The 144,179-nt window shown below is 41.3% G+C and overlaps 1 long non-coding RNA gene across 3 annotated transcripts; it reads left to right on the top strand.

Annotated features, from left to right (window-relative positions):
* Positions 1 to 31,263: 31,263 nt before the first annotated feature.
* Positions 31,264 to 122,060, top strand: LOC126481158 (uncharacterized). 3 transcript variants are annotated; one of them, XR_007587521.1, is made up of 5 exons: positions 31,264 to 31,397; positions 31,704 to 31,906; positions 96,726 to 96,804; positions 120,969 to 121,078; positions 121,239 to 122,060. It is a non-coding gene; the product is annotated as an uncharacterized LOC126481158 (long non-coding RNA). The 3 variants fall into 3 exon arrangements; XR_007587520.1 differs by having other exon boundaries at positions 31,707 to 31,906; positions 121,239 to 122,059; XR_007587522.1 differs by lacking the exon at positions 96,726 to 96,804 and having other exon boundaries at positions 31,707 to 31,906.
* The last annotated feature ends 22,119 nt before the right edge of the window (positions 122,061 to 144,179 follow it).

Raw genomic sequence — 144,179 nt, 5'->3', positions numbered from 1 at the left:
GTACACCATCGCAGGCGCTCCTGTCTGTGATGCAGCGTCAAGGGTAACCGCAGCCATGGTCTCCGAGCTGATAGTCCATGCTGCTGCAAACGTCGTCGAACTGTTCGTGCAGATGGTTGTTGTCTTGCAAACGTCCCCATCTGTTGACGTGGCTGCACGATCCGTTACAGCCATGCGGATAAGATGCCTGTCATCTCGACTGCTAGTGATACGAGGCCGTTTGGATCCAGCACGGCGTTCCGTATTACCCTCCTGAACCCACCGATTCCATATTCTGCTAACAGTCATTGGATCTCGACCAACGCGAGCAGCAATGTCGCGATACGATAAACCGCAATCGCGATAGGCTACAATCCGACCTTTATCAAAGTCGGAGACGTGATGGTACGCATTTCTCCTCCTGCACGGGGCATCACTACAACGTTTCACCAGGCAACGCCGGTCAACTGCTGTTTGTGTATGAGAAATCAGTTGGAAACTTTCCTCATGTCAGCACGTTGTAGGTGTCGCCACCGGCGCCAGCCTTGTGTGAATGCGCTGAAAAGCTAATCTTTTGCATATCGCAGCATCTTCTTCCTGTTGGTTAAATTTCGCTTCTGTAGCACGTCATCTTCGTGGTGTAGCAATTTTAATGGCCACTAGTGTAGTTTGGAACGTAACAGCCCATTAAGACCCACTTAAAACGAACATTTTCCAGTCCAGTTCAGGATCGCACATGTAAACAATATATGTAACTCGTCTAGAAAAAATTATAACTGAGAAAATAACTGTTTAATCTCTTTCACTTCAAAGTGTAGAAGCTCTGTAAATGAAGGGAACAATTCCCATGAAGGGAGCCTCTAGTAATTAATAAAAAATGTAAATGTATTATTGTAATTTCTTGTTTGAGAATTTATTCTCGAATAAAATAACAGACAGGTACTAATATCGTATGTGCTAGCTGATTTGGAGTGAATATACAATCAGATATGTATTTTTAATTTTTTTGTATCCATTTTAATTGTTGATTAATTAAATATTCATTTTAAACACTGCCGAGGATTGTTCGGGATTGTTAAGAAAGTATAAATAGTTCCAGCCATGTTAGTAGGGACGTCAGTATTTTGTGTGATTTTGGACAGAAAGCATGTAGCTTGTTGTGATAGTTTATTGTAAGTATGTAACAACTTATTTCAGATTTGTCAAGGTGCCTTTATTTTGAAACTGTAATAAATATCAAATGAAATACTATACTTGAGTAAATTTTATTTTTGCTTTATAGTAAAAACCTACAGTTACTGTTCCAGGACTTTTGCTGCGGCCGATTACCGGCTACGATGAGTAAAAACAACCCCTAAGAATATTATCAGTTGTAATAGCAATAATGTTGATGCTTATGATAATGGTATTAGCCGCAATAATAGTGATAGTAATTTTCCATGTATTTTCAACCGTAAACATGTAACGGTCCAGTTACATACGTTTTTTTACTCCTCCCTGAAGTACTGTATCGACAGGCTCCAGGGAAATAATGAACATTATGTAGTTGCAGAGTGATGAGAGAAGGGCGGTAACAATTTACTATTTAATGGCTTTGTAACAATCTGTTGTGTGTCTGCTGCAAGGAAATCAGAAACGCCACGTAATATCGCGTTCCTAAAAATTCAGTGCCCGAGAGGTTAATGTGGTTGCGTTGGAGGCGCGGGACAGTGACTATGGAAAAAAATAGAAAAAAGCGGTTACATATTTTGTGCTTATTTGTTTAAAGGTAAGAAATAAAATAGATCATAGAAATACTTGACGCGCCTTTGAATGACGTTCGAAATCATGTACGGACATTCAAGATTGGAGCAAAAATGTAGCTGACATTGCTTTGCAAAATAAAGTACGTGCTTAAATATTTAAATTCATAAATAAAGAACCGCAGCAGCCCTGACTCTCAAACGCTAGTTACATAGAAAGACCGCCAACAAGGGAACAGTACGAGCTTGCCCTCACCGATTTGATTCACACTGACAGGGTATGTAGGACACGACTAGGACTTCAACACATGCAAACAGGAAGACGCAACTCGCAACCGTTTTCGAAGAAATCGGACCTGAAAATTTTAGGCGCGCTTATAAAATTTTTATCATTGGCATTAATCAAGAAATCCGTAGCCGAACGCTCAGTTTATGATTGCGAGGTCTCTGGACCGAATCCCACTGCCAGCAATTTTTTTTTTTCGTTCGCATCTAATTCTAACAGAAGATTTATTAAGACTGTGCATATTGTCAGTATTTAATGAGTTATTATTACTTTCGTAATCTTTGTCTTAGAATAAGGAGGAAAATTTTTTTTCGTAAGGTGATTGGATATAAAAATAGTATACACAAGAACTTCCAACCAAATCAGCATAGACATTTCATTTATATTATTGTATATACTTTTGTGAAAGGTATGCGTACACTGTGGAGCACCGGACGAACCAGGTTGATACTGATGATAAAAAGGTGAAAAACAATTACCGTGGCATACAGCGTACATAATGAAAGCCTAATTTTTGATTGGAAATGGTCTTTTCAATGAGTGTATTGCAAAACAAACTTGGTTTACGTTCGTAAACGGTTCACCGTCATCACAGTTTCGGCGCGTGCCACACACACCTGTTGTTAGAATTACGGAAAATGAAAAAAGAAATACCGGAAGCGAGATTCGATCCACAGACCTCCTGATTGTGAAAGTAGGCGCTTACTCGAGTGGCTGTGGACTCCAAAACCAGCGACCTTACGAGGCATATAAGCGTACCTAAAATTTTCAAACTCGTTTTTCTCGAAAATGTCTTCCTACTTGCACATGTTGAGATCTTAGGCGTGCGCTGCACACCGTCTCAGTATGAATCGAATCACTGAGGGTAAGTTCGTGCGGTCTCGACGTAAGCAGACTTCACGGTTCGATTGGAACTGCTCTCTGATTTACGATTCCAATTTATTCTATTTTTATACACTTTTTTATCGGAAAAAGTGAGTAAGCAAGAATGATGATGTCGGCAACGCTTGTAAGATGTATATTGCTTCCTGCACTCTCTTTCCTTATATTTGAAGACTCCTCTAACGAAAAATTTTAGAGACTGAAATATTTTTGGAACTTTTTTACATTTGGCTGTAGATGACGAATATGCCAAGCCCAAACACCCATAGACTGTACGGTCTACATAACCCAATAGATAAATACCCTATTTTTTTGGGTGGGGTGGGGGGTTGACATCAATCTTGAGTGATTTGATGCGGCCCGCCACGAATTCACGAATTACTCTCCTGTGCAAACCTCTTCTTCTCAAAGTAGCACTTGCAACCTACGTCCTCAATTATTTACTGGATGTATTCCAACCTCTGTCTTCCTCTACAGTTTTTTCCCTCTACAGCTCCATCTAGTACCACAGAAGTCATTCCCTGATGTTTTAACAGATGTCCTATCTAGGACAGATGTCCTATCTAGGACAGATGTTAAAGCATTAGGGAATGACTTCCGTGGTACTAGATGGAGCTGTAGAGGGAAAAAACAGTAGAGGAAGACAGAGGTTGGAACACATCCAGTAAATAATTGAGGACGTAGGTTGCAAGTGCTACTTTGAGAAGAAGAGGTTGGCACAGGAGAGTAATTCGTGAATTCGTGGCGGGCCGCATCAAATCAGTCAAGAACGATGACACCCCCCGCCCCCAAAGTAAAAAAAGATAGAGTATTTGTCTGGTGGGTTATGTAGACCCTACAGTCTATGGTGTTTGGGCTTGGCATATTTGTCATCTACGGCCAAAATGTCAAAAAGTTCCAAAAATATTTCAGTCTCTAAAATTTTTCTTCTCCTTGTCAGTGTTTCCTACAATTCCTCTCCAATTCTGCGCAGAACGTGCTCATTCATTACTTTATCAGTCCACCTAATTTTCAACATTCCTCTTCAGCTCATTTCAGGTGCTTCTGTTCTGGTCGGGTTTTCCCAAAGTCCATATTTCACTACCCAACAATTGTGCTCCAAACGCATATCCTCAGAAATTTCTTCCTGAAATTAAGTCCTATATTTGATACTAGTAGACTTCTCTTGGCCAGGAATGCTCTTTTTGCCAGTGCTAGTCTGCTTTTGACGTCCTCCTTGCTCTCAGTCATTGGTTGTTTTGCTGCCTAGATAGCAGATCTCCCTAACTTTCGTGACCATCAATCCTGATAAGTTTTGCGCTGGTCTCATTTCTGCTACTTCTCATTACCTTCATCTTTCTTCGATTTACTCTCAATCTATACACTGTACTCATTAGACTATCATTCCATTCAGCAGCTAAAGTAATTCTTCACTTTCACTCAGAATATCAATCTCACCAGCGAATCGTATCATTGATATCCAAATGGTTCAAAGGGCTCTGAGCACTATGGGACTTAACTTCTGTGGTCATCAGTCCCCTAGAACTTAGAACTACTTAAACCTAACTAACCTAAGGACATCACACACATCCATGCCCGAGGCAGGATTTGAACCTGCGACCGTAGCAGTCGCGCGGTTCCCGACTGAGCGCCTTAACCGCGAGACCACCGCGGCCGGCCATTGATATCCTTTCACTTTGAATTTTAATTCCACTCCTGAATCTGTCTGTTATTTCCGTAATTGATTCTTCGATGTACACCCTTTTTAAACCGAGCACTTCGTTCTTGGTCATCCACTCTTATTATTCCCTCTTGGCTCTAGTACATATTGTGTATTACCCCTCTCTCCCTATAGCTTACCCCTACTCTTCTCAAAATTTCATCTTGCACCACCTTACATTGTCAAACGCTTTTTCCAGGTCGACAAATCCTACCCATGTGTCTTGATTTTTCTTTAGTCTTGTTCCCATTATCAACCTCAATGTCAGAATTGCCTCTCTGGTGTCTTTATCTTTCCCTAAAGCCAAACTTATCGTCATCTAACACGTCCTCTATTTTCTTTTCCATTCTTCTGCATATTATTCTTGTCAGCAACTTGGATGCATGAGCTGTTAAGCTGGTTGTGCGATAATTCTCGCACTTGTCAGCTCTTGCAGTCTTCAGGATTGTGTGGATGATATTGTTCCGAATGCCACTCATAAATTTTACACTCCAACTTGAATAGCCGTTTTTTTGCCACTTCCCCCAATGATTTTAAAAATTCGGATAGAATGTTATCTATCCCTTCCGCCTTATTTGGTTTTAGGTCTTCCAAAGCTCTCTTAAATTCTGATTCTAATATCGGATCCCCCATCTCTTCTAAGTTGACTCCTTTTCTTTCTCTATCATATCAGACAAATCTTCCCTCTCATAGAGGCCTTCAATGTACTCTTTCCACCTATCCGCTTTCTCCTCTGCCCCGTCTTCAAACACGCCGACGGACACACAGGAGCAGTCAATGTCGATCATGCTGGGCTCCGATTACGCTCTCTGCGCGATCTCAGGCTTCCCTTTGAAGTGCAGCGTGACTTGGTTGCTGATTTACAACCGTACGGGAAAGTGCTCAACCACATAGCCGAAAAATGGAATATATTCACAACATACCTGGTCTTTAACAGAGCCAGGCAACTAAAGATGGAGCTAGCTAAACACATGCCATCATATTGGTGGCTGCCAAGCAATGACGTATGACGGACAGCCATGCACGTGTACCAGATTTTGCCAGGGAGGTCACGTCAGGTCAGCGTGTCTCCAGCGACGTCTTTCGCAACTCCCACTGGGTGATCAGTCGCAGGATCATGCGACCACGACCCTTCCCCTCACTATGTACATTTATCTCCATTTCCCGTGTGAGATATAGCATCTGATTCATTGTTTGTGTATGTGTCGTTTACTATGCACTGCTGATCTGTCAGATGTGGAGCCTGTCTTATTTAGCGTATGGTCTCTCCTGTTTGTATGACGCATGTAGTGCTCGCGATACTTCGTCTGCGATGTTGTTTACAGCGTTCCAGTCATTTTGTCTGCGTATTAACTGTCCTATGTCCTGGTTCCCTAAACTCGGTCTTGTATGTCCTAGGGAATCGCAGATGAGCACTGTGTGTTTACGTGTGCCATTCTCACCATAGCCACAAGTGTCAGTCTGTTTTAGGTGAAACCTATGGAGATGCATAGGATACGGGCCGTAGCCCATGGGAAAGTGCACCATACCACGTTTTGGATTTGTGTACTTCAGATTCATCCGCTCTCGGATAATGGGGAAGAAAGGTCAGACTTCTCCTTCCTTATCAGCTGGGTCCCATTCTGTCGGCCATGTATAAGTTCTTCATTTGTTTGTCGATTATGTCTTGGCCAGTTATTTCTCTTATTTTGTGACGTCTTTCTCCCTTCAGCCAGTAGGCAGCTGCTCTGTGGCGAATTGTAATATCTTTAGGGAAAACTCCCTTTATCACCCACAGCGCCTCAACCGAAAAAAAAGGTTCAAATGGCTCTGAGCACTATGGGACTTAACAGCTGTGGTCATCAGTTCCCTGTAACTTAGAACTACTTAAACCTAACTAACCTAAGGACATCACATACATCCATGTCCGAGGCAGGATTCGAACCTGCGACCGTAGCGGTCACGCGGTTCCAGACTGAAGCTCCTAGAACCGCACGGCCACACTGGCCGGCAATCTGCCTCAACCGAGGTCGAGCTGAAAGGCCCCGAGATTCTGAGTAGAACACTCCTCTTTTCGCGCCTCACATTGTTTTTATGCGTACTTAAGCATAATCGATGTGCCAAAGTGCTACCCGGAAAACAAGTCATTGACTCAGAGTGCTGTGTGATATGTTCTCATTGTCTGAACGGGTAACCTGTATCTTATAGTTTTCAATGTTGCAAGTTTATGCATGAGTTTTGTCGCTTTGTTAATTGTTAGTCTGGCATGTTCGTTAAAGAGTAAACGTTCGTCAGTATAAATACCGAGGTGTCTTATCATACTTTCCTTTTTGTAGATATGTTGTTTATCTTTATAATTTGATTTTTTTTCCATTGTGCCTCGTAGAAGTAGGTAAACAGTTTTGTTTGTTGCTGTTGTGAGTTTACTGTTCGTGCACCATTCACCGATGAAGGCGAGGAGCCGCGTGGTCTCACTCTCTAATTGGGACCTGGAGTTCGCATATACCATGCCCATAAGGTCATCAGCGTACGCAACCACCCCGTTTGCCATGTCGTTGTATTCTAGCGTATTCAGTAGTGGCCCTATAGCTATGTCACAGAAAATCGGTCCGGCTATGGATCTTTGTGGACAACTCCTCGTTACCTTCTTTATGACCTTTTGGTGACCGGTCTTCCATTCCACTATTCAATTTTTACGATAGTCTCTAAGGCTGATGTATAGAGCCAGCGGAACATTCGTCTCCCTAACTCTTCCAAACAGCGCCGGCCATCAGAGGTTGTCGAAAGCACCAGCTATGTCAAATAGGACCGCTATCTGTCGCGTATTGTCTGTGTGGTTTCAGTATCCCTGTTTATTGTGTCGTCGATGGACTTAGACGGTCGCAAAACAAACTCATGTGGGCTAAGGCCAAAGAGCTGCCGATGCGACTGAAGTCTGTCGCACAGCAGTCTCTCCCGTACCTTTGCCAGAATGTTAATGAGGCATATTGGTCTGTGTGTCTTAGGGTCAGTCGGATTTGTGTCCTCTGATTTCTTAATTATAACAGCTTTTTCCGTCTTCCATGTAGCCGACGCCAGCTTGGCCCACGACGTATGCTCCAGTGTCCTCTTGTTTGAGCGGACTTGGAGCTTAACAGAGTGGAGAGCCCGATATCCACGTCCTTAAAATCCTTCACAAAGTTAGGTAGAGGGAGGTACGTGAGAACCGACAGCCAGCTCCAAATATCTGAGTCTAATGTACGCGAAAAACAGTCTTAGTCCTGGTAAACATTGTTAACTCGGCTTTCATATTCAGGCAGGGTGCCAAAGTCAAAGAAGCGCGACGAAATAAGAGCCCCACGTCGGTTGAAAACAAATATAGTCAGCTTTCCGTGGAGGGCGTCCTCTGAGTCGGGCCGCTGCTGTCTGGGACGCCGGACGTAACGAACAGCTGTGGCTCGCGCTGTCAGCACCGTTAGCGTCCGACGTGACTGCAGGCCGCTCCACGCCGCGCCGTCAGCAGACGGCGGCATGCGTCGCCGCTGCCATATGACAATGGCGTCCCGCCCCGTCGACGAAATTTGCCATGCGGTTCTCAAGAATACATTCACTATCATAGAGAATCATCTCACGGGCAAACTACAGCCCGAGCTAGTGTTTATTGCGTAACGTGACAGATTACGCCTTTAACTGTCCGCGCAGTAACTTGCACTGCACTTCGACCCCTTCTTCCCACAACAGACGAGAAAATAAGCTGAGCGCTCGCCGAACCCGCCCGCACTCCATGCCAAACTGAGCACAGCGAAACATAGCAAAAATAAGCTAAGATTCTCCAACTCTAAATCGAATCAATCTGAAAAAATAACACTCTATATAATTGGTTGTTATACCATTTCATAACACGTTCACTATCTGAAGGTGTGATATTTCTTCTTCTTTCGCAGCATCATCTGTGCTGGCTCGAAGTTTTACCAAGCCCTCGCACGTGATACAGCTGACTATGACATTTTAAATCAACTCCCAATCTCCACTGTTAGCCTAAATTGGGAAACACATTGTAACACAATTAATCAACAAATTATTAATGAAGTATTACCGCAGTCTATACAGCAAATTCAACAGATGTGACCATACACATGGGAGGTATGAAGGGAAGAACTGTCGCATCATATCTACGTGAAACTGCCATCGCTTATTTCTTCCATCAAATACACTTCTAATTTTAATTTAAAATATATCCACAACCTATTATGTATCTTGTATATCATCATATCTAAGTTAGCAATAAGTTTAAACAAAATTATATGTATAAATTTCTACTTTTTATATTGTTTATTTGTTATATTTATTTTACCCTTTTGTAAAAGTATAAAAAAAATGTTCTAGTAATAAAGCTGAATTTGTGTGCTATGACGTTGTTACGCTGGAGCCAAGGTAGCCTCTGAGGGCCGGCAACCCATATTACACCACAGAGGACGGGGTTGTACCAAAAGCACCATGGTGAACACCGGCCATTTACATACAAGAGAAAGGAAACAGACATTCCGAGCAGTGCTTCCTGCAGGGGGATCTCGAGCCACGGCCTGCAGGAGGTATCACTATGCCAAACCCTGATTGGCTAGAGACAGCTATTTAGGGGCTAGAACCAGCGCTGAAGTTAAGTCCACTCCGGTTGCCGACCTCGTGCACTTCGACCGCTGTAGATTAGGTCTTCGTCTCTGAATTGAACTTTTACTAGCGTGTTTTGTGTGTGTGTGTGTGTTTCCACGAACCTTTGAGGAAAATTAGAAGCGAACTTTTGTTTGCTTCAATTAGCAGACTTTTACGGGCATCGTTATTTTTACCATTCTTTTGTTGTTCAGTCATCAACCTTGTAAACGTACATAAAGAAAAGTTGTGTTTGTGAAAAATTGCGGATCATCAGTCACTACAGACATGTAAAATCACACAATGTGCGATCTACTATATAACAGGCATCAGGTCTTAACTTGAGGAATACTTAAATTAATTCATAAATATGTTTTCTGTGGCAGTGAGGCATCTTCACCTAAAGAAGGATGGACACTCTCTCTCTCTCTCTCTCTCTCTCTCTCTCTCTCTCTCTCTCTCTCCAACCGAGGCATCACGTTCAGACTCAGACGCCGTATCAGATTTGAATAATGAAGTGCCAGATGCGGAGCCACAGTCGGACCCCGTTCGACAGCAGTCATAGCAAGCTTTTGATGCCATAGACGCACACTACTGGCCATTAAAATTGCTACACCACGAAGATGACGTGCTACAGACGTGAAATTTAACCGACAGGAAGAAGATGCTGTGGTATGCAAATGATTAGCTTTTGCAGACCATTCACACTAGATTGGTACCGGTGGCGACACCTACAACGTGCTGACATGAGGAAAGTTTCCAACCGATTTCTCATACACAAACAGCAGTTGACCGGCGTTGCCTGGTGAAACGTTGTTGTGATGTCTCGTGTAAGGAGGATAAATGTGTACCATCACGTTTCTGACTTTGATAAAGATCGGATTGTATCCTATCGCGATTGCGGTTTATCGTATCGCGACACTGCTGCTCGCGTTGGTTGAGATCCAATGACTGTTAGCAGAATATGGAATCGGTGGTTTCAGGAGGGTAATACGGAACGCCGTGCTGGATCCCAATGGCCTAGTATCACTAGCAGTCGAGATGACAAGCATCTTATCTGCATGGCTGTAACGGATCGTGCAGCCCCGTCTCGATCCCTGAGTCAACAGATGTGGACGTTTGCAAGTCAACAATAATCTGCACGAACAGTTCGACGACGTTTGCAGCAGCATGGACTATCAGCTCGGAGACCATGGCTGTGGTTACCCTTGACGCTGCAACACAGACAGGAGCACCTGCAATGGTGTACTCAACGACGAACCTGGTTGCACGAATGGCAAAACGTCATTTTTTCGGATGAATCCAGGTTCTGTTTACAGCATCATGATGGTCGCATCCGTGTTCGGCGACATTGCTATTGGAAGCGTGTATTCGTCATCGCCATACTGGCGTATCACCCGGCGTGATGGTATGGGGTGTCATTGGTTACACGTCTCGGTCACCTCTTGTTCGCATTGACGGCACTTTGAACAGTGGACGTTACATTCCAGATGTGTTACGACCCGTGGCTCTACCCTTCATTCGATCCTCGCGAAACCCTACATTTCAGCCGGATAATGAACGACCGCACGTTGCGGGTCCTGTATGGGCCTTTCTGAATACAGAAAATGTTCGACTGCTGCCCTGGCCAGCACATTCTCCAGATCTCTCACCAACTGAAAACGTCTGGTGAATGGTGGCCGAGCAACTGGCTCGTCACAATACGCCAGTCACTACTCTTGATGAACTGTGGTATCGTGTTGAAGCTGCATGGGCAGCTGTACCTCTACACACCATCCCAGCTCTGTTTGACTCAATGCCCAGGCGTATCAAGGCCGTTATTACGGCCAGAGGTGGTTGTTCTGGGTACTGATTTCTCAGCATGTACGCACCCAAATTGCGTGAAAATGTAATCACATGTCAGTTCTAGTATAATATATTTGTCCAATGAATACCCGTTTATCATCTGCATTTCTTCTTGGTGGAGCAATGTTAATGGCCAGTAGTGTACGTGATGTACACTCTCCTTCAAAGAGCGACATTAAGAGTCCTGGTCAATGGGCACCTCACACGCCCTATTCACACCGCACGTTCATTGCCGAAGGGATGCCTGTCTTCGACAATCCTGCACGCAACTGCAGTTGAACCCCTATTATGCGGCCTTCGTCAGAAGATTACGGGCACTATGGAGTCACATTTTGATGCACAGCCTACGCCGATGTCCAGTGGTTGTACTCAGAAATGGCGATGATGTCGCTAACGCACTGGACTAGATACGTATGTAAGCTATGGCCTCCAGTAGCGTCCTTAATGTCGAAGAATCGGTCGCTATGAATATAGGGGGCAGTGTATGTCGCCCTCTTCCGACTTTGTGATACAGTGAAGTGCCTAGGCATCGAACTCAATAGCGACATATGTCGCGCAGCGACCCTTAATTATCGGCGCCTTCTGCAACACCCCATGTCTTTCAGCATCAACCAACATCATTCAACGAACACCGTTAGTAAACGCCTACCTGGCTTCTCGTCTCCCTCATGACGTATAGAGTCAATGATCTTCTGGTAAGATCTGAATGATATGTGGAATGTGCACTCATAGTCTCATTGTCTACCCGCAATCTCACGAAAGCCCTTTAAAACTGGAACACATACATACTGCCACTTCCCAAGATTTGTGACCAAGGGAACCGTAAGATATTCGTGGCTTGCTAGGTCTACATCTACATCTACATCTACATTGATACTCCGCAAGCCACCCAACGGTGTGTGGCGGAGGGCACGTCCTGTAGGGAATCATTATAGTAAAAACTCAGCTGATCATTCCTGCAAGAGTACATGTCTAGCGCATATCAGTGTGAATTTCGTGAATCATCTGTTTTTAAAAATTGATGTACGACTCACTCCTGTTGCAACTCTTGTCCTAACACTTGGCTTGACTGCTTGTTAGCTCTTTGTTGTCGGCCTCCAGGTGAGAAGGTCACGCACCATTTATTGCTGTATGATAATGAATTAATTATAATATATTGAAAATTTTGTTCTGTTTTATTTAGTAGAAGAATAACTAATATCCTGCTCTATTAATTAGAATATTTTATGTGATTTCAGCATTTAGCCAGCTGGAAGTGGTCGGTTTGGTGCCGTTACGATCGCAGGCCCTATTGTTTCCAGATAACTACATACATCGTTCGAGCCTGCAATCTACAAAATTAAGTCCGACTGCAGTCATTAGCTTCATGAAAAACTGATGTTTTGCATTAAACATAAGTTATACGGTCAAGAGTCACCAAGCTCGCTGATTTCCAGATATGACCCACAGCTTTGAGAATTATAGGGCAACGAGGAGAAAATACGTATGTGATATTAAAGACAGTCTTACTTCTTATGGTTGAGGTTAGCAGCAAAATGCTTTTTTTCTCCTCGTCGTCTACGTGAATGAAGGTCATCAGTAACTTCCCACGGGGCAGAATCTGCGAGGGCTGTAGAGCAGAAAGAGAGGTCTATGGCTGGAATGACCCAGTAGCAGCAGTGCAATGAGTGGGATTGCCTGTGTTGAGGATACACAGCTCCTGAGACATCATGAAGCTCTCTAAACTGACCCCTGGGGCAAGCAGAGTTCGAGTTTCATAATATGATACGAACGTTGAAGTCTCCAAGTACGAAAAGTGGTCGGGGGAGTTATCCCATCAGATCTGTGAAAACCTCAGAAGTATTAACGTCTTGTGGCGGTACATAGAAATAGCAGATGCTTTGACCCACAAGAATTTCATCTGCAGCTGCTTGCAGATCAGCAACCAGGGAAGTATCAGAGGATTGGTTTGTGTTAATTACAAACACAACTATCCCGGCATGGCCCTTTCTCCAGTCACGTCATCCTTGTGGTAGAGGCTGTAGCCCTGTAGCACAGGGGCATCAACAAGTTTAAAATGCGTTTCTTGTAAATACAAACACAGGGGGCGCTCCTGGTCTAGGAGTTTGTTCCTCCACATGTGCCCTGAACCCAATGATGTTCTACTGTAGTATGGAACCCATTTTATCGGCGCATTGTTTCTTTGACCATGTCCCGCCATCAGATTTACCCCGTCAGTCGAAGCAGTTTCGAGACTGAATTGACGACAAATACAGAAGCACTGAGATGTTGGTTTTAATGCTTCAGGTGTTCCGCATAGTCTCCCCTATGCTTGACCACAACGGACAGAACGTTCATATAACCATATGAAACTCTCTGAAAAGTTTGTCTTTAGGATGGTGTTCAGTTCGCATGCTACATTTGCACTTCTGACAACTTTCAGAGACCTATTCTGAACAATGTTAATTGTGGTAGGATCGTACTAATTTCTCAAACGTTTTACAGATTGTAAGGTGCCTGCAATGTCCTCTAAACCCTTTTTTATGTAGACGAAGAAAACGCTCTCACTGCTGCTCTCTCTTCTTTTAATTATTAAGAACAGATTCCTTGCGGTTCTAGGCGCTACAGTCTGGAACCGCGTGACCGCTACGCTCGCAGGTTCGAATCCGCCTCGGGCATGGATGTGTGTGATGTCCTTAGGTTAGTTAGGTTTAAGTAGTTCTACGTTCTAGGGGACTTATGACCACAGCAGTTGAGTCCCATAGCGCTCAGAGCCATTTAAAAACAGATTCTGTCCAGTAGCATACATTCAGTTACTATAGACGCAAGTATGTGGAATAACCCCTGTGACAGGACGTTTGGCTACACGAGCCCTTTTGGGCTGCGTGTTGATATCCACGAGCGGTACAGCCAGTCCATGGGGAATTGAGAAAAGTTTGACGGCTCCGTGTCTGTCCCATGAGCAGCTAAGGAAATAAGGGTCCACCCAAACAGTGCCCCTTGCTTGGGTACGCCTTTTACAACTGAGGTACATGTTACCCAGAGGTTGCCTACTAAAGACTGTTCTGCCTCAACAGCAATGCATCACATCGGCATGCAGCACACCATGAGACTGATGTTTTTTTTAAATAGAAGTTTATACCATCCTTCTCATCTGGGCAGTCAAGCCCAGATCCTGTTCCCTGTGACACACATTGTTCCATCACCGCAACGCATGCTGGTGACTGAAGCATGGAAAGAGCTTATGGCTGCAGAGCACTGGCGCCTCCTACCAATCTCCATGGTCAGGAAACCCAGATTCGCCAAGCCCGCACCCAACAAATGATAGCTGAGCTCCCGGAGGTGCTCACTATTTAAAACGACCCGAGGGGTATGTACAGCTTTATTGAAAATACCGCACACGCATCGAGCATTATGCCCTGAGAGAGTAGCGTTGCTGTGTGGTGGAATATGCAGGGTGTTAGAAAAAATTGTCACATATTCCTAAAGTAGATAGTATTGGAAAAAACTTGAGAAAAAAGGTCATATAAATATATGTCTGGAAACCAATACCTGTTAAGAAAAGGGGCATTTTGTCAGGTGTTTGCAGTCTGTCTGCTACATAGAAGTAGATGCTAAAGGCAGTGCTACATGTGATTATTACACATCGTGGTACATTTTTCAGACCTTCTTTGCAGTGAATCAAGCACTCTTTCAAATACACCTTACTCCATTCGAATTGGGCCACTTGAATTGATAACACATTCCTGTAATGACTCCAGTTTGTCAATGGGATGGGCATACATCAATACCCTCAACTGGCACCACAGGCAAATTTCAACGGATTCGAGTTTGGTGAACAGGGAGACCAATCTATTGCCCATGAAATGTTGCGGTGAGGTATTGTCACGTTGTGCATAAAACCAATCGTTGTCTTTCTGCAGGGATAACGTTCTCCAATAGCTCTGGTACGTTATTGCACAGAAACCTCGACAATTCCTGCTCTCATACTGATCTCAAGCGATACTGATATCTCACCTCCATGACTGAGGATTTGCATGTACCATCTTCTAGTATTGTGCTAATTTACTACGCTGCAACAGTAAGACGGCATTCACCACGGAATAGTACTTTAGTAAAATGTCATGATGGCTTGTGTGTTAATGACATCGTTGCAGGTTGTAATGACGATGCACTATGTTCTACAGGACAACAGGTGTGATGCGCCAGGTGCACGGTCGTTGCAAAGTCATAGAAACAGTGAGAAGACAATAGCTCATTAAAGGCCTGGCTACAAGGAACACGGTCTGCCGGCACGGTCTGCAACCTTGAGCCACGGCGGACAGCTCGCTTCGTTGAAACGTGTGTTATTCCATCGTGTCGGTCACACAGAGGACGGTCTTGCTGCCATGGCGACTGACAACCCGCAGCGGCGTGCGCCATTTTGTCTCAAAATAACAGATTCACCGCCGCGGTAGGCGGCTGCGAGCGCCTGCTGCCGCATTTTCTGCCTCGTTCGCATACTGACGGCTGAGCCAGCAACGGCGTGAGGCAGATCTGTCGTTTCGGTGAGCGTGCAGTGCACTCGGTGGAAGATATCGAACATACGAGGTTCAAAATATCCAAGAACAGCGCTGTGTCCTTACGCGCTAAGTCTGTACGCCGACAAAGCAGGTTGGCAAAAATGGTTCAAATGGCTCTGAGCACTATGGGAGTTAACATCTTGGGTCATCAGCCGCTAGAACTTAGAACTACTTAAACCTAAGTAACCTAAGGACATCACACACATCCATGCCCGAAGTAGGATTCGAACCAGCGACCGTAGCAGTCCTGCGGTTCCGGACTGTAGCGCCTAGAACCGCACGGCCACCGCGGCCGGCGAACATACGAGGAAGCACAACTTTTTGTACGGTACAGGCTACGCAGAACATTTTGAAGAAGGCCGAAGCATGAAGGGATATAGCTGCTAAGCTAATTCAAAATGGTAAATATTTTTGCAAAAAATTTAAGTTTCACATATGCAGTATATTACATAAAATGAAGTACAGTACAGTATTAAGCACTGGAAATCAGTTAGTGCACTTTACCTCTTAAAGTATATGAAAGATATTACAGCAAGTATGTTCACAAAAACGGAAAGCAACACGTCTAAAACTGAACTTCATGTAAGTCAATTATATTTCTCATTCAAACTAAAATTAATCTAGCCTAACGTGGTATTTCTGATGTCAAAACGAATGATTTCCATCATTGTTTCTAACACGTACAACCGAAGATGATATTCCATACTATTGTTTTATAATACAGTTTAAATCAATACCTCCTATCTTACGAGAAATTGTATGCTTAACAATCGCAGTCAGCACATACTCTTTGAAACTGAACAAAGCCCTTGGGCCCCATGGAATTCCTATCAAATTCTGTATTACGAGTGAGTTAGCCCCTTTGTCAAACTATAGTCTGTCGTACACTGTGATCAAAAGTATCCGGACACCCCTAGAAACATATGTTTTTTGTCTTAGGTGCATTGTGCTGCCAGGTACTCCATATCAGAGACCTCAGTAGTCATTACACATCGTGAGAGAGCAGAACGGGGCGCTCCGCGGAACTCATGGACTTCGAACGTGGTCAGGTGATCGTGTGTCATTTGTGATACGACTGTATGCGATATCTCCACACTACCAAACATCCCTAGGTTCACTGTTGCCGCAGTGGTAGTGAAGTGGAAACGTGAAGGGACACATACGGCACAAAAGCGTACAGGCCGATCTCGTCTGCTGACTGACGGAGGCCGCCGACAGTTGAGGAAGGTCGTAATGTGTAATAGGCAGTCATCTATCCAGACCACCACACAGGAATTCCAAACTGCATCAGGATCCACTGCAAGTACCATAAAAGTTAGGCGGGAGGTGAGAAAACTTGGATTTCATGGTCGAGCGGTTGCTCATAAGCCACACATCACGCCGGTAAATGCCAAACGACGCCTCGCTTGGTGTAAGGAACGTAAACATTGGACGATTGAACAGTGCGAAAACGTTGTGAGGAGTGACGAATCACGGTACACAATGTGGCGATCCGATGGCAGGGTGTGGGTATGGCGAATGCCCGTTGAACGTCATCTGCCAGCGAGTGTAGTGCCAACAGTAAATTTCGGAGGCAGTGGTATTACGGTGTAGTCGTGTTTTCCATGCATGGCGCTTGCACCCCTTGTTGTTTTGCCTAGCACTAGCACAGCACAGGCCTACATTGATGTTTTAAGCACCTTCCTGCTTCCCACCGTTGAAAAGCAATTCGGGGATGGCGATTGCATCTTTCAACATGATCGAGCACCTGTTCATAATGCACGGCCTGTGGCGGAGTGGCTACAGGACAATAACATCCCTGTAATGGACTAGCCTGCTCAGAGTCGTGAAGTGAATCCTATAGAACAGCTTCGTGCCACGCCTCACCGACCAACATCGATACCTCAGTGCAGGACTCTGTGAAGAATAGGCTTCCATTCAGCAAGAAAACTTACACCACCTGATTGAACGTGTGCCTGCGACAGTGGAAGCTGTCATCAAGGCTAAAGGTGGGCCAACACCACAATGAATTCCAGCATTACCGATGGAGGGCGCCACGAACTTGTAAGTCATTTTCAGTCAGGTGTCACATAGTGTAGATCCCTCCAACAAAAAACCGTACCCACTAGCCACAAGAAAGCATAAGTCACATCCGTCTACAAGAAGGGTAGCAGAAGTGATCCACGAAACTACCGTCTAATATCCTTCACATAAATCAGGAGACATTCTGAGCTCACACATTGACTCATCTCGAAGAGAATGACTTGCTCCATGCCAACCAGTATAGATTTCGAAAACATCGATCGTTTGAAACCCAATTCGGACTTTTCTTACATGACATACTGAAAGCCTTAAATAATGGCAGTCAGGAAGATACCGTATTTTTTGATTCCGAAAAGCATTTGACTCAGTTCAACACCTAAGCTTATTATCCGAAATACGATCGTATGGGGTATCTAGTGAAATTTGAGTGGATTGAGGCGTTCTTTTTAGTAAGGATGCACCAAACTATTTTGGATGGAGAGTCGTCAACAAATATTGACGTAACTTCGGGCGCACCCCAGGAATTGTGTTGAGACCCTTTATGACCTTATGAACAACACTAATAGTAACCTTAGATTTTTGCAGATCATGCGATTATCTGTCGTGAAGTACTATCTCAAAGTAGCTGATAAATATTCATTGAAGTATTGCTACGATTTCAATGCCGTGCATACATTGGTAACTTGCTTTGAATGTTCAGATATGTAAAATCGTGGCCTTCAGAAAACGAAAAAACTTAGTGACCCACGACTACAATATCAACGTCACAGTTGGAACTGTCCAACTGGTACAAATTCCGAATTATAACACTTTTTAGGGATATGAAATGGAACGATCACATAGGCCCAATTATAGGTAGGCAGGACAAATATCTAACTTCTGTTTATTCGTAGAATACTGGGGGAATGCAGTCAGTCTGCCAATGCGATTGCGTAGAAATCACTCATCTGATCAATACTAGAATATTGCTCAGGTGTGTGGGTCCTTACCAAACACGACTGACGGGGATACTGAAAAAATACGGAGAAGGGCAGCGCACGATTGGTCACAGGTGTGTCTGAACTGCGGGAGAGTGTCACTGAGATGTTGAAAGAATTAACTGGCAGGTACTTGAAGGCAGACGTAAACTAGCCTGAGAAAGCCCAATTACAAAGGTTTAACAGCCGGCTTTAAAAAATGACTTAGGAAAATACAACCCCCTACGTATCGCTCACGTAGGGATGGTGAGGGAGGATAGATTGTTTACAGCATACACAGTGGCATTTAAACAATAATTTTTCCGCGTTCCGTAGGTTAATGGAACGGGGAAACGCCCTGATAATTGGTACAGTGGGGTATATTCACTGCTACGCACTTAGGAGTTTGTAAAGTATAGATGTAGATGTATAAATACGTCTGCATACACAAAAAAAATTTGGCCGATACAGTTTCGCAGAGATGTCGCTTGGTTCTCTTTTCTTTAAAGGTATTCATTTATTCAAATGTAATACTGTACTATTCTACGAACCCGCCCTTTACTGAAAATGCAGCATCGATAGCTCTGCAGTTAACTGCGTTGTGATATGCTAGAGAGGATGTCTGTGTGGCTACGACAGGCTCAGCTTGATACGTTCTTATACAATTCAGAAAAATTCTTACGGAGCTGTGCAAAAGGGGCCAAATTTTAATGCAAACATGCTTTACTGTCTTGAAAACGGTAGCATGTTCTACCTGAAGTGGAAATGCGACTGTTCTGCTTTTGTTCGCATTTGCCAGGTATGCGAAAAAACTATTTACAATAGAATAAATGATAAATAAAGTACTGTAGTCTTCAAAGTGCTTTGACTATTCTTATTTTAATGTTACGGCTAATTTCGTTTCTACATCTACATCTACATCCATAGTCCGCAAGCCACCTGACAATGTGTGGCGGAGGGTACTTTGAGTACCTCTATCGGTTCTCCCTTCTATTCCAGACTCTTATTGTTCGTGGAAATAAAGATTGTCGGTATGCCTCTGTGTGGGCTCTAATCTCTCTGACTTTATCCTCATGGTCTCTTCGCGAGATATACGTAGGGGGGAGCAATATACTGCTTGACTCCTCGGTGAAGGTATGTTCTCGAAACTTCAAAAAAAGTCCGTACCGAGCTAATGAGTGTCTCTCCTGCAAAGTCTTCCGCTGGAGTTTATCTATCATTTCCGTAACGCTTTCGCGATTGCTAAATGATCCTGTAACGAAGCGCGCTGCTCTCCGTTGGATCTTCTCTCTCTCTTCTATCAACCATATCTGGTACGGATCGCCGGCCGTCGTGGCCGAGAGGTTCTAGGCGCTTCAGTCCGGAACCGCGCTGCTGCTACGGTCGCAGGTTCGAATCCTGCCTCGGGCATGGATGTGTGTGATGTCCTTAGGTTAGTTAGGATTAACTAGTTCTAAGCCTAGGGGACTGATGACCTCAGATGTTAAGTCCCATAGTACTCAGAGTCATTTGAACCATTTTTTGGTACGGATCTCACACTGGTGAGCAATATTCAAGCAGTGGGCGAACAAGTGTACTGTAACCTACTTCCTTTGTTTTCGGGTTGCATTTCCTTAGAATTCTTCCAATGAATCTCAGTCTGGCATCTGCTTTACCGACGATTAATTTTATATGGTCATTCCATTTTAAATCACTCCTAATGCCTACTGCCAGATAATTTATGGAATTAACTGCTTCCAGTTGCTGACCTGCTATATTGTAGCTAAATGATAAAGGATCTTTCTTTCTATGTATTCGCAGCACATTACACTTGTCTACATTGAGATTCAATTGCCATTCCCTGCACCATGCGCGCCAATTCGCTGCAGATCCTCCTGCATTTCAGTACAATTTTCCATTGTTACAAGCTCTCGATATACCACAGCATCATCCACAAAAAGCCTCAGTGAACTTCCGATGTCATCCACAAGGTCATTTATGTATATTGTGAATAGCAACAGTCCTACGACACTCCCCTGCGGCACACCTGAAATCACTCTTACTTCGGAAAACTTCTCTCCATTGAGAATGACATGCTGCGTTCTGCTACCTAGGAACTCTTCAATCCAATCACACAATTGGTCTGATAGTCCATATGCTCTTACTTTGTTCATTGAACGACTGTGGGGAACTGTATCGAACGCCTTGCGGAAGTCAAGAAACACGGCATCTACCTGAGAACCCGTGTCTATGGCCCTCTGAGTCTCGTGGACGAATAGCGCGAGCTGGGTTTCACACGAGCGTCTTTTTCGAAACCGATGCTGATTCCTACAGAGTAGGTTTCTAGTCTCCAGAAAAGTCATTATATTCGAACATAATATGTGTTCCAAAATTCAACAACTGATCGACGTTACAGATATAGGTCTATAGTTCTGCACATTTGTTCGACGTCCCTTCTTGAAAACGGGGATAACCTGTGCCCTTCTCCAATCTTTTGGAACGCTACGCTCTTATAGAGACCTACGATACACCGCTGCAAGAAGGGGGCAAGTTCCTTCACGTACTCTGTGTAAAATAAGGTGTTATTAGATACAAGTACCTATTTGATGAGTTATTCGAGAAAGCTTCTTTGACCAGATCCAGGAAAGAGTTGAACTGGGAACTATTTAACATGAAAAACTCATAGAACATTGTCTTTGTTTAATAAATAACGACTGCTAAGTGCCGTAAAGGAAATTTTTGTGAAGCATTGTGTTAGGGATGGGATGTGTTTCAACTTTTCCGTGGTGCAATTGTTGGAGTAGAATGTCTTCTTCTTCATTATTCTCTTCCATCTGTAAGTAAAATAACAATTCGAAATCACTTATTTGAAGAAGGTGGATTTCCACGAAATGTTACAGCCTGATCTGCAGGCTGTCTTATTTGCCCGTGGCGCCCTCACGCTGCACGTGCTCAGCGCCAGCGTATACAAGTAAAGTAATTCAGCGTCGATTTTCTCGATACTACAGTGAGCTATGGCTTTCAATACAACTTTAAAAACAATTTCGATATATTAACAACATTTAGTTCGCAGCAACTGTTCCGTCTCCTGGAGTATTTTTTCCCTATGAACATACATGTAAAAAAAAAAAAAAAAAAGGCAATAAGCATGGGTGTAGACAACGACTGAAGAACATAAAATGTACTCTGTCAATTTTCATTTGCCTGGTAATAGAGAAGACATTGTACCTGTTCGAGTAGTACCGCTGCCGCAACAATATGCACTCCTCCTACGTTCCATATTAAGAGGTCCACAATAAGTGTAATGATTCTTAATTTATCTAAATCGTTTTCACAATACAAATGTTATTTGTTACTATTAAATCCATCTTTTATTTATAGAAGAATTGTGTCCTTTCCTGCAGTTATTAAAAGTTTTATTAGTTACGATCTTATCCTACTGTTGTCCGCCATTACGATCGGTACAACTGTTTTTGGTGATCACAGCTCTTCCAGCCCAGATACTATTGAGACAATAATTCAATTTATGCATTTATGAAAGTATTAAAGCGTCTCCGGCATTATTTTAATTTTCTAACGCAAATTTTGTCGTACGAGGGCACTAATGTCGAGTACGTTATTTTTTCACATAGGCGCCATTATAGAGAAAGCTATAACTAAATATTCCTCGATAACATAACCTCAGTAATGGGAAATAATTAGAAGTGGTGGGTGTAATAAGTCCGTGTAAACATTTCACAGTTTAAAAATTTGTAAGAAGTTTGTGATAAAAATAATAAATCATTATCTGTTTAAAAGACAATGTCATACAACACGTTGCAATTACACTACCTCACAGATTATATATATACCAGGTGATCAAAATGTCAGTATAAATTTGAAAATTTAATAAACCTCGGAATAACGTAGATAGAGAGGTAAAAATTGACACACATGCTTGGAATGACATGGGGTTTTATTAGAACCAAAAAAACAAAGTTCACAAAATGTCCGACATATGGCGCTGGACAGCAAAACGTCAGTGACTGCTCATGACAATCGTGTATAAAAGGAGCTGTAATGAGAGAGAGAATCAGATGCGCCAGGAGTCGCAGCATGTTGACGTTACCTGAAAAGGCGCTTTTAGTGAAATTGTATTATCAGAATGGGGAATGTGCTAGTTTAGCGTTACGATCCTATCGCCATAGGAAGGGGATTCGAACGGGTTAAGGTCCGTTGACAAATGCAGCTGTGGCGAGAATGATTTCGAAGTTCGAAGCCACGGGTTGTCCAGACGATAGACCCCATAGTGGCCGACCGAGCGCAAGGCGTAATGCTGCTGAGACAGTTCAGGAAGAAATGGAGACTGCAGCGGGTTCGTCTATGCACTGGGAAGTCAGCGCTCGTGCAGTCGGAAGTTGCACCGGCATTCCATACACTACTGTTTGGTTGGCACTTAGGCGTACGCTCTGATGCTATCCGTACAAAATCCATCGGCATCATGTACTGTTACCTGGCGATTTAGTGAAGCGGAGGGCATTAGCGGTGTAGGCGTTTCAAAAGATGGCGGAAGATGACGATTGGTTGAGTAACGCGTTGTGGACCGCTCCGAGGGTCTGTCAACACCCACAACTACAGAATTTGGGCTACCGAAAATCCTAGAACTGTCGTGGAAACTCCATTACACGACGAGAAAGTCACGGTATGGGTTGGATTTACCACATCTACCGTTATCGGGCCTTTTTTCTTCGAGGAAATGCGTGGTTCTGGTTTTGTAACTGCTACCGTGACGGGTCAGAGGTACGCCGATATGTTACAGAATCGCATCATCCCCAGCCTGGCTGATAAACGCCTGCTGGAACGTACCATGTTTATGCAGGATGGGCTCCAGCCCATATTGTTAGATGCGCGAAAGATCTCTTGCGCGCGTCGTTTGGTGATGATCGTGTGCTCAGCCGCCACTTTCGTCATGCGTGGTCTCCCAGGTCCCCAGACCTCAGTCCGTGCTATTATTGACTTTGGGGTTACCTGAAGTCGCAAGTGTATCGTGATCGACCGACATCTCTAGGGATGCTGAAAGACAACATCCGACGCCAATGCCTCACCATAACTCCGGACATGCTTTACAGCGCTGTTCACAACATTATTCCTCGACTACAGCTATTGTTGAGGAATGATGGTGGACACATTGAGCATTTCCTGTAAAGAACATCATCTTTGCTTTGTCTTACTTTGTTATGCTAATTATTGCTATTCTGATGAGATGAAGGGCCATCTGTCGGATATTTTTTTAACTTTTGTATTTTTTTGGTTCTAATAAAACCCCATGTCATTCCAAGCATGTGTGTCATTTTGTACCTCTCTGTCTACATTATTTCGTGATTTATTCAGTTTCCAAATTTATACTGACTTTTTGATCACCCGGTATATATATATATATATATATATATATATATATATATATATACATCACGTTCAAATTCACTTAAATCTTGATAACTGCCATTGTAGCAGCAGTAACCGATGTAACAACTGCGCCAGACACTTGTCTTACATAGGCGTTGCCGACCGCAACGCCGTATTCTGCCTGTTTGCATACACTTTGTGCGTATATATATATATATATATATATATATATATATATACGGCGTTGCGGTCGGCAACGCCTATGTAAGACAAGTGTCTGGCGCAGTTGTTACATCGGTTACTGCTACTACAATGGCAGTTATCAAGATTTAAGTGAATTTGAACGTGATGTTACAGTCGGCGCACGAGCGATGGATCACAGAATCTCAACGGTTGCGATGAAGTGGGGATTTTCCCGTACGACCATTACCACGAGTGTACCGTGAATCTCAGAAATCCGATAAAACATCCGATATCGGACATCGCTGCGGCCGGAAAAGGATCCTGCAAGAATGGGACGAACGACAGAAGAGAATCGTTCAATGTGACAGAATTGCAACCCTTCTTCGGATTCCTGCAGGTTTGAGTGCTGGGCCATGTACAAATGTTAGCATGCGAGATGTTCTACGAAACATCGTCGATATGGGATTTCGGAGCCGAAGGCCACTCGTGTACCTTTGACGATAGCACGGCACAAAGCTTTACGCCTTGCCTGGGCCCATCAACACCGACATTGGACTGTTGATGACTGGTAACATGTTGCCTGGTCGAACGAGTCTCGTTTCAAATTGTAGCGAGTGGATGGACGTTTAATGTTATAGTGACAACCTGATGAATCCATTGATCCTGCACGTCAGCAGAGGATTGTTCAAGCTCGTGGAGACTTTGTAATAGTGTTGGGTGTGTGCAATTGGAGTGATATGGGACCCCTGATACTTCTAGATACGACTCTGACGGGTGACACGTTCGTAAGCATCCTGTCTGATCAAACTGCATCCATTCCATGTCCATTGTGCGTTCCGACGCACTTGGTCAATTACAACAGGACAACGCAAGACCCCACAAGTCCAGAATTGTTACAGGCTCTCTTCAAGAACTCTTTTGAGTTCAAACACTTCCGCTGGCCACAGACTTCCCAGCCATGAACGTTACTGATCATATCTGGGATGCCTTGCAACGTGCTGTCAGAAGACATCTCCCCCCTCTCGTACTCTTCCGGATTTACGGACACTTCTGCAGGATTCATGGTGTCAGTTCCCTCCAGCACTACCTCAGACATTAGTGAAGTTCACGTCAGGTCGTGTTGCGGCACTTCTGCGTACTCGAGGGGCCCTACACTGTATAAGGCGGGTGTACCAGTTTCTTTGCCTCTTTAGTGTATATATTACACAACGTAGCACCTAAAACTAACGAAATGTAAAGTAGCCAGTGCCCACATTTTTCACTGCAAACCCTTCAAAATTTATGCTACATTGTACTTGGAAAATAGGACTCACAATAACTATGACCAATATCAACAAAATACACTTAATCAGCAAGCTAAAGTGTGAAACTATAAGGCAGGCAAAGATCAACTTTTTCTGCCAATTAGTTAACTCAGAATCGAATGAAGTATAGAGTGAAGAAAACGCACAAAACCGAAAGAAGTGGTTTTTAATTTTTTTAAAGAAAAGAATAATCTCTACCGAAAACTAATTCCAGCAGTTCACGTAGCTTCGCTTTATTTACACACAGTATTTTTACAGCAAGAAATTCGGAAAACTCATTTTTTCGAGTACGCGGAAACGGCTTCCTGTGTGGCGTCCCTCGCCGCTGAAAGCATCTGCCAACCACCACTGCGTGAACCGCGCCGCCGCGCCGCCAGCCCGCTTTCTTTCTGACCAGACCTTTAGTCATTACAAGCGGTACAGTACTTGTAACTACATGTTGCTGTGATCAATACCCAGTGGCGAATGCTGGCCATGGGGGTGGCGGGTACTTAACTCAGCACATGGTCTCTGGAGGCGGCCGGATCACATAGTCGCCACGCCATCAGGCGCACTGCATCGAATTCGTGATATAAGCACCTCAGCGAGTGTAGATCTGCGATAGAAATGCAGCGACAGGAAGTTCCGCAGTGCATTGGTCACGTTGTTTGGCGCAGAAGCATGACCAGATTGCAGCTTGTGGTGGGCCCAGTGCAGGAACCACTCGTGTGAAAAGGCGAACCAAGGACACCAGCATACGAAAAAACATCAGCGGCCTGAAGTCTGCAGTTGCAGGGCATGAAGGCCAGGCAGCGTCTCAAGTGCAAACCCTGGACCCATGTGTAGGTGCGCTGAAATCGGTCGAAGGAAGGCGCCAATTCAGCTCTCTGCAGCATCATGTATAGTCACGACTGTAGTTCCCTAGCTGGTAGAGGTGACATATGGTAGTGGTAGGCTGGATGATCCATATCTCAAGTGCTGATCGCTGATGGTGACAGATTCCGCATAAGCGGAGCCAGCAGTATTTATGGTCGCGCGAGGTCGCATTGTTTTGACAGGACATCATATCCGATCATGTAGGTACCAAACACGGATCAGTGCCAGGCTCAGACGTGGTGTAATCTGTATTGCTACTGCAACAGTCTGGCTCCCGTACAACGCTGTGCCACAGTGTTCCAATCCCGTCAGCAGCAATGGAGCCCGGACGTACAGTAACTAGCCTTGCTGTACGGTCAGAGCGGAGGTTTGCGTCATGGTTCAAATGGCTCTGAGCACTAAGGGGCTTAACTTCTAAGGTCATCAGTCCCCTAGAACTTAGAACTACTTAAACCTAACTAACCTAAGGACATCACACACATCCATGCCCGAGGCAGGATTAGAACCTGCGACCGTAGCGGTCGCGAGGTTCCCGGCCGGCTTGCGTCACGTCAGCATGGTCTCTGTATTGCTTCTTACATCATAATGTGGAGTTAACTTTGTTTGTTGGCCACAGATTACAACTGCCAAGCTGAAAGACAGTGATACAACACTACACATTACCACGAGTGAAACAGCCCATATCTCGACAGGAATTGGTTTCCACACGTAAAATTATCGGAACTTTTCTTCTAGTTTCGACAAGTACTATCTCCTTGAGGAATATGTCACATGTTTTGAACATCCTGTATAATATACAGAGAGCGCTGCACATGAGATGAAAGCAAAGGGGAAAGCTGTGTGTGGGATTTCTCCCACACATAACACATATACAGGTAGTTCCGTTCCTAAATTCAACCAAAATAATTTCACTGTATCTTGCACCACTTTATCACGTGAATTGAGCCCTAGTGACTTGGCTATCACGAGAGACGAATCTTGCCGCAGTGGGTCACCGACAATTCCTCAAGATGGAACAACGTCCCTCCCGAGTTCTACCATGCACTGCCCAAGGTCAACTTTTAGCGTGATGCTTATACAGAAAATCTAACCATAGGATCGTGCAATACCCTTCACCTATATGGGTCAAAACTTCCATTCCTTCATGTAATCGATTTGCTTCAACCTGAAAAATTAACACTACTGAATCTAGCTATCGTAAATAATTATCCCCCACTCTAAGTAACCTATAACGTGGAGGGTTTAGCTGCCTCTTCACCAAGATATCAGACTTGCCACAGACATGTGAGTACCTATGTATAATAATCTATGTTCCTTACCATTAACGATGCCAATCAAGCAACAATCCGCCTCTGTATTCGTTTCTGTAGGATTAAAACTTACTGGGAGCTTTCAGCGAACTTCGGGCTCCGGTTACAGTTTAACTTTACATTATATAAATCCCACCCATTCCACTACGCTCCTTACTTCTGCAATCTCACTCCCAGTGTCCCACGTTTTTTACGCTGCAGTTGGTGAAATTCCCTTCGCAAGTGACCGGAACGTCCACAACGATAGCACTACACGCCAGTAAGGAGGAAATGTGTTATTATGGACTTACGTCACCGCATCCATTTCCTCCAGTGCCATGGCCATGGCGTCACGCAGGTTCTCTGGAAGTTCTGCGTGCTCCACTCTTGACACAACAGGTGGCCGTCCCCTTAAGAATGACTCTGATGCCCTTTTTTTCCGCTTCCTGCAGAGCGATTCTATTAGTTTTGTCATTACCCTTCAGCTGATAAGTAAACTCACTGATCCTGCGTATCCCATCAACAAAATGTTCGGCAGACTCATTTTGCTTTTGCGACACCACTTTTAATTGTTCTTGATGGAATCTGCAGCTCTTCTGCCCCCTTTAACGTTGCACCAGGCCCTTCGTGAGTTCGTCGAATGTTTCAGCATTCCTTAGTTTCTAATCGTACATAACAAACGTTCTTGCTTCTCCTTTCAAGTGCAACTTGGTTATCTGTAACAAATATTCACCCATTCCAAATCCCAGCTTTGCAGTTGTCAACAGGTTATCTATAAATGCTAGTATATCGTCTCCTGTCTTGCCTGAAATAGGATTAACTAATACAGTGATAGCTGAATCTAACGTGGGAGGAGACACACTGGACGAGGCAGTGTACTCTCTAAAATGGCTTACGCAGTTCCGCATTCTCTGCAATCAACTGAGTCACCTGCTCTAATACGGACTGTACAGCCTCCTGTGTGGTAACCCCTCGCTTCTTGACTTAGAGTAAAATATCTATCCTACACAAGAAAATAAAAGGAAAAATAATATAAAAAAAGGAAACAGTAAAAGAATAGCTAACCGTACCACTCATTCATAGTTGACAATTGGCAACCGATGCAGGCGGAAGCACTGAAACGCCGGAAGTAAACAGCAGTGGAGTAGCGTTGCTAGTTGTTTTGAATACAGTGCAATATTCACAATTTCCGGATTGTATCTTGTTGTGTTGTTGTGGTCTTGAGTCCAAAGACTGGTTTGATGCGGCTCTCCATGCTATTCTATCCTGTGCAAGCCTCTTATTCTCAGAGTAACTACTGCAACCCATATCCTTCTGAATCTGCTTTTTGTATTCATCTCTTGATCTCCCTCTAACATTTTTACCGCCCCACGCATCCCACCAAACTAAATTGATGATCCCTTGATGCCTCAAATTGTTTCCTACCAACCGATCCCTTTTTCTAGTCAGGTTGTATTATAAATTTCTCTTCTCTTCAATTCTGATCAGTACCTCCTTATTATTTACGTCATCTACCCATCTAATCTTCAGCATTCCTCTGTAGCACCAAATCTCAAAAAGCTTCTATTCGCTTCTTGTCTACACTGTTTATGGCCCATGTTTCACTTTCATACATGGCTACACTCCATACAAAAACTCTCAGAAAGGCTTCCTGACATTTAAATCTATACTCGACGTTAACAAATGTCTCTTATTCGGAAACGATTTTCTTGCCATTGCCAGTCTACATTTTATATCCTCCGTACTTCGACCATCATCAGTTATTTTGCTTCCCAAATAGCAGAAATCATCTACTACTTTAAGTGTCTCATTTCCTAGTATAATTCCCTCAGCGTCACCTGACTTAATTCGACTACATTCCATTATTCTCGTTTTGCTTTTGTTGATTGCAGACCGAGCGCCGCCACACGGCAGGTCTAGAGAGACTTCCTAGCACTCGCCCCAGTTGTACAGCCGACTTTGCTAGCGGTGGTTCACTGGCAAATTACGCTCTCATTTGCCGAGACGATAGTTAGCATAGCCTTCAGCTACGTCATTTGCTACGACCTAGCAAGGCGCCATTATCATTTGCTATTTATCTTGTGATGCATGTACCGTCAGACAGATGTTCACCAATTATGGATTAAAGTTAAGTATTCCAGAAGCTACGTACTATTTTTGCTACTATAAAGACCTTGTCATTTTCCAGACCTCACGCCAGCCTGCGTGAGCTTTAACGCGTGCCTTTCGGCTTCACCTCATAGTGGCTTGGCTGTCTTGCCAAGTCACAACATCCTCCTTTGAAGACACTGTCCATTCCGTTCAATTGCTCTTCCAAGTCCTTTGCTGTCTCTGACAGAATTACAATGTCATCGGCAAACCGCAAAGTTTTTATTTCTTCTCCATGGATTTTAATTCCAACTCCAAATTTTTCTTTTGTTTCCTTTACTGCTTGCCCAGCACACCGATTGAATAACATCGGGGTAGGCTACAACCCTGTGTCAATCCCTTTGCAACCACTGCTTCCCTGTCGTACCCCTCGACCCTTTATAACTACCATCCGGTTTCTGTACAAATGTAAATAGCATTTCGCTCCCTGTATTTTACCCCTGCCACCTTTAGAATTTGAAAGAGTATTTCAGTCAACATTGCCAAAAGCTTTTTCTAAGTCTTGAAATGCTATAAATGTGGGTTTGTCTTTCTTTAACCTATCTTCTATGAGACGTCGCAAGGTCAGTATTGCCTCGAGTGTTCCTACATTTCTCCAGAATCCACACTGATCTTCCCAGAGGTCTGCTTCTATCAGAGACAGCAAACAGAGACTGCTTCTGTCAGAGACAGCAAAGGACTTAGAAGAGAAGATGAATGGAATGGACAGTGTTTTTCCATTCTTTTGTAATGGATTCGTGTTAATAGTTTGCAACCGTGACTTATTAAACTGATAGATTGGTAATTTTAACACCTGTCAGCAACTGTTTTCTTGAAACTGAATTACTACATTCTTATTGAAGTCTGTGGGTATTTCGCCTGTCTCATACATCTTGCTCACCAGATGGAAGTGTTTTTTCAGGGCTGTCTCTCCCAAGGTTATCAGTAACTCTAACGGAATGTTGTCATCCCCCGGAGCCTTTTTTCGACTCAAGTCTTTCAGTGCTTTGTCAAATTCTTCATCATATCTCCCTTCTCATCTTCATCTACGTCCTCTTCTCTTTCAATGATATTGCCCTCAAGTACATCATCCTTGTATAGACCCTCTACATCAAGGATTCCCAAAGTGGTCGATATCGACCCCTTGGGGTCGATATCGCTGTCCTAGGGGTCGACATAAACGAAAACTGATTTTGGGGGTCGACGAGGTCTAAAAATCGACCCTTATTAAATTAACACAAGTTCTTATTTAAAACTTTCAAGATAGGTAGGTACTGTATTGTTTATGTTGTGTTACGTGTACTAAGAATAATTAATATTTTTGTAGGAAATACCATTGTTGTAGTAATGTAATGTCTCAAGTTCGTACAAGATGAAAAACTCGGCAAGTCTGTGTGGACAAGTTTGTGCAAGATAATGAGTTCGAGCGTACGTCTTTCAGGCGCGTTTTGACTTGCTCTCTATTTGATGCTTACGCGATTTAACACGAACGAATTTATGATCAAGTCCAAACATGTTCCTGATATTTTGCTATTTAAGGAGCTTGCACTTAGGTTGAAAGTTCATTTGCGTTTTGAAATTCGTTGGAGCTTGAACGATGATAACTCATATAAGTACTCATTTATTTCAAGAGATTACAAAGTTATTACATAGCTAAATTAAGTGAAGTAAAGTGACTGAAAAAGTGGCAAACACAACATACAATATATTTTAAATAGGTAGGTATAAAAGTATTTGTAAAAATTACTTACACTTAAGTTGTTAAGTAGGTAGGTACCTAAACTTCGAAGTGTTCAATTTGCTTTGGTTTTCGTTCTTATGCTGATAGGTACCTACTTACCTAATACGAATTTTCTTTACCTAATTACCTACTATAGTTACTTACCTAATATAGGTATCCAAGCTTATCAATGAGTAAGTCAATAATACCTAACAAAAATCCATTACCTGGGTGTGATAAAAATAAGATAGTGTGCAAATTTAACAGTTTATTATTGTTTTTTATTTAGGTAGTTTTTTATTAGCAGGATTACTGAGAGTTTTAATGGCGGACACGAAAAAAAATGCAGGCAATACAGTTTGGACTACTTGAAGTTCGGATTTATTGCATCTGCATCAAATCAACACTTGCCGATGTGTCTCATATGTGAAAAAGTATTCAGTAACGATGCCATGAAGCCTTCAAAAATGGATGACCACTTATCAAGAGTACATGCTGACAAAAAATGTAAGCCCTTGTCATTTTTTTCAAGCACTTAAAGAAAAACTAGACAAAAGACCATCCATAAGATCGATGTTTGCGTCATCATCTATTAAAGACGATGATGGTTTACGAGCGTCCTATAATATATCTTTACTAATAGCGAAGTCGGGGAAACCCCACACAATTGGAGAGCAGCTTATCTTAGCAGCCATTGCTGAGGTCCTTAACAATGTATTGCACAAAGCCGCACATGATATTTTAAAGAGAATACGGGAGCAATAACACCGTTCCGAGACGCATAGACGAGATGGGACGCGATGTGGAAAACATTTTATGAAAGTTCTTACAGACCAACAGATTCTCTCTCCAGTTGGACGAGTCTGCATTACCCGGCAATGAAGCTCTGTTGTTAGGATATGTTCGATTTATCAAAGATGAAAATATGTGCCAAGAACTGCTTTTTGCTACATATTTAGAGACTGATACCAGAGGAGAATCGATTTTTCAGGCCGTGGAACATTTTTTTACTGACAAAGCTATTCCATGGAAGAACATTGTTTATGTTGCGACTGATGGTGCACCGTGTATGGTTGGTCGTCATCGTGGTTTTATACCCCACTTAAAGCGACAACTGCCTGATGTACTGGTCATTCACTGCGTGATTCACAGGCAGCATTTAGTAGCAAAAAAGCTGAGTCCTAGATTGCATAAGTCTTTACAATATGTAGTAAATGCTATCAACAAGATTCGAAGCAATTCTGTGAACTCTCGGTTATTTGCTCAGCTATGTGAGGAAAACGACGTAGTCTTTACTTGATTACTTCTGCACACTGAAGTTCGCTGGCTATCAAGAGGCTCTTGCTTAGAAAGATTTTCAGCCAGTTTTGAATCTGTGTTGGAGTTTTTACAAGAAAAAGATCCGAATTTGAAAGAAAATTTGAACAATTGTAAAACAGATATTTATTACTTGACTGATATCTTTGGAACGTTAAACAAAGTTAATTTGCAACTGCAGGGTGACGATCTTAACTTGATTAAAACAAAATCAATAATATCGGCCTTCGTCGGTAAACTAATCCTTTATAAACAAAATTTAGGCAGAAAAGAATATTCGCAGTTTCCGCATTTGTCAAAATTACCAGAAATGCTTCAAGATGATGACATTTTATTATATGTCACTCACTTGGAGGCATTACACAAGGATTTTACGGAGAGGTTTGAGGATCTTTTAAATTTACAAATTCCTCAATGGATAATAAATCCGTACAATACCACAGCCATAGAAGAAGCCAATGTGATAATGCAAGAAGAGTTGATTACCATCAGCACAGACGACGAGCTTAAGCAGAAGTTCAACCAAGGCTATCAGAAGTTCTGATTGCAACGCAACATTGAAACACAGTATCCTACATTGTGGAACATTGCTGAAAAATACCTTATCGCTTTTCCATCATCATACCTAGTTGAAAAAAGCTTCAGTGTGGTAACAAACATTTTGACGAAACAAAGAAACCGTTTGAAAATCAACGAACGTAGAGATTTAAGGCTGCAACTCACCAATATTGAACCGGATGTAGCTAGATTGGTAGATAGTCACCCGGTTCATCCATCACACTGAATGTTTTATTTTCTCTTTGCGAATTAATACTTTTTTAAATATAATTTCCTACCTACTTAAGATTCTTCAAGTACTTAATTTGTAATAATCATTATAAATTAAACTTGATATTTACTGAATTGCATGTCTTTCTATTTTGTTAAATTTTGATGAGAAAATGAAGTCAACTTTAGTCACTTAACCAAGTGCAAAGTTTTCCAATTGGTACCTTAGTACCTAGGTATTTTGTATCAACAGGAAAAAACTAAATATAGGCCCCCTTATTCATAATAGTCTGCTAACTTAAAGCATTGCTAATTCTCACTCTGTCTTCTTCTATTGACCTAAGTCAGAATGAAAAATAACACTCTGTAGCAGCCGTTTTAAGTTAGCGGACCATTATGAATAAGGGGGGTTGATCTTAATCTACTTTTTTTTTTTTTTTTTTTTTTTACTGACATGATAAATAATGAAAACATCAGTGCAAAAGATAGATAGGGAAAGAACAGCTCAGTGACAAAGCAGACAACAATGCAACCAACACCGACGATTAGCTCGCTGCCCTGTTGTACGAACATCTGTTGTCAGTATGGCACGAAATATCCCGACTGCTGCCGGCTGCTACCGATCAAACCGGGGAGTTCATACACTGCTGTAGTTCCCAGTACCTGTACTGTACAGTGTTGTGTGTCGTTAAATGATGATGGCATCCTCTTGGGTAAAAAAAAAAATATTCAGGAGGTAAAATAATCCCCCATTCGGATCTCCGGTCGGGGACTACTCTGGAGGACGTCGTTATGAGCAGAAAGTAAACTAGCGTTCTACGGATGGGAGCGTAGAAAGTCAGATCCCTTAATCGGACAGGTAGGTTAGAAAATTTAAAAAGGGAAATGGATAGGCTAAAGTTAGATATAGTGGGAATTAGTGAAGTTCGGTGGCAGGAGGAACAAGACTTGTTGTCAGGTGAATATAGGGTTATAAATACAAAATCAAATAGGGGTAATGCAGGAGTTGGTTTAATAACGAATAAAAAAATTGGAAAGTGGATCAGCTACTATGGACAGCATAGTGAGCTTATTATTGTAGCCAAAATAGACACGAATCCCACACCTACCACAGCAGTACAAGTTTACATGCCAATTAGCTCCACAGATGAAGAAGAGATTGAAGAAATGAATGACGTGAGAAAATAAATTATTCAGATAGTTAAGGAAGACGAAAATTTAATAGTCATGGGGGACTGGAATTCGATAGTAGGATTTGGAAGAGAATGAAAAGTTGTAGGCGAATATGGACTGGGGGAAAGGAATGAAAGGGGAAGTCGTCTAGTATAATTTTGCAGAAAGCATAATTTAATTATAGCTAACACTCTGATCACAATTTATTGGTTATGAATTTCAGATTGAAATTGAAAAAATTGCAAATAAGCATAAATGTAGGGAGATGGTTCCTGGATAAACGGAAAGAACCAGAGTTTGCAGAGAGTTTCAGAGGGAGCATTAGGGAACAATTGAAAAGAAAAGGGAAAAGGATTATAGCAGAAGAAGAATGGGTAGCTTCGACAGATGAAATAGTGAAGGCAGCTGAGGATCAAGTAGGTAAAAACACGAGGGCTAGTAGTAATCCTTGGGTAACAGAAGAGGTATTGAATTTAAGCGGTGAAAGGACAAAATATAAAAATCAAAAAAAAAAAAAAAAAAAATAGAGCGAAAGGCAATACAGACGTCTAAAAAATGAGATTGACAGGAAGTGCAAAATGGCTAAGCAGGAAGGGTCAGAGGAGAAATGTAAGGATGTAGAAGCATATATCAACAGCGGTAAGATAGATACTTCCTAACGGAAAATTAAAGAGACTTTCAGAGAAGAGAGGCCCACCTTGTGAATATCAAGAGCTCAGATGGAAAACCAGTCAGGGAAAGCAGAAAGGTGGTACAGTAGTCTCGATAGTTCGAGGTGAACGGGACCGGAACCACCTCGAATCATCGAAAACTCGGTCTATCGAAATTTAAATGGGAAAAAGAAATATTATGATATTGTAAGTAATAACGGTCAAAATACGAACTTTATTAAAATAAAAGTATTTACACATGCATTTGCATTGGCAGTATAACAATAATTATTTATTTAGACAAGTAATAGTGAAGTGTCTTTTGTTTGGCGAAGCTGCAACGTTTCTCCCGGGCAATGTCACGCCACCGTCTCAGGAGCAGTAGGTCAGCTGGTGTCGCCTCAGGCTGTTGTTCCACGTAGCATATGGCGGCCTCGAGAGCAGCGTAGCCATCGCTGCGACTCATCATCGGTGCAGCATCTGCCTCGCCATCCTCGTCACTCTCACACTGCGATGGAATGTTAACCATGTCCGTTGTAGAAGAGTCTGTCACTTACAACTGTTCGTCCGAATTTAACCACTCGCCTACTTCCACCTCTTCTGCCTCTTCACACCCTGGCAAACTTCTGATTAAATTACACAATGGTTGATCGTCCTCATCTGCTAAATCTTCAGTTTCTGTGTCTGGCACAACGCCCTGATCCATGGGCTGAATGAGACAGGTAACGTTTGGTGGGAAAAACAAGGCGAGGATACCGTCGCACTGCAGTTCTCCTGCATTTGGATGTGAGGACGCATTATCCATGAACAAAATTGCTTTCCATGGCAGTCCCCTTCCTTTTAAAAAATTGTTACAGTCAGGTGCAAATGAAACTTCCTGGCAGATTAAAACTGTGTGCCAGACCGATACTCGAACTCGGGACCTTTGCCTTTCGCGGGCAAGTGCTCTACCATCTGAGCTACCGAAGCACGACTCACGGCCGGTCCTCACACCTTTACTTCTGCCAGTATCTTGCCTCATATCTTCCAAACTGTACAGAAGCTCTCCTGCGAGCCATGCAGAACTACCACTCCTGAAAGAAAGGATATTGCGGAGACATGGCTTAGCCACAGCCTGGGGGATGTTTCCAGCTGTGAGGACCGGGCGTGAGTCGTGCTTCAGTAGCTCAGATGGTAGAGCACTTGCACGCGAAAGGCAAAGGTCCCGAGTTCGAGTCTCGGCACACAGTTTTAATCTGCCAGGAAGTTTCATATCAGCGCACCCTCAGCTGCAGAGTGAAAATCTAATTCTGCAGGTGCAAATGAGTTGAAAAACCAGTTCTTGAAGATTTCCTGATTCATCCAGGCATTATTCTGATGTGTATAGACAACCGGAAGAGCTGAGATGGATACATTCTTGAATACTCTTGGGTTGGCAGACTTCCCAATCACAACTAGTTTTAGTTTGTGGTTTCCAGTTGCACTTGAAGCTGCCATACTGTGAGCCGCTCTTGGTTTTTTTTGTGCCCAGGAGCACTTTTTTCTTCGCAAGAAGCAAGTGTTCCCGCTGGTAACATTTTAAAATGTAGCCCAGTTTCGTCACAGTTATATATTTGTTCATTAGACAAATTTTCGTCAGTTATGATTTTTTTTAAACTCGACGATAAATTTTGAAATGGCCTGAGCGTCACCAGAGAGTTTTTCTCCACATACGTCTAGTTGACGCACTCCATACCTCTTCTTCCACTTGTCGAGCCAGCTCACACTAGCGGAGAAATTGTCATCTCCTTCCTGCAGCAGGTTTCTGAAAAACAAAGCTTTTTCTTGCAAGATTGGCCCAGAAATCGGGGCACCCTTCTGTCTCTGTTGGGTAAACCACATGAACAATGCCTCACTTGTTTTTTCGAAGTCTGACTTCTTTATACTTCTTCAACTGAGAGATTCGTGTGAACATTTCTGCGAAGAAAACAGTTCCAATTTAAGTCGGTTTCTTCGCCAGTCACCAACAGTAACTTCACCGACACCATATTCGAGAACAAGTTTTTTTATTGTTTCTCCTTTGCCAAGCCGTCTTAGTGCTTCTGCAAAGGCACAAATTTCCTCTTCTTTGTTACAGCACTCATCTTTGTAAGGTGTACAACGGAACACACAGTCAACAAACTGTACAATAGAGCTGCATGCTCTTGGGGAAAATTACGGCTGTAGTTTCCCCTTGCTTTTAATCTTTCGCAGCACAAGTACAGGAAAGCTGTTTTGGTTGATGTTAAAAGGCCAGATTAGTCAATCATTCAGGCTGTTGCCACCAACTATTGAATAGCCTGGTCCCTCTCTTCAGGAACCACTCGTCTGTCTGGCCTCTCAACAGGTACCCCGACGTTGTGGCTGCACCTACGATACGGCTATCCGTATCGCTGAGGCACGCAAGCCTCCCCACCAACGGCAAGGTGTCTTGTTACGGATATAGTGCTACGGCGTAACAGTAATATGTGGAAACAGACACAGTAAAGAGTGCAAATGAAAGGTATAAAACTTTAGGGATGTATGAAATGTATCAGAGAGACCAAAGTTGTAACCGTTAATGTAATGTCTAGATAGACGAAGGACAAAGACCATCCACATAAGTTGTTATATAAACCATAGTACAAGGGTCCTCGATTTCACTTTTTGAGCTCATTGTTTGCTTATTTTGCTTATTTTATTTAGCTCGCTCGACTCTGAACTGTGCCAGCTGTGTGTTCAGCTTTAATTCGTATCTGAAGAATAAATGATTAATCAGATTCCGCGAATAATAAAATGTGTAAGAACCATATAAAAGTAATGTATTTACAGACAGTTTTTTGTTTCTCCGTCATAACTATCGATCAGTCGATGTAAGTGTATGTCAATTACTTTGTAAAATACTGTTAAATTCATTTTTTATTTCATTTAAAACACTTGTCATTTCTTTACAAGATTATTAATTGTGGAATAATTAGATACGGAAGCTTTTCTTTTGGTCCGTGTAATTTTTATGCGCCATTTCATGTCCAGCTATCTTTTGTCTTAAAATTCTGATAGGACCTGCAATCATTTTCACATTACGAAGTACGATAAAAAATGACAGATTCTTTTACGAAAGGAAACGGCATTAAATTCAAGGTCAGTTTATAGATTACCAAAAGAACTGCCTTCCAAGTTAACTATGGCCGTAGCTATTTTAAAGTTGCAACTGAAATTGTTTAATGTTGTTGTTGTTGTGGTCTTCAGTCCTGAGACTGGTTTGATGCAGCTCTCCATGCTAATCTATCCTGTGCAAGCTCCTTCATCTCCCATTACCTACTGCAACCTACATCCTTCTGAATCTGCTTAGTGTATTCATCTCTTGGTCTCCCTCTACGATTTTTACCCTCCACACTGCCCTCCAATGCTAAATTTGTGATCCCTTGATGCCTCAGGACATGTCCTACCTACCGATCGCTTCTTCTAGTCAAGTTGTGCCACAAACTTCTCTTCTCCCCAATCTTATTCAATACCTCCTCATTAGTTACGTGATCTACCCACCTAATCTTCAACATTCTTCTGTAGCACCACATATCAAAAGATTCTATTCTCTTCTTGTCCAAACTATTTATCGTCCATATTTCACTTCCATACATGGCTACACTCCATACAAATACTTTCAGAAACGACTTCCTGACACTTAAATCTATACTCGTTGTTAACAAATTTCTCTTCTTCAGAAACCCTTTCCTTGACATTGCCAGTCTACATTTTATATCCTTTCTACTTCGACCATCATCAGTTATTTTGCTCCCCAAATAGCTAAACTCCTTTACTACTTTAAGTGTCTCATTTCCTAATCTAATTCCCTCAGCATCACCCGATTTAATTCGACTACCTTTCATTATCCTGGTTTTGCTTTTGTTGATGTTCATCTTATATCCTCCTTTCAAGACACTAACCATTCCGTTCAACTGCTCTTCCAAGTCCTTTGCTGTCTCTGACGGAATTACAATGTCATTGGCGAACCTCAAAGTTTTTATTTCTTCTCCATGGATTTTAATACCTACTCCGAATTTTTCTTATGTTACCTTCACTGCTTGCTCAATATACAGATTGAATAACATCGGGGAGAGGCTACAACCCTGTCTCACTCCTTTCCCAACCACTGTTTCCCTTTCATGCCTCTCGACTCTTATAACTGCCATCTGGTTTCTGTACAAATTGTAAATAGCCTTTCGCTCCCTATGTTTTACCCCTGCCACCTTTAGAATTTGAAAGAGAGTATTCCAGTCAACATTGTCAAAAGCTTTCTCTAAGTCTACAAATGCTAGAAACGTAGGTTTGCCTTTCCTTAATCTTTCTTCTAAGATAAGTCGTAGGGTCAGTATTGCCTCACGTGTTCCATCATTTCTACGGAATCCAAACTGATCTTCTCCGAGGTCGGCTTCTACCAGTTTTTCCATTCGTCTGTAAATAATTCGCGTTAGTATTTTGCAGCTGTGACTTATTAAACTGATAGTTCGGTAATTTTCACATCTGTCAACACCTGCTTTCTTTGGGATTGGAATTATTATATTCTTCTTAAAGTCTGAGGGTATTTCGCCTGTCTCGTACATCTTGCTCACCAGATGGTAGAGTTTTGTCAGGACTGGCTCTCCCAAGGCCGTCAGTAGTTCTAATGGAATGTTGTCTACTCCCGGGGAAATTGTTTAATAATATACGTAAAAACATTAATAATAGCCGGCCGAAGTGGCCGTGCGGTTCTAGGAGTTTCAGTCTGGAACCACGAGACCGCTACGGTCGCAGGTTCGAATCCTGTCTCGGGCATGAATGTGTGTGATGTCCTTAGGTTAGTTAGGTTTAACTAGTTCAAAGTTCTAGGCGACTAATGACCTCAGAAGTTGAGTCCCATAGTGCTCAGAGCCATTTAAATGATTTTGAACATTAACAATAGAGTCAAAGAAATTATATTTCATGAAAAGAGGCCCCAGTTTTCTTTAGGTTGTCGTCATTGCTAATTACTTCAAGTCACAGAGTAAATTAATATTTGCCTTTTTCAGTTATTTTATGTAACTTCAGTTCATTTAAAGACAGGTGGTAATATTAAACTGGTGACCATGACCGGACAGTCCATAAAAAGGAGTATAATTTTGTGTTGCATATTTAGTTTGTAAAATATCATGTTTTGTAATTGTGTTATGTATTCTCTGTTTCATGTATCCTAACCTATTTGAGACAATAATATCCAGTAAAGCAGAAAAAGCAAAGGAAAAGCGAAAAATCAGCATAAATAACTAGGAAATAATGCGAAAATAGATCGCAATCTCCAGATGAGGAAACCAATGTTAAGTGTGAAACATCTTCATGCTTTGAAAATCTGATTGTCAAAGCAAATGTGCCTGGTCTCCTTTCCTTTTTAGTAATTTAAATAGAAAAGCGTGTGAAGTTTTATTTAGTAGAAATCTTAATCGAAAGTTACACGCCACAAGCTGGCGAAGTTTCGCTAATTCGAAGACATATTGTCGAGGGGTTTTAGGTTGTTTCTTTTTTTTTTAGAGAAAATGTGAATCAGAAAATTGTTTTTGTGTAATAGACTTTGTTGAAAGAAAAGTGAATATTTTAATTTTAATAATTTATTCGAAAAACCAATGGAGAAGGGTAAAGTCGGTAAAGCTCCGATAATCGGGCAAGAGGACGATACGCAACATCTGGAATTAAATCGGAAATCGGCTGATACCTGACAAAGAGGTCGAAGGAACAAGATCCGCTGCGAGTAACGTAGATCTACTGGTAGAACGCGAAGAAGACATTGAATTGCCATGTTCCGTATCATGTCCTTTTGCTGAGCTGTACAAAGGACTAGGCACAAATATACAGAAAAACTTTATTCATCTTTCTAAGTAGCCTACGGTACAAATTACTACGTATATTCAAAATCAGATAGACGAAAATTTTAAACAGTTTGCAAATGAGCAAACTATGATAATTAGTACACGTATCGAGCAGAAAATGAGCGAAAATTTTAAGCACTTAGCAGAAGACCAATGGCGTAACGGTTAGCAACGCCTGTATAAGACAAGTGTCTGGCGCAGTTGTTAGCTCGGTTATTGCTGCTACAATGGCAGTTATCAAGACTTAACTGAGACTGAACGTGGTGTTATAGTCAGCTCTCGAGAGGTGGGACGCAGCATCTCCGAGGTAGCGATAACGTGGGGATTTTCCCGTGCGGCCATTTCACGAGTGTACCGTGAATATCAGGAATTCGATAAAACATCGAATCCCCGATATCGCTGCGGCCGGAAAAAGATCCTTCAAGAACAGGACCAACGACGACTGAAGAGAATCGTTCAACGTAACAGAAGTGCAACCCTTCCGCAAATTGCTGCAGATTTTATTTCTGGGCCATCAACAAAACACTGATGTGAGCTTTCGGAGCCGAAGGCCCACTCGTGGACCCTTGATGACTGCACGACGCAAAGCATTACGCTTCGCCTGGGCCCGCTAGCACCGGCATTGGACTGTTGATGACTGGAAACATGTTGCCTGGTCGGACGAGTCTCGTCTCAAATTGTATCGACCGTATGGACGTGTACAGGCATCGAGATAACCTCATGAATCCATGGACCCTGCATGTCAGCAGAGAACTGTTCAAGTTGGTGGAGGTTTTGTAATAGTGTGGGGCGTGTGCAATTGGAGTGATATGGGACCCCTGATACCTCTAGATACGACTCTGACAGGTGACACGTACGTAAGCATCCTTTCTGATCACCTGCATCCATTCATGTCCATTGTGCATTACGACGGCAATTCCAGCAGGACAATGCGACGCTCCACACGTCCATAATTGGTACAGAGTGGCTCCAGAAACACTCTTCTGAGTTTAAACACTTCCGCTGACCACCAAACGCCCCTGACATGAACATTATTGAGCGTATTTGGGATGCCTTGCAACATGCTGTTCAGAAGGGATCTTCACCCTCTGGTAATCTTACGGACTCATGGCCATCCCTGCAGGATTCATTGTGTCAATTCTCTCCAGCACTACTTGAGACATTAGTCGAGTCCATGCCACGTCGTGTTGCGGCACTTCTGCGTGCTCGCGGGGTCCCTACACGATGTTATGCAGATGTACAAGTTTCTTTGGCTCTTCAGTGTATTACAAAACTCAAGTGCAGATGTTCTGACCAGTGGCAAAGAAGATAACGATGAAGTCAAAACAGAATCATTTCCAATTAAAACTATGGACAGACGTAAGGAAGATAAAATTTGTGGTTTCACATATTCAGAATGAGGGGGCCCTCTGGGCATCGGAAATAATAGATAGAGGCAAAACTTACAAGCAAATTTAACGAGCTTTTCTTGTCAAATATTGGTTTCCATGCATTCAAGAGAGATTACCTTAAGAAGTTTACTCCCCAGAAGCTTACAATAGTAAGCAGGGAATTTCACACAAATATTTCGAAAAGTACATAAACAAAAAGTATTGGCATGACCCAATATCAACGAATGACGTAATCCGAATTCTCAAGGCAAAACTGCCTGAAAGAGAAGTTATTGAATGCATCTGCAACAGACATAGGACAGTTCTTGTCAGTAGTTGATTAAACGAAAACGTGGATTCACGGCAATGGTCACAATAACGGCAAAGAGTCAACAGCAATTGAATAATAATAATTATAATAGTAATAAACATAGTCGTAATCACAATGGTGATGGTAGAGCCTCACCCCAACAAAATTATAGAAATAACTACGCTAATGATGGTACTAACAGGCCACCGTTTAGTACAAATAGAAGGTCCGATTATACACTCCTGGAAATTGAAATAAGAACACCGTGAATTCATTGTCCCAGGAAGAAGAAACTTTATTGACACATTCCTGGGGTCAGATACATCACATGATCACACTGACAGAACCACAGGCACATAGACACAGGCAACAGAGCATGCACAATGTCGGCACTAGTACAGTGTATATCCACCTTTCGCAGCAATGCAGGCTGCTATTCTCCCATGGAGACGATCGTAGAGATGCTGGATGTAGTCCTGTGGAATGGCTTGCCATGCCATTTCCACCTGGCGCCTCAGTTGGACCAGCGTTCGTGCTGGACGTGCAGACTGCGTGAGACGACGCTTCATCCAGCCCCAAACATGCTCAATGGGGGACAGATCCGGAGATCTTGCTGGCCAGGGTAGTTGACTTACACCTTCTAGAGCACGTTGGGTGGCACGGGATACATGCGGACGTGCATTGTCCTGTTGGAACAGCAAGTTCCCTTGCCGGTCTAGGAATGGTAGAACGATAGGTTCGATGACGGTTTGGATGTACCGTGCACTATTCAGTGTCCCCTCGACGATCACCAGTGGTGAACGGCCAGTGTGGGAGATCGCTCCCCACACCATGATGCCGGGTGTTGGCCCTGTGTGCCTCGGTCGTATGCAGTCCTGGTTGTGGCGCTCACCTGCACGGCGCCAAACACGCATACGACCATCATTGGCACCAAGGCAGAAGCGACTCTCATCGCTGAAGACGACACGTCTCCATTCGTCCCTCCATTCACGCCTGTCGCGACACCACTGGAGGCGGGCTGCACGATGTTGGGGCGTGAGCGGAAGACGGCCTAACGGTGTGCGGGACCGTAGCCCAGCTTCATGGAGACGGTTGCGAATGGTCCTCGCCGATACCCCAGGAGCAACAGTGTCCCTAATTTGCTGGGAAGTGGCGGTGCGGTCCCCTACGGCACTGCGTAGGATCCTACGGTCTTGGCGTGCATCCGTGCGTCGCTGCGGTCCGGTCCCAGGTCGACGGGCACGTGCACCTTCCGCCGACCACTGGCGACAACATCGATGTACTGTGGAGACCTCACGCCCCACGTGTTGAGCAATTCGGCGGTAGGTCCACCCGGCCTCCCGCATGCCCACTATACGCCCTCGCTCAAAGTCCGTCAACTGCTCATACGGTTCACGCCCACGCTGTCGCGGCATGCTACCAGTGTTAAAGACTGCGATGGAGCTCCGTATGCCACGGCAAACCGGCTGACACTGACGGCGGCGGTGCACAAATGCTGCGCAGCTAGCGCCATTCGACGGCCAACACCGCGGTTCCTGGTGTGTCCGCTGTGCCGTGCGTGTGATCATTGCTTGTACAGCCCTCTCGCAGTGTCCGGAGCAAGTATGGTGGGTCTGACACACCGGTGTCAATGTGTTCTTTTTTCCATTTCCAGGAGTGTACGTACAATCCGGGGTACCGAAATAATAACAACCATAATAATAAGTGTGAGGTGAGATGCTTGGAAAGATAATGCCCAAAGTAATACGCAACAACACCTTGTGCCACAGACCAGTGGTCCGCAGAATTCAAATACAAATCAGAACCAAAATAATAAGTCATAATAACAGTAGTAACAATCCGAACTGGAGAACACGAAACCAACTGGCGAGTCTTATTGAAGTTATCGAAAGTAATGAACCATCTAACACCAATTTAACAAACTAATTTCAGCCACATCATTCCCTCGATAGTGGTCAGGAATGGTGTAGGGGGCAAACCTACAGAAGAGGTCTATTTGATTAGACATAATGAAGTTAAAGATACACGAGACGAGTTATTTTCTGCTGAGAACTACCGTAGGGAAGAAGGAAGACACAGGTGCGTCATCAAATGTACGTTTTCTCAACTTATTTAAGCAAAGATGTGAAAAGGGTCCAGCTCTCACAGTACCATTTCAGAACTGCAGAGTAATAGGTGCCGTCGAGGCTAGATCGAAGAATGTTATTACCTGGCAGACGCAGATGGAAAATGTACAGGGAACGGGGCATTTAATAGCACGCTCCTGGTAGTGGAGACTGTCGGCCAGCTGTGTATTAGGAATACAGTTTCTACAAGAGAGGGACGCAGAAATCAACCTCACTATAGATAAATGCCATGTTCAAGTGGACGGTACAGAAATGGGTCTGGATTCGATTACGACGAAAAATAAACATGGCAGTCGTACAATGAGGCCTTTCACGACCGGGTGTTTCAGCTGCTGAGAATTCTTCCGGGTTGTAAGGCTGTGGTCCATGGAACTCTTCTATCCCTGATGTTTTGTCCAAAGCTACGTTGGACATCTTTGGAGGTGCTCCTGCTTCTGCTGGTTCCTGCAGATTGACGAATCGGACGTCGAAGAGCCGCCTAAATACCGTGAAAAGTGGACGTGGTCCGGATTTCGTGATAGCAGAGATAAACCTTGTCAAAGATAAAATATAACTATCGATCATAGTATCTCAAAGATAAACTTCTCATCGATTCTGTAGCGCCACTTTCCATATATTACTGAGTTTCATGGTTTCTTCTTTTCTGTTAAAATTATCCCCATGTACGTTGAAGGTCTACATTGGAACTACAAAGAGAAGTGTGAATACACAGTTGAAGGGACATAAAAGTCTTTGCCGACTAGGGAAAACATAAAATTCACCTGTGGCGGAACATGCTCTTCAGTCAGGTGATCACATAGTGAAATTTTTCGTTAACTGAAATTTTATGTACTATGACGAACTATTATCCACAGCTATATAAAGAAGTCATCAAAATATATAAATAGGGTGGAAATTTTAACAGAAAAGAAGCCAATAAACTCAGCGATATATGGACAGTGGCGCTACAGAATCGATGAGGAGTTTTTATCTTTGACATACCATGATCGATAGTTATATTTTATCTTTGACAAGGTTTATCTCTATCACGTGACATCCAGACCACGCCCACTTTCCACGGTATTTAGGCTGCTCTTCGACGTCAGACTTGTCAGTCGCCAAGACTCAGCACATCCAGGAGCACCCCCAAAACGTCAGGGATAGAAGAGTTCCATAGAACACAGCCATACAATCCGGAAGAATTCTCAGCAGATAACATGGCAGATTTTACACAGAGGGTAAAGGTTAATTTGTGGGTATTGAAACACTGTTAATAGTTAATCTTCCAATTACTCAAGCTGATGGCAGTAAGTGTACCAATAACGATAATGGTATGCAATATCTCAATGTAGAATTACAGGGCAAGATCCTAGAATCTGGATATTTAACAGAACAACAAAGGAATGAACTCAGTATCTTATATTGAATGTATGTTTATTGTTTAGCGGTCATCACACCTCCAGATATCCGTGGTTAATGTCCATCCAGACTGGAAAAGTCTAAGGCATTGTATCTGAAGACCCTCCGCATTACACGGGTATCAGCCAGCAGAACCAAGGCTCAATTCAAGGAAAAGCTTTCTTCATTCAGCTGAAAGCCTCACTGAACCACCTTCGAACTTCAGAGTCAATTCATGGCGTTCCAGATCCACTCACCTTGCAGAGTGGATGATCCCGACCGAAAGCCTACCACCAGGTCACGAATAAAAGCTGGTCAAATATGGAAGACCCTCAACAGGGTTCTGGAGTTAGAAGAACGAAGATCAACTTGAAAAAGTGGGGATCTGCATGCGACTCCACAGCATGCGAATGCGGTTAAGAACAGATAATGAGTCATCTTCTTGTCAGAAGCCTATGCCCAACGTCATGCTCGCCACAGAATGTCGTAGATGCCACCAAGGAAGCATGCGAAGTTGCTGCACACTGGTCACGCCGTATTTAATTGTAATTGTTATGTTTATAGTACCATGTTTTGGAACATTTTGTATGACTTGTGAGCTATAGTGTGTGTTTCTGACAAGATTAAATAAATAAAGTAGTCTCTTCTACAAATACTTACAAGTATTTACTGAGAAACTCGGTGTAATTGAAGGTTACGTATGTCATATGCAAGCAAAACCACATAAAAGGTATTGCTGTGCCACATGCTCAATTCCCACGGCCAAAAGAGAGGCAGTAAATAACGAAATTAGAAAATTATAGATTGGGGAATTATGGAAACATCACTTACTCTCTACAGAGATTGGGGAATTATGGAACCGTCACTTACTCCCTACAGCAGTCCCTTACTACCAGCAGCAAAATCAGGAGGTAGTATACGTCTGGTGCTGGATGCAAGAGCTATGAACAAAATCATAATACCTATGAGAACCCAGTCTCAAAATAGTGATGAACAAATATAAAAGTTTTATGGTGTTCAGTATTTATCATCGATCTGAAAAGTTCGTACTAGCAGGTCCAGAAAATACACAGCTCTCATTTTCAACAATAGAAGCTATCAATTTTGTGTCTTACCACTTGGGGCGGTAGTGAGTGCGGGTGTATTTATTAGCGCCTTAGACACAGTACTAGGTCCCTATCTACTTGATAAAGTTATAGTGTATGTAGACGATTTAGTGATAGCTACATAAACGTAGAAAGAGCTCCAATTGCTAGAAAGGGTAGTTTACAAGTTCCAGGATCCAGATGTCACTGCAAACTTGCAGAAGTCGCAATTTGGCAAAGACAGAATAAAGTTTTGAGGTCATATTTTCATGCATGACAGTAGCAAACCGAACCCAACTAAAGTAGATGCATTAAAGAATATGCCAGTTCCTTGCACTTCTTTCTTTCGTCGTTTTTATTTAGTCAGTTGCTTAATAGTGAACCACTGTTAAACCTGCTAAGAAAAAAAAATCTTGGCGTTGGACAGACGATTGTGAAACTGCATATGAAAATATTAAGCACGCGCTAGTAAATGCACAAATCTTGCATCATCCTGGGGTATGAAGACTTCTGTTTGTGTATTGACACATCATTCTCTGACTTAGGATCTTGCCTTTTTCCAATAGAAACAAATCGCAGTAACGTTGGTGCTAGATCTATAGGATTTGCTAGCAGAACACACTCTGAATACGAGAGATCCTGTCATGCATATAACTCGAAGCCTTGGCAGTCATTTGGTCATCAAAGAAATTTAATTTTTATATTCATGGCAAACATGTTACGGTTTTTGTGATCATTAAGCTTTAACTTTCCTAATGAGTTGGAAACTGTTAAATCAACGTTTAGCACGCTGGTCATTAGTTTTACAAATTTTGGAAATTTGTGGTAAGGTCCAATGGGATAAAACTTAGTTTTACAAGAATGTGCTTGCAGGTAGTGCATATCAGCGGCAAGGAAAAGTGGTAGCTGATACGCTATGTCGCCCTCCGCAAATTTTACATGAATACTCAAAATTATTAGAGCAGGCTGCTGAATTTAAAGTATCGTTAACAAAAGAGTCCACCTGTAGGAAATCATACTTAAACATGTCTCTTTACATACAAGAGCTACAAAAAGCAGATCCTAGGCGGGCACCAATCAGGGAATCACTAGCACATGAAACTGCAAACACAACTGACGAACACTGCACTCTGTATAACGACATTCTATTTTACTGTCGTAACATACAAATAGGTGAGTGGCGTGTGTGTGCGTTCCTTTAGATTACCCAGAACCATTAGTCTGGTATACTCACTACGTTTGGAGGTACTACGGAGTAAACAAATACACTCAAATATTAAATGCTATTGCCATTTTTCCTAACATGAAGCAGTACATACATAAGGCGTTGAGAACATGTTCAACTAGTCACAGAGCAAAACTCATAACTGAATGTAGTCGGACTCAATTACACGCGATACTACAGCCTGAACCACATGAAATCGTGAAAGTAGACATCACTGGGCCACTTCTCGGGTCACGTGGGGGCATAAAATATGTGGTATTCGTATTGGAAAAATTTATAAAACTATATGCAACCAAGACCACCACTTCAGCTCCATTTATAAAACGAATTGTGAATGATTACATAACGAGAGTAGCGAACTTTGGAGCTACACTTGCCGACAATGCTGCTAATTCTACGACTAATAAGTGGAAGTCCTTCTGCAAGAACAAAACATTAAACAGACATTGATATACCTCTTCTAGCCGGAGGGAAATTTAACAGGTTTATAGGAACATACATACCAAACAACCATAAAAAAATAGGTAGAATACAAAAAACCTTTCCAGGAAATAGTACACTTGCCTCACATCTCCACTACTTTTACACCTGCTGAGTTAATGTTCGGAACACAAGAAAACGAGTGGGTTAAACCTTTTCCACGTATGGCGAGAGCAGAGGTATCATGGAAAGAAAAACAAAACTAACTATTGCCTCGTTAGCACACAAGGTTCAATTAAGACAGAACAAGTTTGACAAAAATCTAGGTAAAGTACAAAAGTGCCAGATTGGTGGTAAAGTTTTATTGAAGTCTCATCCAAAACCCGCCTTGTCACAGAAGAAGGACAAGAAGTAGCAACTAAAATACACTGGTTCTTTTAGAAAGGTGAGTATACCTCATGATGGAAGTTATTTGCCGATATATCCAGAATCAAAAAGAGTGAGAGGAATGTCTTGTAGGAAATACTGCAACCAGCCAAGAGTTTTCTTGAAATGATTTTATTGTACCATTACTAGTTTCAGGCCTGAGCCAATCGTCAGATGGTACGCTTGTTTCTTTGCAAGTTTTGCATTTGTGTCCTAAAATATAACAAAACTTTTGTAATGCATAGATTACAAAAGATATACTGGCGTTGTCAATAAGGCCTGGCCTGTTTGTAGCTACAAGGTCGAAGATTGCGTGTGGGCTACCGGACTAGCTGCTCAAGACAGCTTTCAGAAAATGTGTGCAAAAGTAATTCGCACGACTGTCTGTCTGTACCCCCCGCAATGATTCTACAGACATCCCAGGTAATGTCGCCTCCAACTAGCAACGCGCCATTGACCACATTCTCTGAATGAATCTATAACTGTCACAGCAGAATCGGATGTCCAGTAAAAACAATTAACTTGGTTTTACCTAGACCTGTTATATGCGACCACATAACTTCACTGTCACCCCAACTTCGACCTCAAAGGGGACAATATTTTTGTCAACTGCAATGAACACTCCCTCCTATGGCCTGTAATCTGCCCTGACGATACATTTTCCATGGCTCGCTAAGTACCTCAGAGCTTTAAACTTCGGGCTTCATCCAGCTGTCGTCGCGAGAACTTTCCTGGGGGGCAGTAAATTCGAGAACTTTGTTACGAATACCACGACAATCCACTGATAAAGTTTTGAAAGTCGAAGTGTCTTTACTCTGAACGCAGTCTTGACTTCCCTTGCCGCAAAAGGACTGGCGAGTGTTCATCAGAGTAAAATTGCGCCAACGAAAACATAAAACTTTAGGGGTATATGAACTGTACCAGAGCTATAAGCATTAATGTAATGTCTAAACAGACAAAGATCATCGATGTAAGTTCAAATGGCTCTGAGCACTATGGGACTTAACATCTGAGGTCATCAGTCCCCTAGAACCTAGAACTACTTAAACCTAACCAACCTAAGGACATCACACACATCCATGCCCGAGGCAGGATTCGAACCTGCGACCGTAGCGGTAACGCGGTTCCAAACTGTAGCGCCTAGAACCGCTCGGACACTCCGGCCGGCTCATCGATGTAAGTAATTACATAAACCATTGTATAAGGGTCCACGATCTCACTTTTTGATCTCATTGTTTGCTTATTTTGTTGGCCCGCTCGATTCGGAATTGTCAGCTGGGTGTTCAGCTGTAGTTCTTACCTGGAGAACAAAAGTTCAGATTCCGGGAATGACTGAATGTGTCGTAATCATATCACATATCACAGACAATATTTTTAGTTTTTCCGTCATAACTATCGATCAGTCACTGTGATGGCTAAATATAAGTAAGTGTGATAATTACTTTGAAAATATATTGTTAAAATCATTTTTATTTCATTTAAAATACCACTCTTTTCCTTGCCAGCTCAGTAAGTGTGGAGTTTTTAGATACGGAAGCTTTTCTGTCGGGCCACGTAATTTTTATGCGCCATTTCATGTGCAGCTATCTTTTGTCTTTAAATTCCGATGGAACTTGCAATCACTTTCACATTACGAAGTCCGATTATTACTCGCGCGACAAAGTTTTGACACTCTGCGCACTGGCTGATGGGAGCGGCTGTAAATAGGAAACGCCTTTACAGTCGTTCCCATCAGCCACCGCGCCGAGTGTCAACTTTGTTTGCGCGAGTAATACACAGGCCACCGAAAAATTTATATCTGATAAACTTTTTTTACTTTGATAGCTGATCTTTATGGATTTTTATGAGCTGAATCCAAATCTAGCCTTAGTTTTTTTTTTGTATCACCCATAGTTTTCGATCAATACGCTTTTTATTATATAGTATAAAAATTCTATGCTATACGGTAAATGGGGAAATTAATGAAACGCTTTGTTACAACATAAGTATGGTTTGTATTTACAGCAAGTTACTTAAAACAATGATATGTGTTAATAGAGGTTTACTTAGCAGCTGCAATTGGTTTATTTCTTTCACTTTTTTCTTTGAAGCTTCTTGTGTAGATTTTTCTACGATGATTCGCTTGCTGAACTATTCGGTGCTGTTCCAGCAGCCTTGGTAGAGTTTTTCCATCACTAGTTTTGGATGAATCAATAAACAGCCTCCAGCCTTTTTGTAATCAATACCAAACTCATTCAAGAGACTGGGAATGTCTGAGCGGTACACTATATCACCTTCTTGTTGAAAAAACTTGGAAAATTGCTGCTCTCTCTTTCTATACATGTATATGCTGGTTCCAATAACCAATAAGTTCTTTTCTTTTTAATCTAGAGCCAAGAAATTCCACTTTTTCTTTCGTTAAGCCCAGATCCCTAACCAAATCGTTAAGCTCGGCCTGAGTAAACAATTTGAACTCTAGAGTTTCTGTATTACAATGGAATTCATCATCATCTGGTTCATCTAAATCAGATTGTACATCAGAAAATACTTCTGTTGGAATAGAATTTAAATCATCTGGTGGTTCAGGAACCGGCAAAAATGGCGGACCGAAGGTTAGGATAGCTTATTACCTTCTTGTTTTTCGAATTATGACCAGTAATATCAACACTGCAAAAGTAGCAATCATCGGACTGATTTCTTGGCTCCCTCCATATCATAGGATCAGCAAATCTAAAGGCTTCTTTTACCTTTTTGGACCATTTTCTCACATCTTCAACACACACATAACATACATTATGCGGAGCCCAAGATTTATCTTGATCACCAAGTTTAGATCCATAGTATCGTAGATTAACCTTTTCCACAAAGTCTGAAATGTTTCTTTGGTGTTTTTCAATCAAAAATTCACCACAAATACGTATAACAAAAACTGTCAGAAGAGTTTTTACAACCACAATTAGACATTGTACTGAGCACATGTACAGGAAACAGGAAAATGAGGTTAGGTTGACAGTAAACAAAACACCATCTGAAACTTCCTGGCAGATTAAAACTGTATGCCGGACCGAGACTCGAACTCTGGACCTTCGCCTTTCGCAGGCAAGTGATCTACCGACTGAGCTACCCAAGCACGACTCACACCCCGTCCTCACAGCTTTAATTCCGCCAGTACCTCGTCTCCTACCTTCCAAACTTTACAGAAGCTCTCCTGCGAACCTTGCAGAACTAGCACTCCTGAAAGGACGCCATCTGTTAACACAAAAATAGAATCGACCTTCTTTGCCAGAAAATGTTTTTCAGCAGTGCTGCGAACGTCATCTACATTCATTACACATCCTTTTTAAATTATTTTAACTATATACAAGCTGTTAAATTCTTTATAAAATCGTTTAATATAATAAATTCAACTGTAAAATGTGAATAAATGGTGGGTGATGTTTTTTAAGTATCAGATTTGGATTTCCCACAATAAGAAACGTAAGAATTACGTATTTTCAGCAAAAAAGTTTTTCCATCGTTGGCCTGTGTTTATAAATTACATATTCTTTTCCGAAAGGAAACATCATAAAATTTCAACGTCAATTCATACATTAACATAAGAACTGCCTTCCAGGCTAACTGTGGGCCGTAGCTATATTACAGTTGCTACTGAAATTGTTTAATAATTTACGTAAAAGCATTAACAATAGAATCAAAGAAATTATATTTCATTAAAAGAGATCTCAGTTGTCTTTAACGTTGTCGTCATTGCTTCGACCATAGATACTAATAGACTGGGCAAGCAGTGCAGCGGCTATACATCTGGCGTGGCTGCAACATAGAATCACGTGACTGTTGGCAGAACTTCGGCGGGAGTTCAAGGCAGCATTCTGATTCCTGATTTCACTTCCAGTATTTCTCAGTGGATTTCCTGCTAACTTCACCACATTAAATGTAGCTTATGCAAACACAGCTAGAAGTGATAAATTATTGCGTAACCACTGTACAAATTTAGTTTTACAGCCATTACTTCACAATGAACTTTGTGAACTGCTGAAACACTTTCGATGTTCGGCAATATATTCGCCGCGAATATTTCAGTGTTACCAATTATGAGATGCATTCTCTACTAACAATACGCGTTATGCACTGCATAAAATGTAAATATTGCGTGTGTGTGTTTTAGTGCCTTGGTTGTAGAAAGTGTTATAGACTTCATAAATCGGCATAAACAACGAAACCTGTAACGTAAACTCACGTGTTCACATCGAATGTAACGAACTCAATTGTGTTGTTCACCCACAAAACGTAAAGCAGTTTCATTTGAAAGCTCTTTTTTGGTTTAAACAGTTTGTTTCGTAGATGTATCAAATAAGATATCTACAAAATCAGTACCTACTTACATGAATACTTGTTCCACAGATCGTGAATACGATACTTCACAATGATGTGTCAGTTTAATGAAAGGTAGACCTATCATTACATGGCAATTCTTCCAATCACTTATATATACCTAAAAAATCGTCTACTGAGTAGGAGCTGTCATTTATACACTCCTGGAAATTAAAATAAGAACACCGTGAATTCATTGTCCCAGGAAGGGGAAACTTTATTGACACATTCCTGGGGTCAGATACATCACATGATCACACTGACAGAACCACAGGCACATAAACACAGGCAACAGAGCATGCACAATGTCGGCACTAGTACAGTGTATATCCACCTTTCGCAGCAATGCAGGCTGCTATTCTCCCATGGAGACGATCGTAGAGATGCTGGATGTAGTCCTGTGGAACGGCTTGCCATGCCATTTCCACCTGGCGCCTCAGTTGGACCAGCGTTCGTGCTGGACGTGCGGACCGCGTGAGACGACGCTTCATCCAGTCCCAAACATGCTCAATGGGGGACAGATCCGGAGATCCTGCTGGCCAGGGTAGTTGACTTACACCCTCTAGAGCACGTTGGGTGGCACGGGATACATGCGGACGTGCATTGTCCTGTTGGAACAGCAAGTTCCCTTGCCGGTCTAGGAATGGTAGAACGATGGGTTCGATGACGGTTTGGATGTACCGTGCACTATTCAGTGTCCCCTCGACGATCACCAGTGGTGTACGGCCAGTGTAGGAGATCGCTCCCCACACCATGATGCCGGGTGTTGGCCCTGTGTGCCTCGGTCGTATGCAGTCCTGATTGTGGCGCTCACCTGCACGGCGCCAACCACGCATACGACCATCATTGGCACCAAGGCAGAAGCGACTCTCATCGCTGAAGACGACACGTCTCCATTCGTCCCTCCATTCACGCCTGTCGCGACACCACTGGAGGCGGGCTGCACGACGTTGGGGCGTGAGCGGAAGACGGCCTAACGGTGTGCGGGACCGTAGCCCAGCTTCATGGAGACGGTTGCGAATGGTCCTCGCCGATACCCCAGGAGCAACAGTGTCCCTAATTTGCTGGGAAGTGGCGGTGCGGTCCCCTACGGCACTGCGTAGGATCCTACGGTCTTGGCGTGCATCCGTGCGTCGCTGCGGTCCGGTCCCAGGTCGACGGGCACGTGCACCTTCCGCCGACCACTGGCGACAACATCGATGTACTGTGGAGACCTCATGCCCCACGTGTTGAGCAATTCGGCGGTACGTCCACCCGGCCTCCCGCATGCCCACTATACGCCCTCGCTCAAAGTCCGTCAACTGCACATACGGTTCACGTCCACGCTGTCGCGGCATGCTACCAGTGTTAAAGACTGCGATGGAGCTCCGTATGCCACGGCAAACTGGCTGACACTGACGGCGGCGGTGCACAAATGCTGCGCAGCTAGCGCCATTCGACGGCCAACACCGCGGTTCCTGGTGTGTCCGCTGTGCCGTGCGTGTGATCATTGCTTGTACAGCCCTCTCGCAGTGTCCGGAGCAAGTATGGTGGGTCTGACACACCGGTGTCAATGTGTTCTTTTTTCCATTTCCAGGAGTGTAGATTCTTTTAGTTTGATTTTAAATGCTGGTTGGGTATCTGTCAGGCTTTTAATGCTTTTTGGTAAATGACCAAAGATTTTTGTAGCAGCATATTATTCATCCCATACATTACAGCTTATTATCTGGAAACTAACATAGGCCATACAACTACCTTTTTGCAAATGGTATTCAGTATTTGTTTCTGATATTCGTATGTTTTGTAACTGGGAAGTACAAAATAAAACTAAACCCTGATGAGAAATCAAACCCCTAACTTGTTTTTGCAAATTGTTCTTTAAAATAATACCAGCATAATTCGCCCCTTTTTGTACCAAAGTCCGATTTAATCCAGGATAGTAAAAATCATCCTTTCTTCTTATGTAGTAGCAAAGCACATTGCCATTGCTTTTGGAGTGGGAAGGGTTATTGGTAATAAATATCTCTCATTCTCTCTCTCCCTCACACACACACACAATATATATATATATATATATATATATATACAGGGTGTCCCAGCTATCTTGTTCACCCAAAATATCTCTGGAACAATAACAGCTATTGGAAAACGACTTATGTTCTTTTAAATGTACCTCCTATATTTTTTCTTCAGCAATCCATAGCATGACAAAGCACATACACAATGGCGTTGATTGCATCGCAATTTTCCCATTACATCCCGAGATATTGAGACGCGAAGTTGACGCTTGAAACACCCGACATGCGCTGCTAGCGCACGTCCTGAGGCTCCGGCGTGAACCCCATGCTGCCCGTAATCGCGATGTGATTGACATGTGTAATCACAGCTCCATACTTATCAAGAGGTCCGAAACGAATAATACGGTCTGCTGCCATCAACTCTCATAAGCACATAATGGTTTCCCTCTTGCACGTTTTACGTATATACGTACACAATATGAACCAGTACCGACCGGTGTACACCCGTCAGGTTGTCTTATTTATCCTGCACACCCAAAATAAGGTTTATCTAATGCGTTATATGACCCATTGTGCCTGTCGCGCAGGGCCTGGCTCTACCTAGTCAAGTGTCCAAAGTAGTTCCCACTACTGCCACAGTTACCACTTCGCCTTGTTTATGATTTGCGACCCATGCAAACTCCTGTACTCCACCACCCTCCGAGCATCCCATTTGTTGTTGCTTTGGCGTGCAGTACACCGCTTGCCAGTGTAATCGTGCATCAGAGTAATCTAGTGACGGCACGGAGGTAGTACACATTGTGAATAAACGTTGTGTTGTGGAACTTATACTGTACAGTATAATGTACACACATGAAGATACGGTAGAAATGCTGCTGATCTATGGAGAATGTACGTTGACGGGAAATACGTTATGAGATTGCTTGTTTGTTGATAGTACTGTTAGCGAACATTATGATTATTAAGTTAATATGTGTGTTTTCTACCCTACTCTACATACCTGTACTGTACCCTGTTGTAGGTGGACGAAATGCTGTTCAGGCAGAACGACTGTACAGACGACGATTCCCTGACAAGCCATCGCCTTCGCGCCGGATGTTTGGTCGTCTCACATCTCGTCTACGTGAAACGGGAAGCTTAAATCCAAGACCTCGACATCGTCCCAGCACACGCACAGATGAACATGCTGAAGTTGCTGTGCTCGCTACCATAGCTGTGAATCCTCAAATCAGCTCACGTCAAATTGAACGTGAAATTGGTGTGTCGAAATCAAGTGCACAGCGTATTCTTAAACGTCATAAATTTCATCCTTACCATGTTTATTTACACCAGGATCTTCATGGAAATGACTTCCGCAATAGGGTAACATTTTGTCGGTGGGCTCAGCAAAAACTTCTGACTAATCCAAAATTTTTTGCAGATGTTCTCTTTACCGACGAGGCATCATTCTCCAACAAAGGAATTGTGAATATGAGGAATATGCATTATTGGTCCGCAGACAATCCAAAATGGCTCCGTCAGGTAGAGCATCAACGTCCGTGGAAAGTTAATGTTTGGTGTGGGATTATTGGAGATACCATTATCGGAACTTTCTTTATAAATGGCATCCAAAATGGCAGACAATACTCCAGATTTATACGACACAATCTTCCTGTTCTCTTGGACACCGTACCTCTGAACCGGAGAATGGTCATGTGGTATCAGCATGACGGATGCCCTGCACATAACGCCTTACGAGCACGACGACTTCTGAACCGTGAGTTCCGTGGTAGGTGGACTGGACGAGGTGGCCCAGTTAGGTGACCTGCCCGATCTCCGGACCTTACACCGCTGGATTATTTTCTTTGGGGGACAGTGAAGGATGCTGTTTACCAACATGAACCAACAACACCAGAGGACGTGAAGCAACGCATTATTGATGCTTGTACAGCCCTCAAAGAGGAAACAGTAGCACGAAGTAGGGCATCCTTCAATCGCAGAGTGACCCTATGTATGCAAGCCAATGGGCATCACTTTGAGCATGAGATGTGAACGCTATGTTTAGTATGTAGTGCTGGTATCATAGTGGAAGTTTCTACAAAGGGCCATTTTACCCAGTGATGTTAAGAAACATTTGTTTGCAACAATTTGTCATTTAACGCATTAGATAAACATAACATTGATAATTATGTGATAATAAAACTAATTGGTTAAACAATGTTTACATTCATCTTCTATGTCCTACCTGAACTTCCCAAATCAAAACATTTTTACCTAAAAAACGGTAAAACTTTTAGTCCACTTGCGCGTTTCACTAAAACCATCAACATGAATTTTACTATTACGAGTGAATGATTAACTGTCACTTTCGCTAGATGTACAGTAAAGTAAAGTTTTAACATTGAACGGCATTACCTTTTTAGTAACGGATTAACGATAAGCGGAGTTAACTTTGTGACTAACGTTGCGGTACACAGATATGTTACAGAACCGCATCACCCCTAGCCTATGGGATAAATACCTGCTGGAATGTACGACGTTAATGCAGGATGGCAGCATACTGTATTATTCGTTTCGGACCTCTTGATAAGTATGGAAGTGTGATTACGCATGTCAATCACATCGCGATTACGGGCAGCATGGCGTTCACGCCTGAGCCTCAGGACGTGCGCTAGCAGCGCATGTCGGGTGTTTCAAGCGTCAACTTTGCTTCTTAATATCTCGGGATGTAATGGGAATATTGCGATGCAATCAACGCCATTGTGTATGTGCTTTGTCATGCTATGGATTGCTCAAGAAAAAATATAGGAGGTACATTTAAAAAAACATAAGTTCGTGTTAAAAAACACATATGCTTTCGTTTTAGAATGTTTCCAAATATGTAAATTCACGGGCCCCAGCCCTACATTGATACCGGTGAAAGTCGTTTTCCAATAGCTGTTATTGTTCCAGAGATATTTTGGGTGGACAAGATAGCTGGAACAGTGTATGTGCGGATGGATATGTGTGTGCGAGTGTATACCTGTCCTTTTTTCCCCCTAAGGTAAGTCTTTCCGCTCCCGAGATTGGAATGACTCCTTACCCTCTCCCTTAAAACCCACATCCTTTCGTCTTTTCCTCTCTTTTCCTCTTTCGTGACGAAGCAACCGTTGGTTGCGAAAGCTTGAATTTTGTGTGTATGTTTGTGTTTGTTTGTGTGTCTATCGACATGCCAGCGCTTTCGTTTGGTAAGTCACATCATCTTTGTTTTTATATATATATATATATATATATATATATATATATATATATATATATATCTTCTTCAAAGTGCTTCGAACAGATGCGTGCGTGCGCAGTAGGCTTGAAATCTTTTCTTTTCACTGCCTGTATCCACATCTGCCTGCGCCCTTCATCCTTTGGAAACCTATACGAAAGAGAAAAAGCAGCTTTGTAGCTTACCATTTCAAGAAATATATACGATTGCAATGTGCGCCTGGAAACACACACAGCACTTCAAACCACCAATTTACGTAACTGTGGCGTTCTGGGTAAGGATATGATACACACAATTGTTTATCAGTATTGAAGAAATGCCGCTAAATTATACTAATAATACTTACACGTGAAATTTAATGTTACTTCCCTTCACAAAACGCTCGGTACAACCATAAGCACAACAGGATACCACCATTGTTTTGCCAATAGACACGTGGTATAGCAGTAGAGATGTTGGTGCCACGAAATATACGTCATGACCAGTCTACCAATATCTATGGTCGAAGCGTCATTGCTAATTGTTTCACGTCACCCAGTGAAAGTTAATATTTTCATTTGTCAGTTATTTTATGTAACTTCAGCTCATTCAAAGGGAGACGGTGACGTTAAAGGACTTTTTTAGACTTCCCATATGTTTCATGTCTTCCGTGATTTAAAATCTACGTTAAGTGAAAACAGGTGGTACATTTATAAGTTAGTGTTAACTTGTGCCCGACATATAATTGTTATGTATTGTCTTGGATCCATTTCAGCGCTTTAAATAGTTTCCTGATAATACAGTTTTAAGGGTTTTGTTAGAAAATATAGTGCTTTTAAGTTTTCATTCACTTTGTGTCTTGTATTATCTGCGTTCAACGAACTTCAATCGCCTGACGCCTGGAAATTAGCTGCACAACTCAACGGAAGATAGGTTTTACTGATTGTTACTTAATTACAGTTTAAGTGTGTTACAGTGCCTTTCTGGTGCACTGTACGAGGAGCGTCATATTTGACAAATGTGGATGTTGCCGTAGGTTGACTGGTATGGGTCAAACATGTCATGATTATTGGTTGGTGCTTCATTGGGGAGAATGCAGCGGGAAAGCTAAAAAAGTGTCAGATGAGGATCTTCCATGGAGTTGTAGATTATGTAGTCAAGACAAGAAAATCGTGGAACAGGAAAAAAATATTTGTGCCCTCCAGGCAGAATTAGAAATGACATTTTTTGAATTGGGTAGTTTGAAGAGGCTAAAAGACAATGGGAACTCAAGAAGGTGGCAAATAACAGGCAAAAGGAGAAAGCCTCAGAAATCACGTTTTAAATTCCGGCTAGCAACCAGTTTTACTTTTTACCTGAGATCGGGGAAGAACCTCAATCTGCGTTTGAGCTTAATAGGGTGCAGCAGACTCGTACTTCAACGCTAGGTCGGTATAAAAGTCAAGTAGAAAGGAAAGAGTCTTGCTACTAGGGAGCAGTCAGGGGAAAGCAATTGCTACAGGAAAAGCTAGGCGCTGAATTCCAAGTCACAAGTATCGTGAAACTAGCGCCAAACTTAGCAAGGTGACAGAGAAGATAGGAGCTATGTATGGATTTTGATGGGGAAGATAAGGTACTTAATGTAGGAGGAGCAGGAAACAGCCTGGCTAACAAGTTAGAATATAGTGTTAAAGGTGACCTGAAGAAAATAGGACCTGTAACGACACATACTCGTATGGAGTTTTTTGAAGCTTCGCAGCGACATTACCAGCCGTGGGTTAACATGGCTGTTAGTCGTGTTAGCGAAGAGCTGAGCTAGTTGCTTTTGAATGAAACAATGTCTCATATCTGTGCTGTGTCTCTTGCTGCGACTGGGAGATGGTGATACACTGAACCTAAATAGGAGGAGGAAGGAAAGATTAGCTGAGTACCTTGCAGAAAGTTTAAGGGGGTCCACAAGCACAGAAGACAAAATTCCTGTGATTACTGGAATCAAAGGGGCACTTTTTTTTAGGTTAGAGTCAAGTTACAGAAAGAGAGTATTGAAAGAAATAGAGCAGTACAAGGTCATAATATGCGTAACACTCCTGAAAAATAAAATTAATTTGTTTCGTCAAAATATTAAAGGGTTGAAAAACGAGATAGATGAGCTTATGGTATCGCTATAAGATGTGGAAAATTCTGAAGGGATATATATTCTGTGCCTCTCTGAACAACATGCAACCACAGGGATGGAGAAGTTAAATATTGGGAACTATAGACTTGCATTATTTTCACGTAGAGTTAACATGGGAAAAGGAGGAGCTGCAACATATGTAAAAGTTGGACAGAAAGTCATATTGAAACAAATAATTTTTTGTTGATCAGACGGTAGAAGCATGTGTTTGTGATTTATTACTGCAAAATACTTCTCTGATAATTGTAACAGTCTACAGATCTCCTCTAGGACGCATTCAGCAATTTACAAGAAATCTAGATGGATTATTGAGCTACCTGTCAGAGTGAAGAAACAGTTAGCAGTTGTGGAGATTTCAATGTAGAATTCTTTTAACAAACAGGCGGAAAAATGAACTACAATTATTATTTGAGTGTTTGGATCAGTAGTCAGTTTGCCAACTCGTGTGCAGCAAAATAGTAGGACACAAATTGTTGGCATTTTCATAGACAGTGCTCAGGCTGAAACAATTAATGTGTACAAAATTCATCATGAGGCACAATTAATGGAAATGAACAGTACGGCACCTTTCAACCTGGAGTCAGTTTCAACTAATGCAGTGAGGTATGTTAATGAGAACAAGGTATAATAATTTAAGAGTAAGCTAAAAAGGCGTTGTTGTATGATGTATATGTAGAAAGAGATGCTAATGTATATTTAATTTATCCCATAGTAAATTTGTGTCAATATTTGAAAGTTGGTTTCCTGAAAAATTATCCAAAAGATATAAAAACCAAATGAGTCATAGATAACCAAAAGAATTGGAATCTCATATAAAAGGAAGAAGGAAATTTATGTAAATGCCAGAGAAAGTTAAGATCTGACATTACTTGGATACTACAAAAATACTGTAGTATTTTAATTAAAGTCATTAAAATGTACAGAAGTGTGCATGTCCTGACAGAAATAAACAGTGCAGATTATAAGATTAAAATTATATGGGACATTATGAAATGTGAAACAGGACAGCCATTCAGCGTACAAGATTCCATAACAATTAAACTAAATGACAATGTTGTGACTGGTAATTCACAAGCTGCAAGTACTTTTAACAACGACTGCCTAAATGTAGTAACATATACAGGATTTAATGGTTCAGCTGAGGAAGCAAGAGAATGTATTAAAAATGTCATTTCACAAAACTTTAAGCATCTAGAAGTAGCACAAACATCCTTCACTAAAATTACTACTACTACAAAAATTGTAAAAAAGAAAGCTCTTTTGGGGTTGATGGGATTTCAAACAGACTTCTGAAACGTTGTTCCAACTCAATAAGTAGGGTCCTTGGTCATAAACGTAATTCATCACTGGTACAGGCAATTTTTCCAGTCTTGTTAAAATATACAATTGTTAAACCACTTCATAAGAAATGTGACAAGACAGACTTAAGCAGTTATCGTCCAATTTCCTTAATGACACCTTTTCCAAAATATTCCAAAAATATACTCAAGAGTAATCTCACATTTAGGTGGAAACAATTTACTTAGCGTATCACATTTTGATTTCCAGAAAGGTTGCTCGACTGAGGTTTCTATTTATACATTCACTCATCGAATAGTACAAGCCTTAAATAATAAAATATCACATGTTTGTATTCTTTGTGATCTCTTCAAGGCCTTCGACTGTGTAGATCATGATACTGTCTTAGAAAAACTCTTGTTTTATGGTACTGTTGGCTTTACACTTAGCTGGTCTGAATCGTACTTAATAAACAGAGTACAAAAGGGTGTGCTTGATATTCGGGCAATGTCAGAAAGGTAGAAAATTTTTGTGGCGGGTAAAAACACAAAGGGAGTCCCACAGAGTTCAATTTTTTGTCCAGTCCTATTCCTGATATATGTGAATGACTTTCCACTTAACATTCAACAACCAAAATAGCTAGTTTTTGCAGATGATACGTCCCATTAGAGAGAAAGCAACAGAAGAGTTAATAAATAATATTTTCTAAAGAAGTATAAGTGGTTCTCTGAAAACAGTCTTCCTAAATTTAAAAAAAGAAACACACTGCATTCAGTTCTGCACAGTTTTAGCAATAATTGATGTAGCACAGGAGTAAGAGTGAGTATGTAGGGTAGGATACTCCAAATTTTTGGGTGTACATATTGACAGAAACCTGAACTGGAAGAAGCATGTTACTGAACTTCTCAAACAATTAAGTTCAGTTACTTTTGCTTTTCGAATAATTGCTAATCTTGGAAACAAAAATGTCAACCTTCTGACATATTTTGCATATTTCCACTGAACAATGTCATACAGAATATTTTTCTGGGATAACTAGTTATTTGAAAAAAACGTATTCATTGCACAAGTACGAACAGAGAAATTAATTTTTGATGTTCACCAACGGACGTCATGTAGGTACCTGTTCAAGGAGCTAGGTATTTTAACTGCATCGTCACAATACATATTTTCGCTACTGAAATTCGTCATAAATACTCCATCATAATTTGAGAAGATCATTGATGTACATACCTAAAACACTAGACGGAAAAATGACCTTCATTATCCATTGTTAAAGCTGTCAGCGGCTCAGAGAAAAGTTCCATATGCAGCAATAAAAATTTTGATCATTTCCCCAGTGACATAAAATGTCTGACAGGTAGCATGTTTTACTTCCAGTTTAAAATCATTTCTGCTGGTGAGCTACTTCTGTTCTATTGACAAATTTCTCCTTAAAAATTGGTAGTCAGTTAAAAATAAACAAAGGCTTGTGTGATGTCAGTCATACGACCACACCGCCGCCTGAGAGATCGATCCGCCGGATGCGATTCTCTCGATAAACGGGACAGAAAAACGGCTGTGTTACAAAGAGTGCACAGCCAGTCGCAGTACTTAAGCTCGCCGCGAGGCCACTTCATGTGCAGCAGGATAGTGGTGCAGCTGTGCCAGTCTACAGTTCGTAGCCGCGCTCAGTGGTCAGACAGCGCCAATGTTAGTCATCGTCTGCAGCTCAGTCATTGCTGCCATCAAGTCTTTGTAGCTCCGTTCCAAGTTAGTCTTCAAATTCACCGGATTCGGCATTAAAGATTAAGATAGATTAATACGTCACTGCAAGATTTGGGACTTGTAAATTATGTCATTCTACAGATGCTTAGTCTAGTCGCGTCTTCTAAATCGTCAACGAACTTATCATGGACTACAGCAAAATTTAGTAATAAATACTTTCTTATTTTGTAGGCCCACTAATTGTGTTTTCCTGTTGTAGCTACCAAGCAGTCTTGGCATAGTAGAACCCACGGTTCCACCTCCTTGGCTACCTCATGTTGATGGACTCGATTATGGTGGAAGATAGCCAGTTTGTTTTTAAGTGTAGTTGCATGAGTAGAAATATTTACACCGAAAGGCCAAAGAAACTGGTATACCTGTCTCATATCGCGCAGGGCCCCCACGAGCACGCAGAAGTGCCGCAACACGACGTGGCATGGTCTCCACTAATGTCTGAAGTAGTGCTGGAGGGAACTGACACCGTGAATCCTGCAGGGCTGTCCATAAATCCGGAGTAGTATAAGGGGTGGAGATCTCTTCTGAACAGCATGTTGCAATGCATCCCAGACGTGGTCCGTAACGTTGATTTCTGGGGAGTCTGGTGACCAGCGGAAGTGTTTGAACTCAGAAGTGTGTTCCTGGAGCAACTCTGTAGCAATTCTGGACGTTTATGGTGTCGCATTGTCCTGCTGGAATTGCCCAAGTCCGTCGGAATGCACAATGGACATGAACGGATGCAGGTGATCAGACAGGGTGTTTACGTGCATGTCACCTGTCAATCATTTCTAGACATGTCAGAGGTCCCGTACCACTCCAAATGTACACGCCCCACACCATTACAGAGCCTCCACCAGGTTGAACAGCCCCCTGCTGATATTCAGGATCCATGGATTCATGAGGTTGTACCCGGATACCCGTACATGTCCATCCGCACGATACAATTTGAAACGAGACTCGTCCGACCAGGTAACATATTTCCAGTCATCAAGAGTCCAATGTCGGTGTTGATGGATCCAACGAGGCGTAAAGCTTTGTGTCGTGCAGTCATCAAGGGTACACGAGTGGGCCTCCAGCTCCGATAGCCCATGTCGCTGATGTTTCGTTGAATGGTCGCACGCTAACACTTGTTGATGGCACAGCATTAAAATCTGCAGCAATTTGCGGATGGTTTGTACTTCTGATCACGTTGAACGATTCTCTTCAGTCGTCTTTGGTCCCATTCTTGCAGGATCTTTTTCTGGCTGCAACGATGTCGGTGGTCTGACGTTTAACCGGGTTCCTCATATTCACGGTACACTCGTGAAATGGCAAAATGGGAAAATCTCCACTTCATCGCTACCTCAGAGATGCTGTGTTCCGTCGCTCGTGCACCGACTATAACACTACGTTCAAACTCAAATCTCAATAACTGCCGTTGTAGCAGCAGTAACCGATCTAGCAACTGCGCCAGATACTGGTTGCCTTATATAGGCGTTGTCGACCGCAGCGCCGTATTCTGCCTCTTTATATATCTCTGTATTTGAATACGGATGCCTATACCAGTTTCTTTGGCACTTCAGTGTAAATGATAATATGTTCGCTGATCTTGTATACATATTCTGTAAACTGACTCTTTCCACATCATTTAGATAAAAGAATCATCCAAATGAACTACGGAACATGTAACTAAGTAACTGACTTAGTCGTATGCCAAGTGGGCTCACGACACTGCCTAGCACAATGCCCGTAATACGGCAAGTAGAACATGCTGATGGCATACAGGGTGCACTGTGCCGAAACAGACTGCATTGTGCGCATCTCGGTGGACAAATACCAGCATAGTCCTTTCTTTTGTACCCTGTAAACTGATTCAAGTCTATGGTATAAATTATCACTTTCGGTAGAGCGATGTGTTACCAAACATCCGCCAAGTCGAGGAGTGATGTTCGCAACAGTGAAAGTATTTGTTATTAGCGAACTGGTGTCGACTGTTTGGAAGTTCGTTACTATTTGTGCATGTACAGTTGGACGGATGGTCGCCACGCGCCTGCACTGTGAAACGACGATGACTGTTTTGTTACGTGTTTCCGTACTTTGGTGACCTGGCGGTTATCCTGTTCTATGATGTCCAGATCGGAAAAGTGGGGCGCGCTGACGAATAAAATCACCTCCAAGGCAACGGCGGTGACGTCAGGGAGGAGGAACAACGCATTGTATTCCATCTGAAAGACTGCACAGAAATAACAGTCATGAACGTCATACAGAATTACATTTGGAAATTTGTGATAAGGTCTTATGGGACGAAACTGCGGAGGTCATCGGTCCCTAAGCTTACGCACTACTTGACCTAACTTAAACTAACTTACACTATGGACAACACACACACTAATGCCCGAGGGAGGACTCGAACCTCCGACGGGGGGAGCCGCGCGGGCCGTTACAAGGCGCCTCACAACGCGCGGCTACCACGCGCGGCCCATACAGAATTGTATCTGAAGTATTACCTTACATATTATAATGTGGCTGAAGACGCAATACAATGATGTGACAAACGTCATGGGATAGCGATATGCACATATACAGCTGGCGACACTATCGCGTACACAACGTATAAAAGGGCAGTGCTTTGGCGGATCAGTCATTTGTTTATACTCATGTAAACCATGTGAAGAGGCTTCCGACGTGATCATGGGCACACGACGGCAATTAACAAACTTCGAACGCTGAACGGTAGTTGGAGCTGGAAGCTTGGGACATTCCACTTCGGAAATCGTTAGGGAAATTTAGTATTACGAGATGCGCAGTGTCAAGAGTGTGCCGAGAATGCCAAATGTCAGGCACTACCTCTCACTACGTACAACGCAGTGGCCGGCGGTCTTCATTTAACGAGCGACATAGCGGCATTTGCTGAGAGTTTTCAGTGCCAACAGACAAGCACTACTGCGTGAAATAATCGCAGAAATCGATGTGTGACGACCGACTAACGTATCCATTAGGACAGTGCGGTGAAATCTGGCGTTAATGGGCTACAGCAGCAGACTACAGACGCAGGTGCCTTTGCCAACACCACGACATCGTCTGCAGCACCTCTCCTGGGCTCGTGACCATATTGGTTGGACCCTAGACGACTTGAAAACCGTGGAATGGTCAAATGAAACCAGATTTCAGTTGGTAAGAACTGATGGTAGGGTTCGAGTATGGCGCAGACCCCACGAAGCCAAGGACTTAAGTTGTCAGCAAGACACTTTGCAATTCGGCAGTGGCACCACAACGGTGTCACATGGAGTGGACTGGGTCCTCTGACCCAACTAAACCGATTATTGACTGGAAATAGTTAAGTTGGGTACCTGAAGCCCATCTGCAGCCAGGCCGCGCGGGGTAGCCGCGGGATCTCGGGCATCTTGTCACGGTCCGCGCATCTTGTCACGGTCCGCGCTACTGCCCCCGTTGTAGATTCGAGTCCTCCCTCTGCCATGGGTGTGTGTGTTGTCTTTAGCGAAAGTTAGTATAAGTTAGATTAAGTAGTGCGTAAGATTAGGGACCGATGACCTCAGCAGTTTGGTCCCATAAGAGCCTACGACAAATTTCAATTTTTTCCATCTGCAGCCATTCATGGATTTAGTGTTCCCAAACAACAATGGAATTTTTGTAGATGACAGTGGCCATGACACTGGCCCACGGATGTTCGAGATTGGTTTGAAGAACATTTTGGACAATTCGAGCGAATGAGTTGGCCACCCAGATCGCCCAATATGACCCCTATCGAACATTTATGGGACATAATCGAGAGGTCAGTTCGTGTACAACACTTTCGCAATTATGGACGGCTATAGAAGCAGCTTGGCTCAATATTTCTGCAGGGGACTTCTAACGACTTGTCCATGCTACGTCGAGTTGCTGCACAAGCCGGGCAAAAAGGTCGTCAGACACGATATTGGGAGGTATCCCATGACTTTTGTCATCTCAGCGTATAATTTTATTCTGCAGGAGAGCTTTATATTAACTGGTAAAAAGTTGAGCTTTGCCAACAGTTTACAGATTCCAGCACAATAATAGCTGCAACAGTCAAGAAGTTCAAACAGTAATAACTACAAGGTTTGTCTTAACAGTATTGTAAGAGGCAGCAGCTCAGGGTTTCAGAGTAACAGTGCTCACAATCTGGACACACATCCTATTTCAGATATGAGGAATACATCATGTGGCGCCCCGCTGCAGGACATAGAATACTTCTGTGCTGAAAATTCAGTTGAACTGGGATAAAGGATATATTAAAAGAACATCAAGAAAAATATCAGCAGTTTGGAAGGAAGATTTCATGGACAAATGGTGCTGTTGTCCGCTGGAACGCGGTCGACAGGCAAAATATTTGTCGAAGTTGTCAAATAATTACGCCTTAGGAGAGTTAACATACGTCAAAACAATTGGTGTGGCGGCTAATAGCCACTAATTCAATCGTCAACAATTGCATCGCGGAAGAACTTCTCAAGTCTACGAATCAGAAGATGTAACTACAACTTCAGCCATGTATCCACTGACAACAGCCGAGTTTGCCCAACCGAGCGAAGTGGCGCTGTGGTTAGCACACTGGACTCGTATTTGGGACGACGACGGTTCAAATCCGCGTCCGGCCTCGCTGATTTAGGTTTTCCGTGATTTCCATAAATCGTTTCAGGCAAGTGCTGGGATGATTCCTTTGAAAGGGCACGACAGACTTCCTTCCCACTCCTTCCCTAATCCGATGAGAGCGATAACCTCACTGTTTGGTGCCCTCCCCCCAAATCAACCAGCCAACTCACCAACCAATTTACTCAGCAGAGCGATCCAACTTTTGATGAGCTGTATTAAAATCAACTTGAATTTATTTATTTACTGTTTGGTTGTGGTATGTCTTGTGGAGTAAAGAAGGTGTTTGAAGTTCCGAAATCATTTGTTCAAATGGCTCTGAGCACTATGGGACTTATCTTCTGAGGTCATCAGTCCACTAGAACTCAGAACTACTTAAACCTAGCTTACCTAAGGACATCACACACATCCATGCCCGAGGCAGGATTCGAATCCGCGACCGTAGCGGTCGCGCAGTTCCAGACTGTAGCGCCTAGAACCGCTCGGCCACCCCTGCCGGCGAAATCATTTGTTTAACGAAGTTATACGTATTATAAATGGTAACAGTACCTAACAAGAAGAGGTCAATTTTAAATTAAATATTGTTGTAACTGAAAGCCACTGCAAACATGGAGGAAGAGAAGTTAACGGCATTTTTTTTAAAAAAGAAGTAAACGATCTGTGCCAGAGTTCAAAATGGTTCAAATGGCTCTGAGCACTATGCGACTTAACTTCTGAGGTTATCAGTCGCCTAGAACTTAGAACTAATTAAACCTAACTAACCTAAGGACATCACACTCATCCATGCCCGAGGCAGGATTCGAACCTGCGACCGTAGCGTTCGCTTGGTTCTAGACTGTAGCGCCTAGAACCGCACGGCCACTCCGGCCGGCCTGTGCCAGAGTATTAGCACTATGTTTTATCACGCAAATGATGATTTAAGGGCAAAGATAGGTAAACTGAATGAAACACTAAATGAGGAAGTAGATCGTCAAACCAATCTAATAGACGTCTCTTTTGAGGCATCCTGTCAAGGAGACAAAACAAAAATTAGTAATAATTGATCAGAATTATACTCTGACATTGTAAATAAAGTAGAATTACAATCTGACAAAGCTGAACAAACTGTGTTACAAGTCAAGAAAATGAATATCCTATCGAATTAAATAACGAGTTAATACAAACTCAGTTAGGTTTGATATTCCAAAACAAGATATAGATTTACGTACGATAGTTTCTTCTTCCAATTTGTCAACTTTGGAAGAGGGTAGTAGTGATTTATTCGCACGTAAGATTTATCAAAATGCTCTTTTACCCATTGACACATCTTCTTTGTCATCTGTTGTAATCAATAAAACTATTTGTAAAGGACTATTGAGTTTTGACATGCAGTTTCAACTGAAGCGGTGGAACAAATGTGTAATAGAGTTTTGCCTACAATTTAGCAATGGGAAATAGGATTTTAGTTGTCCTATGGCAGGTGGTACTTATGTTTGTAATGTGTCAGGTGTTTGCATGAGATTATGAACTGATGTTGTCGTTAGACTAAGAGTAAATGATTTCCAATTAACATTCAGCAGAGTGATTACTTACGAGAAATGTAGTTCCAGGTTTAACTATACATTTATGTTTAAACTTTATGATATGACAAATACTAACTTAAGTATTTATGGAGGGTTAAAAGAAGACGACAAGGTAGAGTTGAAATCAAATGCAGACGGCCTCGTGCATATATTAAGCAAACTAATAGGTGTGGGTCGGTTAATGTATCCAGGACAACGTCTTGGGTGCTCTTTTCAACGACACGGGCACGCTCAAATGATACTTAATGCCCTTGACCCTGGGAGTTCATGATCTGATGGAATTATGCAGAGTGACGCTTCCAAGGCCCCCAGTTATCTGCTATAATTTTTCCTATTTAGATTTTCATATAGCGGTTTCTTACTTTTTTACTGTACTGTCTTCTTTAAATTACGTTTCATTTACTATCCTATCAGTAATAGATGAAGAGACACTAGCTACCATTTCAGTAACAGTGCAGCTATTACGCGCTATCTCACAGGTGTTTTCTGCATCTTCGCATGCAACTAAGACAGAACAGATAGTAATGAATGGGATAACCGTATTTCTCGAGGGTAGTTTTGCTCTGGAACTGAATTCTGTATTTCGGCAGGTAATAGACGAGGGTAGTATTGCTCTGGAACTGAATTTTGTGTTTCCGCAGATAATAGACACTTCGTGGCCACAATTTTACAGCTGTTGCGCGCCACTTTACAGTTGTTTTCTGCACCAGCACATGCAAATCAGACAACATAGATAGTAATGAATCTTTAGCCAAAAGTGTAATTGAAATACAACTGCTGACGTCTTTCTCTCATTCGTTGCCTGCAAACTATACACTCAAATACAATCTCGTAAGTAACAATTAATTTGGTACATTTGCGATCCAGGTACCAAACACCTTTGTGACTTCTCTGGGTACATTTCGTGGCTCCCTAGTCGAACATTCACGTTAATGTTATGGTATCTCATTATAATGCTGACACTATGTTAACACCTTAAGGTTGACAATTTTCTAGGTAATATCCCAAAACACTGTATGCAATACCTAAATGGGGATACGCAGGATGTTAGCATCGTCGCGTCGACGAGGGGAAGGGAAAAGTTAGCCTTACATTGCAGTTCGATGATAAGAGAATACCCAGATGAAATCCAGATAGAGACAATAAAATCCACAGCAGCGTAATACGTTTACAGTGAACGAAAATAAGTTTTGGTAACTTTGAATTGAGCCCACAGTAGTGTCCTTAAGAGACAGTAGATGAGGACGCACAGTAATTAGCTAAGGACTCTAGATAAAATAGGAGTGAGATATATCAAAGTACAGGAATAGAGAAGAGCGGTGTGTAATATTAGGCAGGGTACTGTAACCTTTGTGAGTGGCGTGGGTGCTATTCTGTCATTCTGCGCAACGGATTAATCTGAGATGTACCCTTTACCCTGTGGCTCCTGCAAGATGCAATTTCCACCCACAAACTACTACAGAAGTCAGACAGACGCTCCTAACGTTCTAAAGAGAAATGCCTGAAAAACTTTTAGCAAAAATATCTTCTGGCCCGCTGTACGGAAATGACACAAAAATTCACAAAATTTCTTACGTAACTAGTGGGATACTTGGGTACTGGAGTAGTGCTAGTTAGTGTAAGAAAAACATGAAACTAACGAAAATTATTATTTATTTTGCAAAAATTCTGAGAAATCACAATGGGACTTTTAGTTACGAACCAAACAAGTTATTTCTGTGTTCTTTTCGTTATGTGAAGTTACCTCTTAAGGATAGGATCCGCTAATGAAATTTCTATACAAAGTTTAAGATTGTTATTGACTTGGCAGAATGGCTGAGAGCCGCACCTACTCAACTTGAATAATTATCCGTTAGAATGTTGCTAGGTATGGCCGAGGCTGTCGCGTGTGAAATGCAGTGAAGCTTACTGTTGTAGAGAAAATATGGGGCTCACAAGAGCTGTAGCGCACAATACCGTAAGCTGCGACGACTGCTGTCTGCGCCGCTTGCTGCTGACAAATTAGATAACTCTCGAACTCTCGTTCTATCTGGATTGACCTTCGCCAATCAAACTCTCCCTACGCCTTGAAGAAGTCAACTAGTCTAACTATTGGCGTGGTACACCGGTCAGATAAGCAGTCCACCGCCATGCTACTCTAAAATTCGCTCGCAGGCATTTAACTGTAAGTCTGTCCGTTCACATCGCACAATAAGTGTGGCGGCCAAAACAGTGAACCACGCCTAATCGCAAGGACTCAATATAGAGTCGCACTCAGATTCGCTCTCGACAGAGGTGCTCTCCCAGTGAAGAACTGAGGAGAGACTTGTTCCTCGCTCTTTGAGTACACGTACGAGCGCGCGCACTCTCGTTAATTGTTCTCATTCCAAGAGCGACAACGGCACGGCCCCTCTCCACGCCAGACGTGAAGGGGTATATCTTTTGGTCTCTTCCATTACTCCTTCAGCTCAAGGCGTCGGAAATATCGTCTGCCAATCAGCATTGCTCTTCTAAAACGGGAGAATGACGTTTCGTTTAGGGCGACCAATCCGGAAATCTGTAGCATCAGCGTTTGGCGTTTGCTGTCTCCCTGTGAAAACCTCTGAAACTGTGTGCTCTGTTTGTAAAGAATGCGTAGGCTGGGCGCTCCCACACAATGTAGCGGAATTTGCTTTCAAATAGTAACAAAAAGGATGCCTACTTGATGTCTAATGAGCACGTTAGACAGTAAGTTCTTATCCTGATTTAACCCTCCGTTACCCGCGCGAAAATTCGCGTCATCCACAAAGCAAGCGGTCTATTTGTATACTCTGAACGGTCTTTATGACTGGTTTTATGATTTTTTATTAAATCTAAATATAATACATTTAATATTTGTACACAGTATAATATATTCTAACGTTTGAAACAGTTTGAGCATTCGAAGAACAAATATCTTCAGCTGAATTACTGGCATTACATGGTTCCTCTTGTTGCTTACCGACGTACGGTTCTAAATTAAAAGTGTAAGCTGTTTTTACATCAACCAAAGCAAACACTTTTAACCCATACTTTGCTAGTTTGCTAGGAATGTATTGCCTGAACGGGCAGTTTCCTCTAAATGCCAAAAGCTGTTCGTCAACAGTAAGATATTCACTAGGTGAAAAATATTTTTGGCAATTCTTCGTGAATAGTTCAAGTACCTCTCTGATAGCAGCCACCTTGTCAATCTCTCTGTGAAAACCTCTATCACGAATATTATCATACCTCAGACATCTCAACAGAAAGATGAATCGGTTTTTACTTATGCATGAACAACATGATTCAAGTCCGTTTCCCTTTGAGTTATCCCACAATTTCGATGTATTCATCCTAGAACATCTCAAAGATCCACATAGATACGACAAACCAATGGAAGCTCTGATCTCTATCACACCTGTTTCTTTAGCATCCCTTTCTCTAGAGAAGTTACCACGAACTTAATTGATGTATGTATTAGCGCATGTTGCGATAATGCTTATTATGCTTTCATCCAACAAGAAATTCGGAATTTCTATTTCTGTCTTTTTTATACGAGCTTGATTTTTTGGCAAATACGTAATAAAATTACAAGATCTGCTTCTAACACTGGTAGGATATTTATTTTTCCTTCGTTTAGTTATTCCATCTTTCCCTAAAAAAATTCATCCTCCTGAGTTACTTCTTCGTGTGATTCATATTCATCATTTTCTGACACTTCTTGTTCTGCTCCTGAATCATGACCGCTTTCATGAACAGAATCCTCAGTCTCTGAGTCAGCGCTATCACTGTGAGCATCTTCATCACTCAGCTCATTGAACCATTCCAACCATACATTAGGATCTCTTCTAAACTCTACCCGAGGTTTTTTGCCTTTGACATTTCTTCCACAATTTAAAAATAAAGAGAATACTAGGTAACATGGAGGGTAACTGCAATCAGTTTCAATACGTCTTAATTTACGCACATGAAAGATCGATTGAATGTAGGAAAGCAATAAATTAATACAGGCTTACTTTGCTTCAGATTGTGGCAGCAGAGCTCGCGCGGATGACAAGTATTCTCCAGACTATAGTAATGTTTCGTAAACAATGTATCTTTCGTAACTGAAAGCCAACAATGATTGGAGCTAACAGCGGAGAGTTAACAGAATGGTACTGAAAATGGCGAGAACTCCATCCAGCCCTGTCAGACAAAATTGAGCGGGAAAGTCATGTGGATGACGAGTGCCATCCGTGCGAACAGCGGAAGGTTAATGAAGGAATTGGAGTATAAATTACCGATGAAGCTGGTCTATCGGCCCTCTCTGTGGCTAGTCCACAGGTGCAAACACAGTGAGACAATGCATACATACGTTTTAATTAAGTCACGTAATGACTATGTCATGCTTAAAGACTTTTGAAGTTGATTTATATGAAGGTGACACACCATATAAGTGCTGGGCGTAATTAGCTTCCAGTTCAAGAAGTTTAAAGTTGTTTTAGAAATAAACCGTCTCACCTGTATATGAACTGTTGTTTTTATTTATGGGAGCACGACCGGTTTCGTGATATCAGATCAAATCTTCAGGTATGGATCTACAAGATAATGCAGTCGACATTATGATAGAAAACCGGATACCTATCCCAGTAATCTATGTAAATGGGGCCTCAATCATCAGCATGAATTTGAATACGCTCGAAACTGTAACTTTTTCCGTTCGTGTGTGGTGGCGGTAGTGCCCCCTGTGACACACATGAGCAGGTTGACTAGCAGTATGGCCCTGTGGTCTGCATGGGGAGGCGGTTGGAGGGTTGCTGTCCACCGCTTCCTGGGATGAAGTGTGTTTTCTTAATCATGGGCTCTCTAATGGTTCTTTTTTTTAAATTGATCTCATTTTGTTCGTTTTTGTTCGTTGTATCTTCTCGAGGCGGACGTCGCAAGACACCCGTTTCAGTTCGTCGTTGATCCATTAACTCAGTTTTTTTATCACAGAGGACAGCTAACCCTCTGACCGAACACGCTGAGTTGCCGTGCCGGCCACCATTTTGGACGGCGAGAGGATAGTTCAAATGGCTCTAAGCACTATGGGACTTAACATCTATGGTCATCAGTCCCCTAGAACTTAGAACTACTTAAATCTAACTAACCTAAGGACATCACACAACACCCAGTCATCATGAGGCAGAGAAAATCCCTGACCCCGCCGGGAATCGAACCCGGGAACCCAGGGGCGGGAAGCGAGAACGCTACCGCACGACCACGAGCTGCGGACACACGGGCTCTCTGCCTGTTTTGTTACCTTATTTTGCTTTTACGTCGGAGATAAACGCACTTTCAATATGTCACTTTTTCAACTGGTCAATTTGATCTATGATGCCCTTCTTGTTGTGGGTAACAGCATTTTATTTTGAGAAAGTTGAGTCCTTCCTCCTTCCCGTATCATAGGCTTAATGTTTTACTGATACGTGATCATTTCATGTTAGGATAGATAACCGGTTTTTTTATCATAATGTCGAGTGTATGTTTCCTATCTTTCACATGTACACCTGAAGATGTGATCTGACATGACGAAACCAAACGTGCTCCTGTAAATAAAAATAAAAGTTCATATTCAGCTGAAACCGGTTTCTTTCTGAAATACGGATTACTTCAGCAGAGAATGCCCTCAACAAAAAATTATTCATAAGTTTATAAGGAGAAAATATAAAAATGCAGTAAATGAAGCAGGCAAAAAGGAATACAAACGTCTCAAAAATGAGATCGACAGGAAGCGAAAAATGGCTAAGCAGGGATGGCTAGAGGACAAATGTAAGGATGTAGAGGCTTATCTCACTAGGGGTAAGATAGATACTGCCTACAGGAAAATTAAAGAGACCTTTGGAGAAAAGAGAACGACTTGTATGAACATCAAGAGCTCAGATGGAAACCCAGTTCTAAGCAAAGAAGGGAAAGCAGAAAGGTGGAATGAGTATACAGAGGGTCTATACAAGGGCGATGTACTTGAGGACAATATTATGGAAATGGAAGAGGATGTAGATGAATATGAAATGGGAGATACGATACTGCGTGAAGAGTTTGACAGAGCACTGAAAGACCTGAGTCGAAATAAGGCACCCGGAGTAGACAACATTCCATTGGAATTACAGACAGCCTTGGGAGAGCCAGCCCTGACAAAACTCTACCATCTGGTGAGCAAGATGTATGAAACAGGCGAAATACCCTCAGACTTCAAGAAGAATATAATAATTTCAATCCCAAAGAAAGAAGGTGTTGACAGACGTGAAAATTACCGAACTATCAGTTTAATAAGTCATAGCTGCAAAATACTAACGCGAATTCTTTACTGACGAATGGAAAAACTAGTAGAAGCCGACCTCGCGGAAGGTCAGTTTGGATTCCGTAGAAATGTTGGAACACGTGAGGCAATACTGACCCTACGACTTATCTTAGAAGCTAGATTAAGGAAGGGCAAACCTACGTTTCTAGCATTTGTAGACTTAGAGAAAGCTTTTGACAATGTTGACTGGAATACTCTCTTTCAAATTCTGAAGGTGGCAGGGGTAAAATATAGGGAGCGAAAGGCTATTTACAATTTGTACAGAAACTAGATGGCAGTTATAAGAGTCGAGGAACATGAAAGGGAAGCATTGGTTGGGAAGGGAGTGAGACAAGGTTGTAGTCTCTCCCCGATGTTATTCAATCTGTATATTGAGCAAGCAGTAAAGGAAACAAAAGAAAAATTCGGAGTAGGTATTAAAATCCATCGAGAAGAAATAAAAACTTTGAGGTTCGCCGATGACATTGTAATTCTGTCAGAGACAGCAAAGGACTTGGAAGAGCAGTTGAACGGAATGGATAGTGTCTTGAAAGGAGGATATAAGATGAACATCAACAAAAGCAAAACGAGGCTAATGGAATGTAGTCGAATTAAGTCGAGTGATACTGAGGGAATTAGATTAGGAAATGAGACACTTAAACTAGTAAAGAAGTTTTGCTATTTGGGGAGCAAAATAACTGATGATGGTCGAAGTAGAGAGGATATAAAATGCAGACTGGCAATGGCAAGGAAAGCGTTTCTGAAGAAGAGAAATTTTTTAACATCGAGTATAGATTTAAGTGTCAGGAAGTCATTTCTGAAAGTATTCATATAGAGTGTAGCCATGTATGGAAGTGAAACATGGACGATAAATAGTTTGGACAAGAAGAGAATAGAAGCTTTCGAAATGTGGTGCTACAGAAGAATGCTGAAGATTAGATGGGTAGATCACATAACTAATGAGGAAGTATTCAATAGGATTGGCGAGAAGAGAAGTTTGTGGCACAACTTGACCAGAATAAGGGATCGGTTGGTAGGGCATATTCTGAGGCATCAAGGGATCACCAATTTAGTATTGGAGGGCAGCGTGGAGGGTAAAAATCGTAGAGGGAGACCAAGAAATGAATACACTAAGCAGATTCAGAAGGATGTAGGTTGCAGTAGGTACTGGGAGATGAAGAAGCTTGCACAGGATAGAATAGCATGGAGAGCTGCATCAAACCAGTCTCAGGACTGAAGACCACAAGAACAACAAGTTTATAAGTACACTACTGGCCATTAAAATTGCTACACCAAGAAGAAATGCAGATAATAAACGGGTATCATTGGACAAATATATTATACTAGAACTGACATGTGATTACAGTTTCACGCAATTTGGGTGCGTATATCCTGAGAAATCAGTACCCAGAACCACCACCTCTGGCCGTAATAGCGGCCTTGATACGCCTGGCCATTGAGTCAAACAGAGCTTGGATGGCGTGTACAGGTACAGATGCCCATACAGCTTCAACACGATACCACAGTTCATCAAGAGTAGTGACTGGCGTATTGCGACGAGCCAGTTGCTCGGCCACCATTGACCAGACGTTTTCAGTTGGTGAGAGATCTGGAGAATGTGCTGGCCAGGGCAGCAGTCGAACAATTTCTGTATCGAGAAAGGCCCGTACAGGACCTGCAACATGCGGTTGTGCATTATACCGCTGAAATGTAGGGTTTCGCAGGGATCGAATGAAGGGTAGAGCCATGGGTCGTACACATCTGAAATGTAACGCCCACTGTTCAAAGTGCCGTCAATGCGAACAAGAGGTGACCGAGACGTGTAACCAATGGCACCCCATACCATCCCGCCGGGTGATACGCCAGTATGGCGATGACGAATACACACTTCCAATGTGCGTTCACCGCGATGTCGCCAAACACGGATGCGACCATCATGATGCTGTAAACAGGACCTGGATTCATCCGAAAAAATGACGTTTTGCCACTCGTGCACCCATGTTCGTCGTTGAGTACACCATCGCAGGCGCTCCTGCCTGTGATGCAGCGTCAAGGGTAACCGCAGCCATGGTCTCCGAGCTAATAGTCCATGCTGCTGCAAACTTCGTCGAACTGTTCGTGCAGATGGTTGTTGTCTTGCAAACGTCCCCATCTGTTGACTCAGGGATGCCGGCCGATGTGGCCGTGCGGTTCTAGGCGTTGCAATCTGGAACCGCGAGACCGCTACGGTCGCAGGTTCGAATCCTGCCTCGGGCTTGGATGTGTGTGATGTCCTTAGGCTAGTTAGGTTTAACTAGTTCTAAGTTCTAGGAGACTAATGACCTCAGAAGTTGAGTCCCATAGTGCTCAGAGCCATTTGAACCATTTGACTCAGGGATCGAGACGTGGCTGCTCGATCCGTAACAGCCATGCGGATAAGATGCCTGTCATCTCGACTGCTAGTGATACGAGGCCATCCTGCCTCGGGCATGGATGTGTGTGATGTCCTTAGGTTAGTTAGGTTTAAGTAGTTCTAAGTTCTAGGGGACTGATGACCACAGCTGTTAAGTCCCATAGTGCTCAGAGCCATTTTTGATACGAGGTCGTTGGGATCCAGCACGGCGTTCCGTATTACCCCCCTGAACCCACCCATTCCATACTCTGCCAACAGTCATTGGATGTCGACCAACGCGAGCAGCAAATTCGCGATACGATAAACCGCAATCGCAATAGGCTACAATCCGACCTTTGTTGGAAACGTGATGGCACGCATTTCTCCTCCTTACACGAGACATCACAACAACGTTTCACCAGGCAACGCCGGTCAACTGCTGTTTGTGTATGAGAAATCGGTTGGAAACTTTCCTCGTATCAGCACGTTGTAGGTGTCGCCACCAGCACCAACCTTGTGTGAATGCTCTAAAAAGCTAATCATTTGCATATCACAGCATCTTCTTCCTGTCGGTTAAATTTCGCGTCTGTAGCACGTCATCTTAGTGGTGTAGCAATTTTAATGGCCAGTAGTGTATTATATACACTAGGACTTTGAAAGATTAATATGTACATTAACATTAATGTTAAGGCAGTGTCCTATAATGTAAGTTAAATGTCACAAAAGCAAGAGCAATACATATTCAAGTTTATTTGGCTTGGAGCAAAACGGGGCAAAATGTTATTGTGCAGCCGTCTCCCCGCCCTGCCTAGGCAGGAGGCCTGGAAGGTGGTGACTTTTACTCTGTGTCAGCTATTCTTCGTCTCTCATTGACTCCAGAGCACACCGGGACGCGGAGAACTAAGGCGTTTATGAGCCCAGTCAGCCTTGGTAACTGCTGTAGACGCCTTCGAGGTCTCACGACGACCAGAACTGCTTGAATCACAGAGTGGGCAACCACTCCCAGCCAGTGGATCTCCTTTTCGAGTTAGGTAACGTTCGTTCCACATCAGTAGTTTCAAGGTTTTTTATACTTGTTTTAACAGTCCTTAGCTTATAGGAATCACTAAACACTTCACATCAACAAGTAAAAATCACGCAGTGTCGAAATAATGAGATAATAGTGATGGCAGGAATGCTGTGGCTATTATGTCAGTATCATATCGATCATCGAATATATTTGCGTTTCAGCTCTTTATGACAGCGGAAATAAGATACACCATTGTTAAGCAAAGCCTTCGTTTCTTTAGTCTTCGTATTAGTTAATAACCAATGCAAGATGGAGAGACGGTTAAGTACAAGAAATGGCGGGCATGTTGACAAGCTTTTACCACGATCCGCCAGATCACCTGGTCTGTTTGTAAAAAACGTACCTAACAGTGAGGTGCTTAGTGAAATCGGTATCTTCACTGCAGTATAATCATAAAGATACAATCAGATGCCAGCCGATGTGGCCGAGCGGTTCTAGGCGCTTCAGTCTGGAACCACGCGACCGCTACGGTCGCAGGTTTGAATCCTGCCTCGGGCACGGATGTGTGTGATGTCCTAAGGTTGGTTAGGTTTAAGTAGTTCTAAGTTCTAGGGGACTGATGACCTCAGATGTTAAGTCCCATAGTGCTCAGAGCCATTTTTTTACAATGAGATCTCACTCTGGTAGACAGTTGGTCGCAGTTATCTGTCGGAGAGCGGAGTTCTCTCATCGGTGGACCATTCATAAAATGCAACTAATGAAAAATGTCAGATATTCGGGCTTCGTCTGTTGTTAATCGCCAGAAGCATTTTAATTTGTGTCTCTACAGATATTTGAAATGTTGTTTTTTTTTTCTTTCAGTATCTAGATGGAATGAGCACAAACAATAGGTGCCTATTACTTGCTCTGTGTGACCCCAAGTGCCAACATGATTTGATATTTGTAGGTTCTGTCTCTTTCGGAAAAAGATAGTTTGTTTAAAATGAAATTCATTCGATAGAGTGGTACCGAATTGGTGTAGTGCGGTATTGAGTTGCTGACAGGGTCAGCAGGACACGAAGTATAGCCAGCATTCCAGTAGTGCTGCAGGGCGATATACGGTATAAGGGTTAGACAGAAATGCAGAAACACCGTCAGAAATGTATGCTTGAACGTAAATGCAGATGTTATCAAAGCCAGCAGGTTGCGCTGTCGTATTTGACCACGAACACCATCTGTGCTGTGTCCTCAATACGTTGCAAGTGTCATTCGTAGTCAGAACAGTATTCTGTGTAGCTATGAGTACTTTATGTGTGGACTAAGTGAATTTGGGCGCTTCTGATGAAATGAGTATCTCAAGCATGTAATTTTGGAGTAACTAAAACCATAAAATTTTAACTGCTCATAGAATTCACTCTCACGCCGACTGAAACAATTATAATATTCACCAAACAAGTAAGCGAGGTCCCACAATGGCTCTGGAATACTGTAGTATGACCATGGAGGTAAAAGAAAAGAGAGATAGTGCATTGGTGTTCTGTGGATAGTGCTATAGACTTAGCGCTGTACGTTGTTTTGAAGCCAAAGTGGGCGGGGCCTGCAGCCATATCAGATAGCCCTAAACATTAGCAGATTACTGTTTACAATTGCTTCTTGTTCATTATTTTTGTCGTGTGCACGCAACAGTTGTTTTAAATACTAAAAATTACAGTGTTAACGTGAGTAACATGGTGTCAGGAAGGCAATTTCAAACATCTTGCTATTCCTGAATGCGTATTTGCTCTAGTAGCGCAACACTTTTGGCCTCTTTAATGTAACTTTCTTTTGTTAGGAAACGTTAGCGACAGCCCAGGACATTTGCACAAGCCCCGCCCATTTACCCCCCTCCACACCTACCCCCCGCCACACCAACCAAGAGGGCATCAATATGATCTTTGGTAGTCCTCGTCGCTGTTGTGTTTTTTTTCGTCGTTTTTTGTTTTGCCGCGGTTGTTCATACTAGCAGTGTTGCGCTGTTAGTTGGTACTTCTCGGCAGTTTGTGTAATACTGTCAAAATGAAACATAGATATGCACTCTCAATAAAGTTATCATACACAAGGTACCTAATCTTGACTGTTGTGGCCAACTGTTGTCATAACTGATATCTAATAGACTGATATCTAACAGGCATTAAAGTACGATAAGATGTGTTGGAATGACACTGACGAAATTATGTACATATGTTTAACAATAGCCAGCTCTAAAGCTCTCAAACACTGAAGAAGAACTCAAAGTAATCTCGAGTCTGCTATAAGCAAGCAGTAACAAGAGTTCTCAGGTACAAATTCACCCATTACACAGGTAAATATTAATGAAGAACGTCACTGTATAAATATCTGACTGCTTGCATTACGCATTTCTACATTATCCCACTCTTATATTCTTTAGTATTAATGAGGTAATCAGAAACAAGCCAAGACATCGACTTTACCTTGTTTATGCACAACATTGACTTTAGACAATCGAGATAATGGACAGAATCCTTGGCGATACTACCTATCAATATTTCCCAACAGAATTTCTTACACTACGCGAGGTGACGGAAATTTGCGCTCACTGCACTTAACAAATATCAGATTTTTTTATATAGTGCAGATGAATGCTCATGAAATAAAAAAGACAGTGTGGATACCATTTTTTATTTTTCAGTCTTATTGATGATTTTTCAACTCGCATATTCAATGAACATATTTCTAATTCTTTTCACAATGGTACCGGAAAAACTATTTCGTACCAACTACTGATTTTCTCCCTTTTTATGACTGGCATATCTGTGATACGAGCAACTTTGATGTTGGAACATGCGGCAGACCATGCGCGGAGCTTAGGATATGGATTGGTGTGGAGGGGGATGATTGGGCGGGACTTGTGCACCTTCCGGGGCTGTCGCTAACGTTACGTCTTTTGTTGAAACGTTTCGAATAATCAAGAAGAGAAGGCTTTGAAAAGGATGCTTTTGAAATCCAGTTAATTCCACTTTTACTGTAGTTGAATCGATAGAAAATGAAGCTGGAACTCAGAAACCAATGCCTTTTTGTGTACTGGTACTTCTTGTTCGTTATATTTTCAGCTCTGAACTCGTATGCAGAACATTTTTAATATTCACGTTTACAAAGACCTTACGTACGTTTTCTTTCTTAGCCCGTAAACGTGTATAGTGAGGAATGAAACAAAGCATGCTACCTTATCTTGTGCATATAAAGAAAGTGAGCGGTTATTGAAGCGTAAAAGAAACAGAACTGCGTAGTGATGCATAATAAGAGTTCTTGTTTTATTACACGTCAGTGCCTCAGCCTCAATGCTGTATACACATCTCAACTTTAAATCTTACCTATGATGCGTCATTCAATGTTTGGCCAATAATAGCAACGTACATGGCAAAAAAGATAATTTTTCAACATGTTTTAGCATTGTGCAATGCTACAGATGTAATTAAGGGAATGGTCTCGAAAACGTAGACCCCCTGAAATAGATATTTTGCGTAAACATTTCATTTTTTTAGTAGATAAATGACTGCTTAGCTTGTAGGCCAACATTTCCAACAAAAGCCTATTTGTTTCTTTTCCCGTAATATTTATAGCCAGTAACTGTCAGTTTTCCTGGAATAAACAAACATATCACAATACGAATGTATGTCTACTTTGAGCATCTGCTTGATTTTATTTACGAATTTCATTTTGAAGTTTTCGAAGTATATAAACCTATACCATGCTTTGTGGCATACCAATAGTTAGTTTCATGTTTCATGTAACATTTGCACGATAAATAGTAATGATGTGGAACGAGTCTTTCTATATTAACCTTTATTTATTATGCTTCTGTGCTGATCAATTATTAGTTTAAAATAGATATTAGTCAGTAATTCCAATCAAACATCATTTACACGTTACAATACTAGATAGTCCTCCGCGAAATTGAAGCCGTCAGAGAGAAACGTTTTCAGTTTAGTTTGCTGTCTGCCAGGCATTTTATGTCATTGGGTAAGTGATCACAACTTTTGGTTGCAGAATTGTGAACACCCGTTTATAGTACAACCTTAATGTGTCATAATGAAAGTCTTTTTTTTCTTCTGGTATTGTAATTACGTACGTCATTGTTCCTTCACTTATATTCCAATCAGATCGATTAGTACACCAGTAAACGATGCAAACTGCCGTTTTTGATAAAACAACGTCTCCACGCAATCAAAGCACCAGATGCTATTTTGGATACGACCACGAAAGTCTATAGATATCCCCAGTGGTAGAAACCGTGCACGGCCACCCCAGAGTGACGTTATGGGGTAGTGTCATCACGGTGAACCGTGGTGGTTTAAATGAGTGAACTTAATGTTTTTGATAATGTAAGATGGCAGACGTCGGCTACCTCCTTGAGTACGGCTCATTTTTGAAAGGAAACGTGTTCCTACCAGCACGCATCTGTAGATTTAAAATTTTCACAGTCTGATTGCTTCGTCAATGAAAATCCATGTACTCTTTCCTGATTGGTCGTAGTCCACTAGATAAACAACACATAATTCGACATGTAACATGGCTAAACATGCAAAAGAAAGGAATAACACAAACATTGCAAAATGCCAGTACAGATTCATATGAAGTAAAAAATCGAGAAAAACAACATAAAAAATTTGTATCACTCTGGATGACTGTATAGCACGCGCAATTGTTATGAGAACGAAGGCAATGTCTACAGAGAAAATATTCGCAATTATACAATGTTTTGCTACGGAAGAGCGTTTAATATAAGAAATTAATTTCAGTTCAGCTTTCACATTGATATTTTCTGAAATAATAGCATATAACAATATGACATAGATCCATAAGGTCATTACGTTCACAGTTCGTGCTACTCATCGAAAACAGTGCACTCAGCAAACACATTACTCCTCTGTTCGCACACGGCAGTCTTCGAGTTTACTTTGTGTGATGATACTCCACGACAGCAAACACTTTAATACGTTATCTTTTAACTTCACGATTCGTGATATATATCTAAACAGTACGCGTTTTACACCGAAGACACAGGCTCACACCAGCTGCTTCTCGTGGAAAAGCGCCATCGCCTCGCCCACGCACGATAAACAGTGTCTGCTGTTCTTCCCATACTCAGGGCCTCTGGGAGCCAGGATGTATGATCAGGCTCCATCTCCAAATATATAACAAGCCAACTTTATTGTCATTTTAGAGAAGGTTTGATATGATTTAAACATAACATAATTCTGGGAATATTGGAGGTACACAACAGAAGACTCATTGGTATGAAATATAGAATAACTATAACTTCTCATTAAACACTAGACATTTGTTCACACTACGATACTGTACGTGGCACGAGATACTGCAGACGGAATTCGAAAGAACTAATAGTTTTTCGTGGCATAATAGGCTGAATCACAGTGGGCGGTAGTATACAAAAGAGTATCATCGAATCACTATCTACAGCACTAAGTTCGATTGCATGTTGGATGAAGCGTTATCCTGTATTGCAGAGCCTGTAAACATTCGAGGAAATTCTACAGGCCGTGACATGACATTGGACTGTACCTAGGATGCCGGCCGGAGTGACCGAGCGGTTCTGGGAGCTACAGTCTGGAACCGCACGACCGCTACGGTCGCAGGTTCGAATCCTGTCTCGGGCATGGATGTGTGTGGTGTCGTTAGGTTAGTTAGGTTTAAGTAGTTCTAAGTTCGAGTGGACTGATGACCTCAGAAGTTAAGTCCCATAGTGCTCAGAGCCATTTGAACCATTTTTTTGTATTTAGAAAGCAGTCGCTCCCGCAGACATCGTGCTAAGTGTTTCGAACGCAGAGCAGAAAGTTTATATACAAATGCAACAGAGTAACTGTAATTTTATGATCTCGCTAAGGACATGAACGTAAGCATTACCATCAATTCAGTGCCTGCAAAGAATTCGTTTTCTGTACAAACGCCAGTTCTTATCTCTCACATTTTAGCTGCTCATGTTTCAGCTGTTATTCTTACAGTGGAAACAATGAAATATTCAAGTTAGTTTGTTAATATAAGTCAGATAACATCTTTTGTGAAATTTGTTTACTTATTTTCGTGTATTAAAATACATAATATTGTTTTTCTTTGAAAGTGCGGAAAGACAGGCTTCCTAATTACAGAACTGAAACTGAAAATTAAATTTCCTTCTTCCAGAAGGTAATTTTTTTCAGAGCACATTTTCTGCAATCACATTTATGCTCTGCACACACATTTTCAATCAGAATTAGAACATATTCCGTTAGCTGCAGATTTAAATTAAGTTTATAAATACATTTGCAATTTTCATTGTGTTTAATTATAATAATTTCGCAGAAAGAGAACAATTTGTAACAAGCTTGCGTGATGTGCTATTGCTAAGATAGTGCTCCAAATTTCACACTAATTTTGCAATGAACTCTTTCGAGCACTTTATTACAGCAAAAAGTTTCCTTCATCCCAATACGTCTGAAACGACGCATTATAGGACATTGATTTACTAAGAAAAATGTTTATTTCATGCCCTCTGTTATTAACAAAACTGGAGATAGTTATGTTACGCCCCGTATAATGTTTTACTACAGTCAAAATAATTTGGAATGTACTAAAACAAAAAATAGTCGTAAACCGTGTCTACAGTTCTTACCTTGGCTTTGAAAAAACACACCAATTGGACGAATCATGAAGTAGTGTGCAAAATCTAATACATCGATAAAAAAAATACCAGCACCATGAAGCTCTCATGGAGTGGGAGACAGAAGAATATAACGGGCCATCACCTAAGAAGGACTTGCAATACGGCAGCCGAACTTTCCGAATGGGGCCTCCCGCGCAACAATGCCATACGATCATTTCCATTTCCAAGAGGCCATCAAAAATTTTGCATTCGAAAGCCGTACTGTCCAGAACCGGTATGGCAGCCAGGCAGAATCGGTGATAGCAGGTGAAGTTGAAGTATGAATTCTTTCCAGCTATTTAATTTCTTCTTATAAGCCTGTTGCGATATCATTATAGTATTCAATGGTAAACAACTTGCATGCCTCAGCGACCTAATCATCAATCTTCTTTGAGTATTTCCATAAAAACCCAATGTTTCATCTAAAATCTTCACTGTTTCATATCGGGTCTTCAAGTTAGACACTATATTGTCGATAATGAAATAAAAAGCATTGACAATGAGTAAATCTTCTGAATTCACATGTCACTTCATTCCCGGTTTATCATGATATGATTTCCCCTTTTTAGTGTGCAACTCCAGAAAATCAGGATCGGTATTAACCTTCCTGGCAACAACTTTAGATTCAGGGGGAATGGTGTCTCAATTTCGATATTTTAAGTAATTTATAAGCTCTCAAAGTGTCCTACCTCAACATCAGTGGTAGTATTTCGAGTCTGTAGTAATCTGCTACTGCTATCAGTTGGTACGAACTTCAGCCAGATTGATGTTACGATTAAATACTTAAAAACTCTCACATAATCCAAAACATTCAGTCCCACAGCATGTGTTTCAGATGACAGATTTAACTTCCTGAGAGTTTCAACATCAAGGGCAATCCTATCCAAGTGAGCTACAATTGGTCTTACAGCAACAGCCAGAGCACTCCAGCTGGTTGTTGTTGTTGTGGTCTTCAGTCCTGAGACTGGTTTGATGCAGCTCTCCATGCTACTCTATCCTGTGCAAGCCTTTTCATCTCCCAGTACCTCCTGCAACCTACATCCTTCTGAATCTGCTTAGTGTATTCATCTCTTGGTCTCCCCCTACGATTTTTACCCTCCACGCTGCCCTCCAATACTAAATTGGTGATCCCTTGATGCCTCAGAACATGTCTTACCAACCGATCCCTTCTTCTGGTCAAGTTGTGCCACAAACTTCTCTTCTCCCCAATCCTATTGAATACTTCCTCATTAGTTATGTGATCTACCCATCTAATCTTCAGCATTCTTCTGTAGCACCACATTTCGAAAGCTTCTATTCTCTTCTTGTCCAAACTATTTATCGTCCATGTTTCACTTCCATACATGGCTACACTCTATATGAATACTTTCAGAAATGACTTCCTGACACTTAAATCAATACTGGATGTTAACAAATTTCTCTTCTTCAGAAACGCTTTCCTTGCCATTGCCAGCCTACATTTTATATCCTCTCTACTTCGACCATCATCAGTTATTTTGCTCCCCAAATAGCAAAACTCCTTTACTACTTTAAGTGTCTCATTTCCTAATCTAATTCCCTCAGCATCACCCGACTTATTTAGACTACATTCCATTATCCTTGTTTTGCTTTTGTTGATGTTCATCTTATATCCTCCTTTCAAGACACTGTCCATTCCATTCAACTGCTCTTCCAAGTCCTTTGCTGTCTCTGACAGAATTACAATGTCATCAGCGAACCTCAAAGTTTTTATTTCTTCTCCATGAATTTTAATACCTACTCCGAATTTTTCTTTTGTTTCCTTTACTGCTTGCTCAATATACAGATTGAACAACATCGGGGACAGGCTACAACCCTGTCTTACTCCCTTCCCAACCACTGCTTCCCTTTCATGTCCCTCGACTCTTATAACTGCCATCTGGTTTCTGTACAAATTGTAAATAGCCTTTCGCTCCCTGTATTTTACCCCTGCCACCTTTAGAATTTGAAAGAGAGTATTCCAGTCAACATTGTCAAAAGCTTTCTCTAAGTCTACAAATGCTAGAAACGTAGGTTTGCCTTTCCTTAATCTTTCTTCTAAGATAAGTCGTAATGTCAGTATTGCCTCACGTGTTCCGGTGTTTCTACGGAATCCAAACTGATCTTTCCCGAGGTTGGCTTCTACTAGTTTTTCCATTCGTCTGTAAAGAATTCGTGTTAGTATTTTGCAGCTGTGACTTATTAAGCTGATAGTTCGGTAATTTTCACATCTGTCAACACCTGCTTTCTTTGGGATTGGAATTATTATATTCTTCTTGAAGTCTGAGGGTATTTCACCTGTTTCATACACCTTGCTCCAGCTGGTATCAGACATGAAGTATAAGTAACTTCTAACACACTATTTCAGAATTTCCCATTGTTGTGGATTCAACTGGACGGATCGTAAAATTTTTTCTGACGTCTCTCGGCTGAATGTCTCCACATAAGACTATGACAAGCACTTAGAGAAAACTTGGCAAGAGGTAAAAATGCGCCTGAGCCCATGTTACTTTCGCGATCGTAAACTCGTCCGCGGCATTCACAAACAGGAATTGAGTACAAATACTGGTCGAATTAAATGTGCAATAACAGCTCTTGTTTTCTAATTGCAATCTACAAATTCCAAAAGACCGTTCATTTATTTCAATTTCTCAATTTCGTCATTGAAGTAAATATATCGAAGGATGAATGTTGTCTGTTCAAGACGATTCGTAATAGGAGTTGCATCAACAATACTGTAATTGAATAATACTTCCCATATTCTCTCTGTTCCAAGATTGCGCTTCTGACAAGATGGGCACAACTACAAATAAATTAATTATTTCCCTTGGCAGATAATGTATTTGTAAATGCTTTTCAGCTTCTTGTCCGTCTCTGACTCTGCAAATGTGTTTTGCAAGAACTGGATCATAGTAACTCAAGATCTCTAATATTCCGAGCATATTTCCCAATTTTCTGAGATTAAACTCTGGGTACCAAACTTCTTTGATCAAGATATAAAGTGACTTCATGTAACACGAGAGCTCCCACGTGAGTTGGCTGCTCTACAGACGAACGAAAGACGAATATTTCCTCTTCACTTTCGAGTAGCAGCATGACCAATATACCTCTTTCATGTCATTTCATTTCTTCCTTTTTACGGTTCTTCCAGGAGAACTATATAGAAATGGATATATTTTATTTGGTGTTTACTCTTGGATGCAAAATATTTTCTATATATCTCGTGTAAAATCACATTGCAATCACTCTTAACAAATAACGACGATTCCCAGCCGTTGCCGTGTACATTTATCGAGCGAGATGTTTTGGTAGGATTTCCAACAAAATCTAAAGAAAGCGCGTTTTCGTCTCCTTCATAAGGTGGTTTTAGGGCACGAAGTCTGAATAAAATATTGTTCGTTCAAGAATAAACACGAAAAAGAATTGTGTGCAACTGGCCTGTAAGAATCATACAAGTGAAGAACCGAAGTGGAAAGCAAGAGTTAGACGGACTATGCTGGTGCTCGGCTAATGTTATTTTATTGTATGATACAAAATTTATTTTACAATATCAGTGTGATATTTGCCAACTGAGCTACCTGGGGAATCTGAAGACATTTCAGAGCTCAAATTCCACAGAATATTAAATAGATTACAATATTTTAAAAAATGGTTCAAATGGCTCTGAGCACTATGGGACTTCACATCTTAGGTCATCAGTCCCCTAGAACTTAGAATTACTTAAACCTAACTAACCTAAGTACATCACACACAGCCATGCCCGAGGCAGGATTCGAACCTGCGACCGTAGCGGTCGCGCAGTTCCAGACTGAAGCGCTTAGAACCGCTCGGCCACTTCGGCCGGCTTACAATATTTTAAACTTTCAAAGAAAATTGCAATTTTATAGTAATAAACAACTTTATGCATGTAGAAATGCAGGTATATTAAGCACATAAGAGTAGAAAATGGAAAATAACAATTCCATAGATGGCAGTAACAGAACAAATATAGAATGAAAGACAAAACCTGCTCTTCTGCAATTGTCTCTGACGTGAAAAGAAACAAAAAATTAAAATATATACCATGCTATTGTAATATCTGCACATTACAGAATCACAGTTTCCATCTAGCTTAGAATCATTTTTCTGAACATCTGTTTCATACACGATTTTGTATCTAAGATATTGCAGAATAAGTAGTTCAGAAAGTAAATTTTAAGTGTTTCAATAGATACATTAGTATTTCGAAAGCATAACATATTCATTAGCGCTAAAGTTAAACCAGTGTCCTATTGCGTTAAGTGGAACGTCACAAAAAAACTAGAGCATTCTATTAACAAGTTTATTTGTTGTGGATAAAAACGGGCGAAAAAAATTGTTGTGCAGTCGAACGGCAGCTGTCTCCGCGCCCTGCCCGGGCTGGCGGGCCTGAAGGGTGCTGGCGTCTACTCCCAGTATCAGGGGGTCTTGCAGAAGTATAACCCAGCCGACGTACCGTTTCGAGCGCCAGAGACAAACACCTCGCTGTGTCCAGGCCACGCCAAGACGCGGAGAATTCGCAGCAAATTTGTGGAACCCTAGGGGGCAGCTGCCGCGGACGCCTTGGAGCTCTCAAGACGAACAGAACTGTAGGATACGTTACAATTCTCTCCCGCACAACGGCCTCCCAGTAGCTTGGATTACAGGAGTGCGCCACCACTCCCAGCCACTGTAGCTCCTTTCCCAACTGGGTGACCTTCACGCCACAAAACACAGAGGCCGTAGACCTCAGCAGTTGCAGGGAATCCTATACTCGTTTTAATCGTTCTTAGCTATGGGAACCACTAAACACTCCACGTCAACAAGGGAAAAAAATCTCACTGTAACGAACTAACAACAACTTGTGTCAATAATATAATGGTAGGATTGTTGTGGTTGTTATTTCAGTACCATACTCATCAGCGAGCATATCTGCGTTTCACCTCTTTATCAGAATGCAAGTAAAATGCACTAGTCTTAAAGAACGGCTTCGTTTCTACATTCTCCGTATCCGCTAATAAACGGCACAGTTGAAAAGCTCATAATGTTTACAACAAATGGCGGGTAGATGGCTCACATGTCGACACGCTGTTATCACGATCTGCCAGATCGCCCAGTTTGTTTGTAGAAATCACCTGTGATAGTGAGATGCTTAGTAATACTGATATCTTTGCTACGGTATAACGATAAGGATACATTCAGATGTCACTCCGGCAGACAGCTGTGTGTTATCTATTGGAGAGTGGACTTCTTTCGTTGCATGGGTCATTCATAAGATGCTACAAATAAGAATTGTCAAGTATTCCATCTTTGCTTTCTATTAGTCGTCAGAGGCATTTCTCTCGTATCTTGGCGGATAATTTAATCTCCTTTCTGAGATATTAGATGGGCTCAGCACAAATAATAGGTGCTCGTTCCTTGTTCTATACGACGACCAATAACTTACCAACAAACATCAAGAGCTTCCTTCTCGAAAGAAAAAGAATTAAAGTGACATTTATTCGATGGAGGGGTTCCGAATTAGCGTAATGCGATATTCGTTTTAATGATACGTCTTAACAGGAACATCAAGACGTGAAGCATCGCCCGTAGTCCCGTAGCGCTGCTACGTGTTGTATACAGGGTTTCACAAAAAGGTACGGCCAAACTTTCAGGAAACATTCCTCACACACAAAGAAAGAAAATATGTTATGTGGACATGCTTCCGGAAACGCTTACTTTCCATGTTAGAGCTCACTTTATTACTTCTCTTCAAATCACCTTAATCATGGAATGGAAACACACAGCAACAGAACGTACCAGCGTGACCTCAAACACTTTGTTACAGGAAATGTTCAAAATGTCCTCCGTTAGCGAGGTTACATGCATCCACCCTCCGTCGCATGGAATCCCTGATGCGCTGATGCAGCCATGGAGAATGGCGTATTGTATCACAGCCGTCCACAATACGAGCACGAAGAGTCTCTACATTTGGTACCGGGGTTGCGTAGACAAGAGCTTTCAAATGCCCCCATAAATGAAAGTCAAGAGGGTTGAGGTCAGGAGAGCGTGGAATTGGTCCGACTCTACCAATCCATCGGTCACCGAATCTGTTGTTGAGAAGCATACGAACACTTCGACTGAAATGTGCAGGAGCTCCATCGTGCATGAACCACATGTTGTGTCGTACTTGTAAAGGCACTTGTTCTAGCAGCACAGGTAGAGTATCCCGTATGAAATCATGATAACGTGCTCCATTGAGCGTAGGTGGAAGAACATAGGGCCCAATCAAGACATCACCAACAATGCCTGCCCAAACGTTCACAGAAAATCTGTGTTGATGACGTGATTCTCGTCAGCCCACACATGTTGATTGTGAAAATTTACAATTTGATCACGTTGGAATGAAGCCTTATCCGTAAAGAGAACATTTGCACTGAAATGAGGATTGACACATTGTTGGATGAACCATTCGCAGAAGTGTACCCGTGGAGGCCAATCAGCTGCTGATAGTGCCTGCACACGCTGTACATGGTGCGGAAACAACTGGTTCTCCCGTAGCACTCTCCATGCAGTGACGTGGTCAACGTTACTTGGTACAGCAGCAACTTCTCTGACGCTGACATTAGGATTATCGTCAGCTGCACGAAGAATTGCCTCGTCCATTGCAGGTGTCCTCGTCGTTCTAGGCCTTCCCCAGTCGCGAGTCATAGGTTGGAATGTTCCGTGCTCCCTAAGACGCCGATCAATTGCTTCGAACGTCTTCCTGTCGGGACACCTTCGTTCTGGAAATCAGGCATCAACAGTAGAGGCACAGATATTATTGCGCAAGAAGTACTGACCACAAAATTTTCCAGTGATGGTCCTTGCACATGCCAAAACGAGACCAAAACTGCAAGTGTCCAGGTCTCCACAGCATGAATAAACAGGGAAGTCAAAATCCACTGAGGTCCATAGGAGGACTCCATCAATAAATCAATGTAATTGCCATTCTCCAAAGGAGTGACAAGACTATGTTGGCACAAACGGAACTAACAGCCAAATAAACCATTACACACAAAAACCCATGCATGACACCCTCATGCTGCACCTCTCCTGCCTGTTCTCCACTTCACAACCCACTGCTGGCCTTTTTCAATACTCTTAGCCAGCGATCATCTATGAAATCTCCAAATTAACGCTACCTATTGGTACGTCAGTGAAAGAAGGCACTGTAATGATATAGATGAAATGGACTGGAGCCACCACAGTTCAACCTCTCCCACTCAGTCCCAAAAGACCTCCCTAAATGGAAGATCACAGGGGGAAGTAATTAGCTCACTTCACTTGACTGATGTGGACCTTAAAGATTTTATCTGGGGAATGATTACACACAAGAAAATGAACAGGACTCAATTCCCTGAAAATAGAACAAGGCCCTACAGATTGAGATGTAATTTTCCTTGTGATACCATTATGCTGTCCGCTACCAACATTAAAATTTTGGATGAGAACCATATCCCACTCATGGGCTCAAAATGGTTGTCACCCTTGATTATAACATTTCTCCTGAAGGTGATGGGCTGACGCTACATTCTTCCTAGCCCTATCCTAGTTCTGCGTAATAATATTAGGAGTAATGCGTTCGGGTACAAGGTCATTTGTTGTCCACAAATTAGTCAGGGTGGAACTGATGGGGTAAGTAAATATAAGGGCCGCTAGAACCACTTACAGGCCTAATGCTGCACAGAATTAAAGGCGATATTAATCCAAGGAAGTGAAATATCCCATTTGGTTTGTGCCTAGGCATGATATATGATCAAAGTGGCCTTCAGCTCCTATTGACCCACTCAGATAAGGAAGGGTGAAGCTAATATGGAGTGGTAGTAATATGTTTAATAACATTACTAAAGCAAAACTGCTCAAATTCGCTATAGATATAGGCCAATGCATTGTTGCTAATAAGAACTTTGGGCACTCCAAACCATGAAAGAATGTTAGTTAGCTGGTGAAAAGTCAAGAAAGCCATGACTCCTCTGCTCGTAATCAACCAAACAAATCGGGAAAAACATCAACAACAACCAAAATATAACGATTTCCCCCTTTAGTATGGGGGATCGTAAGAGTCCCTTGTGTGAGTTGGTGTTAGGCTTGCTAATTTTACACAATTCACACTCGCTCACTAAAGATGGATATCCTTATATAATAAAGATCACATGTGGTGGCAGAACACCTTAGCAAGAGTCTTATAAAGGCCTAAGTGGTCACCCAATAATGTACCATGAAAGTAATTAAATATGGAAGGCAGAAGTTCCATAGGTAAACAAATTTTAGTTTCAGCTAATTTACCAGTCTCAAGGCAAAATGTACCATTTCCAACAAATAACCAGGAACCACCTCACCAGCCAACAGACACTTCCTAATATGCTCAAAATAAGGACGCTGATCTTGTTTAACCTTGAGCTCAGCAAAAAGCTCGGGAATCTCGGTTAAGACACTATAAACAGGAGAACTGGCCAATAAAAAACACCGTTCACTTTCCTGAGCTCCTTCATCAAACATGCGACTAAGTACATCAGCAACCTGGTTATTGGAGCCTTTAATACAACAGAACTGGAAACAAAAGGCAGATATATGAACGGCCTACCTAGCAATCCTGCCAGTTTTCCTAGGACAGACCAAGAAACAAACTCAAAGACTTGGTTTCGTATCCAAATCAAATTCGCTCTGCTCAAGATAAAATTTAAATTTCTCAATAGCAAAAAGAAAGCCAACACCACACGTTCAGCCCTGGACCTACAAACCTCCTTAAGACAAAAGCTAGAGGGCACCTTTCACCTGTATCCTCCTGTAAAAGTACAACATCAACCCTGGCAATGGAATCATCTGTCAGAACTATAAACCTCTTTCCAAGATATGGAATAGCCAATACCAGGGAGTTGTATTGTATTGTATGGAACAGGGGACCTAGAAACGACAGAGAGGCTTCGTCCCCACCATAGCCCTCAGTGGTTCATAACCCCACAACAGGCCACAGCAGTCCACTCACCCTACCGCTGCCCCACACCGAACCCAGGGTTATTGTGCTGTTCGGCCTCCAGTTGACCCCCCCCCCCCCCCCCTGAGAACATCGCACACCAGACAAATGTAACCCCAATGTTTGCATGGTAGAGTAATTATGGTGTATGCGTATGTGGAGAAAGTACTTATGCAGCAATAGCCAACATAGTGTAACTGAGGCGGAATAAGGGGAACCAACCCACATTTGCCGAGGCAGATGGAAAACCTCCTTAGACTGGCCGGCACACCGGACCTCGACACTAATCCACCGGGTGGATTCGTGCCGGGGACTGGCACTCCTTCGCTCCTGGAAAGCAGAGCGTTAGACTGAACAGTTAACCAGGTGGGCTAAACCAGAGGATTACTAAGTGCAGTTTTGATGGTTTCAATGTTGGACTGCTGACTCTCCCCCCAAACAAAATTTTCCTCTTGTTTACAAAGGTTATTAAGGGGAGCAGCAAGCTGAGCAAAAATAGAGAGGAATTACGCAAAATAGTTGACCATACCGATGAATCTGGCCACCCCTTTCTTGTTTTTTTGGGAGAGGAAATTTTCTCAGATCAGAAGTATGTTCTCGATCAATTCTAATACCAGCTGTGCTGATTCCACTTGCTTTTATTTTCTCTTCGTTTGTTGACTGTCGTCGCTGTTGACGTACTGCCTTGCTACAGTGGCTAAGAAATGGGGCTTGTGGAGTTCACAACCCCCCCAATAATACACAGTTATATGGCCAGTGCACTATTATTTAACCTTCGATAAGCCTCATTAATAGTTAGCAGGCGAAACTCCACATTCTGCTATAAAAGTTTCCTTTTGAACATCTACGAGCAGTAAAACCTGACCACAAAGTTCACAGTTCTTGAAGAATAATAAGGTACGTATGGAGCAGACACTGTCACTGTTTTTACACACAGCCTAATTGTTTCACACTTGTTCCACAGTTGATTTGAAGCATTGTTGTTGTTCTAATCACCACAGGTTTCTCGTCTGAAACTCAGCCGTGGACTGATTGTCTTGTGACCAAAAATCGAGCCCTTATATGTCATCGCAATAACAGGTACTGAAACTACAGATTGTTCAAAGTTTAATTTACTGAAAGTACAATTAAAACTTACTTCATTAAATCAACTGAATACGTCAAAAAAATCCGTTTTTTTACAAGTTTCTTCTACTACAAGGGTTAAACCGAATTATGTGTTTAAATAACGAAATTAACAAATATAGATTTGCAAACAGTACTTTTGACAAAATTGTTAATTACTTTGGAATTAATTAAGGGCTGGTTTTGCTAACATCTTTTCGAATAGAGCTAAATAGGTACTTTAAGATTACTAGTATTTCGTTTTCCAAATGTTTACAATTATTACAGAATTTAAAGTTGTTTGTACATCAACAATAGAATTTAAGTTACAAAACAATTACTGATTTCACCCTACAACAAAAGATACTAACTAGTAATAGTCAAAATAAGTTAGAAAATAAATTACATACATAAAACTAAGCACAAAATCAGATCTGGTGTTATATTCTTTAAAACTGGTGGCCAACCTTCCTCCTTCATGAAAATGCAGATTAAAACTTACGTATGGTAATGGTAATTAGTTCAAATTAAAAAAAAACGAATTTAAAGAAGGCAGATGGCAAAGCAAGAGGGGAATTAAAATTATCCTAGCTTTCTTCGTCAAACAGCCCTGGAACCCAGGTGACCCAAGAAAGAAATCTGCTGCCTAAGGCTTAACTGTTAACACTACAGAATGAAGCTTCAACTGAACCTGCTCAACATAAGAAAGGTTTTAATTGAAGGAGTGACTATAAACAATAACGTCATCAACATAATTATATACACAACCAAATTTAAGGCCACCCAACACATGATCTAAAAATTGTGAAAAGTCGGCAGTCCTGCTAGCCAAGCCAAAGATACCCAATTGAATTCATACAGATTCTAGTATGTACAAAATGCACCAACACGCCTGGACTCCTCACTCAAAGGTATTTGGTAGTAAGCTTGATTCAAATCAAGTATGGTAAAATAGCAAGCACCATCAAACCAAGTGAAACAGTTATGGAGATCAGGGAGAGGACCAGACTCCAAGACAACCTTCTCATTAAGGACTCCATAACCAAAAACAGGCCTATATTCACATTTTGTCCCTGAGGCACCGGAAATGTGGGCGATACATATGGAGAAGGTGATGGGCTAAAACTCCATTCCACAGCATATCATTAAACTTTTGCCTCATTATTCTTGTCTTAAGGAGTGAGAGACAGTAAGTGGCATGACACACTGGAATATCATCGTCTAAGTGGATTCTGTATTGAATTTGATCAGTTACACCCACTGTTTAGTAAGTACATCAAAAAACTGTTCTAAAACACTCATTAACTGTCTAGCCTGACCATCATTAAGGTGACTAAAGTCGAATTCAGATCTCCCTGTTTTTACAGAATTGATATTATTAATGAGACGACTAGTTCAGAGTGTTATTTTCTCAGATGAACAAATTTTTTTAAAAAAAGGTGTTACCTGCATAGTCAAGAACCAACTGTGTATGTTTAATGAAATCATCTCAGAGCAACAAGGTCACTGACAGATTCTTAACTACAATGTGTTCAACAGGCCAACAAAAATTACAAATGTATAAACTCCCCTGCAGCTCACCCACTGGAGGCAACTCCTGCCCATCAGTGAAATGACATCTCTGGGAGGTGGGGCGTATCGGAGACAACTCACACAAATTACTAAACTTGAGATACCAACTGTAGTCAAGCAATGAAACCGAACTTCTGGAATCCAAGAGGCGGCAAACAGGTTCTCAGTTGAGGCAGGTCCAAACATATGTAAGAGCAAGTTTATTGAGAGAGCAAATATCCCTACAATCAGTGGAGAAGTTTTAGCCCATGCCTGGTGGCGTCAGCTGTTAGGTCTAGGACCATGCGTAGCCAGACATTCATGTGTAAATGGCTATGGGAACCACACTGAAAACATTTACCAACTAATGAATTAGTAGATAACTGACAATAGTTATCACTTCGGATGGGAGGTTGGTTGAAAACCCTTACACTGATCTTATTGCTCACCCACGAACCTAAGTGCTTCCACAGAAGAAACTAATTCATTTAAATCAGAAAAGATGTTAGGTTTCTGAACAAAAACAAGGCACGACCAGCCTTCCAGTCTTATGCCTTCCAAAATATTTGAAATTCTATCTTGTTCAGTATCTTTCATTTCCAAGGCAGAGACAGCAACATGAATGTCCTCGAGATACTGAAACAAGGTCTCAGTAGATGCTTACACCTGCCAATAATGTACATGCTCAAGCTCATTCCAAATCTTTGGTGATAACTTTCACTCTATTATATGAGCCCTGAGCTGCCTCAAAGCTCCCTGATCCCTAAGTATCTCAGGAAACAATATACTTAACAAGCCCTTCGACAAAGGCTAAAGTAAAGAAAGTTAACAGAATGTGATATTTGCAATGCATCAGCATAAAGTTCTAATCAGACAATCAACCACAATACTTCACAAACTTGTTTCAGTTGACCAGTAGCTACACTCAGAAATACCACTAAACAAACACATAATAGGTTTAGGCAGTTTAGCAAACGAATCAGAAACCAACCTACCAAAGCCTTGACTATCAACGTCTCTTAACCCATGTGACTGATTACCAGCTGAAATGCCCTCATCTACACTACCCTGTTCACTATCCAAACCCAATGAACAGGTTCACACCTACAAATCTTTCACTCGAACAAGCAATTGCTTAACAGTCTCCTTTTGCTGATCATCAAACTCAAGATGGTTTAAATCAGCAAGGTGATTACCCCAAGAAAACAAATGCACCTGAACGCTATACAACTGCCTTCAAGTAGGCTGAATACCTTCTGAAAAATGAATGTTACGAAACATTAGAATCCACAGCTACAGAAGCAGTAGAAACAGTGGAACCCACCTCGCCAATGGTGCCAGGGGAAATGTGAAGAGAGTTATCCAATGCTGTGTTTAACCTGGGTGCTAGCTCCATGATGCCACCTTCAACATGGATGTGTTACACCCATAATTCATATTCAAGATGCTCGCACTTGAGATACGATATGCCCAAGCAACCTCTGTGTTCCATGCCCATATATGATTATCTGAAACAGTTGAGGAAGTTTAGTGCAAATTATACTAAAGGAGTAGATAAATCTCCCCCCCACCTGCCCACCCTTTCTGGCAATGGCCTTGCCGCAGTGGATAAACCGGTTCCCGTCAGATCACCGAAGTTAAGCGCTGTCAGGTGCGGCCAGCACTTGGCTGGGTGACCATCCGGGCCGCCATGGCCTGTTGCCATTTTTTGGGGTGCACTCAGCCTCGTGATGACAATTGAGGAGCTACTCGACCGAATAGTAGTGGCTCCGGTCAAAGAAAACCATCATAACGACTGGGAGAGCGGTGTACCGACCACACGCCCCTCCTATCTGCATCATCAGCTGAGGATGATATGGCGATCGGATGGTCCCGGTGGACCACATGTGGTCTGAAGACGGAGTGCTCATGTGCTCTCCCTTTCTACTCAGTAAGTACGTAACTGCACTCTGTGGCTTCCTTGAAACCTCAAGATCCAGGTTGGGATAGGAAAAGAATCACATGGAAGGGTGAGCCCACAATTCTTGTATCATTTGTCCTTTGAATGATCACATTTACTTATATTGCACATGATAGCAGCAAATAAAATACAATAATTACCAAATGTCTCTGAACATAAGAGGTTGTTGAATAAAAATAAGCCCCTTTAAATTAACTGTAGACTGACATGCCAAACTTTCAATTCTTGCTATCCCAAGGAATTAGTGACAGAATAATAATATATGCGATTTCAGTCTTTCTCGGCATATTCCACTGATGAATTCCTCTCCGGTTATCAGCCGAGTGGTGGCAATTGTAGTAAAATCGTAATAAAACCCCTCTTAAACAATAACTGGATAAAAAATAACACTTGCATAATCTCCTTAAATAATCACAGTTATTGAGTTAACACCTGGTAATTTAGAATAAACATCCAACCATGGAAGATCTGACAAATTTTCGTACAGCCATAAAATGGATCATCATCATCATCAGTTATCTGCTATATTAGCAGGTCCTTTGCCTCTCCATTTTCTGCGATCCATTGCTTCCTTCTTAAGGCTGCTGTATGTTGTACCGTCCATCATGTCATCCAGTATCTGGAATCTCTTCCTTCCTCGCTTCCTTTTCCCTTCTACATAACCTTCTAAAACTGTTTTTATCAGTCCGTCATTCTTTCTTAATATATGCCCAATCCAATTTCTTTTTCTTCTCTTTATTACATCTAGTAACTGCCTTTTCTCTCCCACTCTTCTCAGTACCTCTTCATTTTTTACTCTGTCCATCCAACTTATTCCTTCCATCTTCCGCCATGTCCAGATCTCAAAAGCCTCCAGCCTTTCTCTGTCTTTTTTCCTCATAGTCCATGTTTCAGCGCCATATAGAAGAACACTGCATACAAGACATTTTATGAGTCTCTTTCTGAGTTCTCTGTCCATACCGCTGCAGAAGATTCTCCTTTTCTTATAAAACGCCTCTTTTGCCATTGCTATCCTTGTTTTAATTTCTGTGGTGCACTTCCAGTCGGTGTCTATCCTGCTTCCAAGATACTTAAAATTTTGCACCTGTTCTAGTTTTTCTCCATTCAGCACAATTTTTAGTTCCTTATTTCCTCCTATTGCCAATACTTTTGTTTTATTTGTGTTAATTTTCATTCCATATTTTTTTCCGTTAGTTGCAATGGTGTCCACCAAATCCTGTAATTCTTTTTCCCCTGTGGCTAGAAGGACCATGTCATCAGCAAATCTCAAGCACCCTACTCTTCTTCCTCCAATTTCTTCTCCTTTGTCATCTAATGAGCATTGGTCAATCACATTTTCCAAGTACAGCTTGAAAAGAGTAGGTGATAAACAGCATCCTTGTCTTACTCCTTTCCCTAGTCTGATCCAGTTTGTACTTTCTCCTCTCACTTTAACTGAAACTTTTTGATTAAGGTACAATGAGTTTATAAGTCTTCTGGTTTTCCAGTCCACTCTCTTTTCCCTCATAATAGTCGCCAGCTTGTCCCAAACCACATTGTCAAATGCCTTTTCTATATCGATGAAGCACATATATAGGTCTCTTCCTTTTTCAATAAACCTTTCTCCTAAGATTCGTAGGAGCCCTATTGCATCTCTGGTGCCCGTATTCCGTCTAAAGCCAAACTGCTCCTCGCCGAGATTCTCCTCTATTACTTTTTCAAGTCTTTTATTAATTATTCTTAACATCACTTTGGCTGCATGTGAAATGAGGCTGATTGTCCTGTGCTCGCTGCATTTCTTGGTTCCTTGTTTTTTCGGCAATGGAATCATTACTGTTGTCAAAAAGTCCTCAGGCCATTCACCACTGTCATATATTTTATTACATAACCTCAATATTTCTCTTATTCCATTGTGGTTCAAGCATTTTAGTATTTCTCCCGGTATTGTATCTGTACCTACTGCTTTGCCATTTTTCATTGCAGCAATAGCAGACTTTACTTCTTCCATTATGATGGTCGGTCCTTTCTCTTCATCACTTACACTGTTGTGTGATTCAAGTTCCAGAGTTTCTGGTTTGCTATTTGTGTCATATAGCTCTTTTATATATTCTTCCCATCTCTGGAGGACATCGTCACGATCTTTATACACTACCTCTTCGTCTTTACTCAAAATTTCCATAGTAGCACTTCCTGCTCTGTTTTGTTCCCATGTCATAGTCTTTACTCTGTTGTATAGTAAGTCGTATCTTCCTTTCCTGTCCAGTTCTTCAATTTCATCACATTCCTCTTTTAGCCATTTTTTCCTAGCCTGCTCTGTTTCTCTTCGCAGTTCGTTATTTAACCTTCGGTATATCTTTCTTGCATCTTCAGTGTTCTTGTTTTTCAATTTTCTTCTCTCCTCCATCTTGGAAATCATTTCTTGTGTGACCCATGGTTTTTTTGACCTTTTCCCTTTTACATATCCTATATTTTGCTTTCCTGCTTTAATGATTCCTTCTTTCAGCATATTCCAGTACTCGTTGGCATTATCAGGTGCTTCTTTGTCTCGTAATGTGTTTAGAAAGTCCCGAGACAGCATTTCTGTAATTTGTTCTTTGTTGGACCTTATCTTCTCTAGATCCCATTTCTTCACCATTGTCGCCTTTTTCAGTTTTTTCATTCTTATTTCTATTCCTGCCATAAGTAAGTTGTGGTCACTATTAATATCTGCACCTGGTAATGTGTGCACCTTCTTGATTCCATTCCTGTATCTTTCTTTTACCAGTATAAAATCGATTTGGTTTCTATATTTATCCCCTGGTGATTTCCAAGTGTAGAGCCTCCTCTTATGGTTCTTGAACCATGTGTTTGCCACTATCAGCTGCCTTTCCCTGCAGAAGTCAATTAACCATTCACCTCTGTCATTTTTCTTTCCAAGACCATGACTGCCTACTATGTTTCCCTCTTTCCCTTCTCCCACAATGGCGTTCCAGTCTCCCATTACTATTTTGCAGCATTTTTTATTTTCGTCCATTATTCTCTCTATTACATTGTACGTTTCCTCTACAATTTGGTCATCTTGTTCTGAAGTTGGCATATACACCTGGACAATCAGTAAATCTTTTTGTGCTCCTTTCAGCCTTACACCAATAACCCGGTCATTTGCATAGTCTACATATTCCACACATTTAGCCAATTCCTTTGTCATAATCATTCCTACTCCATTAATTCCTTTTACTTCTCCTCCTGAGTAGTAGAATACATATTCATCTGACTGCAACTCTCCATGTCCATTCCATCTTACTTCAGCAACTCCTACGAGGTCCATATGATTCTTTTCCATCTCTCTTTTAAGGTTTTCTAGTTTTCCTGCTTGTAGCAGAGTTCTGACATTCCAGGTACCAATTCTCGTTTTGATTTTTTGCCTCCTTTCATCAAGTTGTCCCCCCCCCCCCCCCCGGAGATCCGAATGGGGGACTATTTTACCTCCGGACACTGATTTAACATGAGAGGAAGCCATTTTTTGTGCATAAAATGGAGACTGCATTATGCAGGGAAGATAATCTGCGGTGGTATTCCGTTGCCTTCCGCAGTTCTGGAGGCCGCCCCTAAGATGGGATACAGACGCCTTTTGCAGCCGCCCGCTCCGGGTCAGACGCTGCATGAGAAGTATAGGTTGGAAAATGAAAGACCCCTAGCCCTCGAAACCTAATAGCGTCAGGGTCGGAAAAGAACAAGAGCTGGCCGAGGGTGGCCAGATAGGAAAGATAAGAGTGAGGAGCCTGGCATAAGTAAGTGGAAGCAATGCCAGGACTCAGCTCGGGGCCCCGTGGTCGCCAGCCACGTATCACTAGGTGTGACTCCCTGAGGTGCATAAAATGGATACAATGACAAATTAAGCTCAAAAAATGAAAAGACAACTATAACTTAAAATAGAATCTAAGCATTAATAAAATTTTCTAGGGCTTCCAGCCGCGTCAGGTGGTTAAAATCCCACGAGCTTTCGACCGAGCTCTCCTCAGTCATTGTCAAGTTGTAAGACGGACTGCTGTGTCGCCGCGGCCGTGTCATTATATAGCCGTACTGCTGGCTGTGACGTCACTAGTGCTCTCTTCCTCTCCATATATAGTAATGTTTTCATCCCGCAATCGTCGCGCCCGTTTTAACCGAGCTGCAAACCGCCGTCCTTGATGATGGTGTTTCCAGAGCTTTTTATTTCAATAGCTTCTTTTATGACTCTATCCCAAAATCCCTTCGTCCTCACAACGACAGATGTTTCGTCGAAAAGAATTCGGTGTCCATTTTCTAAGGCGGGTTCTGCCACGGCTGATTTTTCTGGATAGCATAGGCGTAAGCACCTCTGGTGTTCCATCCGGCGTTGTTCCACAGTGCGTACTGTTTGCCCAACGTTATAGCAGCCACACTGACATGGTATCTTGTACACTCCAGGCGTTCTAAACCCTAGACCGTCCTTCACAGGCCTCATGAACTGTCGAATATTTGCTGGGGGCCTGAACACCGATGAAATGTTATGTCTCTTCAGGAGGCAGCTAATCTTTCCTGACACTGTACCACAGAAAGGCAAAAACACAAGTTTCTTGCCTTCTTCTTCGGTGGTGTTCTCTTCTCTTTTGGTGTTTTCCTTGCGTGTCACACCAGATGTAGCCTGTGGCTCCATTCCGTGGCTGTACTCGTTTTCCCCGTTTTCCCGGAAGACTTTTCAGAAGTGACTCAGTTCTAGTAGCAAACCTTCAGCGTCTGAGACGACTTTAACATGGTGGACGAGGGTATTCAGAACGCCACGCTAACCACATGAACCTATTAAGCTCTCTAGCCTTCCAGCTACGCTGTCCAGATGAGGACACGATTCTACGATTTGCCATGGTGAGCCATCACATCAACACCTCGGCATCCAGAAGAATATATCGTCGTGTCAGCTTTGCCCTGTTGCAGGAAAGGTTACACTTCACTAGGAGGCAGCAGGATTTAAACAGTCGCAAGCTGCTGGCTATCCATCTGCAATTGACAGAGGTACTCTAGCAAGTAGATTGGGAGTGGATCGACGTGGCCACCACAGCACAACAGGTGTCATCGCCAAAGATCACCACAGAGAAACACGCGGTTCTAGGCGCTTCAGTCTGGAACCGCGTGACCGCTACGGTCGCAGGTTCGAAGCCTGCCTCGGGCATGGATGTGTGTGATGTTCTTAGGTTAGTTAGGTTTAAGTAATTCTAAGTTCTAGGGGACTGATGACCTCAGATGTTAAGTTCCATAGTGCTCAGAGCCATTTGAACTATTTGTCTTCCTGAGCGGGTTGTGCATTTTGATTCGTCTTGATGATGACCCTGAATTGGTCAGGCGTGCACTACACGCAGGAAGCGGCCACAAGGGTAGCGGAGTACGTGTGGAGTGCACATGTGGTTTTAGAGTGTGCCTTCCAGACACCATCAGGATGAAGATCGTCAACAGTAACTGGATATAAGTCTATGATATGCTTGCAATTAATATACACCGTAGTGCCCGAAGACATTGGTTGGAGGAATGTAAAGAACAGGGGCAAACTAAGTAGAACCCTCTCTAGTTTTCTGATGAGTTTTGATTCAGTGTCAAATGGAGGTCAACAGGATCCTGCTGAACAGAGTGTGTAACATACATGTTTTTTGCGAATACTGTGCATCTCATCATTGTAGTGGATTGGTTGTGTGAACACAAACTCTGAATGAGTGGATGGACATCCATGCTATTCCAATTGATCCTTTGGTGGCTCAGAATTGTAGGAATGAAATTTGTTGATCTTTTATTATAAGATACTGTATGCTGGTGACTCTCCCTGAGCCATTCAGTTGGAAGAAAAATTGGCTTCTTGTTCTTTCATCTCAATAGACAGGAATTTCGGAGAACATGAATCAGAAGACGTCACAATATTGTATGGTGTATGAAAGTATATACTCCTCTGTAAGCTTCAGTGTGAATTAAATGTTTATCTTTACACATCAGTATTGAAAATAATATAATCTCATCTCATTCTCATGTTGTTTTTACCTCTGATGCAAAAAAATCATTGTAAATAAACAAAAGATTAACACACACTGTTGTAGCAGCAGAATTTATACACTAACTGCCTGTGCTGTATTACATGGGTGACATATGCATGAGCTTTCATAGACAAAAAATGATGAAGTAATGTTACAGTTCTATGGTATGGTACTGATAGTTGAGACAGTGCTCTGATTGGAACTGATGTTACTGAGTGAACCGAAGAAAGCTATCAACTGTGGCTTTGTTGTAGGAGTTACAGTGTCAGTGGTATGCAGCTGATAGTCAGCTAAAGCAAGTAACGTATAATAAGTTGGACTTCTATAAATTAATGCTAATCATGAACTATCACAGACTTGTAGTGATTAACTTTTCTCCAAAGGAGGAGTAATTTGGTTTGTGTACTTTCAATAAAACTGTTATACATTGTTTACCTGGGCAGTGTTCTCACTGTGCCCTCTCTCGTGCAAGACTTAGCATTGGTACCCCTAGGATGGAATATGCGTACCCAACTGTCTGCGTGTAGTCTTTATTCATGTGAAAGTGAATAAAAGTTTTTGAAATGTTTGTGAATTGTGTAACATTTACCGAGTAGGCTGTGGGAAACCCCTAAAAAACCACATCCAAGGTGGCTGGCACACTGACCCTCATCACTAATTTGCCAGGCACATTCGATCCAGGGCTGGCACACCTCCCCATCCAGGAAGTGTCGCTTTAACACAAATGGTTGAAAGCCTCTTAAATTCGTCGATAAAAATTGTGCACTACTAACTTTCATGGCATTGGTCCTTGTTTTGGCATTTCTCATTTTTGAGACAGTTCTTATTGACAGTTCCTTTTAGTGACATATCAATGTATGAAGCTATGAAGCATAAATTGTGGTTTCTCTTCTGCAATTTACAGCACTGTCAGGTTTTTGGACACATATGGCCAGTCTGAGTTAAAAATCGATATGAGCAATAAAAGTTATTCCTTGCCTGATGCCGGCCGGAGTGGCCGCGCGGTTAAAGGCGCTACAGTCTGGAGCCGCACGACCGCTACGGTCGCAGGTTCGAATCCTGCCTCGGGCTTGGATGTGTGTGATGTCCTTAGGTTAGTTAGGTTTAAGTAGTTCTAAGTTCTAGGGGACTTATGACCACAGCAGTTGAGTCCCATAGTGCTCAGAGCCATTTGAACCTTGCCTGATGTTTGACTTTTACCATTGCGATCCCGTCAGCCTGAATGCAGAATTACTTATTGTTTTAATTTCAAGTTTGACGTCGGATAACAAATGTCAAAAGAACTATTTTTTTCGTGTGACATAATCAAAAATTAAGTTTTCGGATTTTCTTCCGTTACTTGTACTGTGAAGCCTCGTTTCTTGCCAAATTTTGTGAGTCTAGGCCAACGGCAAGTACACTGTCAGGTTTTAGACACATATGGTCATTCTGAGTTAAAAATCAACTGTCTATAACATAACTGACAATGACTAGAAGGCACAACTTTCTCAGGACCCACTGTCTTCTATCTTACTAGTTCGTTTAGGTGAAATATTTATATTGTTTCCATGAATGTATTGCTGAGACACAGAGAGAGGGCAAAAATATGGAAACAACAAAAACACAACACATTGCCGTGCCTAACATGGTGTAGGAAAATTATTGGCTCTCAAAACGTCCTTGAGTCCTATATGCTTTTCATCGGAACCTTTTACCATTCTTCCTGCTAAATAGTGGCAGGTTCAGGTAACAGTTGTGGAGATGAATGGTGACACGCGCCCTTCTCTCCAAAATAGACCACAAAGCTCAATAATATTGAGATTTGCTTGGTCAGTATACGCACTTCCGGCCGAAATGCGACGCGAGTAGTAAGCGACTTGCCGCCGTCCGCAGCACGCTGTATTCGCTAGCCTGGCCACGGGCACGAATACGTCTCTTTTCTTAGCTCACCATGGAGCCTTTCGATACGATCATAATTAGGATGTCAGACACAGTGATGATGGATGCGCGTAGCGTGCGTGTTTTGTAACGACCCCTTGTTAATAAAACTGTTTAAACTTACTACTCGTGTTCGCGTATTGGCGTACCTCAAGGACCCATCGCTTACAAATCCTGACAAATATTTCGTCTAATTATCATCCAGGGCAAGAACACAAACAACCCCCTTATAAGATCTTGTAATTGTGGTGGCCATGTGACAAATGCTCATGCTCACAAAACCAGCCCTGGATGATGCGAGATGTGTAAACAGGGCTGCTGTCATCTTGGAATACAGCATCACATTGAGGAACAAATATTGGACCTGATCAGCCAAAATGGTAACATAATCCTAGAGAGGAATGCGACCTTGCAGAATAACCAAGAGGGCCCCGGAATATCACGATGTGGCTGTCCAAATCATCTCTGAAGCTCCGCCATGTTTCACTCTTGGGACATAAACTAGGCGGAACAGTGTGATTCATTCGGACAAATGACTTCCTTCCATTGCTTCACAGTCCAGATTTTATGGCTTCGACACGACGTTTTCCTATTCAGAACATGTGTACCACAGGTGAGTGGTTTTGATATTCCAGCTCGCGCTGTAGTTTCCAGCTTGTGGAGCTCTCTTCGTGTTGTTTTGGCGCTGAAAGGGTTCGCGAAAGCGACAATCAGTCCTGTAGTGAATTTAGCAGTTGTCGTCCTCATATTTTTTTTTCACAATCCTCTTCAGTAACTGTCACGATCACTCAACACACACTTTCGTCCGCGTTGTGACTTGCGGATAATGTTTTCCCTGTGTGCGGTATAAATCTTTGATACGCTGCCTCTTGAGAACTCCAAATACTTCGGCTACCTTGGTTACGAAAGTACCCACCATACGAACACCAACAAGTTCGAGTCACTGAACTCATACTACACAGAACACTGTTCTGACTACGTTTGGCGCTTGCAACGCATTGAGGACATTGTACAGATTAGATTAGATTAGATTAGATTAATACTAGTTCCATGGGTCATGAATACGATATTTCGTAATGATGTGGAACGAGTCGAATTTTCCAATACATTACATAATTAGGTTAATTTAACAACATACTTAAGTTAATATAACAACTTTATTTTTTTGTGTTTTTTGTTTTTCTTTATTTTTATTTTTATTTTTATTTTTTTTATTTTTTTAATATTTTTGTTTTGTTTTTTTTCTTTTTTTTCTTAATTTATATCTAAAAATTCCTCTATGGAGTAGAAGGAGTTGTCATTCAGAAATTCTTTTAATTTCTTCTTAAATACTTGTTGGTTATCTGTCAGACTTTTGATACTATTTGGTAAGTGACCAAAGACTTTAGTGCCAGTATAATTCACCCCTTTCTGTGCCAAAGTTAGATTTAATCTTGAATAGTGAAGATCGTCCTTTCTCCTAGTATTGTAGTTATGCACACTGCTATTACTTTTGAATTGGGTTGGTTGTTAATAACAAATTTCATAAGAGAGTATATATTCTGAGAAGCTACTGTGAATATCCCTAGATCCTTAAATAAATGTCTGCAGGATGATCTTGGGTGGACTCCAGCTATTATTCTGATTACACGCTTTTGTGCAATAAATACTTTATTCCTCAGTGATGAATTACCCCAAAATATGATGCCATATGAAAGCAATGAGTGAAAATAGGCGTAGTAAGCTAATTTACTAAGATGTTTATCACCAAAATTTGCAATGACCCTTATTGCATAAGTAGCTGAACTCAAACGTTTCAGCAGATCATCAATGTGTTTCTTCCAATTTAATCTCTCATCAATGGACATACCTAAAAATTTGGAATATTCTACCTTAGCTATATGCTTCTGATTAAGGTCTATATTTATTAATGGCATCATACCATTCGCTGTACGGAACTGTATGTACTGTGTCTTATCAAAATTCAGTGAGAGTCCATTTACAAGGAACCATTTAGTAATTTTCTGAAAGACAGTATTGACAATTTCATCAGTTAATTCTTGTTTCTCAGGTGTGATTACTATGCTTGTATCATCAGCAAAGCGAACTAACTTTGCCTCTTCATGAATATAGAATGGCAAGTCATTAATATATAATAAGAACAACAAAGGACCCAAGATTGACCCTTGTGGAACCCCATTCTTGATAGTTCCCCAGTTTGAGGAATGTGCTGATCTTTGCATGTTACGAGAACTACTTATTTCAACTTTCTGCACTCTTCCAGTTAGGTACAAATTAAACCATTTGTGCACTGTCCCACTCATGCCACAATACTTGAGCTTGTCTAGCATAATTTCATGATTTACACAATCAAAAGCCTTTGAGAGATCACAAAAAATCCCAATGGGTGGTGTTCGGTTATTCAGATCATTCAAAATTTGACTGGCAAAAGCATATATGGCATTTTCTGTTGAAAAACCTTTCTGGAAACCAAACTGACATTTTGTTAGTACTTCATTTTTACAGATATGTGAAGCTACTCTTGAATACATTACTTTCTCAAAAATTTTGTATAAAGCTGTTAGAAGGGAGATTGGACGGTAATTGTTGACATCAGATCTATCCCCCATTTTATGCAAAGGTATAACAATAGCATATTTCAGTCTATCAGGGAAAATGCCCTGTTCCAGAGAGCTATTACACAGGTGGCTGAGAATCTTACTTATCTGTTGAGAACAAGCTTTTAGTATTTTGCTGGAAATGCCATCAATTCCATGTGAGTTTTTGCTTTTAAGCAAGTTTATTATTTTCCTAATTTCAGAGGGAGAAGTGGGTGAGATTTCAATTGTATCAAATTGCATAGGTATGGCCTCTTCCATTAACAGCCTAGCATCTTCTAACGAACACCTGGATCCTACTATATCCACAACATTTAGAAAATGATTATTAAAAATATTTTCAACTTCTGACTTTTTGTTCGTAAAGTTTTCATTCAATTTGATGGTAATACTGTCTTCCTCTGCTCTTGATTGACCTGTTTCTCTTTTAATAATATTCCAAATTGTTTTAATTTTATTATCAGAGTTGCTGATTTCAGACATGATACACATACTCCTGGATTTTTTAATAACTTTTCTTAATATAACACAGTAGTTTTTATAATTTTTGATAGTTTCTGGGTCACTACTCTTTCTTGCTGTCAGATACATTTCCCTTTTCCAGTTACAAGATATTTTTATACCCTTAGTAAGTCATGGTTTGTTACAAGGTTTCTTACGAGTATATTTAACTATTTTCTTGGGGATGCAGTTTTCAAATGCATTTACAAAAATGTCATGAAATAAATTATATTTTAAATTGGCATCAGGTTCACGGTACACCTCATCCTAGTCTAACTGCTGTAGGCTTTCCCTGAAATTTGCAGTTGTTAAATCGTTGACTGAACGTACTACTTTGGAGGACTGATTAGTATTGCTGAATGGAGCTATGTCATATATTGTAACTAGCTGTGCACCATGATCAGAAAGACCATTCTCAACAGGCTGAGCATTTATCTGGTTAAACTTATCTTGGTCTATAAAGAAGTTATCTATCAGTGAGCTGCTATCCTTTACCACCCGAGTAGGAAAATCAATAACGGGTGTCAAATTGAAAGAACCGAGTAATACTTCAAGGTCATTTTTCCTATTACCCTCTTTCAGAGAATCTACATTGAAGTCCCCACAAATAATAATTTGCTTCCCCCTGTCTGACAGATAGCACAACAAGGAGTCCAAATTTTTCAGAAATAAATGAAAATTTCCTGATGGGGACCTATATACAGTTACAATTATAAATGTGCCTTTATTTAATTTAAGCTCACAGGCACATGCTTCTATATGTTTCTCTACACAAAACTTTTTTGTTTCCATACTTTTTGCACAATGATAACTTTTGACATATATGGCAACTCCTCCTTTCTCCATATTTTCTCTCATTACATGTACAGAGAGCTTATAACCACTTACATTTACCTTATCCACATCAGTAACAATGTGATGCTCAGACAGGCATAGTATATCTATTTCATTCTCAGCGTCTAAATCTTCTAAACAAACCAGAAGCTCATCTACTTTATTCTTTAAACTCCCAATATTTTGATGAAATATACTTACATTATTTTTAATTATACTTTTATGAGAACCTTTCCTTATTCTAACATTTGCAGTACTCTCCTGTCTGAGTTTCTCATTGTGCTTAGGCCTAGTTCCTATACCAGTGGTCACATGGTGTTCAGAGAGGCAGATTATGTCAACTGGGTTGGGTGACTTTAATTCATCAATGCACATACCTAGGACTGAGATAGAACTTGGTGGAGATAAAATTTCTGGTGATTGGTGAAAATTTATAATTGATAGCTGTGATTGGTGATCCAATGTGCTAGAAATGTGCTGTTTAATTTCTTTCCTAAACTGAAGATTTGTTTCAATCCTGACCTCTCGTAGAACTTGGGTTTTTTAGATTAGAGAATTCCCTCCCTAGGCCCAACAAGATGCCTCGTGAGACGCGACAAGGTAGCAGTAGGCAAAACTCAACAGGGAATGACAATATTAATGTGGTAATAGTAAACTGCAGGAGTGTCTATAGAAAAGTCCCAGAACTGCTCTCACTAATAAACGGTCACAGTGCCCACATAGTACTAGGGACAGAAAGTTGGCTGAAACCAGATGTAAACAGTAATGAAATTCTAAACTCAGATTGGAATGTATACCGCAGATACAGGCTGGACAGTGAATGGGGAGGCGTGTTTATAGCGATAAAAAGTGCAATAGTATCGAAGGAAACTGACGGAGATCCGAAATGTGAAATAATTTGGGTGAAGGTCACGGTTAAAGCAGGCTCAGACATGGTAGTTGGATGTCTCTATAGGCCCCCTGGCTCAGCAGCTGTTGTGGCTGAGCACCTGAAGGATAATTTGGAAAATGTCCAGACACTCTGTGACCAAAATGGTACTGAAACAGAGGATGACAGACTAAAGGCCGAAATACTAAATGTCTTTTTCCAAAGCTGTTTCACAGAGGAGGACTGCACGACTGCACTGTAGTTCCTTCTCTAGATTGTCGCACAGATGAGAAAATGATAGATATCAAAATAGATGACAGAGGGATATAAAAACAATGAAAATCGCCGATGGACCTGCTGGGATACCAGTTCGATTTTACACAGAATACCCGAAGGAACTTGCCCTCCTTCTTGCAGCGGTGTACCATAGGTCTCTAGAAGAGTGTAGCGTTCCAAAAGATTGTAAAAGGGCACATTGTCATCCCCGTTTTCAAGACGGGATGTCGAACCGATGTGCAGAGCTATAGACCTATATCTATAACATCGAACAGTTGTAGAATTTTGGAATACGCACTATGTTCGAGTATAATGACTTTTCTGGAGACTAGAAATCTACTCTGTAGGAATCAGCATGGGTTTCAAAAAAGACGATCGTGTGAAACCCAGCTCACGCTATTCGTCCACGAGACTCAGAGGGCCATAGACACGGGTTCCCAGGTAGATGCCGTGTTTCTCGACTTCCGCCAGGTGTTTGATACAGTTCCCAACAGTCGTTTAATGAACAAAGTAAGATTATATGGTCTAACAGACCAATTGTGAGATTGGATTGAAGAGTTCCTAGATAACAGAACACAGCATTCTCAGTGGAGAGAAATCTTCCGAAGTAAGTGTGATTTCAAGTGTGCTGCAGGGGAGTGTCATAGGACCATTGCTATTCACACTATATATAAATGACCTTGTGGATAACATCGGAAGTTCACTGAGGCTTTTAGCGGATGATGCTGTAATATATCAAGAGGTTCTAACAATGGAAAATTGTACTGAAATGCAGGAGGATGTGCAACGAATTGACATATGGTGCAGGGAATGGCAATTGAATCTCAATGTAGACAAGTGTAATGTGCTGCGAATACATAGAAAGAAAGAGCATTTATCATTTAGCTATAATGTAGCAGGTGAGCAATTGGAAGCGGTTAATTCCATAAATTATCTTGGAGTAGGCATTAGGAGTGATTTAAAATGGAATGACCATATAAAATTAATCGTCGGTAAAGCAGATGCCAGACTGAGATTCATTGGAAGAATCCTCAGGAAATGCAGCCCGAAAACAAAGGACATAGGTTACAGTGCACTTGTTCGCCCACTGCTTGAACACTGCTCACCATTGTGGGATCAGTACCTGATAGGTTTGATAGAAGAGATAGAGAAGATCCAGCAGAGAGCAGCGCGCTTCGTTACAGGATCATTTAGTAATCGCGAAAGTGTTACGGAGATGATAAACTCCAGTGGAAGACTCTGCAAGAGAGACGCTCAGTAGCTCGGTACGGGCTTTTGTTGAAGTTTTGAGAAAATACCTTCACCGAGGAGTCAAGCAGTATATTGCTCCCTCCTACGTAAATCTCGTGAAGAGACCATTAGGATTAAATCAGAGAGATTAGAGCCCACACAGAGGCATACCAACAATCTTTCTTTCCACGAACAATATGAGACTGGAATGGAAGGGAGAACCGATAGAGGTACTCAAGATACCCTCCGCCACACACCGTTAGGTGGCTTGCAGAGTATGGATGTAGATGTAGATGTGATTGAGATAGTGGCGGAATGGGAAGCTGGATTCTTTGGGAGTGTAGTTGGCGCCTCTTTGAACATGTAGGTCAGCTTAACTCAATTCATTGAAACTGTAGCTTGTTTGCCATTAATGAGAATGGCAAACTGAGCAGCACACAGTGTGGTCCAGTGTAGGGTGGTTGCAGTGGCAGTTTGACGGTGTCCATGCGAAGCATAATGTGTGTGCAGGTGTCCAGATCCTTATGCACGAACATCATGCGCTGTCCATGCCTAGTGGCTTTTACTGATTTCATGCGGTCCACAGTCTTGCGTGAAGTACATAGGGATTGTGATTGATCGTTACCATTGAGTCTCTTTGTGGCATTATTGTAGGTGGTATATACTTGTACATCAAAGAAGCAATGCAGGAAGTGAAATGCAATTTTAGAACAGGAGTAAAACTGCAAGTGAAACAGATACCAATGTTAAGGTCCACAGGTCATGTAGCGCTTCTGGGCTGACATAAGGAAAACTTAGAAGATATGTAAAAAAGGGAATGGATGAATTCACCCTGTGGACGTAGTGACTCTTCATATACAAGCTCTGCTGGTGAAGCCTCAATGTCTGGTGTGAATGCAGTCCTCAGACCAATTAGGACAGTGCTAAAGTCCATGTGGTCCAGTAGCACATCAATGCTAACTTCAAAGTGTGGTGCCATCTTTCCAGCATGCCATTACTAGCCGGCTGGCAGGCAGTGGTCTTATGGTGCGAGTATCCACAGAACTTGCCTATCTGCGTGAACAATTCATACTCAAACTGCCTCCCCCTGTTGGTTGTTGTACGGAGAGGGCAACTGAATCTGGCGAGCCATTTTGATGTGAATGCTGCTGCTAGTATTTCTGCTGAAATGTTGTCCGTAGGTACTGCTTCTGGCCAATGCATATACCTGTCGATCATTGTCATTAAATAGCATTGGCCGCTTGAGGGAGGCATTGGTCCTACCATGTCTAGGTGAACATGAGCAAAACGCAAGCCGACATCTGGGAACTCCCCTACTGGAACATGCATGTGGCGGGCAACTTTGCATAACTCTCAGCACAGGCAAGCTGTAGTCCACTGATGACAATCTCTGTCCACGCCGGGCCAGACAAATGTCTTTGACAACCAGCTTAACCACTGCGCGCACTCTAGGGTGACACAGGTTATGGAGGCTACTGAACACTGTCCGGCGGAATGTGGTCGGTACATACAGTTGTGATCTGCTGTGCAGTACGTTGCAGTAGACCTTGCCAGTTTCACCCGGAATGTTGACCAATTGCAATTTTAGTGAAGTTTTTGTTGTTGTGTAATACTGCATGTGGTTCAGGGTCACCTTACTGCAAGACTGCTAGCTCTGTCATGTTGAGTGGTTGTGAAACACCAGGTACTCTGGATAAGCAGTCAACCAGCACAGTTGTCAATCCAGAAATGTGCTGCAATTTCATAGTGAATTGGCTTATAAACTCAAGTTGAGAGTACTGATGTGGTGAGCACATATCACTGTTCTTACTGAATGCATATACCAACGGTTTGTAATCGGTAAAAACTGCAAAATCCCATGCCTTGACTTGTGGTCTGAAGTGCTTGATTGATTGGTAGATGGCCAACAGCTCCCTATCACATGCACTCCAGCGCTGGTGTGAAGGCGTCAATTTATGTGAAAAATAAGCCAGCGGCTGCCATGCACCATCTACCCCATGGTTGTAAAGCTGACATGATTGTAAAGTGGCTGGTGTCAACCACTAAGGCGAAAGGAGCGTCAAGTTTTGGGTGAGCGAGTGGGGCAGCCTAAGCAAGGCGGTCTTTCGTCACTTTGAACACCCCATCCATACTCTCATTTCATCACATGGAAGCGTTACCTCGTACCTTTGTGCCCGATACTGCTGCATTTAATGGTGCTTGTTGCTCGGTGGTTGTGGTAAGTGATGCTAGTAAAATTTCTGCATCGCAAGGTATTTGCATAGCTCTTTTACAGTGGTAGGCTTTGGCAGTTGTAAGATAGCCTTTAGGTACTTTTTATCGTAGTGGTGCACAACCAGAGGATGATATGCGGTGGCCCAGAAGTTCAACTTCATGCTGGCCAAAAACACATTTTGCATTGTTTAAAACTACGCCATACTTCTCCTGTCATTTAGAAACCTCACATAAGTGACTGTGATGCTTTTCTCTGGTTTCGGAATAGACCAGGTATGCAAAGCAGAAAGGTAGCCCATGAAAGAAGGAATCTAAAAACTGCTTCCAGGTCTGTGCAGCATTCTGCAACCCAAATGTCATAAACTTTGACTCAAACAATCTGAAGGGTGTAATTATAACTGTCTTGGGAATGTCCTCTGACGCAACCAGAATCTGCATGTAGGCCTTTGCACAATCAATGATGCTGAGCTGTGAACAGTGTGATTGCAATCATGTAATAATGGTACCAGGTAGCGGTCGGGAATAGTCCTGGCATTCAGCACTTGATAATTACCGCATTGATGCCAGGCTCCACCATTTTTAGGTACTAGGTGTAATACTGATTCCCATGGACTGGATGATGGGTGAATAATTCCCTCCTTCTACTCTGTCTTTGCTATTGCGAGGCGTCCGGGCACTAATCTGTGTGGGTGACATGACACAGGTGGTCCATCAGTAGTTTTGATGTGGTGGACAGTGTCATGAAACACCTGTTGTGGTGCTCCCATTGCTCCAGTTAAGACTGGAAAATCTTGCAAAATTGCGCAGTACTCTTCATCTGCTACTTGCAAAAGCTTGATGCTAGTGGTTCTAGTATCACAGTGATATCTGGTGGTTATCAGACCAGTAAGGCTGTCCACAAGGCAGGCATTAGATGCATCAGGCAAAAGTTTGAAATATGCTAAGAAATCAATGCCTATTATTGACTCAACCATATTCGCTACTGTGAAATTCCATGTAAATTGTCTATGCAGGCCTACAGTCACATCTTCACGCTGTGTACCATACACTGGGATCTCCGTATTGTCAGCAGCTGCTAAGCTGACTGCTGTGCATGGCCTGCAGCAGCGGAGTGACTTCCTCAGTAAAATACTCAGACCAGATTCACTATGAATTAGATATTTCTTTCCTGAGGTCCGATCCGTTCTAAACAGGCACCAAGTGGTGTTGTGGCAGTTGGTGGCTCCTACTGATGACCGTTGTTCCCATTTGGGAATGTGCATGGGCTTGTACGCTTTTCAGCCTGCTCGCTGTATCTGTGGTGGTAAAAGCAAACTGTGGGGCCAGACTCTGACACAGTATGTGAAGTGGAGTGACTCCTTGAGCATTGTCAGCTACACCCACTATGGTGGCTCGTGTTACCGCGTGAAAGCAAAGCTGCCATTTTAAAGATGACAAAATATGGTATAACAAACAGTGAAAGAACAACAAACTTTGTGGCTTAGTACGTGTGACCTGATGTGGAAAGTCTGGGTTATGAAATGTAGCCCTAGGTCTAGGCTATACATTAGATCATTTATACAAAGAAAATGTAGATGATAATAAATGGCATAGTATGCAGTGAAGATCAGTAAGCTGTAAGTACATTAGATCATCTGGATCATTATACAAGGCAAATGTAGATGACATTATACAATCTAGCATATGGTGAGAGACACATAAGCTTTGCGTATGACAAATGTGATTGCTTACTGTAGCTCTAGGTAGTGTTATGCATTAGATCATTTATGCAATGAAATGTAGATGACAATATATAGTATAACATACAACAAAAGACCATAACTCTAAGTCTTGTTTAAACACTATAAAATTTATAATGTGGATAACTGTATATGGTACAAAATATGATTAAAAAAACAATAAGCTTTGTATCATTAAATTTGAACAGCTGTAGAAGGTCTGAGTAAGAACATAGCTCTAGGTCTAGGATGATTAAGCTTTAGTATCAGTAGCTGTAATTAGCTGCAGAAAGTCTAGGCTGAGAATGTAGCCCTAAGTCTAATTTACACATTAAACCATTTACACAACAAAAACATGAAAGACAATATATGATATAAGGGGAAACACCAATAAGCTTTGCGTATCACTAGATGTCATCTGCTGTAGAAGATCTGCATGTACAGGATGTTTCAAAAATGACCGGTATATTTGAAACGGCAATAAAAACTAAACGAGCAGCGATAGAAATACACCGTTTGTTGCAATATGCTTGGGACAACAGTACATTTTCAGGCGGACAAACTTTCGAAATTACAGTAGTTACAATTTTCAACAACAGATGGCGCTGCGGACTGGGAAACTCTATAGTACGATATTTTCCACATATCCACCATGCGTAGCAATAATATGGTGTAGTCTCTGAATGAAATTACCCGAAACCTTTGACAACGTGTCTGGCGGAATGGCTTCACATGCAGATGAGATGTACTGCTTCAGCTGTTCAATTGTTTCTGGATTCTGGCGGTACACCTGGTCTTTCAAGTGTCCCCACAGAAAGAAGTCACAGGGGTTCATGTCTGGCGAATAGGGAGGCCAATCCACGCCGCCTCCTGTATGTTTCGGATAGCCCAAAGCAATCACAAGATCATCGAAATATTCATTCAGGAAATTAAAGACGTCGGCCGTGCGATGTGGCCGGGCACCATCTTGCATAAACCACGAGGTGTTCGCAGTGTCATCTAAGGCAGTTTGTACCGCCACAAATTCACGAAGAATGTCCAGATAGCGTGATGCAGTAATTGTTTCGGATCTGAAAAATGGGCCAATGATTCCTTTGGAAGAAATGGCGGCCCAGACCAGTACTTTTTGAGGATGCAGGGATGATGGGACTGCAACATGGGGCTTTTCGGTTCCCCATATGCACCAGTTCTGTTTATTGATGAAGCCGTCCAGGTAAAAATAAGCTTCGTCAGTAAACCAAATGCTGCCCACATGCATATCGCCGTCATCAATCCTGTGCACTGTATCGTTAGCGAATGTCTCTAGTGCAGCAATGGTAGCGGCACTGAGGGGTTGCCGCGTTTGAATTTTGTATGGATAGAGGTGTAAACTCTGGCGCATGAGACGATACGTGGACGTTGGCGTCATTTGGACCGCAGCTGCAACACGGCGAACAGAAACCCGAGGCCGCTGTTGGATCACCTGCTGCACTAGCTGCGCATTGACCTCTGTGGTTGCCGTACACGGTCGCCCTACCTTTCCAGCACGTTCATCCATCACGTTCCCAGTCCGTTGAAATTTTTCAAACAGATCCTTTATTGTATCACTTTTCGGTCCTTTGGTTACACTAAACCTCCGTTGAAAACTTCGTCTTGTTGCAACAACACTGTGTTCTAGGCGGTGGAATTCCAACACCAGAAAAATCCTCTGTTCTAAGGAATAAACCATGTTGTCTACAGTACACTTGCACGTTGTGAACAGCACACGCTTACAGCAGAAAGACGACGTACAGAATGGCGCACCCACAGGCTGCGTTGTCTTCTATATCTTCCACATCACTTGCAGCGCCATCTGTTGTTGAAAATTGTAACTACTGTAATTTCAAAAGTTTGTCCGCCTGAAAATGTACTGTTGTCCCAAGCATATTGCAACAAACGGTGTATTTCTATCGCTGCTCGTTTAGTTTTTATTGCCCTTTCAAATATACCGGTCATTTTTGAAACACCCTGTAAAATGTAGTTCTAGGCCTAGGTTATCCTTCAAATCATTTAAACAAAGTAAATGTAGATGGCAATGTGTGGCAAACATATGGAGATAGACCAAAAAGCTTTGTATCTGAATGACATCAGATCATTTATTCAAAGTAAATGTGGATGACAACATATGGTAAACATACTGCGAAAGGCCAAAAAGCTTTGTGCATCACTAAATGTGTCAACTGTAATAGGTCTAGGTTAAACAAATAACTCTAAGCCTAGGTCATACGTTAGATCCATTACACATAGAGACCAGAGAATGGTTACATATGGTAACCTTGGCTATATGTGTCATCCAGGCAAACAGTTATTTCTTGGACACAGTGCTATTGAGTGCTGCATTCAAGATTATAAACTATGTATTTGAAACTTCAAGATGTTGAGATAAGACTATAATAAAGATTAGCATGATTTTATTCATGTTTCATGGCTAGAATATTATTTGATGTGCATTTTATTTTGCAGATGTGGAGATTTTTGTCTCAGAGTTGACCAGTTGGTTTGGAGACAACATATACAAATAATAATATACAGTATTCATGCACTGATGTTGTTACTTCATTGACTTCATAAAGGTAAAGTTTTGTCTGTTACTTAAGGATATTTATTTACCTCAACATGTATCTATCATTTTTTAGGGAATTTTACTATTTTTCAAAAACTGACTTTTGTTCATTTTTTGCTGGTGCCTTCTGATTCTTCAGTTAATGGTTTCACCTCATATCTGTGTTTCAGAATAACAGCAGAATTGCCAAGGGTAATAAGACAAGATTTTCACTTGTTGGGTTCATTATGCAAGGTGTGCAATGCAGATCCTATCCAACATATACGACGTTAACATTTTAATGTTCTGTATATATAAAGACTACACAGTGATCAATTGCAGTGATGTTGCTTCTTTGCCATTACTGCATAATGAGGTTTAATTTAACATGAAAAATTCACAGTACTGTTTGCTATGACAAAGTTGTTGTGCTAGTCACTTATATTTCAGGTTCTCATAATTAATAGCAGACTTATTTCATACTTGTTACATTTGATAATGGTGACTGAGCTTCATCAAAAACAGGCATGTAAACTTTCTGTAATTTACTGTGACTCTGGCTGCACTACTGTACTGAAGTCAAATAAATTTGAGAAGAAAATGTTTAATTACAACCACTCCTCTTAGAAATGTCCACTATTACCATACAATGGGAATCCAAGATATTGTGTTATAATATTAAGGAAACGGTTCGTGTTAACGACGCCAGAACCCTTCACAAAAGTACCCTTTAGCATCGATTTATAAATATCATGCTCCTGAAATTATATTTCAGTAGGGATGCAATTTCATATGTATTGATAGAGGCACTCTTGTTTTTGTCATACAAAACATAGAACTGAGGAGAATCTGGCAACTGATTGGTATAAGAGAAGTTATTGCATGGATGATAGTCACTAAATTTTTAATAGTTTGTCATAAAATATCAACAAAAAAGAAGAAACTGTCAGAACTGTATGACTTACAAGGAAAGCTGTGTTAACTGGCTTTTGGGAACAGGATGATGTAGATGTATTTTTAGAAAAAGGGCTAATGAGAAATTGTATCCAATACATTATCACACTGAAGAAAGAAGAAAAAAAATACATGTTCACTGAGTTCACCCAAAATAAACACAAAAAATTTTGTATAATTTTATACGTATAAAGGCGAGATAGCTGCAGCTGCTATAATTCTACTTCTTAAATTCATTTTATTTTAATTAGACATGCATTGTATACATCATAGTTACATAAAATAAGTAAATTCTTTTCCACACAATATTAGATTTAATTTAATTATGCACAGTGTATTTAGCTGATTACTGCTGACCACAGTATATTTAATTCTTCTGGTAACATTTTGTTTAGATAAATATTCATAATTTACGATACGTATAGATCATATGCATGTTGAACACAAGTGATGCTAACAAATACTTGTTCCAAGATTGACTTGTTTTATTTGAAAATCTTCATTCACCACTTTCCAACAAATGTTCTACTTTTTCCACAAACTTTACATTTCAGAAGTTATTTATATTTGAAAACAAAAGTTGTCAGTAATTCATTTTCAAAATTCAGTGTCATAGTTTGGTAGCTCTGATTTTTCTGTGTTCAAAAGTATATACTGTTACTGAAATACTGTGTTGGTTTGTCAGTTATTCAACTTGGAAGGTTTTGCTTTCTTGAAACTTTTGGAATCCCTGTACACATTAAACCTTCCCTACTATGAAATGGTACCTATTATTTTGTCACTTTCTAATTATACAGTTTTGATTAAACTAGTTTACTTAATTGCTTATTGTATCTGTCTTTTTTCATCTTTCATATTAACTTCCTAAATATACAGTCCTGTATTTACCAAATATAATTTTTTTAATATCTGCATCTATAAATAGGTGTCAAGCTCATAGCTTCAGGCAGTCGTTGCCTGGTAGTCAGAAATGTATAAATCTATAATGAGTTTGTAATGAGCACCCAAAATGTAGAATTAGTAATTAGTCATGGGTGGACAGTTGAAGTGTATACTTTATAGACAACATTTTATTGGTCCTGTTGTCTACAAAGCAGCTTATGCATAGGACATTAAGCAAGTCAGTTTATAAGTACACAGGTGAAAGTGATTCCTCTGCTTACTTATTTAAATTACAATATTACACCATGTACATTAAGTATTCACACTTCACAAATTTAAATATTCTTCAATAGAGTAAAAACAGTTATGTTGTAAACACTACTTTAAATATTTATTCAAATGTTTTGAACTCAGTAATTTCTTTTATGTTTTCAGGAAGTCTGTTATAAAGTTTAACTCCTCTGTGGAAAGTACTGTTTTGGCACAAAGATGTTTTGATATGGATCATAAACAAATTTTTGTTTTGAATATCACAGTCTTTTTTTTTTTTTTATTTTTATTTTTTTTTAAAATCTGCAACCCTTACCTATTACATTTATTTTACAGAATATAACGATTTACATAATGTTGTTGTTGTTGTTTGTTGCTGTGGTCTTCAGTCCTGAGACTGGTTTGATGCAGCTCTCCATGCTACTCTATACTGCGCAAGCTTCATCTCCCAGTACCTACTGCAGCCTACATCCTTCTGAATCTGCTTAGTGTATTCATCTCTTGGTCTCCCTCTATGATTTTTACCCTCTACCCTGCCCTCCAGTACTAAATTGGTGATCCCTTGATGCCTCAGAACATGTCCTACCAACCGATCCCTTCTTCTAGTCAAGTTGTGCCACAAACTCCTCTTCTCCCCAATTCTATTCAGTACCTCCTCATTAGTTATGTGATCTACCCATCTAATCTTCAACATTCTTCTGTAGCACCACATTTCAAAAGCTTCTATTCTCTCCTCATCTAAACTATTTACCGTCCATGTTTCAATTCCATACATGGCTACACTCCATACAAATACTTTCAGAAACGACTTCCTGACATATAAATATATACTCGATGTTAACAAATTTCTCTTCTTCAGAAACGCTTTCCTTGCCATTGCCAGTCTACATTTTATATCCTCTCTACTTCAACCATCATCAGTTATTTTGCTCTCCAAATAGCAAAACTCCTTTAATACTTTAAGTGTCTCCTTTCCTAATCTAATTCCCTCAGCATCACCTGACTTAATTCAACTACATTCCATTATCCTCGTTTTGCTTTTTGTTGATGTTCATCTTATACCCTCCTTTCAAGACACTGTCCATTCCGTTCAACTGCTCTTCCAAGTCCTTTGCTGTCTCTGACAGAATTACAATGTCATTGGCGAACCTCAAAGTTTTTATTTCTTCTCGATGGATTTTAATTCCTACTCCAAATTTTTCTTTTGTTTCCTTTACTGCTTGCTCAATATACAGATTGAATAACATCGGGGAGAGGCTACAACCCTGTCTCACTCTCTTCCCACCCACTGCTTCCCTTTCATGCCCCTCGAGTCTTATAACTGCCATCTGGTTTCTGTCCAAATTGTAAATAGCCTTTGACTCCATGTATTTTATCCCTGCCACCTTCGGAATTTGAAAGAGAGTATTCCAGTCAACATTGTCAAAAGCTTTCTCTAAGTCCACAAATGCTAGAAATGTAGGTTTGCCTTTCCTTAATCTTTCTTCTAAGATAAGTCTTAGGGTCAGTATTGCCTCACGTGTTCCAACATTTCTATGGAATCCAAACTGATCATCCCCGAGGTCGGCTTCTACCAGTTTTTCCATTCGTCTGTAAGGAATTTGCGTTAGTATTTTGCAGCTGTGACTTATTATACTGATAGTTCGGTAATTTTCACATCTGTCAACACCTGCTTTCTTTGGGATTTCCATAATGTATACATGCAAAAAGAGGACTACCAGAAATCTTAAACAGAGGTCTGCATGAGTCTCTAGGTTTGCATCAAGCAGGCATGATATACATTTATGACTGTTTACTCACTGCAGCAGGATTTTAATGAGCATAAAAGGTAGCATGTCTTGCTCAGTTTTCCATTATGGTATTCAACATTTGTCGTTCCATTTTACATTGCTTTACAGCCATAGTCCTAATAATTTGGTTTCTGTACTGTTAGAAAATAGTCCGTGGTGGCTATTGGCCACAACAACATCGCTTACCAGTGAGAGCTATTTTGTGGACATTCTGTGACTGTTGAGTAAGCACAGTGCTTGGCTTAGGTGCAGATGTCTCATGTAAAGATCTTCAATAAAATGTTTGTTACTCGGTGTATGGATCACGTATTTGATATTCTACACCTGTCCATATATTGAGGTGCCATTTTGGTGACTCCTGACGACTTCCATTCGATCTTGTTTTTATGTGACGCATTTATGCCTTAATACCTAAGCTTACACAGTAGACTGGCTACAGTTAAATGACTTCGACTCTTACATGAATCCACAGATAGTGTCTTTTGATAGTAACACACTTACTGTTCAGCCTGGAAATTGAAATAAGAACACCGTGAATTCATTGTCCCAGGAAGGGGAAACTTTATTGACACATTCCTGGGGTCAGATACATCACATCATCACACTGACATAACCACAGGCACATAGACACAGGCAACAGAGCATGCACAATGTCGGCACTAGTACAGTGTATATCCACCTTTCGCAGCAATGCAGGCTGCTATTCTCCCATGGAGACGATCGTAGAGATGCTGGATGTAGTCCTGTGGAACAGCTTGCCATGCCATTTCCATCTGGCGCCTCAGTTGGACCAGCGCTCGTGCTGGACGTGCAGACCGCGTGAGACGACGCTTCATCCAGTCCCAAACATGCTCAATGGGGGACAGATCCGGAGATCTTGCTGGCCAGGGTAGTTGACTTACACCTTCTAGAGCACGTTGGGTGGCACGTTATACATGCGGACGTGCATTGTCCTGTTGGAACAGCAAGTTCCCTTGCCGGTCTAGGAATGGTAGAACGATGGGTTCGATGACGGTTTGGATGTACCGTGCACTATTCAGTGTCCCCTCGACGATCACCAGTGGTGTACGGCCAGTGTAGGAGATCGCTCCCCACACCATGATGCCGGGTGTTGGCCCTGTGTGCCTCGGTCGTATGCAGTCCTGATTGTGGCGCTCACCTGCACGGCGCCAAACACGCATATGACCATCATTGGCACCAAGGCAGAAGCGACTCTCATCGCTGAAGACGACACGTCTCCATTCGTCCCTCCATTCACGACTGTCGCGACACCACTGGAGGCGGGCTGCACGATGTTGGGGCGTGAGCGGAAGACGGCCTAATGGTGTGCGGGACCGTAGCCCAGCTTCATGGAGACGGTTGCGAATGGTCCTCGCCAATACCCCAGGAGCAACAGTGTCCCTAATTTGCTGGGAAGTGGCGGTGCGGTCCCCTACGGCACTGCGTAGGATCCTACGGTCTTGGCGTGCATCCGTGCGTCGCTGCGGTCCGGTCCCAGGTCGACGGGCACGTGCACCTTCCGCCGACCACTGGCGACAACATCGATGTACTGTGGAGACCTCACGCCCCACGTGTTGAGCAATTCGGCGGTACGTCCACCCGGCCTCCCGCATGCCCACTATACGCCCTCGCTCAAAGTCCGTCAACTGCACATACGGTTCACGTCCACGCTGTCGCGGCATGCTACCAGTGTTAAAGACTGCGATGGAGCTCCGTATGCCACGGCAAACTGGCTGACACTGACGGCGGCGGTGCACAAATGCTGCGTAGCTAGCGCCATTCGACGGCCAACACCGCGGTTCCTGGTGTGTCCGCTGTGCCGTGCGTGTGATCATTGCTTGTACAGCCCTCTCGCAGTGTCCGGAGCAAGTATGGTGGGTCTGACACACCGGTGTCAATGTGTTCTTTTTTCCATTTCCAGGAGTGTAGTTCTGCACTATGGCTTATAATCCCCAGAGTAATGGGATAGTTGAGCACTGGCACTGTAGCCTGAAAGCAGTGCTCATGTGTCATTCAATTCCCTCATCTCTGACCCTCCCCTGGGCTCTGCTCCGTATTTGCACAGAATTTAAGGATGACTTACAGACGTCTCTAGCTGACATGCTATGCAGTGAACCCCTGATCTTGCCTGTTGACTTCATCAAAGCCTCCAAACAAACCCCCCTTGCCCCCCCCCCCTTATGAGTTCTCAATTTTAGTTTAGGTGTCTGTGCTCTCATTGCCCATGTCTACATTCTGCCTCCACACATGTGAACTGCTACATGTGTCTTTATTCATAAAAACTTAAATCTCTGTGACTATATAATGCTTCACAATGACACTGTGTGGTCTGCTCTCCAACAGAGTAAGTCCCCCACAAAGTAGTAGTTCATCACTCCCACCTCCTCCCCCCCTCCCCCCCCCCCCATCTTTAATGTTCTCTTGCATGGTAAGCTGCAAACTGCCTCCATCAACAAACTCAAGCCAGCTTGGATGCTTGAGGATGACCTCCCTCCCACAGATACCTCAGTGTCTCCTCCACCTGACAAATTTTGCTCCTTCCCCCTTGGAACCCTCACTGTCAAACTCTTGCAGTACCGATAACATGTGTGGTCTGAGTGCTATGGGTACTATGTGTGACATTCTCCCTCCTGCAATGACACCATGGCTGCTTGTCTTGAGCTTTCTCCATTGCCATCTCCCTTCTGTGTTCCACACTTTAACATTGACATTTCTCTTTTCTCAGTTGACAATCTCTCCTTACAGTTGGGTGACAGCACTGTCTTCATAGTTAACTCACATCACTGCATGCTTGACAACATCACACATCACATCACACACCTGCACACCTTCATCTTTGCTTTTGATGTGGAAGAAGATGGGATCATTGTCTTGATCAAAGCCCTGTCACCTCACCATCCACATACCCATTGCCATGTGCAACACTGCCTCAATGTAGGACCAGTTGATTCCAGTCTCCCATGACAGCCACCCCATGTGCTCTATGACATGGCATCAAGACCATGTCATGTTGTCGCTACGCAGCTCCGTATCTCACTACACTAGGAGAAATGGTTCACCTATGCCCCACTCATGGGCCAGTCACAACGTGGATGGTCAGGCAAACTTGCCACACACATTGCTCCATACTGACTGACCACATCACCTTGTTGACCTTAACTCCACTACCTCACTTCCTCCTCCATACTCCACACTGCCGGGAGGAGCAAGGGAGAAGGCGGGGATGGGTCTATGCTGACCACCAACATTGAACAGGTGGTTATCAACTTTGATAAGAACAACTATGGTATATGGTTAGAGGATCTTGGAGTCAGACCGGTATGAGTTCGCTTGTATCATTGCATTGTGTTTATATTAATAAAGTGCTTCATTTGTGCCAATGACTGTGTGTTGGTGATATCCTCTGCCCAACAGTTCACCTTGGGAATAGGAATTGCCACAAGTTCATTGTTGATGGAGACAAATGAGATGTACATATCCTTTTTTGGAGCATTGTGGAATTTTAGTGCAATAATTTTTTCACTATTTACTACAAGCTGATTATTCTGCACCCTGTTGCTAAGCTGTTTTGTGACATTGTTTACTGATTGCTATAATTATTCCTTACTTTTCCCTTTTCACAGAACTGTGGTGTCTTCTGCAAATTTGGTCTTTTTATGAACATCCATATTTAAACTTAGATCATTTATGTACAGAAGAAACAGAAGGGGTGCCATTACTGATCCTTGGGGTACACCATATTTAATTAGTTTATAATCTGACAAGTGTTCAGAAACAGTTTTTAGAATCACATTTGTGTACTTGATGCATGTTGTTTGCTTACAATTGCTCAACAAGAAACTGATCCAGTTGTTAGACAGACCTTGAATGCCATATTTTTCAGGCTCTGACAGCAGAATCTTATGATCCACAATGTAAAATCTTTTGATAGATCAATAGATATTCCTGTTGATTCTATTTCTTGCCCATCAAGCTTAGTAAGCAATTGAAGCACTCATAAATGGCAGTTGTTGTTGACTTCTTATTTCTGAATCATACCAATGACTATAGGTTACAGTTTACGTTTTGAATCTGGAGGGTTATTATTCTCAACAAAAATAAAATCTACAGGAAAACTTCTGAATAATTACTTAATGTAGGTATGTAGACTTTGTGACACTGGTAAACATACTCACTCTATTTAGGATTAAATTTTAAAAGGAATATAAAATTGGACTGCATTTTGTTGGAAGCCCTTGTTTTCAGTCCATGAATACAACAAATAATGTTTTATTTGGCAGATAAAGACTATTTTGGGCGCTTCATGAGGAAATGTCGAGCAAGATTAAATGTAATACCTTCTTTATATGTGACAGGCTTCTCTGTTTATCTTTCCTTTGTCCCCTTTGACCATGCTCTATTTAAGTTAACCCAGATGCTGTAAGAGCGTAAAATGTTGTGTGCACGTTACTGTGCATAGTTTGGTGATCTGTTGGTAAAATTATGAAGTATTACGAAGCTTTATTGAACGAGCGAGGTGAAGCGAGCGTAATCGTGGCTGAGCGTACTTCATGAATGAACTATTTCATCTGAACGCTTCACGGCAAAGAGTGAAATGAATTAAGTAGTTCGCGGGAATGAACGAGTTGGACACATCTCTACTTGAGTCATAATTCCTCTACAACATGCTCCTACCATGTGCTGAAAGTTTCAAGTTCCTCATTGGAATATAGCACTACTGATTTTTTATCTAGTTTACTAAACTTATATATATTTTTCTGCTTGTACTTTGGTAATCACTGTTTCCATGACAGCATCACCATCACTGATACCAGTTTCTTGCCATTAGATCCAACATACTTCCATCATGAGTGGGATTCCTAACTATCTGTTCTAGCTAGTTTTCAGAGAAGACATTTAATAATGTTTCAAAGGATGTCTTATCATGCCCACCACTAACAAAACTTTAATTTTCCCGATTGACTCTTGAATTATTGAAGTCTCCACCAATGATTACAGTATGGTTGGGGAACTTATGTACAAGTGAACTGAAATTTTTTCTAAAATTTTCTGTTACACCAGAAGATGAGTCTGATGGGTGATAGTAGGATCCTGTTATCATTTTATGCCCCCCCCTGATAATGAGTCTTGCCCAAACAATCTTACATGCTGCTTCAGTTTCTATTTCGGTGGATCTGAGTTTGTTGACTATTGTGACAAATACACCATCTCCATTTCCCATTTGCCTGCTCTTTCGATATACACTTAAATTTTCCCCCAATAGTCTCACTGTCACCAATTTCAGGTTTCAACCAGTTTTCTGTACCAAGTGTTACATGAGCTTCACTGCTTTTCATGAGTGCTTCAAGCTCTGGCACTTTATTGTGAATGCTTCAGCAGTTTACCATAAGGATTTTAGTACTCTCATCTGTGGGAGGCATTTCTTTCCTCTTACACCAATACTTTTGGGTTTCCTACAGCTATTGTTGCATGAATTGGATGGAGAGTCACCTAATCTAAAGAACCTTGTGTGTGCTCCACATACAGCTACATGAGTAGCAGTCTGATGTATACTGCATGCCTGACCCATTTAGAGGGACCCTACAGTTCTCAACACTATGGTTCAATAATTACTATTAAAAACAGTCTTGACCACAATTTATTTAATAAGGTGACCGGTTTCGACCACTACTGTGATCATCTTCAGACCATTGAGTAGGAACCTCTTTGTTGGAGAATCACTACTCCAACAAAGAGGTTCCTACTCAATGGTCTGAAGATGACCACAGTAGTGGTCGAAACCGGTCACCTTATTAAATAAATTGTGGTCAAGACTGTTTTTAATAGTAATTATTTATAAGACATTGATCACTGCTGTTCCCATAATGCATTCAAAAGTAACTATGGTTCAAGTCCAGGAAGTTGCTCACCACAGATCCTTTGAAGTCTCTGCTTCAATCCTTCCACTGAACTCTAAACCAAGGGTCGCAATCAGTTCTGGAGACAATACTGCAAATTGTGAGCTTCGTTGAAACTCCACATGCAAGGCTGGTCTTCTTGAACTTAAATAATATTATGATAATACTTTATATTATTTTGAATTATTGTCATATAACTGACTGATTTGCAATTAAAAATGATAATTTTGGAAGAAGTTACATACATGGTAAATCACTTTATATTATAAGTAATCTTTTTTCATAATAATATTTCAGAATGGATTTTACAGACTTTGTGAGAAATTATACCATACAACTTCTTGTAACAATATTTTTAACTAATATACAAATTACTTTCAAATTACAATGTGAAATTTAATGCTAACACAGTTTCAGCAGCTGTGTATGAATTGTTCTGCAGAACATATTACTTCTGATGTAGCAACAATATTAGGAAAAGAATAGATTGCCCATTGAGTTGCAAAAAGGCACAATGAAAAAACTGTTACACATTATAGCTTTTGACCAATGCATTACTCAGAAAAGAAAACACACACACATTTACACAAGCAAGCACACCTCACACACACATGACCTCCACCACCAGCAACTCCAACAGGAATGTGACTGTCACATGAAATGCTATTCAGTCTTTTTGTTGTGTCTGTCATAAAACTCAATGGGTTATCTTCACAGTGAGTAACAGTCTATCTTTTTTCTAGTATTGTTCATATTCCAACCTGGAGATTACACTGTTTGATTTTGATGCAGATAGATCTTGAGACATGATACCAGCACAATTTACATGATGACAGTGCCAAAATGTTTTATAATTTACTAATCTGTACAATACAGTTGTGTTGTTGTTGTGGTCTTCAGCCCAGAGACTGGTTTGATGCACCTCTCCATGCTAATCTATCCTGTGCAAGCTCCTTCATCTCCCAGTACCTACTGCAACCTACATCCTTCTGAATCTGCTTAGTGTATTCATCTCTTGGTCTCCTTCTATGATTTTTACCTTCCATACCGCCCTCTAATACTTAATTGGTGATCCCTTGATGCCTCAGAACATGTCCTATCAACCAATCCCTTCTTCTAGACAAGTTGTGCTACAAATTCCTCTTCTCTCCAATTCTATTCAGTGCCTCCTCATTAGTTACATGATTTATCCATCTAATCTTCAACATTCTCCTGTAGCACAACATTTCGAAAGCTTCTATTTTCTTCTTGTCTAAACTATTTATCATCCATGTTTCACATCCATACATGACTACTCTAACATTTTTCGGACGACAAGAGACAGTGTGGTATTGGGTTGCAAGGCACATACATCTCTCAATTCAGTTAACTTTCTTGATGTGTGTAGCTGATCCTCTTCTCTGGGTAATCAGCTACGTTGATTTCCCACAAGCTTCTTCTCCAAAGACTATAGCTGGTTAAGGGAATTTATTAAAATACTTCTCTATCCATGAAATAATTTTGGTACTGGTATAATACTTTTCAGTTCAATCACTTTTTATTTTCAATTTTCACAGATAATAACTTCTGCAAGCTAACTTATTCCTTACATGTTAGACTCGTTTACACATATTCAAATAGCATACATTTGTCTTGCTTCTTTCACAGCCAAGACATGAAGTAATTCAAAAGTCTGTAGCCTCAAGCGAGTCCAATACATGAACGTGCATAGCAATCTATATTCAATTGTTCATTAGTCTTTTTTACAATCACCACAGACACTAACACATCAAAGAATACGACATAATTATTGCTTGAGTTTTCCTCCCATCGTCTGTGGCGCTGGCGGCAAACACTTTTCATCGTCAGCGACTCGTCCCTCTTACAGTCTTCTAATAACAAACTTCTGACCCGCACATAGAGACAGGTGGATCGGTAGAAATGTTCTCACTCTCCCACACTCATACCTAAAATATTGGGTGTTCGAACCAGTTGAAGGACAAGTGTTTCTAGAATTTACATAGAAATTCTTGAGGCACTACACTCCATACAAATACTATCAAAAAAGACTTCCTGGCAAGTCTATACTTGATGTTAACAAATTTCTCTTCTTCAGAAACGCTTTTCTTGCCATTGCCAGTCTACATTTTACATCCTCTCTACTTCAACCATCATCAGTTATATTGCTCCCCAAATAGCAAAACTCCTTTACTACTTTAAGTATCTCAGTTCCTAATCTAATTCCCTCAGCATCACCTGACCTAATTCAACTACATTCCATTATCCTCATTTTGATTTTGTTGATGTTCATCTTATACCCACCTTTCAAGACACTGTCCATTCCGTTTAACTGCTCTACCAAGTCCTTTGCTGTCTCTGACAGAATTACAATGTCATCAGCGAACCTCAAAGTTTTTATTTCTTCTCCATGGATTTTAATACCTACTCCAAATTTTTCTTTTGTTTCCTTTACTGCTAGCTCAATATACAGATTGAATAACACGGGGGAGAGACTACAACCCTGTCTCACTCTCTTACCAAGCACTGCTTCCCTTTCATGCCCCTTGAGTTTTATAACTGCCATCTGGTTTCTGTACAAATTGTAAATAGTTAAAAAAAAAAAAAAAAAAAAAAAAAAAAAAAACACAAAAAAAACATAATTTACTGCTTTCCGTGATGATGCTTCCTGGCTCAACTTTACAATACCACTATATCATCTGCAGTAGGAATTAATTTTGTCTTGTGATTCAATAAAATGGTAGCTCTTTAACATAAAGCAAGAACAGTAATGGACTCAATGATCAAATCCTGCAGAGCATCCATTGTGATTTCTCCCCATGCAGGTGATGTGGCATTCTTGTTTACTTTATTCAAACATTATAGTGTAACTTTCTGCTTCCTGTTCCTTAAATATGAGTTGCTTAGAAACCATACAGAAACACATTCCTTTGCTCAAAGATGGATAATAATTGTTGAAGGGAGGGAGATATGCTGAAAACTAAACAATTACTCATGCTGGACGTGTATTTATCTGCTCAATGACCATCATATGAAACACAATTTACTGTCATCTGCTCACTTCAAAGTGATTGTTACATTATGAATATCCAAGCAGACATAAGCTTTACACTTCAGGTGCTTGGCAGCAAAGAGTTTGTGAGAGTATCCCTGATAGCAATGTACACAAGACCTGCTTCATGGAGCAGGTGACAAAGCTGAAAAATGGCAGTCCCGCTTAAGCCTAAATCTGTGATTCATTGGGCTCCTTATTCCACTCTAAGTTTACACAGCTGTTCTTGGAGGTAATTATTAAAATTGTGTTACATTATTTCCCTTAGTTGTCCATGTTTCAGTAGTTAGTAAACAGCTACTGTTTTGTACATCAAATAATTTTAGTAAAACTATAAAATTACAAGGTGACAGAAAGGCTAATGAATCTCCACCTTCAGGGGCCCAACCATTCTATCTCCTTGAAACTTCACAGTTTTCTTAAGTGAGTTTTCCTTTTTATACCCATTTTAATACTCATTTAATGACAGTGTGCCTAATGCTGATGTAACCGTAAAAATGTGGAAATAATTATGATGATATATTCAGATCCATAGTTGCAAGAAACTATAGAGCAGTTTTTTGCATTCATCAAATAATGGCTTTAAAAAAAAAGTACTTTTGCTATGTATCTTCCTTACATATTAAAACAGTGTGCCTAAGGCTTGAACAATGACAGTTTCCTTTTCTTACTATTTCCTTTATGACAGAACTACCCAGTACATCACTCTTGGGATTAAATCTTATAAGAAGACTGTGAGGGATGCCTGAACAACTCAAAGGGAAAGTTCAATAAAACAACCTGGGTTTGAATCCCATGCGCCACAGGGTTTTATTTAACCCTTTGTCTATGGCAACCAAGATTGCTATGTGCTGCTTAGAATGCTGATACAGTACCACCCTATTCATCTCCCTGTCCAAATGCCCTGCAAATGCAAAGCTACTTGGGTGCTGAGTTACCTGTGTGGTTTGCATCACCATGTGCGCAGCACCTATGGAGTGCTGTTGATTACAGTGTGCTCTGTCCTTCCAATTTTTGTCGATGCTGAGTCAAAATAAATAAAGTGACTTCAAAGGTTTTATAAGTTTAAAGTTTCAGACTTTCAAGTTTCCCTGCACTATTAAATACAGTGACATCTAAGGTAGCTTTTGCCATAAAAAATTACACCTTTTTAACATTTTTCAACATACCTTCAATAGCTCATGATTAAAGTGACATGATTCGTTTATAATTCATCATTTCTTCACAGCTACTCATTCATAATTCCATGAGTTCTGAATGGAGTATTTGCCATTGTACTGTCTCAAGCAATTAATAAATCAGTTGGTAAGTGTCATTCATCATGGGCTACTAACTGAAATGACACAGATAATATCATTTATTTGTGTGGTATGATATGGCTTACTTGAGTGTAAGCTTATGGTCTAGTGTCCTGTTTGTTCTGTATAGGTGAACAAAATATACTGATCATATGTGGTGCTGTTCTTATACAGCAGCATCATTTTTAAACCACAGTCTTGCTTTTCCTTTGTGGAATCTACATTGTGTATGATGGATGATCTGTAGCCTTGTAAATGATTTGTTTTGTAGACTATAGAAAATTGAGTGTCTAGTCACAGGAATACACTGAGCTGGTCTGTCTATTGAGTGTTAGTCACTGGAATACATTGTGCTGGCCTGTCTGTAATATGACCTGTTTCGTGACTTACCAATGGGGTATAAATTACTTTTTGTTGTCTATTGGAAAAAGATGACACTCTCTCTTTCTCTCTCTCTCTCTCTCTCTCTCTCTCTCTCTCTCTCTGTGTGTGTGTGTGTGTGTGTGTGTGTGTGTGTGTGTGTGTGTGTAACACAATAAATCTTCATTTTTCCAGTTAAGATGTTTTTGTGACATACCATAAATCAGAAGTCCAGAAACAAAACATTTTTTTTTTTAAATAAGCTCAGTAGTTAGTCATTGGACAACCCATACGGTCAAAAAAATTTGGATGTTTTGGCATACTGAACCATTTCCTACAAGCAGTACCATATGAGATAGTTAGTTCCTAGACTGAAATGCAAAACAATCAAAAAAAGTAATTAGGTCACTTTATATGAACACTGAAAATCTATAAAAATAAACTGAATGTAGAAAATTGTTTCAGATAGGTATGTAGTAGTTGCTATAAAATAAATTACCATTTTTCATAAATAACAGCAAATCTTTAATAGACATGTTGAATTTTGGAAACTACAAGTGGATTGTTTAGTTTTGGAACCAACAAGCATGGACATAATGGGTTCTGGAATGGTTATATGGTTTCTGAAAATCATGAACTCTAGGAGCATTCCCATTTTAATATAATTATAAAATGGTTAATTGAAAAAAATTAATTGCCATATAAATATACATATTTTACAATCATTTGTGTCTTAATGCAATTAAAAAGTAGAAATTGCTTCTCTAATAGTTGTTTTTGTTGTTGTTGTGATCTTCAGTCCTGAGACTGTTTTGATGCAGCTCTCCATACTACTCTATCCTGTGCAAGCTGCTTCATCTCCCAGTACTTACTACAACCTACATCCTTCTGAATCTGCTTAGTGTATTCATCTCTTGGTCTCCCTCTACGATTTTTACCCTCCACGCGGCCCTACAATCCTAAATTAGTGATCCCTTGATGTCCTACCAACTGGCCCCTTCTTCTTGTCACGTTGTGCCACAAACTCCTCTTCTCCCCAATTCTATTCAATACCTCCTCATTAGTTAAGTGATCTACCCATCTAATCTTCAGCATTCTTTTGTAGCACCACATTTCGAAAGCTTCTATTCTCTTCTTGCCCAAAGTATTTATTGTCCATGTTTCACTTGCATACATGGCCACACTCCATACAAATAGTTTCAGAAACGACTTCCTGACACTTAAATATATACTCAATGTTCACAAATTTCTCTTCTTCAGAAACGCTTTCCTTGCCATTGCCAGTCTACATTCTATATCCTCTCTACTTCGACCATCATCAGTTATTTTGCTCCCCAAATAGCAAAGCTCCTTTGATACTTTAAGTATCTCATTTCCTAATCTAATTCCCTCAGCATCACCCGACTTAATTTGACTACACTACATTATCCTAGTTTTGCTTTTGTTGATGTTCATCTTATATTATCCTTTCAAGACACTGTACATTCCGTTCAACTGCTCTTCCAAGTCCTTTGCTGTCTCTGACAGAATTACAATGTCATCGACGAACCTCAAAATTTTTATTTCTTCTCCATGGATTTTAATTTCTACTCCAAATTTTTCTTTTGTTTCCTTTACTGCTAGCTCAATATACAGATTGAATAACATCGGGGAGAGACTACAACCCTGTCTCACTCCCTTACCAAACACTGCTTCCCTTTCATGCCCTTTGACTTTTATAACTGCCATCTGGTTTCTGTACAAATTGTAAATAGCCTTTCACTCCCTGTATTTTACCCCTGCCACCTTTAGAATTTGAAAGAGAGTATTATTTCTTTTTGCAGTTTCCTCATTTTAATCTACAGTTCATAGCCAATAGATTGTGGTCAGAGTCCACATCTGGAAATGCCTTACAATTTAAAACGTGGTTCCTAACTCTCTGTCTTACCACTATATAATCTGTCTGATACCTTCTAGTATCTCCAGTATTCTTCCATGTGTACAACCTTCTTTTGTGGTTCTTGAACCAAGTCTTAACTAGGATTAAGTTATGCTCTGTGAAAAATTCTACCAGACGGCTTCCTCTTTCATTTCTTAGCCCCAATCCATATTCACCTACTATGCTTCCTTCTCTCCCTTTTCCTACTCTCAAATTCCAGTTACCCACGACTATTAAATTTTTGTCTCCCTTCACTAACTGAATAATTTCTTTTATCTCATCATACATTTCATCAATTTCTTCTTCATCTGCAGAGCCAGTTGGCATATAAACTTGTACTACTGTAGTAGGCATGGGCTTTGTGTCTATCTTCGCCACAGTAATGCGTTCACTATGCTGTTTGTAGTAGCTCACCCGCACACCTATTTTTTTATTCATTATTAAACCTACTCCTACATTAACCCTATTTGATTTTGCATTTGTAACCCTGTATTCACCTGACCAAAAGTCTTGGTCCTCCTGCCACTGAACTTCACTAATTCCCACTATATCTAACTTAAACCTATCCATTTCCATTTTTAAATTTTCTAACCTACCTGCCCGATTAAGGGATCTGACATTCCACACTCCGATCTGTAGAATGCCAGTTTTCTTTCACCTGATAACGTCGTCCTGAGTAGTCCTCGCCCTGAGATCCGAATGGGGGACTATTTTACCTCCGAAATATTTTACCCAAGAGGACGCCATCATCATTTAACCATGCAGTAAAGCAGCATGCCCTCGGAAAAAATTACGGCTGTAGTTTCCCCTTGCTTTCAGCCATTCACAGTTCCAGCACAGCAAGGCCGTTTTGGTTAGTGTTACAAGGCCAGATCAGTCAATCATCCAGACTGTTGCCCCTGCAACTACTGAAAAGGCTGCTGCCTCTCTTCAGGAACCACACGTTTGTCTGGCCTCTCAACAGATACCCCTCCATTGTGGTTGCACCTACGGTACGGCCATCAGTATCGCTGAGGCACGCAAGCCTCCCTACCAACAACAAGGTCCATGGTTCATGGGGGAGGCTTCTCTGATTATGATTTATAAATGGTTAAGATTTTCACTATCCAGGTTAAATTTTATACAATATTAATTTTTTAAAATCTGGATAGTAAATTTATAAATGGTTAAGTTTTTCACTATCCAGATTAAATTTTATGCAATATTAAATTACGCATGTAACAAATATATATTTTATGAATGAAAACTGTAATTTACAACAACTAGAATGAAAAAAACATTACCTTCTTGAACAAAATGCTCTATGGTTTTAGCTGCCTGCGTGAAATACTTCGAGCTATTAATGGTGCACCCACTCAAGGTACATTTGTAATTATTGAAAATTAATTGTAATTCCTAATCTAATCTGAAACAAATGAATGCTTCTTCACTTCTTCTTATTAAAATAACTTCAAAAATGTTTAAGATGTAGTATACTTCACATTTTCTCTGTAGCCAGTGTCTTGCGTTGGTTGGTTGAGTTGGGGGAGGGGACCAAACAGCAAGGTCATCAGTCCCATCAAATTAGGGAAGTATGGGGAAGGAAGTTGGCCACATCCTTTGAAAGGAACCATCCTGGCTTTTGTCTGAAGTGATTTAGGGAAATCACAGAAAACCTAAATCAGTATGGATGGATGCGGGATTGAACTGTTGTCCTCCCGAACTCAAGGCTAGTGTGCTAACCACTGTGCCATCTCAGTTGGTGAAGTTATTTCATTTTTAATTTCAAGAGTTTGTGCTGCACTGCACATCCTCCACAACTTTTAATGGGCAGTTCACTTCATAGGTACTGGTGCTTTGAATGATCATGGCAGTTACATGATTCAGTGGAAGTCAGAGACTGAATTTCTTTATACCATATGTTTGTTTCATGTACTGTTTTGAATGGGTATCATCCTCTTTTCTTCTTCATGGTGATAAAGTTGTCCTTAACAGTTCTTTATCAAGCCCTTGAACCCTAAATTTCAAAAGTCTCAAAATGGAAACAAATGTGTTTAGATATACTAGGGTTAATTCTCTCTTTCAAGACATGAATTTAGGTGCATGCTGTGACAACTTTGCAGTTATTTCTTGTGCTCCTTATTGGCCTTTCATGCTGTGGAGATTCTTATTTCATGTGATGAAGACTCAATGAGGCTTGCCATATCTTCTTGTGAGATCTTGGATCTGTATCTTGAATTCCAAGATCATTGCATTTAAAGCCAAACTTTTGAAGGTGATTTGATTTCGGTTTTGTTGTAAGAGATTAGGATGAGTGTCTGAAACAGTGAAAAAATGTGTATCTGTAATTTTTTACTATTTAATGTAGTAGAGAAATATGGTATTGATGAAATACATCTGTAGATTAAAAATGCATAAAGAGCAGCACAAATAAGATTTAGTAAAGGTTAATTTATAGTTTCCTGAAGATCCATGATTTAATCTGAAAAATTAGAGGCTATGCATAAACTACAGGTAAACAAGAAAAGTTTCAGAATCATTCTTACCTTGCTTGTTTCTCTTAGTTTTTCTTCCATCGAGAGACATCTCATTTTCTTTTCCTTCCTGCTACAGTGGAACTTCTATTTTATGTTTTTCATAATTTCTATGCCATAAATTTGTAGCCCCGGTGAAAAGCCCATAAGATTAATGCTAAAAATTCCCTAATTTTATCTTTCTTCTTAGTAAGGTTTACCTTGATTCTACATTCTTACTCAATGTCTCATTTGACTTCATCCCAGTTTCTTGCTATTGATATTTGATGTGACTGAATGAGATACAAGTAGCACAAGAGACAGATGGTTCCCACCACAGATGATCTCAGAGTTAAGGGAATACAATAGGCTGTTGCAGAGAAAGGCCACATGAGAGAGGAAATGTTGAAATAATCCACCATCGACATTGCCAACACATCTTGTAACATTTAGCTTAACCATGCAGTTATGATACAACTACTGCTAGGTTGTGGCAGCAATGGAAAAACTTTGCCATTTCTAACTAGTGAGCTCTTATTTGCTGGTGACTTATTATGTCATCAAACAGCCAGTGCAGCCACCACACCACACTAAAACACATAAAATGAACTTGCTTGCCGGATGTGTAGAAAGGGAGAGTGGTCCTTCAGTGACAGAAGCGCAGGCAGGTGTGAGAATTTTGTGAAATGCTGAAAATATACTTTCTGTGCAGATCTTGTACTAGGGCAGAGATGTCACACAGAAATAGAAGAAGGGTTTTGTGATAGCACATTTTAAAGACTTTCATGTTCAGATCTGTCACAATACTGTCACAACTACTACTCACATATATACTTTTCACCGCAGACTGTAGATAATAAAGACTGGCAGTAGTGATAGAAAACATGAAGCGAAACTGTACACCTGAGCTTTCTTTTAAATTTACATTTTACACAGTGTACAGAAATTCACTGAGCCAACTTCTAATAAGCTTCCAACATCAATTGGGGAAGTAAACTCATGTTTTCGCATCTCTGTTTTTCTCATTGACAGAAGGAAAACACACACCCCACATGTTAGATTCCTATACCTTTCACCATACTTCACAGTTTTTGTTTTAATTCACCATGTTCATAAATTTTTGCTTTTTTAATTTTCTGATCAGTTTTTATTTACTGTTACATGTCTGATTTTTTTAAGAACAGATGAAATTCATTACCGCAAATTATTGTATAAACATTGTATTGTACATTTAATTTCCTTCACTTATACAGATTTTATACAAGTTATTGGGGCAATTGTATATGTTTTGGTGGAATTTTGGGGGTTTTAACATTCTCCTCGAGTCTACATTTTTCTCAGTTTTGCATTTTTAATTCAAGACTGCACACAAACGTAAAATAAGGGTTTCACTGTTTACATCATAATTCAATACTTTCACAATATCAACACTAGCTTCTTACTGCTGTCAATAATGATGAATATTATCTCATGGGCAAAACCCAGTGCAGAAATACAATGCTGTTCAAATGTTTGAATTGTTTAAATGAATTATTTCCAGATACTCATGTTTGTTATGTTATTACAGTCATCACCAACAAAATTCTGTTTCATCCTGCAGTATACTCTTAAATGAACACAGTTTCTTTTCATTCTTCTCAGACTTAAAAGAAAATGGCGCTATTTTGTTTTAGTACATTATGACAAACATAAGAAATAAATATTTCTTCAAGAAACTGTAAATAAAATTCACATTGGACATACAAAGTTTTGGAATGCAAAATGCAGTGGCCTTGCAAAATTTTGGAACACAAAATGCAGCATACATACGTAGTTTTGGAACAGAATGCAAGGATCAATGTTTAATATCAATAAGACTCAAGAAGATACATACAAACCTCTTTTACCACATTACAAAGAATGCTACAAAGCTTCTGGAAGATGTAACATTTAGATCTTCGATTTTTTTGGACTTGTTGAGTTTTGGAATTAATTGTCTCTTATGCAGCTATTCCATGGTTGTAAAATGAGAGGAAACCACCTAAGCTTCAGCACCAGTTATTGACATGGACTGCATCTCTGTTCCAGATAGATTTCCTTAAATGTGGCTGCTATGTCACTACCTTTCTTTCTAAATGGTGGAATCCAGTTACTATCGTTGTTCTTATGCCTATATACAAATTAAGTTCCAAGATATAGTCTGTCTGAAAGGCACAAAGTGCAAATGATTTTGTCATCAATTTTTCAAATGGAGTAAGTCATTAACAGCAAATCACCATTTAAACTCTTGATGCGGATGCAATGCACTGTAAAATAATGACTGAATTCACCAACAATATTTAAAACTTTGAATGAACTGTCTTCCTTGATACTGAGAGAGTTGTCACAGAAGTGAAATATTCTCAAAATTACTTACAAAATTTCTATGGGTTCATGACGATATCATCATCATGTTAAAATCGAACAACAGAAACTCTGTGTTGGAATATCAACAGTGTAATGAAAAGATAGATTGTTACTTACCATAAAGATGACACATTAAGTTGCAGACAGACACAATTAAAAGACACTCATACATCAGCTTTTGGCCACAGCCTTCATCAGCAAAAGACAGAAACACACACCATTCATTTGCACAAGCAAGCACACCTCATGCACACATGACCACCAACTGCAGCAGGTCAAACTAGACTTATATTGACCATTTTGGCCACTGTTTCCAGTGGCTCTCCTCAAGGCAGCATATTTACTACTGAACCACTGGCACAATTGTATCTGATACACTGTAATTTCATCCTGCTCCTGGTAACAGTTTTCAGGAGTATCACACAGCTCTTTCAGATTTGATGTCAGGAAATGAGAGGTGATGGTTGGTGCCTTTTATTGATAGTGTTTTTCTTCTAATTTCTATTGACTGTAATTGGCAAACAACAGAGAAACCAGTACAGTGACACAGTGCTTTGATTCTGCAGTGCTATGTGGCAGCTGAGACAGCTCAGCGCATTGCATGCCATCAACTACTATCTTTACTGCCGCATGTGATGAGGCAGCCTCACAAGTTTGGTCAGCCATTTATTACTTCCTACCAAGACATTGGGAGTCTATATCTGTTGTCGTGATACCTGCTGGCAAGCTGTTTTACAGTCTGTCATCTCTAATGTCTTTCTCTTGAAGATAAGTAAATACCTAGCTAGTATGTGAACTTTCCACAACAGTATGGTTTTGCCACACTCTTTATAGTGTGCTGTTGCTGCTAACTTGCTGTGTTGTTAGCACCTTATGAGTCTCTCAATTGGCATTAGGCATACCTGATAGGTCACCTTGTTTCACCAGTGCAAACTACTCTGCACTTACAGCCAACTTCTTAATATTTATGCTTGTCCATAACATCATTTCCAAAGCCTAGCATATCTCTGATCTTGTTGCTGCTTTGATAGATCAGCTTGATGCCCACGGATTCATGAATTTTTCCTTCACATTCACAAACGCTTTTCATATACTGTAAGAGGGTGATGTGCTGTTGTTCCACATCCTCCTCGCTTTTGGTTTTTATTTTTTATATTGACATAATGTTATGTGTTGTTCTTGTATCATAAGCACTATCTGTGAAAGTAGATCATAGTTTCCACAGTTCTGTCTTAAAGTGTCCATCACTAATCAGGAGTGCTTCATGGTTAACGTATGTAGAGCAGAATTCTACTGTTGTGGATGTTGGTGGACATTGCCATGCAGTTATCTATTGGTGCTGATGGATTTCGTGTATACTCCCTGAACAAGTGAACCCTAAGGCTTTTGTACATTTCCTTATTGAGGAAGTGTACCATGTAGTCCTCTCTCATTGGATTTTAGAGCTCTGTTGGTTAAGATAATGGTGAAAATTGTGCAGTTCCTCTTCATCATATGACTGGGTAATGAAAGTGTCATCTGTGTATAGAAACCAGATCTGGGTGCAACAGTGGAAACTTGAGCACTGAAATATTGCGTGCCTCCATAAAGTTGTCTGCTGTATCTTGTGAGAGTGGGGATAATATTCAGCTCTTTCTTTCTGTTGGATGAAGTATTTAAACCAGTGAAGGTATATTATTTTTTTGGAGCCTTTGGCCCTGTAATCCAACTGAGAATGGTGTTTTCAAATATTATTGCTATTTCATTACTGTGCCATCTGTACTAGGATCTGGCATTGTCTTTATTATAAAAAGGGTCCAGTCTACTTCTTCGAAAAGTTCAAAGCCCTTAATCATTT

Source organism: Schistocerca serialis, chromosome 5 (assembly GCF_023864345.2).
Source record: "Schistocerca serialis cubense isolate TAMUIC-IGC-003099 chromosome 5, iqSchSeri2.2, whole genome shotgun sequence".
In the NCBI taxonomy this organism is placed as follows: domain Eukaryota; kingdom Metazoa; phylum Arthropoda; class Insecta; order Orthoptera; family Acrididae; genus Schistocerca; species Schistocerca serialis.
This window is presented reverse-complemented; position numbering and strand designations above follow the sequence as displayed.